The sequence below is a fragment of the Dromiciops gliroides genome, chromosome 1 (assembly GCF_019393635.1).
Source record: "Dromiciops gliroides isolate mDroGli1 chromosome 1, mDroGli1.pri, whole genome shotgun sequence".
NCBI classification, from domain to species: Eukaryota; Metazoa; Chordata; class Mammalia; order Microbiotheria; family Microbiotheriidae; genus Dromiciops; species Dromiciops gliroides.
The window spans coordinates 426319564-426463742 of NC_057861.1; the positions used below are offsets into that span (position 1 = coordinate 426319564).

The 144179-nt window shown below is 39.4% G+C and overlaps 1 protein-coding gene across 4 annotated transcripts in view; it reads left to right on the top strand.

The window, feature by feature from the left end:
* PIK3R1 (phosphoinositide-3-kinase regulatory subunit 1) overlaps nucleotides 1-4053 on the top strand; it is a 98357-nt gene extending 94304 nt beyond the window's left edge. For all 4 annotated transcript variants that reach the window (XM_043989786.1, XM_043989720.1, XM_043989859.1 and 1 more), the window contains one exon: nucleotides 93-4053. In XM_043989786.1, the coding sequence (XP_043845721.1) occupies nucleotides 93-282 (190 nt within the window). In that variant the 3' untranslated portion in view covers nucleotides 283-4053. The remainder of the gene's footprint in view (nucleotides 1-92) is intronic.
* The last annotated feature ends 140126 nt before the right edge of the window (nucleotides 4054-144179 follow it).

The window sequence follows — 144179 nt, forward strand, 5'->3', positions numbered from 1 at the left end:
TAATCTCGCCTTCCCCCCTCCATAATTGCAAAGTTAAATTTTTCCTAAACTCAGAACTCAATAACTTTTCCCTTTCCTTCTCTCCTTCCTAGGGTTGATGGTGAAGTAAAGCACTGTGTGATCAACAAAACACCGACAGGGTATGGATTTGCAGAGCCATATAACTTGTACAACTCTCTGAAAGAACTGGTGCTACATTACCAACACACGTCCCTTGTCCAGCACAACGACTCTCTCAATGTCACCCTAGCCTACCCAGTCAATGCACAGCAGAGGCGATGAAGAGTTCATACTTACTGTCTCTTTACCTAAAGTTCCACGACACTGAGGCCTCTGGAAAGCAAAGGGCTCCCCTCCCTCCCCCTCTCAGCCTAACCTGTGATTTTTGAGCTGCAGAAACAAAGCTGTCTGTCTTCAGATAGGACTAGAGCTTTCTTCGGGGGGAAAAAAAAGGACGTGGGGGGAGAATGCAGCCTTGTGCTGTGACAGTACGTTTCTAATCCGGAGTGTTTTTTGTTTTTGTTTTTGTTTTTTTAATTTAAAAAACACAAGGAGGAAAAAAATGCTAAATCTCTGCCTGCAGGGACATAGAGGCCTTTAACTAACATGGTGCTTGTTTACGCTTTCTGAAGCTTTACCAGCCTGACATTCGGACTGTGTGGACCGAGGGGCAGGCAGGGCTCCGCAGCCCTGCTATGAGAATCGATAGGTCCAGCCTGGATTGGATTTCGGAAAAGCCACTGTGCTTGGTGGACCCAGACACACAGCATTGTGGATTGTCATTTTTGATGAATGAATGAATGAATATGTAGCAGAAAGACACTTCCACTTAGAAGGGACACTTTAAGAGGGACACTTAAGAAAAACTTTGGTTTTGGGTCTATTCAGAGGAATTGCTTAAGAAGCCAAGTGAAAGGAAGTGTTTTGTTTGGACTTGAAAACAAAACAAATAAAAAAGGAAAAAATACCACCACCACCACCACCAAACCGCCCAATTTGAAGAAATGAAGCCTGGAGAAACAAGACTTTAAATGAAATACAGTATATATATAATGTGTACATAATATCGGATGACTAACTATCAAATAGATGGCTCCTATCAAAACCAAACAAGCTTCTCTTTGTTTTGCTGAAGGCTAAATCTTTAGTGCTATGCAATTCTTCTTTTCGTTAAGTTGTATTTCAATTTTAAATGTACCTTCAGAATAAGCTCTCCCTCTTCCAGGTTTTGTTGCTTGAAATTGTTGTTTCCCCTGATTTTGTATTAATATTCATTTTGTTATTTTTTTTTAAAGAAAGAAATGTACAGGTTGCCAGTAAAAATTGGCTTGAGAATTAAAACTATGAAATATTTTACAGTTTTCCTTGTACAGAATACTTGGCTGTTAGCCCAAGGTTAAAAAGTTCATAACAGATTTTTGGACTAAGTGTTTTGTTGGGCAGTGCCTGATAAGCTTCAAAGCTGCTTTATTCAATAAAATTATATGAATATTACAAAGTATCATTGAAGTCCAACAATATTGTTTTAAGACTCTCTTAAAAATACGGTACCTGGCAATGTTTATTTGAAAGAACATTGCAAGCTTCTTATATTTGGGGGTTGGGGGTGAAAAGGGGAAAGATGGGAGAGAAGAGAAGGGTGATTTGCACCTTCTTCCCATAATCATTGCAGAAAACAAATGATATAATTTTTTAGTCTTTTCCAGACCCTTTTGATTTATTACTCATAGCCAATTAAATGATAGTCTAACCGACCACTGTAACCCTTAAGTTTCACCCAGCTGATCAGATAGTTCAGTTTTTAGGAAGGAAGTTTCTTAAGTATGTTTATGTTTTTCATAGAAAAATACCTAAGTTTCTTTGGACACCTATTTATGGTCAAATACAGGTGAACCTTTGCAACTTAGAAGAGTATGATTGCTTCAAAGTTAAGATTCCCATTTTCTAAAATAATTAGAAGGGAAAGCAGGTTCTAAAAAACTTTTGACTGTGGCAGCACCAGGTATATTCCAGCTGACCATTTTTTTGAGTACAAGAACCAAAGATCTGTCATCATCCTCTCCCACACTGCATCCAGTGGTATGACCATTCCAGAAATCTTCTCACTGCCCTTTCCTGTTCATCCAGATAATTGTGTCTTACTTTGTAGGAGGGAATAGGAATAGTCTTAGTAGAGTTATCCTTCCAATTTTAGGGTAGGCAGAGGTATATTTTCCTTAATTTACATATGCAAAATCTATTTTGATTAATAGGATTTGTATATGTACTGAGAGGAATAAATCCTAGTAGATTCTCTGGTCACTGTCCAAACTAATTAACACAAGAGTCTGGAGACATCATTTTAACTTTGGAAGTGCTGTTAAAAGATTAGTTTAATTCATCCACACTTCATTTGCCTCTCCACTTCTGCTACTGTGAAGATTTTTTTTTTTTAGTTACTTTTGGAAACCAGCAATTGACTTCATTTTCTGCAGAATGTTTTCTCTCTCTCAAACTGAAACCTTTCACATATTTAAGACAAAAGTTCACTCTTAAATCCAAAACTGTTAGTCCAAAATCTTTAATGAATTTTTCTGAGCTGCACAAAACTATCGATTACCTCCTGCTCCTCTCCAGACGGATCAGAATTCATCTGGACTAAATTCTTTAACAGTGTTATTTTATGACCAGTTTGGGGGAGATAGGGTTGGGTAAGGTCTAGTGTGGCACAAAAGTAGAACAATTAGTATATAGTAATTAAATGGCTTTCATTGTAACTTGGATATAGCAAGTGAAATTTCATGTTTCAAGGACAAAAAAAAACCATCAGAGATGAATTAAATTCCGTAGGCATACACATATAAACAAAATTGCTGTTTTTATTTATAAGAATTTTTCTCAATATGATACCAATAGAAATGTTGGTATTCCAACAATGGCTTTCCTTGTAGCTAACAAGCACATTTGCAGAAGTTTCATTATTATTATTATTATTATTATTACTATTAAATAATGAGGCAGAATTCATAGCAACATATAGCAAGTTATGCCATATATATGGTATTACAGCTCTCCCAAATGCCTCTCTGATTGCTGAGTAGCATGCTCATCATAGTTGTACTTCCAGACATTTCACCAGCATTCTGCAGTGTCCTTTCAGTTAAATCCTAACAAAATCCAAAAGGAAGCTTCCTGTAGACATTAGTTGGTGATACATGTATTAGAGCTACTTCTGAGAACTGTTGTATCCACCCAATTTTCCCATCCATGTAATATCCCTAAAAAAAAAAAAAGCTAAAAACTAAGGTACAAAGATAACTATTACAGGGTTGCAGAAATGGAAGCATTGGTCCTTCTTATTACACAGGAAGGAAGGAAGGAGAGAAGGAAGGAAAGAGAGAGAGAGAGATCATAAGTACATGTAAAAAAAAGCATGTTTTTGAATCATCTTACAACTTAGACGTGAGACCCTTATATATAGATATATATATATAGTTATATAGATATATATATATTCACATATGTGCATGGACTGTTTTCAGTGCACCTTTGAGCAAAAAACAGATACACAATCATTTCGTTCAAGCACATAACCATCTAAACTTCTAAGAACAATTTTTTGTGTATGTGTGTGTTTTTAAAAGATTGTGTTAGTTTTGTTTTACAATGGTGAAAACTGCAAGTGAATTGAGAAGTACAGTAATTCTCTGGCTCTTTTTTCCCCCCCCCCTTTTGAAAAAAAGTAACTCCTTGCAGGCTGATCTGGCTGCCTCTCAGCTGAGAAGTCCTTGCCCAAGTGTGTAGAGTCAAAATGTGTCATTGTGAGCTGTTGCTGTGGGGAATCGGTGGCTTTCGTTTTGTAGCTGGTTATGAGTTCTTGTGCTTGGGATGTCCTCCTGATGTCCCTCCTTGGGAGGGACTCATTGCTGGTTGTAACAACTGTGCTTTTGTTATGCATGGTATCCAAGTCAGTTAGGAAGTAGACCCTGGTAGCTTCATAGGTTCGGGGTCATTTAAGAGAGGGGCAGTTCAAAGCACAATGCCTCCCATGGGACAAAGTTCCAAAATGCCAAATTTCCCTAAAAAAAGACCTCCAGCCATTGGGGGTGGGGGGGGGTGTTGTTATCCTAGGTGAGGATGGGGTTAGGGTCAATTGGAAAGAATATCCATGTTACTGTTACACTTGTCACCATGAGAGAGAGCATTAGCTGCCCAGGATGCTGCTATTTAATTTTTTTAAAAAAATTAAAATTCATTTTTCTTGTTACTTTGTTTAAAAAGCTTTGTTCAATGTTTTTACAAAAATATATTGTTAAAATAAAATTGGTCTTTGACGAGAGGGAGGATATGGTGGTCAGTTGTAATTTTGCCTTTACAAGGCAACGGGGGTGGGGGGGTGGGAGGGGGGGTGTGCTGGGGAAGTGTACCTCCTTGAAATTTTGTTCAAGCTCTAGATTTGATGGCTTTGTGTCTTGTTTTAAGTTGCTTTTGATGCATTGTATTAGGTCTTAAAAAAGAATAAAGTTTGTTTTGAAACTTGATTTTGGATTGAAACTTAAATGACCACTTTTTATTAGGAATTCCCGAAGTAGCTCTTTATACTTCTGGATAATCTACATGTGGCTGAATTTGTAATAAGTAATGACATAGGCTGTGGAGATGACCATTGTCAAGTTCATATCATAGCTACAGGGTTATTTGTATGCACAGGGCTGTGGAACTTGAGTTCAAATCCTGCCTTTCAAGCTTACTACTTCAGGGAAGTCACTTAATTTCTTTAGGTCTTTATTTCCATCTGTATAATGATAGAGATTAAATGGCCTATGAGGTTCCTTCCATCTCCAGATCCATGCTTCTGAGATTACCTTTTTAGCTCTTTTTCTTTGACCTTCTGAGTTCATCATTTAGTTGTATTAAGTATTTCAAAGATCTGTGGCTTCATTGGTTAAGATGATTCCTCAGCTGGTGCAGATCACAACCTTTTCAAAAATTCTATTTATTTACATACTTATTTTTTTTTGGTGAAGCAATTGGGGTTAAGTGACTTTCCCAGGGTCACACAGCTAGTATGTGTCAAGTGTCTGAGGCCAAATTTGAACTTGGGTCCTCCTGCCTCCAGGGCTGGTGCTCTATCCACTGTGCCACCTAGCTGCCCCAGCAACCTTTTCAATGATGATAAAGCCATCTGGTCCCCTTAAGTTGTTCTAAACAAAGAAGAAAAAGAAAGTACCTTACCTCCAGTGATGAACTCTGAACTTCACCAAGTGGCTCCTTGGGTAAGGCAGAACATGTTATTAGGCCCACGAACAAATTCCTTGAAGGGCACCAGATGAAGATTTTCATATACAGCCCATATGTCCAAATTGTCTTTTTGTTTCAAGAGAGCAGAGCTTACTGAAAATCCTTTCATAACATCTTTAAATGTGCTGCTATTTGTAGTTGAGTCCCAAATTCATTTGTAAAATCTTTGTCTATTTAGTGATTTATCAGTAATTGAATCTGAGAGTCAGAAGGGACTTAAGCCAAGTCCAACTGGTAATTGAATTAGAATCCCCCAACCAACATATCTGACAAGTCATCATCTAGTCTTTATTCAAGACCTCAAGTGATAGGGGAATAGCTATCTCCATTCCACTTTGTGATAGCTCATGTTCTAGGCCTGAATTTGAACCTTTTCAATCTTGTTCCTCCTAGTTCTGTTCTCTGGAGGCAAAAAGAGTGAGTCTGAGATCTCCCCCAGGTGATTTGTCCTTCAAACAACTGTTAGTCACCTATCCCATCTCCCCCAACCTCATTGAAGGTTTCTCTGAATTTACCTATAGTAGGGTTGAAGAAACTTCCAAAAGAGAAAGTGCTTGGAGGTATTGAGCATGATTTCTAATCCTCACCTTATCCCACCACCCCACTGTTTCATACTAGAATTATGATGAATAATGAAGATCTGGGTTTATTCCACATACTCACTTTGCCTCTGTTACTCAAGCTCTGATTCTTGCTCAATTTCCTCGATGTGTACCAGTCAGTGTCTAAGATACTTGGGGAACATAAAGAAGATTAATAAAACACTGTCTTCAGCATTGGTGGGGCCTTTGGTCTTTTTGTATGGTTGGATTTATAAGTGACTTGAAAAACCAAATAAATAAATAGAATAAAACACTGTCTCCTCTTAAGGGGTTACTCTTGTTACATGTTTTGAAATACATAGTCTAGTCAACAGTTTCAAAGATTTATAGTTGTGAAGAACAATATTTTTTTTGTAAATAGTATTTTATTTTTTTCCAATTACATATAAAGATAGTTTTCAACATTCATTTTTATAAAATTGTGAGTTCCAAATTTTTCTCCCTCTCCTCCCCCTCCCCAAGATGGCAAGCAATCTGATATAGGTTATATGTGTGTGATCATGTTAAACATATTTCCACATTAGTCATGTTGTGAAAGAAGAAACAAAACAAAGGGAAAAACCACAAAAACAAAGTGAAAATAGTATGCAAGTAATTTTGCATCTTAATCTGCAAGGAATAGGATATTTTCACATTTATATTTACCTTCTCCCAGTTATATCTGGACCAGATATGCAAAAGTTGGAAAGATGTGGGCCAAATAAAAATACAATTAATTGAATTTGTTAAATGGCTAGACTCAAAGAGTAATCATTAGTATCCAATGTCATCTGGGAAGGAAGTCACTGGGGATCTGTGTTTGGCCCAGTGCTATTTATTTATTTATTATTTTAAAAAATTTTTTGGCCCAGTGCTATTTAACGCCTTTGGCAATTACTTTAGTAGATGTATATAGATGGCACAAGCCATCAATTTTGCAGATGGCATAACTTTGAAAGATTGACAGGATAAAAAAGATCTTGATGGGCTATAACAGGTAACAATATAAATAATATGATGTAATATAAATAATATAACATGTAATAAAGTAAATGCCAAGTCTTATATTTGTATTAAAAATTTCAAGGTCATAAATACAAGATGGGAGGAACTGTTAAAGAAGCTTTTCTGAAAAAGATCTGGAGGTTTTAATGGGCTTCAAGCTCAATGTGTGAAATACCCCCTGAAAAAATTAATATCTTCAGCTGCCTTAAGAGTGATGTACTTGGCTCTTTTTCTCCTGCCTGGAATGTCCTGCCTTCTATCCAAATCCTACTAGGCTTCCAATATCCATCTCAAGATGTGCCTCCTCTATGAAGTCTTCCAGGAACTAACTAACGAACACATACTCTCTCCCTCTCTCCCTCTCTCTCTCTCTCTCTCTCTCTCTCTCTCTCTCTCTCTCTCTCTCTCTCCACAAAATACAAATATACATGTATATATACATATATGTATATATGTGTGTATACATACATGCGAGTATATATATACATCCCAAGTTCCAAGCCTGTCAACTAACATTTGTCAGATTTCTCTCTTTGCAAGGAACCCAGGAATAAAAAAATAACAATCCCACTTGTGGGGGGCAGCTAGGTGGTGCAGTGGATAAAGCACTGGCCCTGGATTTAGGAGGATCTGAGTTCAAATCTCGCCTCAGACACTTAACACTTACTAGCTGTGTGACCCTGGGCAAGTCACTTAACCCTCATTGCCCTGCACACACACAAAAAAAACCCAAAACAAAAACAAACCACCACAACAAAAACAAAAACAATCCCACTTGTTTGGTTGCATGTTGTTGAGTTCTGGGTGCCAAATGTTAACATATATTAACAATAAAAAATGGGCAACCAGGATAGCAAAGGGCTATATGAAGTTTAGTGGAAGGACCCAGCCATAGCCCAGAAAAGAGAAAATTCGGGGAACATGATAAGTTCTTCAAGTATATGAAGGGCTGTTGTGGAAGAAGAATTCAACTTCTGTTGGCTCCAGAAAGCAGAACTAGAAGTAAGGAGTTGATGTTGCAGAAGGAAATTTAGATTAGCTATAAGAAAAAAAAAATCCTGACAGAGTTATCCAAAAGCAGAATGGGCTGCTTCAAAATGTAGTAGGTTCCCTTTCATTGGATTTTTTTTTTAATAGCAGTTGTTAAATCACCATTTATTGGGTATAGGGAACAAACATTTGTCAAGTGATTACTATGTGTAAGGCACTGTGCTAAGAACTTTGCAATGATTTCATTTTATCCTTATAACAACGCTGTAAAGTAAGTACTCTTATTATCTCCCTTTTATAGTTGAGGATATTGAGGCCGACAGAGGTTAAGTGACTTGCCCAGGGTCACACAGCTAGTAAGTGCTTGAGGCTAGCTTTGAACTCAGGTGTTCCTGACTCCAGGCCCAGTTCTGTATCCATTCTATCACTTATTTGCCTATGATTGAGTGGGAATCGTTTTTAGGATTGATCTGGAGTAGATGTCTGCTGAGTCTAAAATACATGGATCCTTGATATTTAGACCCAAGTTCGTCCAAAGTTCTCCTGTGATCACCATTTTGCAGTGATTTAAGAGTTTTTTAAAAACTATTTTAATATTTCTTCTTGTCTTCTGGAGTCAGTTTTTATTTGATCAGTGATTTTTTTTCCCTTAGATACGGTACCTCTTGTTTCAAGCTGTTAATTCTCTTTACAAATCTTTCTTCCATAGCTCTTATTTCTTTTCCCTTTTTTCCTCTCATGCTCTCATTTTTTTTGGGGGGGTGTTGAGGCAATTGGGGTTAAGTGACTTGTCCAGCGTCACACAGCTAGTAAGTGTCTGAGGCTGGATTTGAACTCAGGTCCTCCTGAATCCAGGGCCAGTGCTTTATGCACTGCACCACTTAGCTGCCCCTCTCATTTGGTTTTTAAAATAATGTTTAGCTCTCTCTTTTTTTTTTAACTCCTGCTTCTCTTTCAAGCATTCTAGTTGACTGAACTTGTGCTTTGTTTTACTCTGAGGTTTGCTTTGCTTGTAGATGCTTTGTAGTGCTTCTCTTCTGGGTTTGCATCTTGAACTTCCCTCTTGCCATAACAGCTCTTTATGGTATGACTTTTTTTTTTTGGTTCCTTGTTCTGGATTCAGACTTTGTTAGAGTGGTGCTCTCTACATTTCTAGAGATAATATCTGAAATTGTTCCTAGCTCATTAAATGACCTAAGGCCCAGAACTGCTTGTCACTTTGGAATGTCACCCTTGGGCACAGGTTCCCTCTTCAGTCTCTCCTGGAACTGGGTAGTGAACCACAGAGCTGCCTGTTAGCACCTGTAACTGCTTCCTGCACAAGGCTGGGGTATCTCCCTACACTGGGTCTGAGACCTCTTCTTGCCCTTTGGTCTTCTTTCAGTTCCTGTGTACTGCAATGCTCAGCAATGCCCTAGCTGGACCTCTAGTGTTCACAGGCCTCTTTATCTCCCTGTGGTGACCAGGGCTGGGAAAATGATTCTGTGTAATCTGTTTTTTTTTTTAAGATTTCCCAATCAGGATCTGATCTAGTGTGCTTCTGTGATATTTGTGGAAGAGGAGTTATATCAAAGGATCCCAACTGTATTTCTTCTTACTCTCTGACATCTTGGCTCTGCCCAGGATGATTTGTTTAATACTAAGATATAAAAACTAATTTTCAAAGCAAGTATGATTTTTAAAAATTTAAGTTGATTTATTAATCAATTTACGTTGGATTCTTTACTCCAAAAGTCAAAGATCTGGCCCAGAAAGTTGCCCAATCTGCCAAAATGCAGTCACCAGGACCTTGCCTTCTTAGAGATGCCAGTACATGGCTGTAAGTCAATATGCCATCTGCCTGCTTCCTGGTATTGGTTGAAATGGTGGGAAAGAGAATGTACATGTTAGTTTGGGGCTGGGAAATTTTAAGAAAAATTTTGGAGCAGAAACACTGCTACAAGTCAGTGTTTCCACTAAAATCCAAAATGACTATTTCAGTGGGGAGTGGAAATGCTGCATTTTGGTTCTCTTGAACACCCACTATGTTCTAGAGGCTGAGCCAGATGGTGAGAGAAGTACAAAGACACAAGTCCCTATCTGCAAGATATTTACATTCCGCTGGGGGTAGATGACATAATCTAAATTCATGTTATATGTGTGTATAATATACATGTCTCTTATTATATATGTAATGTGCCTATTTTTATACACACACGCATATATACGTATATATATATGGGTATCTTAAATACATACACATATGTGGTGTGTGTATTTACATGCATTACAGGCATCTAATACGCAAACATATATGTTTTATGTATATACGTACATATCCATTTATGTATATATGCATGTGTGCATATCACCTTATATAATATAGACATCTATAACAAAAATTAGAGTGTTAATAATGCACGAGAGAAATACAGAGATCTATGACATGTCTGAAGACAGAAAGATCATGGGGTTGTGGACCCAGAGCTGGAAGGAATCTTTGAGATAATTTAATCCAACCCCTTCAATTTATAGATTTGGAAACTGAGACCTAGAGAGATTGATACTTGCTCTCAGATTTGCACCCAGGTTCTTTGACTTCAAATTCAGCGCCAAATCACCACCCCATGTTTTACTAACAACTTGGGGCATTGGGGAAGTTCTTGGAGGAGGTGGAACCCAACCTTGACTTTAAAAATTAGAAATGATTCCAACACAGTCGATGAGACAAGGGACTGAATTATGGGAGTAAGGGTTAGCCTATGTGAAAATACATGCTCTAATCCTTGTAACCACTATCATAAAAAGAAGAGGAATAACAGTGCAAAAGAGAACTGGACTGTTATGGGCCAGGAGGCCTAGTTCTGCCTAAATCTCCTTAACAAATTAAAGTTTGGACAACTCAGTATCTCCAGTCTTCTGTAGTAGGTGACCACTGAGGTTCCTTCCAGGTCTAACATTTGTACTTGCTTAAATTGTTATTAGAAAGATGAGATTTAAGGTCCTGTGACACTCCAAAATTCCATGTACCAGTGGCTCTAAGGCACCCATGTACAAAGCAGCCTTAGTCCATTACTAAGATTTTAGCCAGAGCTGTAAGACTATGGAGTGAATGGCCGAAGAAGATAACTGCTCCAGTAACTCAGTACTGGCTGTTGATATTGATCCTGAAGAGGATCAAGGGAAAGTTTCAACATTGTTGCAGTCTAATTTTCCCACTTATTCATGTCACTTGGTTTTAGCAATCTCCAAAATGGCACTGTGGTCTTTCAAATGTTGAAAGAAGGTATTTGGGAAGAGTGGTAACATCCGGTTGGGGATGGGGGTGAATGAGGTGGAGATTGAGAGTTTCTGAAGGCTGAGTGAAAAGAATATCTTCTGGGCCCAGCCTTGAGGGGGAAGGGTAACATGTGCTGGTGAGACTAGATAAAGACTTGGTCCATTTAAAGAAAAAAAGTTTAGGACTTGTCCCTTTAAATATGTGACAGCCTAAAAATAGGAATCCTGTTGAGATATCTTATGTGTAAATAGATGTAATTGATTGCTCACTAGCCAAACTTCAGATAATCTTTTCAAAGAATAGTACTTTGTAATCTCTAGCTTGGTACTGATGTCATAAATCAGTCGAACAGAAAGGTGCTGAAATGCTTTTGGAAGAAAAAAGAAAGATAAATGTTTAACCACCAACGTGCTTTTCCGCATCTTTTTATTTTTCCTCCAGAAAGATAGATATTTAGAGACACCCTCTCTAGTGTACCGCTCCAATGTTCATGCTATGGAAAGTGACCTTGGGATTAACCTACCATTAAAAAAACCATCTAAACCATTGCCCTAAACACATGCAAGTGTTTGCCCTAAGTCAGGACAGTGGAACAGTCTCTAAGGAGGGCCTCTGGTGCCTCCATTAATCATTTTAAACATGAAAATTCAGGACAGGACTGTTGATCCTAGAGTCTGCTTATTGAAATTACAACATGTTCATTGGAAAATACACTGTGTACCTTTACTACAGATCCAGTGCCTTTTTATGCTGATGTTTCAGATAAAGCTAATTTATAGTGTCAAAACCCTCACCAATAAGAAAGTGCAAATAACACCATCACAATGGGGAAAAGGTCCTGATTGTTTTGAATCCACATAAATTTATTCTTGCCCTGTTCATTTGTTTGTAGGAAGCCTGGGGCTGTTGATATCCATTGCATATGGAAGTGACAGTTTTGCAGGTAGCTCTATTAGAAGACCAGGGTGGGTGCGAACACTCTTGTCGTCCTTTCTTCTTAAGTGTGAACAGGGTTTCCTTGTATGGGTGGCCTGCCTGAGCCAATCTTTACAAGGTTCTCACTGTTCATGAATTTAGAACTAGAAGGGCGTAGGACAGTTGAACTAGATGATGGAAATAAAGCATTTATAGCTAGTGCCTGAAGGGGGACCAAGGTCCACTGACTCCAAGTATAGCTTTGTATTCACTGCCTCTCTTCTTATTGAAGGTTTCCCCCCTCATCTCATGAGGTACATCCATGAGTTGCCTCATCCTTGAAGGCTACAAACTAGGCTGCTTTTTTTCCTCACTAATGAATTACTTCCCTACACCAGTGGTGGCAGCTAGGTGATGAAATGGATAGAATGCTGGGCCTGGAGTCAGGAAGACCTGAGTTCAAATCTGGCCTCAGACACTTACTAGCTGTGTGACCCTGGCAAGTCACTTCACCTTGTTTTCCTCAGTTTCTTCATCTGTAAAATGAGCTGGAGAAGGAAATGACAAACTACTCCAGGATCTTTGTCAAGAAAATCCCAAATGGGATTATGAAGAGTCAGACATGACTGAAATGATTGAACAACTCCAATGGTATCTTGGGAAGAGCAAAAGACTGAACATCTGGAGACGAGTTGTGTAGTGAGTTTCTTCCTTCTAGCTTTAAATCTTGTGATCCCATGACCTCCAAGTTTCCTTTCGATGCTGAGATTCCATAATTCTAAGCCTTCCCAGAATGCTTCAGGCCACATCCATCCCTCCTTTCTTAGAAATCCTAACCCATTTACAATTTCTAAAACAATTTAACATTCGATCATGTACCTTCTCATTTGTTTTAAGTTTCATAATGATAAGAACAGCTTGCTGAAGCCAAGGACTCATCTCTAACTTTGGATCACTGTGCACTAGCAAACGTCCCTATAAATGCTGTTTCTTGTTGATTTAACAAATTAATAGCAATGAATACTTGTTGGCTATTTTTGACTCTGAAGGCCACTTGGAGTTTTGGTAATATGTCCACCCCCACCCCCCACCTCCCATCTCCTTTCATGGAATTCCATTCTTTCTGCCTGCCAGAGAAAGTTGGAACAGTCTCCCTATTGTCATCTAGCCTTAGCAGAAATGCAGTCCTGGGTTTCCAGGCTAAGATATGAGACTGGCTGTACTCCAGCATCTCATTAGTGATTCTGTCTTTCTGTTTTATGTTAATTTTGGCTCATAGATAACGCTGATGAAACTGTCCAATTAGCCCTTTGCAACATCTGTGGCAGATAAAAGTCTCAAAGTCATCTTATAGGTTTACATGACACCAAAGTTGTCTGCGCTTTGGCTACCTTTGATGCCTTTGCAGCAACCCCTTCTACCAGCAAGGTCCTTCCCCCCAGGGAGTGGGTTTGAGTTCTTAGTGATTCTTAGTCTCTTTTTCATTCTTTATCAAAGCCCCTGTGACTTTTTGGAGGTCCAAGAGACTGGGAGGCACTTCCTTATCATCTCCACAGCTTGCAATCCCTGCCTCCCTTCAAAACAGAACTTGGTCATAACATCCTACTCAAAACCTTTCTGGACCCCTCTCCCTCAGTCGTTAGGGTTTTCTGCCTCTTGAAATTATTTTGAATTCTTTTCTCTACATTTTGTTTTTACTTATCTGTGCCATAGGAACAGAAGAGCGAAGGACTGTTTGGTTTTTGTATTTGTATCCCTAGCAATTACTACTGCAAATAATAGTTGTTTAATCAAGTTTCCTTGAATCGAATGGAATTGAAAATGTCATTTGCCTGACATCAGTGGTGACTTTCAGATCCCTTTCTGGGAGCCCTCTGTGTTGTGCTACATTAGGGCTGCTATGTTCCCATAATTTTCTGGGTATTGTACTCTGGTAACCATTAATGTTCCAGGTCAATAAATTGCTTAATGATCATTTACCAAGGACTAATTCTATTCCAGGCCTGTGCTAGATACTGGAGTACAAAGACAAAAATGAGTCTTTCTGCCCCCAGTGAGCTTACATTGTATTGTACCATATAGCATTTTCATAGATAAGTAAATAGAACATGTACAAAATAAAAACACAGTGATTGGGGAGAGGACAGTTAACAACTGGGGGAGGTTTGGGAAAAAGCTTTTGAAGGCATGGTACTTGAAGTGAGCCTTGAAAGGTACCTGGACTTCCAAGAGATAGAAGTGGAGAAGTAAAAGCATTGCATGCAAACAGGGCAGCCTTTGCAAATACAGGAGTCAGGAGATGAAATGTCTTGCCCAGGGAATAGCAAATAATCTAATTTGGCTAATATGTAGAATGTATGAGGGGGAATAGTATATAAGCAGCCTGCAAAGCTAGGCAGAAGCTGAAGTGCTTTATATGCCAAGCAGAGGAGTTTGTATTTTATCTTTTTTTTTTTTTTTTGGCAGGGCGATGAGGGTTAAGTGACTTACCCAGGGTCACACAGCTAGTAAGCTAGTAAGTGTCTGAGGCTGGAGTTGAACTCAGGTCTTCCTGAATCCAGGGCCAGTGCTTTATCCACTGTGCCACCTAGCTGCCCACTGTATTTTATCTTAATGGCCACAGGGAACCACTGACATTTCTTGACCAGAGAAGTGACATTGTCAGTCTTGTGCTCTAAGAATATCAATTTGGCAGCTGTCCAGAGGATGTATCAGAAAGGGGAAAGATTGGAGGCAGGAGATCAATGAAGAGGCCAGTGCAACATCACCAGTGAGAGGTGATGGAAGGTTTGAACTGTGGTCATTTGTGGTGTGTGTAGAGAGGAGGGAAAAAGTGAGAGAGATGTTAGAGAGAATGAGATATGGTAACCAAATGGACAAGATAGTGTGATGAGTGGAGGGTGACTCTTCGTTTGCAAAACCTGGGTGACTGGAGGAAAAATGCTTTCTTCAACAGAAATAAGGAAGTTAGGAGGAGATTTAGGAGAAAAATAGTAAATTCTGCTTGGGACACTGACTTTGTGTTGATTGTAAGACATTTAGGTGGAGATGTCTAGCAGTCAGTTAGAGATGAGGGACTGGAATGAGAGTTGGATATATAAATTTGGGAGTCATCTGCATAGAGATGATATATGACTACATAGAAGCTGATGACATCACTTGGAGAATCTAGAGGGTCCAGGACTAAATCTTGGACAGAATACACATGCATAGGGATTGGTATGGGTGATGAACCTGCAAAGGAGTCCAGGAAACATCTATCAGACAGATAGGAAGAGTAATATGATGGAACAGTGTTATGAAAACTTAGAGCAAATGGTCCCCCAGAAGTAGGGGGACCTCCACCTTGTCAAATATGGCAGAAAGAGGGGGGGAAAGAACGGAAAAATTATTTGGATATAAGAATGCAAAGATAATTTGGATGACTTTGGAGAGAGCAATTTGAGGCAAGTTCTGAAAAGAGAAGATAGATTATAAAGGGTTGAGAAGTGAGTGGGAGGTGATCAAGTAGAAGAAGAATGGAGGTTGCTTCCATGTATGTATGCATTTATTTTTGGAGAATGGCTATTAAAATTAGAAGAGATATAGGATGATGTTGATGGGAAGGGAAGGGTCAAATGAAAAGTTGTTTAGGAGTGAGGGAAATCTAGGCATGTTTAGAAATAGCAGATAACGAGCCAGTAACTAGGAAGAGGTTGAAAATTAAGGGAAAAGAGGGAATGATTGAAAGGGCAAGCTGCTGGAGGAGATAGGAGGGTACAGGATCAATGGAACAAATAGTAGGATTGGCATTATCAAGGAGAAGGACAACCTGATACCCTGAAGCTGAAACAAAGGAGAGAATGAAGAAGGGAACTGAGATGATTTGAAAAGTGGACCTGGATGTAGAAGCAGATAACGATCTTAAATGACCTCAGTTTGGTGTTTTTTTTCCCCCCCAAGGATGTGTATCATGTGAAAGAGTAAGGGTGGTGGGAGAACGGCTTTGAGAAGTGAAGCCTCTAGGGTATGCCCTGGTGAGTTCATAAAGTAAGAGTGGAAGGGTTGACATGCAAACTCAAGGGCCCAGCTGAGATGGGATAACATCAATTTTTAGTGGATCCATTGAGAGTGTGTCGCTTTCTACCGCAGTGTTTGATAACAGGTTAGCAGGAGTGGATGGAGTAAACTGATGGTTAAAGTAATCCAGGGCTGGGATCCAGAAAGGCATGAACCGAGACAGAACAAAGCTGTGAATTTGTAAAAACAAAAGTTGACATTTTAAAGGGAGGGAAGGAAGCAAGACCTGAGATAGCGGTGGTGACTTGGGAAAACCGGGAGGAGTGGAGGTTGCAGTGAGATTGGAGAATAAGGCTAGAAGGGATGAGACACAAGGACACTTGGAAGGGTAGATTATGTGGTGAGATTAAGAGTTTTTTTTTTTTTTTTTTTTGTGAGGCAATTGGGGTTAAGTGACTTGCCCAGAGTCACACAACTGAGATGAAGAGATTTTAAAGTTATTGATCCTGGAAGTGGAACACTTATGGGTGATGAGATCAAAGTTATGGCTATCTCTCTGGGTGGCTGAGGCGGAATATGAGTGCTGGTTTTAGTAGCTGGAAAAGCTGGTGAATTGGGAAGCAAAGATATTAATGGGGATATCAACATGTAAATTGAAGTCCCCAAGTAAAAGGGTGGGAATTGATATATAGAGGAAAACTGTGAACCAAGTATACTAAACTCCTTGAGAAAAGAGAGTGAGCGACCTGGGGCTGGTGGATGATTGGATCTGAATAGGATGATATTTCCGAATGGTGATTGTTGTTGTTGAGTCATTTCAATTGTGTCGACTCTTTGTGACCCCCCCCTTGGGGTTTTCTTGACAAAGATACTGTGGTGGTTTGCCATTTCCTGCTCCAGCTCATTTTACAGATAAGGAAACTGAGGCAAACAGGGTGAAGTGACTTGCCCAGGGTCACACAGCTAATAAGAGTCTGAAGCCATATTTGAACCCACAGAGATGAGTTTTTATGATTCCAGGCCTGGCACTCTTTCCACTGTACCACCTAGCTGCCTTATATTTGAATGGACTGAAGTCCCTGAATGAAGGTGGTACTGGGAGGGCTAGAAGTAGCAAGGAGAAGAAGCCTGCCTACATTCCTTCCCAACCTGTTGTATATCCAGGGGTAAGGAAGAAGGTATATCTACAGGGTGGGCCAAAAGTCATGATGTTTTAATAACTTTTTTTATGGTGGGGCAATGAGGGTTAAGTGACTTGCCCAAGGTCACACAGCTAGTGTCAAGTGTCTGAGGCTAGATTTGAACTCAGGTCCTCCTGAATCCAGGGATGGTACATTATCTACTATGCCACCTAGCTGCCCCCATGTTTTAATAACTTTTTGAAAACTATTTTTTCTTTATTTTGGCTATTTACAAGATTTTATTTTTCAGATGTAATGTAAATTTATTTCCTGTGTATACCATATGTGATGTTATGGTATTGTAAATTAAAAACAAAAAAAAGAGTTATTAAATATTGAAACCCTTCATGACTTTTGGCCCACACTGTAGTACTGGGAGGAGTGAACAAGGAATCAAACAATATCTTCAGAAGATAGCCAGAATTCTGTAATTATAAGAAGATGAAGGAGAGTGTGAGAAGAAAGGTTCTTATAGGAAAGGCAGCTTGGTAAAAAAATAGAATGAGAGTTCATAAAGTAACATTAGATTGTGGGCAAGGACTTCCTGAGGGCATGGACTGTCTTTGCCTCTTTTTATAACCCCAGCCCTTAACCCAGTTCCCAGTACATAGTAGGTGCTTAATAACTGTTTATTGACTGACAATGGAAGGGGAGTATAGAGTTGAATAGGGCTGACAAGGATGGGTATGTGTAAGTGGGAGGCGGTGATTAGGAAAGGGAGCTATTACCTAGGTTGAATCAAAGGGATTCTTGGTCAATTTGCTTGCTGTTGTCTCCTACATTCGACCATGAGTTCCTTGAGAGCTGGAACTGTCTTTTACCTTTTTTTGGTGTCCCCAGCGCATAGTAGGCATTTAATATTTACTGACTGACTGACCCTCTTCAAATCATCCAATCATCACTCCCACCGCCTCATACTCTCCTTTTCTTCAGAATCACAAGGATTCTGGGGCAGCTAGATGGCGCAGTGGATAAAGCACCAACCCTGGATTCAGGAGGACCTGAGTTCAAATCCGGCCTCAGACACTTAACAATTACTAGCTGTGTGACCCTGGGCAAGTCACTTAACCCCAATTGCCTCATTAAAAAAAAAAAGAATCACAAGGATTCTGAGTGGAACCAAAGGACAGTAGATTGTCAAGCCCTTTCCAGTTGTGATGGTAATGTTAAATTATTATTCCCTGAGTAGGAAACATAGAGATGACAATAGGACAGAAATGCTTGTCCTGGTAGGGCAGTTGAATGGAAGAACATTAATGTATGTCATTTGACTTACCCTTTAGTTGATTGCTGGAGTAGTTCTGTCAGCTCTGGTTTAAATTACCTATGAAAATGTAGTTGTGATATAGTGGTATTTGGAATCAGAAGATGGGTTTCAATCCCAACTCTGCCATTGGTTAGCTGATTGACTTTAGGTGCCTCCTGTCGCCTTTTGGTGCCTCAGTTTCTTTTTGGAGAAAAGGAGATGCTAATACCCACACAACCTACCTAGCAGGATGGTTATAAGAAAAGTACTTTGCAAATTATGAAGCACTATGTAAATGCCAGCTATTGATATAGTTATTATCCACTTATTTGTATTCATGGGAGGGATGTTTGTGGATTTCAGGGGGAGAGATAGCATTGATTTAGATCTGAAAAGGACATTAGTAGTCATTTAGTCTTCTTTCTTTTTTTTTTTTAGTGAGGCAATTGGGGTTAAGTGACTTGCCCAGGGTCACACAGCTAGTAAGTGTTAAGTGTCTGAGGCCGGATTTGAACTCAGGTACTCCTGACTCCAGGGTCGGTGCTCTATTCACTGCACCATCTAGCTGCCCCTGTAGTCATTTAGTCTTATAGATGAGATTATACAGGTTTGGAGATATTAAGTCACAAAGGTAGGAAGTGAGGTCAGCTAGGTGGCACAGTAGATAGAGCACTGACCCTAGATTCAGGAGGACCTGAGTTCAAATCCGACCTCAGACACTTAACAATTACTAGCTGTGTGACCCTAGGCAAGCCACTTAACTCCAACTGCCTCACTAAAAAAACCCAAAAAACCCAAAAAACCAAACCAAAACAAAAAAACAAAGGTAGGAAGTGGCAGCCAGGATTCAAACTCAAGCCCTATAACTGTAAAGGCAACACGATTTCCACTGAACCATGCTGAAGGGATGATTGCCAGCATGCTAGTGAGGCTCTGGACTTCTTCTCCCAATCCACTCATGGACCAGCAGGTTGGATCCCCAAAGCATGGCTTGGCCGCATCTCCCCTTTGGTGTCTGAAGAATATCTGCTTTTGCTGCTATCAGTGTCAGACTCCATATTGGTGCGTTCTCCCTAATATCATCACCCATGATTACTGCCCCAATATCATTCAACCATTGGCATATTCTTTTTTTGTTTTTGTTTTTTTTTTGTTTTTGCAGGGCAATGAGGGTTAAGTGACTTGCCAAGGGTCACACAGCTAGTAAGTGTCAAGTATCTGAGGTTAGATTTGAACTCGGGTACTTCTGAATCTAGGGCCAGTGCTTTATCCACTGCTCCATCTAGCTGCCCCATTGGCATATTCTTGATTTGTGGATAATCAATGAACATAACTAAGCTTTTACAAATGCGATGTTTACTGAGAACATAAGTACAAACACATTTCTTCCTAAACTGAGAACACAATCTTCCCTTTATTACCTCAGTCCTTGAGGAGTGTAGGCTCAAACTTAGCATGGTTGTTCTTATTGGTTACTCAGGTCAAGATGGCTAGAACCACTGACCACTTCAGTGAGTTTGCTGTATATTGTATAAAGTGGTGCAGTGGATAGTGTGCTAGGCCTGTAGTCAGGAAGTTCTGAATTCCAATCAAGCCTTAGACACTGACTAGCTGAGTGATCCTGGATGAATCACTTAAACTCTGCCTCAGTTTCCTCAAGTGTAAAATGGGAATAAATATAGAACCTCCCTTCCAGGATTGTTGTTAAGGATCAAATGATTATTATTTGTAAAGCATTTGTCACAGTGCCTGGCACGCAGCAGGTATTTAATAAATGCTTGTTCCCTTCCCCCTTTCCTAACAGTTTTGGTTTTTTGTTTGTTTTAGTGAGGCAATTGGGGTTAAGTGACTTGCCCAGGGTCACACAGCTAGTAGGTGTCAAGTGTCTGAGGCTGGATTTGAACTCAGGTACTCCTGACTCCAGGGCTGGTACTCTTATCCACTCTTATCCAGCTCCACCTAGCTGCCCCTCTAACAGTTTTAATGTTACTCCTTTTTACTTTTTTTGTCTTGTATCTCCTGAAAAAAACACAGATTGATGCTTAGTCTTCTTGGATAGAAGGCTTTTTAAAAAAATTCTTTTTTAAAAAAGATTCTTTACAACACTTTAAAAGATTAGATGACTCTGTCATCTCACTCTTGAATTTCACACTTACTTTTGCCTATTTTCCCAAAGAGAACCATCACTCCTATCTCCAAACCAAATAAAAAATATTTCAGTGTTGACTCAACTCAAAGAGGAGTGAAGGCCCTTGTACAGAAAGCTAGAGCCGCAAGAAGAGAGTCTGCATCTATCAGAAAGGGCACTAACTTTATAGACATACATAGGAATATCTCATGTAAGGTGTGTGCTGCCCATGTGAGTTAGATATGCCTATATGGGTTCTTTAAATACAGAGACACATGGCCCAAAGGGAGGCATTGACAGGTACTTCAATTATTTTATCCATTACTTTCCAAAGGAGACTGTGATTGAGTGTAACAGGGGAAGAGGCCTTGAGACTGGCTACTCTGTTCTCTAAAAAGGGAGGGATTAGACTAATATCAATCTGTATCCCGCTCCCCCCCAAATATTGTGGGTATAGGGGCATGATATTTCTATCTAAATAAAAAATCTGCTAGCTTGCTATTACTTAAAGGGAGAGAGTGTTATTATTCAGTTGTTGAGTTGTATCTGACTCTTCACGACCTTACAGACTATAGAACCCCAGCCCCTTCTATCTCCACTATCTCTTAAATCCTGTCCAAGCTCACAATTGTTGCTTCCATGACGCTATCTATTCATCTCATCTTCTGCTGTCCCTTTCTCCTTTTGCCTTCAATCTTTCCCAACATCAGGATATTCTCCAATGAATCCCATCTTCTCATTATGTGGCCAAAGTATTTAAGTTTCAGCTTTGGTATTTGACTTTCCATTGAATAGCTTGGATTTATTTCTTTTAAGTATCTGTTGATTTGATCTCTTTGCTGCCAAGAATTTATACCCAAGAGCTTATTCTTCTGGCCAAACAATAGTTACACAGACGACCATAACAAATCCATTTGTCAAAGCAGATAGCAAATAGAACTTTTTAAAAAAAATGTTACGCAAATTAAAATACACCAGAAAATCCATAAAGTAAATGAGTTCTCTCTTTCTAGGAGTTTGATATGTGGGTCCAACTAAGAGAGTGATCCCAATCTCACCCAAGGGGAAATTCTCCAAAGTCTTTAGGAAGGCAAATTGGAACGCAGGAACATTTTGAAGAGCTGGCTTGGCTTCTCCTATATGTCCACAAAGGAGTTTTTCCTTTTCTTCTTCCATGTAGTCAGTTCCAAAGAGAGTCTAGAATATTTCTCTCTTTAACAATGATGAAGAATGTGTATCTTCTACAAAGCTTGTATGTCTACTGTGCCCCTCACAAAGTCATGCAGAGTAGAGTCAACATTCTTTCCACCATTTAGAAGAGGCTCATGCAAAATACTCCAAGCTTGACTGGAAACTTGGGGTACACTTACATGTGTGATGATTTTATGGCATGATGGATATAGGACTGGCCTTACAATCAGTAATAATTAGGCTTGCATCTCTTCTTAGACGTTTATTAGCCAAGTTACCCTAACGGGGTCATTTAACTCCCCTCAGTCTTAGTTGACTAATCTGTGAAATGAAGATAATCGTAACACCTACCTTACAGATTTCTTTTGACAATAAAATAAACATAATGTATGCAAAGTGCTTACAAAGCTTAAAGTACTATTGAAATGTTAGCTATGAATATTATGTTATTTATTTTTATTTTTAATTTTTTTGCGAGGCAATTGGGGTTAAGTGACTTGCCCAGGGTCACACAGCTAGTAAGTGTCAAGTTCTGAGGCCAGATTTGAATTCAGGTACTCCTGACTCCCGGGCTGGTGCTCTATCTACTGTGCCACCTAGCTGCCCTAATATTATATGTTATTTCTCTAAAACTTTAGAAGTGACACTATGGTATAGTAGAAAGAATGCTACAGATGGAATCAGACAACCATGGATTTGGACCCTGGCTATGATACTCACTACTTGTTTAAACTTAGGTAAGTCATTTCATTTCTCCAACCCTCAGTTTCCTCATCTGTAAAATGAAAGAGTTGGTGTAGGTATTTTCTAAGGTCCCTTCCATCTCTACCTTCTATAATATTGTTAACAAGCCCATGAGGTAATCAGAACAAGTATTACCCTTATTTCATGGATGAGGAAATCAGCGAAATTTTTTTTTATCCACAGTGACTGGACAGGTCTGAACTTGGAGTCAGGAAGACCTGATTTCAAATCCAGTCTCAGACACTTACTAACTGTAAGTTATTTAACTTCTGTTTACTTCAGTTTCCTTATCCATGAAGTGGGGATAATAGTACCCACCTACCTCCCAGGATTGTTGTGAGGATCAAATGAGATAATAATTGTAAACATCTTAGCACAATACTTGGCACAAAATAGGTGCTTAATAAAAGTTTGTTTCCTCTCTTCCTTTCTCCCTGACATGTATCATTTGTGGCATTGGCATCTTCTGCTGTCTTTTTGGCATAATTTCATACAAAAACTTCCTAGATAATAACTACTCAAGTTTTCACCACATCATTTTTTTTACCTCTGTCTCTGTCTCTCTCCTCTTTTCTCTGTCTATCTCTCTGTCTCTGTCTCTCTCCATCTCTGTCTCTCTTAATAGCTGTGCCCAGTAGGAACAAACATTTTGGGTTACACAGCATAGTAATGTTATGAACTCCTGGCCTACAGGGTAGACCTAGTCAGGGAGATGATTGATGACTAAGGGTAATTCTCCTTCTGCTCCTCTGTTCCCTGAATTACATATTGGGAAGGTCTGAGTGGGGGGACAGAGATCTCCATTTCATATTTTCAGTAGCCCATTGGCAGGAGTGGTGCCCATGAAAACTGGCATGTCTGAAAGAGACAATCATATATGTGAAGGAAGATTGCATAGATTGGGACTATTGGAAAGTACTGGGGTCAAACCCTAACTCTCTGGTCTGAGCTAGTCACTTTATTTCTTTGGGATTAAGTTGTTTCATTTGGGAAATGAGGTGGTTTCATCCATTGATCATCCTATTAACCCATGATTAGCTTTCCTGTTGATGAAAAAGTTATGGACTAGAAGCAGAAAGTCTTTATGAGATAAGAATACTCAGAACCAGGCCAGGGAGAACAACAACCGAGGATGGGGCTAGCAAGAAATAGAGGACAAATGGGGAAAGCAATCAGTAAAGGAGGGTCTCAACCTAGTCTACATTAGGAGGATAGAAAGATAGAAGGAAGAGAAAAGAAGAGAGCACAGGGAAGCATTATAGATAATAATGATAATTAAGTCATTACATTGAAGAGAAAAGGCCAGGAAGAGACAAATTAAAAAATAATGTGGAGAATAAAGAGAATATGGGAGATTGTATGACTGGTGAAATCTTTGGAGCACTCTGTCTTCCCCCCTATCAGTCCTCACTAAAGAGCAGGCACACACCACAGACCCCACCCATGTGCCTATCTCAGGCTGGCCAGTGCACCATAGCCTCTTGGTGGGCACACCTTCACCCCCAGTTACTGCCACCAGCACCTTCTAGGGAATTAAAAGGTTCATAAATACAGATCCTGTGATTCACATCCTTGTCCTCACTCATGGTCCCCCTTTGGAGGTTTTTCCTCCCCATGTTTCCCTTATGCCTAGTTCCATTTTTTTTTCCAGCTGTGCCAACTTTTTTTTTTTTTTGGTAACTACCATTCTCTCCTATTGTTCTATTCGTTTAAAACTCAAGCTCTAGTGATTAAAGCTAAACCATGTTCTCTGATCATATACACTGTTGGAGTTAATAATTTCCCCCCCCTACTCTCACTGTCTCTATTACATTTTCATAGCCTGATAGTACCTTGTATTTACTTAGCTCCTATCTCTGAGCTCAAAGGCATCCTCCTATCTTTATCTTATCCATTTTCATTCTTCCTTCTGCTAAGAGGTTTTATTGCCCTCATTTTATAAATTAGGAAACTGAGGTATTGACTTAGTGAAGGTCACTGAGTCAGTAAGTTAGTAGCTAATCCATTAGAAAAATCCAGTTCTCAGAACTTATCTATATATCTATCTATTTGTTTTATGATTAGGCATCTTTATAGAATACAAAGAACCTAATGAACACTAAAATTGGCGTCACCCAGACTTCTCTTCTGTTCTGTGCTAATGCCCAAATGCACATTTTTAATAAGAGCAAATACTAATATCCAGAACTACAAACTCTGCTTTTTTAAATAGTATTTTTAATGAAATTCTTTCTCTTTTCAATGAACAGACTTTCTTTTTCTAATCCTCCTATTTACCCTAATAAAAAAAGGAAAAACAAAACCCTCATAACAAATATACACAGTTAAGCAAAACAAAGTCCCACATTTAATAGTATTTCATCTGTTTTTTTCCAAATGGGAGGAATAGTCTATGTAACCTGTTTTTCGAGGTAGTGTTGCAATACACATACACATACATGTACACATATACATATGCATACACAATATATACATCCACACATACATACACATATGTACATACATACATGCACATATAAACACTTATAGACACACATACCATGTATTTATATACACAATCTATACATACAACACATACATATATATATACATACACATGCATTTAACACACACACATATATATATACATATATTCTTAAGAGTTATATAATATTTCATGATATTGGTAGATTATATAGACTTATTCTATAATTAATCACTATGACCTCCAATTTGTAAGGGGCTGAAATGCTCACAGCCAATGGCATTACTGGGGGAACAGTGAACTGTCTTTGGGGATGAGCCCCATGGAAAGATTCTCACAATATAACAAGTCAAGGAGGTCTATTTGCCAAGAGGACTCCCCTCCCCCAAATCACCCTCCAACTATGTCAGTTCTTATGTTTCATTTTCAGTTTAGAGTGAACTGAAAAAGGTACCAATTAGTTATCAAACTATTATCTACCCAGAGGGTAGCCCTGGCCTACACCTCTCTCTCTTCATAAGATGTGTAAGGGGCTGGGTAGAGCTGCATGTGATCCTACCACACTCATTCCTCCAATGTCTGCTGCCTGTCTCTCCACAAAAGACAAGCCACAAGTCCTTTGGGTTTCTGTTCCCTCATTTGTAAAATGAGCAGGAGATTTAAGATGACCTCAAAAGTCCCTTCCAGCTCTGGTTCTATAATTCTATGATTTCTTAGTGTGCCTGAATTATAAAACCAAGCCAATAACAGTACTTATTGATCCAGGAGAGTCTCTGTTTCAGAGGTTCTTGACCTGGGGTCTGTGAGCTTAAAAAAATTGATACCTGTATTTCAATACAAAATTGGTTGCCTTTGTGATCACATGTGTTTTATTTTTTCATTTAAAAGCATTATTCTGAGAAGGTGTTCATAGACCTACTAGACTGAAAGTGCTCTGTGATGCAAAAAAAAATAATCAATAAACCTGTTCTAGGTTCTTATCTGTAAATGCTCCAGAAATAAATGTCCCAAGGGATTGGGAAAAGCTCTAGGTAGAGCCAACCACATGTACCCAGCCTCCATGGCACCACTTGCCGAGATCTTACATCCTTTATATATGCCTATCTCATGCCCTTTGCCTTTTTTGATAGGATTTGTGAAAGAGTATGTGTGTTGGCATGGGGAGGGAACAGGAGGAATTAGAGGTATACACTGACAGGAATTGGGAGCTTTATCCCCTTCATCTCTATGCCAACCCCTGCATTACAGGGACATTGGGGGTGGGGGTGAGGTGCAGTTTTACCATTCTCTCTACAGAACTGTGCTATCCTCCAAAAGCCTCATGATCTACCCTACATGTCAGCCATACTGAGAAATACCATCAACCCTTCTAGAATTAGAAAAGAAATAACAAAGTAAGTAAAACACAAAGTACTAGCTATGGAGAGTCACAAAAGTTTTACAGATGTGGATAAAGGAGGAAATAAATAAATGGTTGGGTCAGAGTCTAGTGATGGATGCAAATTGGATGCAAGGGTGATATTAATCTGGTGATGATTGCAAAACTAGTATGACTTTTATGGAATTTAAAAACAAATATCTGTACACAAAAAGTTGTGACCTAAATAAAAAAAGATGAACGTCAAGGAGATTATGAATATCATGATTAGAGTCACATCTTCCCGATTTTATCTTTACTTATCTTGTTGCAAAACTTTTCTGCAGAAATAGAATTTGTCTCATAATAAACCAGTGGCCTAAAGTAAACCCCTTACCCTGAGTCCCAATTTCTGTCTCTGTAAGATAAAAGAATTGAAGTAGATCATTTTTAAGGTCCCATCTTTGATTTTATGAAACTAATCATTACATCTGCCTTTTTATTTTACTCTTCCATCGCACAGTGACCTTAAGTGATCTCCCCCACAAACCAAAATGACCTCTATCTCTAGTTACATATCCCTATCTCATAGCGACATCTCCCTCCAGTGATGTCTTTCTCACCTTTAAGTGACTTCTCCCTTGCCCACAGTGGCCTTCCCCAATCCACAGTGACATCCAGTGACATCTTCCCATCCCACATTGCCATTTACCTTTGCCTCACAGTGACATCTTTTTCCAGTGACCTCTTCCTTCATCCCATACTGACCTTTCCCATAGATGACCTCTCACTATTCCATAGTTATCTTTCCTTCACATGGCCTCTTCCCCATCCCACAAGGACATGCCTCCAGTGACTTCTTCCTTCATCCCACAATTACTTCTTCCTCCATCCTTTCTAGCAACTTCTCTCTATCCTGAGTGATCTCTCTCTACAGTGAACTCTCTCTACATTTCACAGTGACCTTTCCCTTTCACGATCTTTGCCTCATTCCAAACTGGTTTTACCAATGACTGAAAATTCACTGTTGTTTGGCATTTATTCTTTAATATTTTATCTTCGTGTCTTATTGTCTCCTGACTAAACTCTAAGTTTCCTGAGAACAGGGATTGTGTGTTATACATTTTTTCCTATCCTCACAGTGATACAATCTTTGCATCTAGGAGAAACTTGGTAAATATTACTTCTTTGATTAGGAAGTATTATGACTCTGAGGATAATTTGGCTTATGTAGTACAGAAAAAGAATCCCTTGGCACCTAAATGGTGGACCTTGGGCAATCACTCCTTGCCAAATCCTTCTCTTCCAAATTAATTTTTAAAAGATTATGAGGTACTTACTCTGTGTACAGTACTATCCTACATGCTGAAGATGTAAGAGGAACATTCAAAACCATCTTCTCTATCATTCCCAACCTCATTTCCATTTCTCTCCCTTCACTTCTGCTGCCCTTCCCCATTCTCCTGCTCCTGTTCAGGTTCCTCATGCATATTGATTCAATCACTTCATACTCAGGCCATTAAGTGGTGAGTGACTAACTGGACTTAAAACTAGGGAAAAGCGGTCTTCATAGACATTACAAGATATAGACCCAGTACCCAAGAAATTAACACTCTCATTTGGAGGATAAGATATGTAGAAATAATACTTTGATAATTTATTATTGTTAATGTGATGATTTTATAATTTATTATCTTCAATGTAATGAGGAAAGAAGATTGCCTTTCCACATCTCACCATCATGACTTTCCTCTCAGCCCTCATTCCTTTTTGCGTGGACTGCTGCAACTGTCTCTTCATGGATTTTCATGGTTCCCTATTTTCCTTCCTCCAAATCTATCCTGCCTATAGACATAAGATGAATCCTCCTAAAGTATAGTTTCCATTATTTCCTGACTGAAATGCTTCATGGATCTTCTTTGCCTATAGGAATGAGTGCAAATTCCTGTATCTAGTATTCAAAGTCCCCCCAAATGTGACTCCTCACCTCTCTTTATAAATGTCTCCCCCATCTGTTCCTTATAAGAACCATCTCTAGCTTTTCTGCGCTACTCACTGACCCCCAAATATCTCTTAACATAAATTTACTATTCATATCTTTCCACTTGTGACTCTATAGCTTTCAACCTGAAATTTATCCAAACCTCTCCTCCCCCCTTCCTTTAGGCCTTCCAGAATCATAGTTATCCTTCAAGGCCTAGTTGAAGTCCAACTACTCTGTTTGAAAGCCTTCCTGGACCATTCTATCCTTGAATGAGCTTTCTTTCCCCTAACTCACTCTATAGTATTGGGCACTTGAGGAAATCAAGTGCTGCCATGCTCTAGTGGCAAATCTTTCCATTTGTACTTCTCTACACAACCAAACTGTGTACTGAGAAGACAATAATCATGTCTTGTACTGCATTGCAGCCTCTCAGTGGCCAAAACAAATCACTCACTAAATACTTTTTTACTAGCTTATTATGAATGGCCCCTTACCCTCCCAAGAACCTACCTTTGACCAAGAGGTCAGTGATGTAGTGACAAAAGCACAGCATTTGGAATGGAAAAAAGTTTAGACACTGGCTTTCCTACTTCCTACCTATGTAATCTTGGCCAAGGTGTCTCATATCTTTAAAACCTGGTTTCCTTATCTGTAATATGAAAGGGATGGACAAAATGGTGTCCGTGGCTCCTGACTCTGAATCTTATGATCCAACCCACCAGCTTTTCTGCCAGAGAAAAAGTGAGGGTGTATCTGAGAATGCTGACGCTGCGTTGAGCGAAGAGTTTTTCTAAAAGGAGCTGGATTCTATTATTTTTTATGACATATTTCAACACAGTGGACTGGGACTTGACTCTGAAATTCTTTGTTGCCAGAACCCCTAGATGTGCTGCTGTGTCTCAGAGCTGTTATTTTTGATAATAGAAGGTTGGGAATGTTTCTATTTGAAACTTGGTCTATTTACATTCCATATCCCAAGATAGTCTGAAGTGTCAGTATTCTGTCTTCATGTTTCTAATAGAATTTTATGGTGTTATATCAATAGTCACACATTCCCGTGAGGGACTGTTGCCTGCTTCAGCTTTTGGGAAAGCATGTTATGATAATGACCAAGGTCGCATTCATGAAACAAGGTCAATAAATCCACGCACACATTCTATACCTTACATTTTGGGGAGAGTTCAGTTACAACTTCGTGTGGAGTTCAGTTGCTAGGCAGAGATTCAGCTTGTTCCTGGAATGTGTTTCCTCCTCACCTCTGCCTCATAAAATCTTCAGCTTCCTTCAAAGCCCTGGTGCCATTTACTACACAGAGACGTCTGTTGTTAGTTCTTCTTCCCTTTAGAAATTACTTCTGGGGGCAGCTAGGTGGCGCAGTGGATAAAGCACTGGCCCTGGATTCAAGAGGACCTGAGTTCAAAGCCAGCCTCAGACACTTGACACTAACTAGCTGTGTGACCCTGGGCAAGTCACTTAACCCCCATTGCCCTGCAAAAAAAACCACACACACACACACACACACACACACACAAACCACAAACAAAAAAACAACATTATAATTTCTAAAAAAAAAAAAAAAAGAAATTACTTCTGTAATGTGGGCTTCTCTTGATATGCCTAGCTGAAAAGATGGCAGAAAAGAACAGCTTGGTTTTTGCCAATTTTAAAGATGTAGGTGGTCAATCAAAGAAGGCTACCCCTGCCCACGTGGTAGGTAGGGCATGCAGCAAGTTCCATGTTAGACAAAGTGGGCATACAGAAAAGGCCCCTCAAGGATGCCTCCAAGACATATCCAAAGAAGCCCAAACTACACATTCTATTATTTTGTGTTTATGTAATGTATATGTATAATGTATGGGCAGCCAGGTGGTGCAGTGGATAGAGCACTGGGCTTGGAGTCAGGAAGAATCTTTATGATTTTAAATCTGACCTCAGATACTTAATAGCTATGTAACACTGGGCAAGTCATTTAACCCTTTTTGTCTTAGTTTCCTCTTCTGTAAAGTGAGTTGGAGAAGGAAATAGCAAACCATTCAAGTCTCTTTGCCAAGAAAACCCCAAATGGGGTCATGAAATGACACATGACTGAAAAACAACTAAACATAATATATACGTACACACATGGGATTTCCAAACATATAGATGTGATCCACAGGCATTATGGGTAGAAATGATTAGAGTTTGACACTCATTTCAGAGAGATCCAAAGACCCTGTCTGTATCAGCAGGGGAGAGGGTAACAGGCAGGCACCATGAAAGCCACCAAAACTGGGTGATCTTTCCTCCAGTCTCTGAAAGAGATATTAGGCTAGAATCAGTGTGTTCCTCTCAAATACTGGTAGTAAGAAGAAATGCTAAGTTCGGAACAATCACTGCTTCTCTGTTTTAAGGAGCTTCATTCACCAGTTTGGCCTCTTCCCAAAAAAGACCATTACAAAGAATGACTAGTAATTTATTTATCAAAACTCATTTATCCAGTAATCAGAAGTAAGGGAAGTTATGCAAATTTGAATAGAATAAAAAATACACAAGAGTAACTATATTTTAAAGTGAAGATTTCAGCTTAACTAAGGGGAAATGACCTATTCTCACCCAAGGGGACGTCTTCTCTCTTTAGTCTCTATCAAGGCAAATTGGAAATCAAAGATTTTGAGAATTAACGTACCCTATGTTTTTATAGGTCTTCTCACTCCATATGTGTGCTCCAAGACTATTTCTGGGACCAACTCAGTTAAATTCCTTACATAAATATGCTTTATTTATGTAAAAGAAGGCATTTAACACATTGGGTAGATTCCCTATGGAGAGCTTATAGGAAGGTGTAGACAAGGGACACACAGGACAGGACAAGAGTTACACAGGATGAGTAGGCATAGATGGTTCTCTGCATCACTGGAGAAAACATTCACATCTATTGATCCTCTGGGAGGAATTATTTAATTTAGCAAGCATTTATTAAGCACCTACTGTCTGTCAGGCATTGTACCAGGTGCTAAGAGGACACAAACACTGAAGCCATCATTGCCTTCAAGAATCCTGATGCTCCCATTGCTTTATGTGTTTTGGAATCCTTGGAAAAAAAAGGCTTTTGAGGCCATTATATCAGAAAATCAGTCTGTTTCTTTTATAGCCACACCTTGTTTTTCATTGAAAATGCTTCTTCACAGTTTGATCACCATCCTTGGCTGTCAGATTAGGCTGATGATGACTTTGGTGATTTTCCTCCCAAGTCAAATCTCTTCTCAGAGTGGAAAGAGCTGCTATCACTTGACAGATTCAGGAGAATGTTCTGCTGGCAAATAAAAAAACCGCATACAACAAATAAATAAAGACAGTTGAAATGAATGTGAATGCATGCTGGTTTTGGTCTCTTGGATGGGAAAAATGTGCAGTATGCCAGGATGCTCTCAAGTAGAGGACTATGTTGACTACAGAAATTAGATTCCTTGTCTCCTAATGACCATTTCTAAGTCAACAATACACATGCACACAGGAACACACAGATGTGTTGCTCTTGGGTGAGGACCAGACCTGAATTCCTCCTTGTTAAACGCCATAATTCCCTCCATATTTATCTTTTAACATCCCAGAGCTAATCCAACAAGGACATCCCCTGAATTCGGACCTCCAAAAAGCTCATACGGTTGCAGTTAGGATTCAACTCAATTTAGCAAACGTTTCTTAAGTGATTATTCCATGAGAGGTGAAACAATGGGTCCTGATCCATGAGATTTGGTGTCTACAGTTTGTTTTTCCATAACTCCAAGGCTTCCAAAAACCCAGGCTGCCTATTATTTTTCAGGTCACAGGTTTCATAAGGAAACAACTCAAGAAGAGGTGGGGCCCAAATGATAGAAAATGAATTTGCTAATGAGTTCAGTTCAGGTCAGTGGAATGCCACATGAGCAACCCATGTTAGGTTAGGAAGGATGACTAGAGAGCCCAAAGCATGAGCAACTCGTGGCAAAATATAGCAACTTAAAGCATGATCCATTATATATACCGTTTGTGTATTCTCTCAGTCTCAGTTTCCTCATCTGTAAAATCAAAGGGTTGAAGTAGATGCTGTCATTGGTACCTTCTAACTCTAACTCGATAACTATGACTGTTACTGTTCATTCATATCCAACTCTTTGTGAACCTGTGAACCACAGCATGCCAATATTGTCCACAGGGTTTTCTTGGCAAAGATACTGAAATGGTTTGCTATTTCCTTCTCCAGTAGATTAAGAAAAATAGAGGTTAAATGACTTGACCAGGTTCACAAGGCTAGGAAGTATCTGAAGTTGGATTCAAACTCAGGTCTTTCTGACTACAAGCCAGATGCTCTATCCACTGAACTACTTAGCTGCCTTCCTAACTATGAGCACATGACCTCTAATGTCCCTTCTACCCAGAAGTGTATTGACAATTTTTAACAACCAACTATTTTGGGGGGAAAAAAATCACACACAACACACTTTTTTTTTTAAAAGGAGACAATCAGAGTTAAGTGTCTTGTTCAAGGTCTCACAAATAGTAAATGTCTGAGGCCAAATTTCAACTGGGGCCCTCCTTACTCCAGGACAGGTGCTCTATCCACTGTACCACATAGCTGCCCTTCCACAACACACTTTTAAGTTTAATCTGCATTATTACCACTTTTCTCCATCACTTTCTTATGTCTAGACAATCAACAGAGCAATATATCAAGCCCTGCTTTGTAGCATTTGCCGATTTCTGAGGCATAAATGCTCACACTGAAAATTTAATTAGGCATGGAGAGCCCTTTGAGCTGCCTCCGGCACACCTCTGTTTCTGAGCTTTAAATTCTATACAACCTTATGAGATCAGAAGGCTCAGTGCACATCTAACAGATAACTCAATTCATGGTTCCAATTAATGTGGGTCTGCATCTGAAACTCTGGATATGAAGGAGTGAGCCCTTGGCTGGGTGAACAGTGGCCCACCACACCTCTCCTGCTCAATAAGAGAGGGAACTGACTCCTCTCAGCAGCCAACTAACTGGAGGAGTGCTCAAAGTTTGGGTGGGAAAGTGAAGAACAGCAATGCAAATCCCTTTTGGAAATCCCTGTTGGAAATGAGTGAATGCAAAACAAAACCTACAGAACATGAAGAGTTTGAACCAGACCCAGATCGCCTGGAAGATAATTATCTTCTCAACCCTCTCCATGCAGGTGGAGGTCACTGATGTTTTCCTCCAGTGTCATAAGGTCAGGTTATATTTTACTATCAAAATACTATCAGTCCTAACCCTTCCCTCCAAGAAGATAATTGATAGGGATTTTTTTCCTTCACATTAGTGAGTCTAAGGCATTTTAATTATCTCCTATTTAACATGTCCCTCTCAAATGGATGGAGAAGAGGAATGTAAAGCCAGCTCACCAGGGAGGAGGCAGTGCGGCTCCAGCCTCTTCCATGTAGAATGGACATGTTAAACAAAAGGTTCAACCAGTCACATGAGGCCTACAACACTGACCAGAATCAGATTAAAATGTAATTGGGCAATCTCTAACAAAATTAATAAAAATTCAGTAAAACATAGATAATACTACATTTTAAAACCAAGGAACCTGGAATGTTCCTTATGTACTATTTAATGTCTCCTATTCCTATTGGAGTTTGATGGATTATTACTTGTGCAACACTAGACACACTATTTAACTTTTCTGGGCTTCAGTTTTCTCATCTTTAAATTGGGAGGATTGGATTAGGTAGCTGTGTGACACAAGGAGTGGAGGATAGAAAGTTGGCTTTGGAATCAGGAAGACTTGATTTCAAATTCTACATTACTTAGTAGATGGGTGAGCCTGAACAAGTGACTCAGCCTTTCTTAGCCTCAGTTTCCTCATTTGTAAAATGGAGATAATAACAACTCCTATCTCCAGGGTTGTTGTGAGAATCAAATGAGAAAATATTTATAAAGTTCTTAGTACACTGCCTGACATATGGTAGGCACTTAATATATCTTCCTTCCTTTCTTCCTTCCTTCCTTCTCAAGGTTATTGTTAGGATCAAAGAAGAGAGTATATGTAAAACACTTATATAAATATTGGTCATTATCATTATTTCCTCTAAGGTCCCTTCCCAGTCTAAATCTATGACTCAGGACATGAGAAAGACTACTTCCTCCAATGGTACCACAAAACATAGACTGAACCCCTGTGATGGGTGAAAACTTTTCTGTTGGCTTGAAAAGCTAACACAGGATTCCAGTTATATGACAGGAGAAGAAAGAGAACCTTTGGGGTGAAGTCTCTCCATTGCTAAGTATGCAGAAGAAGGAACCGGCATTTACCCAAAGACCGAGAGAGGCTCAGTCACATCAGGATGGATCCCCCTTATTTCACTTAAAGAGATATTGAATGTGGCAGTTTCTGGGCACACTTAATAAAAAGACAATTAACTTGTGAAATGAGAACAGTAATATCTCCACCCAACCTAGGACATACACGATATTATACACACGCACACACACACACACACACACACACACACAGATGCACTCTTCTATATAGCATGGGTAAACACATAGGATTTACAGCAGCTTAATATAAAAAAGAAGTCTATGAAGAAATTCCTTTGGTACAATGGAAAGAACAATCAGTTGGGAGTCAGATGAATTGGGTTCAAATTTTGACTCCACTAGATCTTGCTGTTGTTGCTTCCACAACATCTAGGCTATATATTTCTTTCTCCTTGTTCAGGCACTAATCACCTCTCACCTGGATTATTGCAACAGGCTTCTAATTATACTAAGTAGTTGAGTTGCTTTATTTCTCTGTCTCCAATCTATCCTTCACATAGTTGCTAAAATGTTTTTCTTATAGCATAGGTCTGACCAGGTCACCCACCTACTCACTAACCTCCAATTGCTCCCTATAACCTCCAGAATCAAACATAAATGCCTCTATTTGGCATTTTAAGGTTTGTGATCTTGGCATTGCCATAGCTTGCATTTATATAACACTTTAACACCACACCACATTACTGTCAAAGATAGTCTCTACAAACAAGGTAGCAAGGCTGAACCATGATGCCGTAGATGGAAGAAGAAGTGATGGTAAGGAGCAGGTTAAGAGGAAACTCTAGAGAGATCAGGTAGTATTTGTTGACCTGGATTCAGGAGAAGTAAAAGGGAAGGACACTGAGGATGCCAAGTGTATATGGTTGGCTGGAAGAGAAAGGACGCTGGGATCCCTGAAAGCTAAAAAGAATCAGGCCACATGTCTGGGAAAACTGCCAACAGAGGCTGCTCCTGGAAATTTATCAATGGCCAGGGGGTCATTTCACTAGATGAGGCTGTTTTGAGGCTAGCAAGGTTCCACAGATTATTTCAAACCCAGCCTAGGGCAATCACTGCTCTTGTTGGGGAAGGAAAACCATTGGACCATTTTTTGATGTAGTTCTCCCCAACCCCAACTCCATTTTTATCTTTTAAATTCCCTCCCATCTGAGTTCAAGATACTTCCCAGCAGCACTGACAGCTAAATCAGAGATTATGACAAAGGAAGGAAAAGCACAGCTGACCAAGTTCATCTGGTCATACAAACATCAGATAGAGTAGGCTCATGTCTGGTTGTGGATTTGTGGCCAGAAGGGATCTCAGAGGCCATCTGATCCAGCCTCAAGATTTCAAAAATGAAGGAAGTGAGGTCCAAGGAAGCCCAGGTCACACAGGTATCAAGAGGCACAACTGGGAGGTGAAGTCGGGTGATGCAGCTCCAAATCTGGGGTTCTTGCCATTGTGTCAATCACATCAGCATTGATGTCGGAGGATCAATGAGATTTCTAGGACATGATTCCCACAGAGGTCCCACTGGGGGAATAGTCTCTTGGATGAATCAGAGACCCTCTCATTTCACAGGAAGGCTGGTTTTATAAGATTGTGCTTGGGCATGGGTCTTCTTGGGTGTTACCATAATTGTATTGGTGTGCTTTTGCCTCAGCTGAAGATCCTGACGATAATCAATTGCTTTAGCCAAACAATCTAGCCATTTCTCATAAAGAGGGAGAGTTCTTTAGGATCATTGTTCAGCGATGGTGTCAGGCTCTTGACCCTAAGCCTCAACCCTAACTTGATTTGAGTCTTTGTTCGACACTGTCTATGCTTGTCCTCACAAGCTGAGAAGCCAGGATATGCTCTTAGACTCCAACATGAGGACCATAGCCAGATGACTACAACGAACACATTCAGAGATAATACCTGCCATTCAAAACAATTGCAGAGTGCCTGATGTATATGATCTCATTTGAGACTCCATAATAACCCCATGAGGAAGGTACTGAAGATATTCTTATTTCCATTCCTTGCAAGGCTCAGATAGGTTAAGTGAATTCTTGTCCAGGTTCACAAAGCTAGTAAATGTCAGAGGTAGCATTTGAACCCAGGCCTTCCTAACTCCAAGCCCAGAGTCTTATCTACTGCAGGTTGATAACTGAGGCAAGCATGTTTATTCTGGGAATTCTGATGCAAGCAACATTCACATTGAGGTGGTGTTGATACTATGGCATTAAAAGAATGTTTCCCAAACAATGGGGAATATTGTGAAAGGTACAGACACTACAAGGGTAATTAACTAGTTAGCACATACATACACTCTTGGGTATACAAACACACCCATGCATGAGGGTCTAGGAATTTTTAAAGTCTGTTCATTTACCTTTCTCCAGTTATTCCTTGCAAATTTCTGATGGTTAAAATTATAGGGAGAACACTTTCCCCCCAGCTTCTTCCTTTGTGTTTTAAATGGTTTCTCCCACCTTTGGAAGGCAGAGCTGCCTCCACACTCACTCACCTAGAATAAAAAGTGGGAGCAGAAGAGGAAGGCTTTGAAGACATATAATGAGACTCAGGATGTGCCATTGCAAAGCAACTAATTCAATCAATTAGCCCATAATTCTTTTAAAAAAATTTTTAAGTTGTTTTTAGTATGTTTTGCCTTTACATGTATACATATAGATATATGTGTGTGTGTACATATAGATTATTCTTCCTTCATGAGACAAAGTAAAAAAATTTAGTAAAACTAAACAGTGCAGTAACCTAATCTGAAAGTATAGGCAATCTTTCACAGCTGTAGCACCCTTCTACCAATTTATTAAAAAAATGAACAAAAATCTATTTTCTTTTTCTTCCACCCCTCCCTGCCCCATTGAGAGAAAAAAAGAAAAGAAAAATCCATTTCTTGTAACGACAATACATAGTTGGACAAGACAAATTTCCTCAGTTGTTGTATACAAAAATATATTTGCCTAATTTTCCACCTTAATCCATTACCTCTCTGTAATGTATCACATGATTCATCATCAGTCTTCTGGAATCATGATAGTCTTTGTACTGATCTTTATTCTTACTGCTTTCAAAGTTGTTTTTTGTATTGTTGTTGTTTTTTGGCGGGGCAATGAGGGTTAAGTGACTTGCCCAAAGTCACACAGCCAGTAAATATCAAGTTTCTGAGGCTGGATTTGAACTCAGGTCTTCCTGAATCCAGGGCCAGTACTTTATCCACTGTGCCACCTAGCTGCCCCCAAAGTTGTTTGTTTTTACAGTGTTCTTGTTATGTTTTCCTGGTTCTGCTCATCCCATTCTTCATTAGTTTATAAAGGTCCTCAAAATACTCACTTTTATAATATTAATGTCATATTACAAATTGTTTTCCTGGTTCTGCTTACTTCATTCTGCATCATTTTACAATGCAAGTCTTTCCATGTTTCTGAACATCATTTATTTTCTAATTTTTATGACACAACAATATTACCAAATTCATATACCATAACTTAGTTGTTTCACAATTGTTAGACATCCCCTTAGTTCCCAGATTTATTTTTTGCTACCACAAAAAGAACTGCTACAAATATTTTTGTTCACAAAGGACTTTTTATTCTTTCTTTGATCTCTTTTGTGCATAGGCCCAGCAGGAGTATTTGTAACATATGTGATGTGAGCTGAAGGTCTGTGTCCTACTAATGAGTCAGGGGTAGTGGTAAATGTTGGGATAGGAACAGGAGCTGTGATTCACTGATATAGAAAACTCCAAAATGAGGGAAATCCTTCTCCCAATGTGATTTCTCTGAAATGTATACTCTTAGAGTACTGAAAGATTAAGTAACTTGCCCAGGGTCACATAGTTGTCATGTATCAAAGGTGGGACCCAAATGCAAATATTCCTGATTTTGAAGTTAGCTCTCCATCCACTATGCATGCAGTCGTTTTCAGCCCTGTCTGACTCTTCATGACCCCATTTGGAGTTTAGTTTTGGCTGAGATACTGGAATGATTTGTCATTTCCTTCTCCAGGTCATTTGACAGATGACTTGCCCAAGGTTACAGAGATAGTAAGCATCTGGGGCCAGATTGGAACTCAGGAAGAGGAGTCTTCCTGACTCCAGGCCCCAGTACTCTATCCACTGTATCACCTAGCTGCCTCATCCAATTAGCATACTGCATCACAGGGAATAAATGTCAGAAACAAGATTTGACCACAGGCTTCTGATTCCATTTGACCTCCTGAGTTTTTAGTCTACTGAACGTGCTTTAGCAGAATCTTGGAAATCTCAGGTGATATTCCTAATCAGAAATGATGCCTTTCTCCCTTCCAACAGTAACAATTACAGAAAATCCCCATCACACGCTGCCATACATTCTCAAGTCCCAAAGCAAGCCCCACTGTGTTCATTGCCTGATTCTGAGAGACAGACTAAAGTACTGGAGAGAGGGCTGGTCTCAAAGTCAGAAAGACCTGAGTCCTAGTCCCACTTTTGATACTGGTCATGTAACCTTGGGTTAATGCTCAGTTTCATTGTTCCTCAGGGCAAGGAGGCCAGACAAGCCCAGTTGTTTACTGCTAAGCATTTTTATTTCAATTTGACTTTGGAGAGTAGTTTCTGCTCATATGAGTTATTTCTCATGGTGCCATCTTGAGATTAGAGGGAGATTCTCCCATCCCTGTCATAGGTAATAAAATTGAGGCAATTGGGACTAAGGGTTTAAAGGATTGAGTGAAAGGACTGAGATTGAAATTCTTCTTTAAAGTAATGGAAAATGAGGAGCATTCTAACAAAGAATGGTTTCTCTTCTTTTTGATGGTATCTTGTGTGTGTGTGTGGTGTGTGTTTCCTTCAACTATGTCAAGATCAGGAGTCCAACTGAGAAGCTGCCATTCTGACCAAATAGGCATTTCAGGACAGAATTTGTACTTAGGCTCCTGGGATTGAAGACTGGGCCCGCAGGGTTGTTTGATGAGCTTTGTAAAATACATGTGACTGGGCTAATGTCTACATAGAATTTAAGCTTCCAAAGTCCCTTTCTGCCATGCCCTGACTCCAGAGATTAACCCAGGAATCTGTGGCAAACCTGTGTGCAATTTCTCCATTAAAATAGTTCCAGGGTTGTCTTTTGATTCTAATAAATCCTGCCTAAGAACACAGGGAAAAGACTCTGAGGAACTAACACATCATGAACATCAGGAAAAACTGTGGCACCAATGGAGAAAGATGCCATTTTGATTTGTAATTTGCAAGCCAAATTTGGAAGAGGAAAAAAAAAAAGTTGGATTTACTTTATCAGTCCCAAAGCTCTTGTCCTGCCAGAGAAAACTTAAGGAAAATGCAATAAAGCTTCCAGAAGCATAGTTGGAAATAGGAATTTTTGCACCTAGAACAATTATACCAAACTGCTCCCTGGGCAAACAGTAGTATCCTTAGTTGTGGGAGGAAGGGAGGAGCCCAGGAGGGAAATATTGCCCTGGAATCTGGCATTAATAAGTTATGACTTTTGGGACATCCTTCAGAGTTGTCACTCAGTGTGTCTCATGGTCTGACTACCCCATTTCTTCACCTCTTCTTGGATCTTCTTATAAGCTCTTATATATTAATTATTTTTTTTTCACAAACAGTCTAAATAAGCACTTTTGCTCTGCTTGTAGTTCTGAGCTAAGGTTTAGGATTGGGAAGAAATATTTTCCTTTAATAGGAAAGCCATCGGACCAAGAGGAGAAGGTCAAGTCAGCAAGAACGAATTAAAGCACCTACTTTGGGCTAAACACTGGATCAAGTGAAAGAAAGAACTATTGGGTGAGGGGAAGCTAGGTGGCACAGTGGATAAAGCACCGGCCTTGGATTCAGGAGGACCTGAATCAAATCTGGCCTCGGACACTTGACACTTATAGCTGTGTGACCCTGGGCAAGTAACTTAACCCTCATTGCCCCATCAAAAAAAAAAAAAGTATTGGGTGAAATGCTAGGGGAAATGAATAACAATGAATGACTAAGTGGCGCTTTGGATAGAGCACTCTGCCTGGAATCAGGAAGATTCTTCTTCCTGAGTTCCAATTTGGCCTCAGACACTTAATAGCTGTGTGACCCTGGGCAAATTACTTAACCCCATTTGCCTCAGTTTCCTTGTCTGTCAAATGAGCTGGAGAAGGAAATGGCAAATCACTCCGGTATCTCTGCCAAGAAAACCACAAATGGAGTCACAAAGAACAACTGAAAAGTGGCAGAACAACAATGGGAAATTGTTCAGGGATTCTTCTCTGAAAAAGTGTGGTGTTCCCCCAACCCCTTTCTTTGTGTCTTCAGTGCTTAGCACAGTGTTTGGCATATAGTAGGTGCTTAATAAATGCTATTTGATTGATTGACTAAAAAAGAAAAGAAAAAAGTTATGCAGGATTCTGCTGCTCACGACAGTTCTGCCAGTGTCAGTTGTCCCCTCCATACATCCTGAAGAATGCCTTCTCTGACTAGAGGTGAAGAGGAAGCTTCTGAGATGCCCACCTATGGACCCGACTCTGGGAAATTAAGTTTCAATTTTACTTTCAAACCCTCTTCTTGCCACACAACCCCTGATATATATTGTAAGCTTTGAGGGCTTTCTAAAAGCCAGTTATTCTTTTTTTTTTTTTTTTTTTGGTGAGGCAATTGGGGTTAAGTGACTTGCCCAGGGTCACACAGCTAGTAAGTGTTAAGTGTCTGAGGCTGGATTTGGACTCAGGTCCTCCTGACTCCAGGGCCGGTGCTCTATCCATTGTGCCACCTAGTTGCCCCTAAAGTCAGTTATTCTTATCATTCTTCTTTTTTCTTTTTTCCTTTTTCTTTTTTTGCAGGTCAACGAGGGTTAAGTGACTTGCCCAGGGTCACATGGCTAGTAAGTGTCAATTGTCTAAGACTGGATTTGAACTCAGGTCGTCTTGAATCCAGGGCAAGTGCTTTATCCACTGCGTCACCTAGCTGCCCCCTATTCTTATCATTATTATCATGGGAACTAGACATTCCTGGCTTCATTGTTGACCCAATGCCCAAGCAGGCAGAAAGGTGATCCCAATAGGTAAATTGGAATTCCTCAGGGACCTGAACAAAAGCCAAAAACTGCCTTCATTTGCTGCTTTAGACTTTGAGGTTTCCCTGGGAAAAATCTGGTTAAGGAGTCCCAAGTTCAATGAAGAATAGACTTCTGGGAAAAGAGAAAAGCCCTAAGCCACTGTTGAGGATGATGAGTCACCAAAAGAAGAGAAGGTTTCCAACCTGATCTTGGGCTCTGAGAGCAGCTGTGGTTAATGATTCATGTCAGCCTACCTCTATTTTGGGTAACTGTTATCCTGTGGGGCTGGGGTTTCCTGTAGCACATGATAAACTTTCTTTCTGTTTCTTAATATCCTTCCCTTTCTCCAGGTGGTCTAGTCAGGTGAGTTTATAGCACTAGCTGCTGATGGCATAAGAAGGAGGCTAACCAGGTTTTACCAAAGTACTTTCTCATTTACATTTATCACAAACAAGCAAAAAAAAAAAAAACCCCAAAAGATGTCATAAGGAAAGAGAAAGTCTAGGGAATCTTGTCTAGCCCTCTTCTTCATCTACTTACATGTTGGTACAAACAGTCCATTTTTAAATGGTGAACTTGGAAAATTTCTCTCCCCTTCTAGGACTGGAAAGGAAACATCAATCAACAAATCATTTAATCAGTTACACTATGTGCTGGGTTAGTAGTTACTAGAGAAATAAAGAGAGAAATGAAACAATTCCTGCTCTCAGGTAGTTTACTTTTTGTAGACTGTTAGCCATTAAGCTACCTTACACAGCTTTATATAGAATAGAATCATGGACCTCCAAAAGGGTCATTTTCTAAGCCATGTGATATAAATGGGTAAATTGTTTTACCTATGTCCTTTGGTAAAAAGGAAGAAGCTTTCACAGTGAGCACAGGGTGCTAGTGGAGTTTTAAGTGTTAATAATTTTAAACTATTTAAGCTTAAAACTGCATTAAAACTTTTGGGATACTCTGTATAGTACTACTGATTCTTCTTATGTGGTTTGATGGCTGTCACTTGGCCATTGGTGGTCTTCCTATAATTCAAATGGTTTGAAAAGATATTATCCTATTTTAATCATTAACTTCAATCCATAAACAATGTTTGTAACACAAGTTTCCATACCCAATACCCATATTCTCCAAACTCTGTAGCAAGAAAAACTCAAAATATAAAGACCTAATAGAAGAAGTAAAAGCCATGTGGGAAAAAGATGAGGAATCTGTAACCCTTATCATTCTGTTTGCTACTGGAATTATTTTGAGAATTCTTTCAGGGACCCTACAGATGAGTGAGCTTACATCTCCATATTTGTATTCAGTTGCACAAAGCAGTTATTTTTATATACCCATGCAATAGTCCAAAGGACTATTAAGTATGAAACAATAATTTCAATATAGTGACTTGTCCCAGACCTTTTCTATATGAATTGTATTAAAAAAGATGAAAAGAATAAGATTAATGATTAGGAATTAAGGATTAATGAATAAGATTAATAATCATAATCATAATTATAAGTGTGTATATATAACTCTACTTGATCCTTAAAATGTCAATGTGAGCTAGGACCTATTATCTCCATTTTACAGATGAAAAAATGAGGTTCAGAGTGGTCAAATGAATTTATGACTTACCAGGGTTGTGCAACTAGTTGGTATCTGAGAGGACTGTCTCTCCCTCTATATGTTAGGAAGGAATTGTCAACCTAGCAGGCCTTCTCACACCTCCCAACGCATCCCTGGGCACATCTGGCAGCCTCATATTTAGAAATGCTGTCATGGAGTAGATGTAGATTGATCATATATAAAATAATTATATTATTGGGGACAACATTTAAAAAATTAAGGATGAAATAAGTTGTTTGAAGTCTTTTTTAATCAATTCTGATTTATATCCTTTAAGCAGGGCTAGGAAGAGTTTAAAAAATAGGGTAACAAAAGGAAAAAAGAGAATTTTAAAAATCCACTCAAAAATCAGGATGAAGTGAATATTCACAATCTTTTCCCTTTTTTCTATTCAAGGGAGTGGATTTAATTTTCTTCTACATTTCAGCTGCCTTTAATTTGCAGGAAATCTCTATTTTCTCAATGGTTTTCCTAATTAACATTTATCTCTTCATAAAATGCGCTTTCACCCATATGCAGATGCTAAACTTGCAGTGTGGCTGAGTATGAGTGTGTATGCATTGGGAGGCAGGGAGGATGTATGTTTGGCTGCTGATGTGATCACCATTTCTTTATGCAACATAATGTATAAAGGACTCATTATTGTTTCGATGAGCCAGATTTCCCAATTTCTTCTGACTACCTTACAAAAGAGCTGAAAGGATGGATTGGGTATTGTGAGGCCCTCTCAACCCCAGGAAGAAAGGTGTTCAATAATAATAATGCTGATAAAGCCATCATCATAATATCTGATTTATGTATCATCTTCCCTTGTACCCTAACTATTGCCACCAGCCATGCTTCAGTGCTAGCCATCAAGTGGTGCTCAACACCAGATGAGTCTCAAGCTGAGCAGCATCCATCTTTATTAATAATAGCTTGCATGTGCCTAACTTCTTCTTTTTGAAAACCTGAAAAGCACTTCACATACATTGCCCAATTTATCCTCAGGACATCAGTGAGGATGGAGAGAGAGAGAGAGAATATCATTAGCCTTGTTTTATAGGTGATTGGACTGGTGAACTGGTGAAAGATTTGTAGGCAAAGGGGATCTCTGAAAGAAGGAACCTTAACTCCTATGACCATTGGAGTTATTTTCCTTCTAGCCCTATTTTAAATAGGTGAGATCAATTAATTAATCAATTGGTAAATCAATAAGCATTTAATAAATAAACATCTACTTATGTGTGATATGTCATGTTATGTTATAAAATCTACTGTGTGCTAGGCACTGGGGATACAGACTAAAATGAAATAGTCCCTACCCACAAAGAGCTGACATTCTATAAGGGTATGCACCATGGACACACATAAGTACGTATGAAATGAATAGAAAGCAAATGAAGCATCCCCCAGTACCTGGGGGAGAATTGGGGAAGTTTAGGTATCACCTTATATAAGAGGTAAAACCTCCCCCTTTTTCATCATCTTCATCATCAACATCAACAACAAATTTTAATTGAATGCATGCTTTGTATAGGGAAATGTGCTAAGAATTGGGAGTATACAAAGAAATGTGAAGTGTGATTCACCTCTAAGGGTACCTGACTCTAGGTAGGGAGTGAGGGAAATACTGGAGTACTGATTTAAAATGTTTTATTAATTATTTTGTAAATTTCCATTAATTTCTGCCCCCCATCCTCTCTTGTAACAACAACAGCAACAACAAAAAACAATTATGTAAATCCCCCCCCCCCAAGACAACCAACCTGATACATTGACCATGTCTGACGATCTATGCCTAATTCACTTGAAGTTGACCACCTTTCCACTAACAGGAGAAAAGTACATTTTATCATCCTGGAATCAAGATTTGTCATTGAATTAATCTAAAATCTTGGTTCCTTCAGTGATCTTGCTTACTTTCCTCTGCATCAGTTCATATAAGTCTTCTCATATTACTTTAAATTGCTCATATTCATTGTTTCTTATGGAACAAAAATATTCATTTAAGACAATTGTTTATTTTCTTAATGCAGTTATTTCGTACAGCATAATCATGTTACTATGTCATACTTTGTTTAGATATTCTCCAATCCACAGGCATCCACTTCATTTTTTGCTACCCAAAAAGTGCTGTTTGGCATATTTGTATACATATAGGACCTTTCCTTTTCCCTTTTCTCTTTTTGTGGAACGTACTTAGCAGTTGTATTGCTGGGTTAAAGAAAACAGTGTAAGTTCAGATGTAAATTTTCCTTTGCTATTTTTCAGACTTTTTCTGAGGCAGTATAAATAAGTGCTGCATTAGTAGTCATGAAGTCAGGAAGAATCAGATTAAAAACCTACCTTAAACACTTAGCAACTCCATGACCCTGGACTTAACCTTTCTCAGTTTCAGTTTCCTTATTTGTAAAATGTGTCTAATAGTGACATCTGCCTCACAAGAATGTTGTAAGAATCAAATGAGATAATATATGTAAAATGCTTTACTACTACAAAAAATACTGCTAAAATATTCTGGTATACATAAAATATTTCTATCATTGTTCTTCTTGGAATACACATACATATTTTATATCTGTGTATATATATATATATATGTATGTGTGTATATATATATATATATATATATATATATGCACTTATATGCCTAGTAATGGTATCTGTGGGTCAAAAGATATGGATATTTTAGAAGACCCCATAAATCTTTTAGTTCCGGCTTTCCATATATTTGTTCTTTTGGAGCATATAAATTTAATATTAATATTGGTTTGTTGTCTATAATTCCATTTACCATAATATAGTTTCCTAGTTTTTCTCTTTTTAGGTTGTGAATTTTTGGTTTTGCTTTGTCTAAATTGATTGCAATTCCTGTTCTTTTTCATTCACTTAATGCATATAATTTTTTTCTAGCTTCTCATTTTTATTTGGTGCATGTTTTTGCTTTTTTAGATGTTGCTTAGTTGTTTTCAGTCATGGCCAACTCTTCATGACCCTATTTTGAATTTTCTTGACAAAGATACTGAAGTAGTTTTGCAATTTCCTTTTTCAACTCATTTTGTAGATGAGGAAACTGAAGCAAATAGGGTTAAGTAACTCGCCCAGGGTCACATAGCTAGTAAGTGTCAGGTCAGATTTGAACTCATAAAGATCAGTCTTCCTGATTCCAAGTCCAGTGCTCTATCTACTTCACCACCTAGCTATCCATATATTATATTATAATATATGTAAATGATGTACTTCTTGTTAGTGGAATGTAGGGCTTTTGTCTTCTTATCTAATGTGTCACTCTTTGTTTCATTGGATTGTTTAAATCATTCACATTCAAAGTTATGATACTTAGGTTTCTATTTTCTTTGTCTCTAATATTTTTTTTCTGAACAAGGATTTCATTATTCTTGTTATTCTTCTGCTCTGTAAAGATAGTATTTTGTATTTTCAGTTCTTTTTTACTTTATCTACTTTAAGATGACCTAATTCCCACAGTCTCTTTCCCTTCCCCTCAAGCTTCCCCTCTTATCTGTCAACCTTTCCCCTAGATTTGGAGTTTTGCTTAACTTATTAATTACCTTTTCTTTCTTCCTTTTTCTATTTATCTTCTCCCCTTTTTTCTCTCTATGTTAAGTTGTCAGGTAAAATTCTCCCTCTATTTCCTACCTTCAGTTTGTTTGTAAAGGTTTTTTTTTTTTTTTTCATTTTGGAAAGCATTTTCTAAAAAGGATTTCTTCTCTCTCAATTTCATCAGTAACCCTCTTCTCTATTTGTTTTAGACCTTTATTCTTTGATTCATGATTATTATACTTCTTTATTCCTTCTTTAGTCTCTGTATTTCTCATGGAATTAAGGCTTCTAAGATATCTATTTTGATTTCTCTTTTCTAAATATTTTCTATATTACTGCTTTTTGTCTTTCCCCTTCTCCATCCCCCCCACCATTATATCTCATTTTGAGAAATATTGATTCCTTGAGGAGATAGAAAAAGCAGAAGTATTGTGTCATGGTAGGGATTTTCCTGAATCCCTAATTGTGAAGTTCATTATTACTCACTGTCCTGTCCATGATAATTTTTTCCAATTTGTCATGAAATCTCATCTCTGCATCCATATCTTTTTACACTTCTTGTGTTAGTTGCTCCCAGGAACTGATTTCCCTTCTACTAAGGCAAAACAAAGAGTCTCTTTAAACACTCAGTCCCTGCAGATGATATTCATTGTAAGGTTCCCATATCCTAAAAGTTTGAAAAATGACTAATAATTCCTGGTCTTCTGAGCTCATAATAGGCTATTTGATGACAATGGTGCAGATAGGTAGAACATTGGATAGAGTGCTGGACTCAGAATCAGGAGAACCTGCATTCAAATCTGACCTGCATACTCATGAGAGGTATGGGCAAATCATTTAATTTTTCTGTGCCTCAGGTTCCTCATCTGTAAAATGGAGATAATAAAAGCATCAGCCTCCCAGGGTTGTTTTGAGGATCAAATGATATAATACTTGTCAAGTACTCTGCAGACATCAAAGCACTATATAAATGGTAGTTATTTTTATTATCATGATCATTATTAGAATGGGAAGAAGAGTGTTCTCTATCACAAGCTACACTGTCAGACCCAGGCCAGTCATCTTGAGAAGGTGTTTTCCATTGATTACAAGAAGAACATTGTAAGAGAGTGTGGGTAGTTTGTTGTTGCTGTTTAGTCATTTCAGTCATATCCGATTCTTTATGACCCTATTTGGAATTTTCTTGGCAAAGATACTGGAATAAATTGCTCACTTTACAGATGAGGAAAACTGAGGCAAACAGGGTTAAGTAACTTGCTCAGGGTAACATAGCTAGTATATGTCTGAGGCCAGATTTGGACTTATGAAATGAGTCTTCCTGATTCCAAGCCCAGTGCTCTGTCTACTGTGCCACCCTACTGTAGGGAGGTGGGGGAGAAATAGCAATTAATTGACAAGCACTTATGAAGCTTCTAATAGATTCTATATACTAGTCTAGGCGCTAGGGATACAAAGACAAAAGTGAAACAACACCTTCCCTCATGGAGCTTATAGTCTATCAGAACGTAGCAAACGACACAAAATGTAGCTTATTAATATTGAGTCGGTAGTGCTACCCATGTGTATTAAGAAAGGTTAGCACACTGAGTTGAATAAGAGAAACCAGAGGTGAAAGTCAAAGTGACTTATGTCAAGTCAAAGAAGATTTTGTAAAAATTCTAAGTGCAAAAGAGCAACAATGTATGGGCAAGGGGTCAGGATGAAAGAATGGAAAATAGAGATTTGGGGCATCCAGACCTAGCTCTATTCATTTAAATGCCCTGCTCTTCATTTCTTCTTCTGGCTCCTTCTAGAGTCCTTTCCCCAATTCCCAATTATGGAAACTATACGTTTTTACCATAGGATGGGGAAGCCCTAGATTTAGCCCAAAGTGTGTGTGTGTGTGTGTGTGTATCTATCTATCTATCTATATAAATATAATATATGTGTATGTGTGAGTACTTGAAACTGGCAAATGATATTTTTTGATTGTACTAGTACAGCCCTGTTTACATAGTTCCTTTTTTTTTTTAATCTGAGTCATTGGCCTGTACAGAAAGACACCCAAAAGGTACCTTGAGCCTGGGTGTACACTAGAATCCACATTTCCTGCAATGAATGCATCTCCAACTGTAGCCAGGGGAATATGTCTAATACACACATGCTGCCCCCTCCCCCCACTAATTAAAACACAAATGCACAATTACTTCTTAATAATTCTGGAAGTTCATGCATAAGCAAAAACATCCAGAAATGGAAGAGTTTTAGGATTTATCTCTGCCAAGCCAGCTTTTCTCCAGATAATTGATTTGTTAGTTAATCATTCTGGAGCAAATGTTAGAGGGCAGTCAACAGTTTAATAAACCACTCATTTCCAATAGTGCTGACTAGTTTCATGGGATTTTTTTACTATTATGTCATAAACATTACTTTAAACTGTATTAGAAATAGTTTTTGAAAAAGATGGCAATGCCCACTGACTGGGCATTGAATCTGATTACCCAGGTCAGTGTTGGAAACTGGGAAACACTTTCCAATAATTTGCACTGGTTGGTATACAATTTTCTATAATCAGAGAAGCCATTTGAGCTTTGCTGACTGTGTGAAAAAAACATATGACCTTGCTGGGCCTCAGTACTCCCAGGAACAAAAAAAAGCCTCCACTGGCACCTGAAGGGCAACTCAATAGGATCTTGACACTTGATTGAAGTTTATTGATTTTCAATTGATGGAAAAATTGACAATGGCAAACATGGCAAAATTGTATCTCTCTCTACCAAGTATATTGTTTTTCTTCAGATTTACTGTGGAAGTTGACAAGTTAATGGGTTTGGGTAAACATTTCTTTCTTTTTTTTCAATCAGAATGCTGAATTGGTATGTGGAAATAATGTGAGAGTAATTATAGGGAGCTGAAGAATAGTAAGTCTTGCAAAAGTAAGAATGTTTTCAATAGAATGGTGTTTCTTCCATTTAAAAAAATGGAATCAAATATTTTAAGGAGAAAAACATACCCCAGGCTTTGGCTAAGTTAGACCTCATCAACCAAGTTTTCTTTCTGATTATAATCCTTATTCTTTTGCTTAAATGTTCTTTCATATTTAGATTGTATAACGTAATCCAGAAGGGAGAAGCACCATTTGTTAGATGTGACACTGGGAGAGTTTCTGAAACTCTTTGAAACTAAATGTCTTCATTTCTAAAATGGGAATAAGAATACGTGCACCTTCCTAACTCACAGGGGGGCTATGAGGATCAAATAAAACATCATATTAATCTAAGGGTATTATTATTGTTACAGTATAAATTCCAGGAATATGTTGGTAAACTTTGAACAACCATATCTATGAAAAAAAAGTATGTACACAGGACACACCTTTAAGCTTAATCTGCATTATGAACCTTTTACTCATCATTTTCTTAAGTTTAGACAATCAATCAAGTATTTGATCATTTCTAAGATATAAATGTTCACACTGAAAGTATAACAGTGGACTCTCTTTCTTTCTTTCTTTTTTTTTTGTTGGTGAGGCAATTGGGGTTAAGTGACTTGCCCAGGGTCACACAGCTAGTAAGTGTAAAGTGTCTGAGGCCGGATTTGAACTCAGGTCCTCCTGACTCCAGGGCCAGTGCTCTATCCACTGCGCCACCTAGCTGCCCCTAACAGTGGACTCTCAAGAGCTGATAACACATCTGATTGTAACTCACAGGAAAACAACACATTCTGGGAAGCTGAGCTTTCTCATTTTATTCTCCCATAGAACATCATCTCCTTAAGGGTAGGAATCAATTTCCCACTTGTTTTTGTATCCTCAGTGTCTTGTACATAACAGGAGCTTAATAAATGTCTGATAAATAAACTTTTTTGTTTAATTCAACTGAAAAAAGGTCTTCATATTCACAGACTTTTTTCCCTCATTGGTACTGAGAAATTAATCCCCAGAGGTGATTTTTTGTTTGTTTGTTTGTTTTATTGAGGCAATTGGGGTTAAGTGACTTGCCCAGGGTCACACAGCTAGTAAATGTTAAGTGTCTGAGGCCGGATTTGAACTCAGGTCCTCCTTACTCCAGGCCTGGTGCTCTATCCACTGCGCCACCTAGCTGCCCCCAGAGGCAATATTTTTTAAGGTTCCATGGCCTGATAGACCAAATGAAATGAAAATTCTCTCCCAAGATCTAAAGCAACTTCCCAAAGTCATTGTTCAGCCTGGTTACTAACTGTTGACATCATTCTTAGAGGGCTATTTAAGCACAATCCAATACTCCAACTGGGGTGGGGGTGGGGGCGGTGTAGATTAGGGAAAAAATGGATTAGAAAGGTCTCTGATGGGTTGGATTTGGGCAAAATTGGAAAGAACTTTCTTACCTCCCTTTCACGACTTCTGCTTTTTGAACTGTGTTCCCAGACCTTCTTCAAGTGTATTCCCTTTCTACTTTTGTTCACCATGAAGTATCAACCAACTTATAAATATTTATTAAGTGCCTACTATGTGCCAGGCCCTGTGCATTGGCGATACAAACAGAGGCAGAAGACAGTGCCTGTCCTTAAGGAGCTCACAGTGTAAAGGGAGAGACAACATGTAAACAAATATATACAAAATAAGCTCAACACAGGATAGATAGGAAATAATTAGTGGAGGAGGGGGAAGACACTGGAGTTAAAGCTTTCTGTAGAACGTGGGATTTCCACTGATGTCAGATAAGTAGTTGGAGATGGGAGATAGGCAGTCAGCAGAGAGTTGGGGGCACGAAAGTGAGATTTGAGAATCATCCTCATGGAGATGATAATTAAATCTATAGGAGCTGATGGGGTCACCAATTAAAGGAGTACAGAGGGAGAAGAGAATAGGCCCTGGGACAGAACCCTGAGGATACATCTATGGCTAAAGGGTGTTATTTGGATGAGGATCCCAGAGAAAGAGAAGAACCAGCTGAGAATAGGGTCCCCAGATTGAACAGTAGTGTCAAAGGTTTCAGAGAGTTCAAGGATAATGAGGAAAAAGAAAAGGCTATTGGATTTGGCAATTAAGAGATCATTAGTAACTTTGAAGAAAGCAGTTTTGGTGGAATTATAAAGTCAGAAAGCAGACTGTAAGGGGATAAGAAGAGCGAAAGCAAAGGCACCTATTGTAAATGGCCTTTTTGAGGAGTTTAGCTACAAAGGAAGAAGAGATAGAGGATGATGGTTATCAGGGAGAGAAAATCAAGTGAGAGGTGTTTTTTTGCAGGATAGGGGAGACGGGCATATTTGTGGACAGTCAGAAACAAGCTAGTAGATAGGAAGAGACTGAAAATAAGTGAAAGAATGGGGATGACAGAGGGGGTAATCTGTTGGTAGAAACTGGATGGAATGGGATTGCTTGAAAAAGTGGAAAGTTTAGACTTGGTGAGGAGTAAGGCTGCTTTGTTTTTTGTTTTTTGTTTTTTTGTTTGTTTTTTTTTTTTAGTGAGGCAATTGGGGTTAAGTGACTTGCCCAGGGTCACACAGCTAGTAAGTGTTAAGTGTCTGAGGCTGGATTTGAACTCAGGTTCTCCTGACTCCAGGGCTGGTGCTCTATCCACTGCACTACCTAGCTGCCCCAAGAGTAAGGCTGCTTTATCATGTGAGAGAGATAAAAGAGGCAACAGGGGCAGAAGGCAATTGAATGGCAAGAGGTGAAGAATAGAGATGAGGGATCTCATGGTGAATGGCCTCCATTTTTTCCCAGTAAAGTAGTTCTCAATTGAGAGAGTGGGAGGAGGGGGAGCCATAAGAGGTTTGATGAGGAATGAAAAGGTTTGGAAAAGCCAATATGGAGAGTGGGATGATGAGTTGATAAGGGAAGTATAGTAGGATTGTCTAGCAGCAGTGAGGGCCCAGTTCAGATTATTGTTGTTTAGTCATTTTTCAGTCATGTCTGATGCTTTGTGACCCTATTTAGGGTTTTCTTGGCAAAGAGATGAGTAGTTTGTCATTTCCTTCTCCAGTTTATTTTCCAGATGTGGAAACTGAGGCAAATAGGGTTGAGTGACTTACCTAGGGTCAGACAACTAACTACTAAGTGTCTGAGGCTAGATTTGAATTTGGTCCTCCTAACTTCAGGGCCAACATTCTGTCCACTAGCCACCTAGCTGCCAGTTGAGGTTATGTAACATAAATCTGTAGTGGACTCAGTCAGAATGATTTGGTGATTTTCTCCACTTTTGTTCAACAGCATGTTTGTAGAATCAAAGGTAATGAATGGTAGGAGTGATCCAAAGTTGAGACTTGGCTAGACATAATACATAGCTAGGGGCTACGTATTCAAGGAAGACAGTATAGAGTTAAATTGGTTCACCAGAGGGTCAAGATGGGGAAAAGGGGAGAGAGTGGCTAGTGTAGGAGAGATAGCCTGAGGGAGAGTATTGAAGGGTCAAGGGATTATAGGTCATGGAACAGAGTTGGGTTTTATAAGGGAAGACAGAGGGATATGTGAAAAGCCAATAGATTATGTTTGGATAAGGGGATTCCAGAATTCTTGAACATAGCGAGGTGATACATTTTTGAGTGACATCAAGATAAAAATATGACTATTTTTGTTTGTGGTTAAGGTTGACTGGAGGAGTAGTTTATGGGAGGTGAATAGATTGAGGAAATGAATGTTTATGGTATTTAAAGGAGAATCAATATGTATGTTGAAGTCCTCTAGTGTGATAGCAGGTATAAAATTCCTTGAGAAGGAAGGTGGATATGAATAGTGTGGACCTCAAAGGAAGAGAGGTTGCTGCATTATGGAAGAAGGGGAGAACCTGGAAGTGGAAATAGGGGGCAAGGAGTATTCTAACTCCCCTGCCTTGACCAATGAGCTGATTTTGAAAATAAGTGAACATGTAGCTAGTACTAGAAAATGTGGCCAGAGAGGCTGTCATCAGGGGGAAGCCAAGTTTCAGTAAGGAGCTAGCAGATGAAAGGAAAGGGAGATAAAAAGGTTTAAGATTCTTCTTCAAGGATCTTAAGAGTCTTCACTCATTGTTCATTACTTCCTCCTCTCATAATCTGAAGACCATAGTCCTCAGTCTCCCTAGTGATAGACATATCTGGTTTTATATCTTAGGTCTTTTCCAGTCCCTATTTGGAGGTATCAGTCCCTGTCCTAGCATAGTCTTCCTTTCTTCTCTGTCCTGCTCTTTTGGGTACCTCCAGTTATGCATTCCCTTTGGGACCTTCCCATAAATACTCCAACTAAAAAGGAACTATTCATTTCATCATTCACTGATTCCTCTAATTCTTTTGCAAAGATCCTTTAGTCTTATCAATAGAAGCGAATTGTAAGGAATCCTGAAGAGCAAGAACTTTCCTTTAAAATTAAAAAACAACAACAACAAACACCCTCTCTAATATAGGATTTTTAGGCATGTTGAAAGGGGCAAGAGGCCCTACCTTACATCCCTTAAAGCACATTACTAAAGTGGCTGCCTTCTCTACTTAATCTATAGGCTGGTTTTTGGTCTCTTGGATTTCAAAGAGAAGATCCTGATCTTCTAGACCCCATACATAGAGCACACTGCTAAAAGCATATCGAGTGACTATAGGCCCACCCAAACTCAAGTCTGAGTCCTTTCCTTATATCTTGGGCTGCTGGCTCTCCCACCAACTCATAGCTAGTTGACTCCTGCTCTTTCTGTGTTCTACATAAGAGAAATAAAGCCCTTAAATCCTAGCCTTATTATTCATATTGAACCATATTCTCTCTTCAATGTCTTTTCAGACTTTGGTCCCTCCCATTTTCCTATATTGAAGGGAAACACCAACAAAGAAAACTTTCACAGAAACCACCTTCCATGTCTGATATGCCTTATAGCCTTCACCACAGTAGTTAGGGCTTAACCACAATACACCCAGAACCGTTGTGCTGAACCCACTCAGAAGGTTTTCTTTATCAGTTATTTTGGTAAATTTCTATAAATTTTCAAGAGCAACTTGTACCTTCTCCTCCACAGTTCAATATATCATGTTTATGTTCAAGCCAGTTTGCTCCATTCAATGAACAGTTATTTTTTTTAAGGCATTGATATCTTTTTTCTAATCATTCTCATTTACAAATACATTTCTTCCCCTTCCATATCCAGAGAGTCATTTCTTGTAATTAAGAATAAAAAAGAAACAAAGAAATGAAAAGAAAATCTGCAAAACTAAACAACATATCAATGGAATAAGATGGTATATGCAATTTTCCATACCCACAGTCCCCTTCCTCTGCAGAGAATGGAGGGAGTTGCATTTTATTGTTTCTTTTACTTGAGGCCAAGCCCAGTCATTATAATCACATAGCACTCGGTTTTGATTTATTGTTGCTTTTTCCATTTACATTGTAATAGTTATTTTGTATATTGTTTTCCTGGTTCTTCTTACTTCTCTTTTCATCAGTTCACAGAAATCTTCCCATGCTTATTTCAATTTTTCACATTTGTCATTTTTTATAGAGCAGTAATCCATTATATCCATATTTGGTGAACATTGATTAAATACTTACTGTATACAAAGCTCTGTGTTAGTGACTGAGAGAAGATAGAAAAGACAAGATGTAATTCCCACCCTCACAGAGTTTACTGTTTGGAAAGGGGACAAAATCTAAACATAGATACTTAGATTATTTAAAAATACACACATAATCTGATCATGAGAAAGATCAGAAATAATGAATTTCATCAAGTGCAAGCTGGAGATTCTTCATGGATGAGGGACTCAAGAAAATTTGCATTGAGCAAATGTCATTTAAATTGGATTTTAAAAATTAGTAGGAATTTCAAAATTCAAAGGGAAGATGTCTAAGCATAGGGAGCAGCATGAGCAAATGAACAGAGGTGAAAAGTCAAAATACATGGTCAGGAAACAGTCTGGCTAGTGTGAAGTATACTTAGAAAGGAAATGAAATTCTATAGTTTGGGTAGACCCAGAATATGAAAGGACTTGAAAGCCAGGCAAAGAAATTTGAGTTTGACCTAGGAGGAGCCAGTGACAATCTTTGAATATGAGTGACATGACTGAATGCATTCATACAGAACCCTAGTTTAGCATTTGTGTGAAGGAATGGGAAAAAATGGAAGCAGTTAGTCTTGTCAGGAGGCTATTACTATAGTCCAGGCTGAAGGCAATAAAGACCTGGTGATAGTGGGGATAAAGAGAGAGGGGCAGAAAGCAGAACAGTGTCAGAATCAATAGGACTTGGTAACTAATTGACTATGAGAGGAGACAAAGAGGGACCTTTCAAGATAACATCAAAACTTTAAGCATGGGAGTGAGGGTAAATGGTGCCATTCAGATAGATATAGAAATGTAAAGTCAGGAGGAGGAACAAGTTTAGGGAATAGATAATAAGCTTAATTTTGGACATTCTGAGTCCAAAGTTCCTGGGGCACAACCTCAGGAGATGTCTGACAGGTATCTAAAGTAATAAATTTGGAACTCAGAAGATATGACCCAAGTTATTGATTTGAGAGTCATCTACATAGTTGAAGGTATAGGAATGAGTGAAATTGCTAAGGGAGAAAATATGTAAAAAAAGATAAGATGGCCAAGGACAGATTTTGGGGAAAAAGCAACCCTAAGAGGTTAACAATGGTACTAGAAACCACTGAGCAAGATAAAGAAAGGATGGTTGGTAAGGTGGAAGATGAAAATATTTAGTGGGAAGAGGTTGGTCAACAGCTTCACATTCTTCTCAGAGGTCAAAGAAATGATAACAGAAAAATACAAAAAATTATATTGGCAACTAAGAGGCTGTTGTTGACTTTTGAAAGGGCAATTTCAATAGAATTTTGGGGGCAGAAGGTAGTTTGCTAGGGGATGAGGAGATAGTGGAGAAAATGTGGTGGAGAACATTTGAGTGAAGATCAACAGGAAGAACAAAAGCAACAGACATGAGAATAAAGTACAGAACATTGTATAGAAGAAAGGAGAAAATCAAAAATTGAGAAGCAGTTGGCATGGAGTCATTGTATAGTTGGAATTTAGGGTTTCAACTATCTGGATATCTGTTTGTTTGGTCTTTCTGCCAAAAACAACAGCAGATGCATTCTTGACTTGCCTTAACAAGAATTCCATTCTTCAGGAGGTAGAAAAGGGACAAGAGAAATGACTACTCTGGACCTGATTTTGACCATCAAGGAAGTATGGTTGTTGAAGAAGAAAGTAGAAAGTTGAAGTAGAAAGGATGGGCACTTTGGCAGAAGTGGCCACTGTTTTAGAATTTATGATTGAGAAGGAGTGAAAATCTTGGCTTAGTCTGAGAGTCACCTGAGGTATTGTGACAGTAGATTTAGATGGGCTTGGCAGCAGAGAGATCTACTACCATTAGGGGTGTCCTTCTCTTATTACTTTTCTCCTTCACTTACTTTCCCAGCCAGAGTGGTCCATCTGAGCTCCCTGACTGTTCACATGGCTTAGACAGAATGAGTCAACAACTGTATTCCTTCCAGAAGGACCAGAAGGCTTTATCATTTACCCTGACATATACATCTCTACATTCTCTCCCCTTGACAATCACATCCACTCTTGCTTGCTATTTTTCTTCAGTTACACTATACAGGATCCCTCAAACATCATTTTTTGGGGGTGGGGCAGGACAATGAGGGTTAAGTCACTTGCCCAAGGTCACACAGCTAGTAAGTGTCAAGTGTCTGAGGCTGGATTTGAACTCAGGTCTTCCTGAATCCAGGGCCAGTGCTTTATCCACTGTGCCACCTACCTGCCCCCATGCCTCAAACATCTTAAAAAAACTTAGAATGGCCTGAATTTCATTAAAACTAAACTTACCCCTTACTTAAATATCACTATTTGTTTTGCCATTCCCCCAACAACTACCGCCTTTCTTATTTCCAGTTCTTGGCACAAAATAATGCTGCTATTGATATTTTTAGGTTTATGGAAACTTTCTTTCAGCCTTGCTTTCTTTGAGGTCTTTGTTTAGCAGTGGAATCTCCATGTCAAAGGATATGAACATTTTAGACACTTCCTTAGTATAATTCCAAATTGCTTTTCAGAGTGGTGGGACCACCTTGCAGTTCCACCAACAATGTATTAGTATGCCTATCTTTTCCCTACACTTTAAACAATTATTATTTCCATTTCTTTATCTTTGCCAATTAGCTGGGTTTAAGATTAAATCTCAAGAATGGTTTATTTATATTTCTTCTATTAGTGATCTGGAGCAATTTTTTCATGTAATTATAAATTTTTTGCACATTTTTCTTTTCAGAACTATTTGTTCCTATCCTTTAACCAGTTATCCATGGGAGAATTTTCTAGACTTATAGATTTTTGTGTTCCTTTTATTATTAGGATATCAGGTACTTAGCCCCTCATTCAAAAAAACATTACATGTCTATTATATGAGAGGCCTATTATATGAAAGATAAAATGATTGGTACAGGTTAGTTCCTGATTCTAAAGAGTTCACAATCAAACATGGAGGAAAAGATATGTTCCAAATGTATTAGAAGATAAGGGGGGATATTATAAATGCAAAGCAAAGGTCTAGGCAAAGTACTCTGAGAAACTTATTGGGGGAGAAGTCATTTTTAAGAGATGGTAGAGGGTGTCAGGGAAAGCTTCATGGAAAAGGTGGTGCTTGAATTGTCTCTTGATGCAAATGACTTAAATGACTTTAAGAGGTGGTGGGGGGGTGTAGAGTTCATTCTATGTTTAGGGACAGTTTGAGCAAAGGTGCAAAAGACAGGAGAGGACAAGAGGAGAATGGGGGTGAGGTGGGATGGACTCCGTTTGGCTGCAGTGTAGAGTAAGTGATGATAAATAGCATGAATGATACAAAGCTGTAACAGTAAATTGGAGGAGATGTGATTTCCAAGGGGAACAATTGTAGAGATGGAAAAGAGAGTTAGGGACAGAATCAGACAAATGTACTGGGGGACTTCCTATCTCATGAAGCAGTTTGATATGAAGCATTCTTCCATAACTTTAATTGGTAGGAAGTCATTATTGTGTGTGTGTGTGTGTGTGTGTGTGTGTGTGTGTGTGTGTGTATGTATGTGTTTTGTTTGTTTGTTTGTTTTTGCAGGGCAATGAGGGTTAAGTGACTTGCCAGGGTCACACAGCTAGTTGTATCAAGTGTCTGAGGCCAGATTTGAACTCAGATCCTCCTGAATCCAGGGCCAGTGCTTTATCCACTGTGACACTTAGCTGCCCCCCTGGTAGGAAGTCATTCTGAAAGTGAAATTTCAATTTCACTCCAGCAACTTCAAATTCAATTTCCATCCAGCAATCTTAGTTCTGCTTTCTGGAACTACACAGAATAAGACAAATTCCTCTTCTACAGGGCAGACTTTCATGAACCTGAAAGTAGTCATCCTCTCCTCTTTAGTTTTTTCTTCTTTAAATCAAGCATACTTACCTCTTCATGCTATTCCTATGTGATGTGGTTTTAATACTCTTCATTTTGGCTGGCCTCCTTGGGATTTTTCCAACTTGTTCATGTTTCCCCTAGAATGTGGTATTCAAAGCTGACACAATATTCCATATATGGACTAAAAAGGTCAGAGTACAATGGAGCACAATAGGACTATTACGAACCCTTTTCTGGGCACTATGCTTCTCTTAATGTAGTTGAAAATCACATTAGCTTTCTGGGGTAAGGAGATACAACCACATTCTATTAACAACTCTAACAGTATTCACAGATTTTTTTTTTTCCTTCTTGGTGGAGAAGATGGAAACCAAATAGAAACGGAATAGTTTTATCTTCCCTTTATCATCCTTAGTATTACATGGCCTTTGTTCCATATGTATGCACATATATATATACACACATATATGTGTATGTATATATATTCATCTATTTTACATACTTATATAAAATAGGTGTTAATTAATTGTGCTACAATCCCATAAGATGATGGGCATCTCTACTGTAGTATCAGAATTTCATTTTTGAGACTCATCTTCACTTTTTTAGTTGGGGGCCATGGGATACTAAAGTATATGTTTGCCTTTCCTCCTTCACTGCTAAAACCCTTAAAATGAAAGGGTTTTGTCACATCTACAAGACCAACAAGTTCTTTTTTTGCTGGTCATAATTACATTCAAAGCAACTGGTCCTTTAGCTCTTGAAAAATGAAATAGTAGACAAGTGAAAAATTTATCCTATGCTTTGACCTCCATCTTGATGCATTTAATTCCTTTCAATACTTTAAAGTCTATCTCATTCAGCAAGCACTCCTTGATTGTCTTGCTTCAATACCTCCCTTTAAGCACCATAGAGAACTTGGTTGGGTAATTCTCTAATGCAGTCATTATATAATCTTGTTTATTTTAGATAGTCATCTCCATTTTGGGACTGTAAACTCCTTGAGGTCAGTGATCTGGCACAGTCTTTTGCACAGAGTAGCTTCTTAATCAATATTTTTGGTAGATCAATTTTGACTGTAGGCCACTGACCAATACTCTAATTTGAGAACCTCTAAATGTTAAAGAACAGAAATTGTGGTTCTGTAAAAAAATAAGGGATTATTATTTTTTTTTGTGGGGCAGTGGGGGTTAAATGACTTGCCCAGGGTCACACAGCTAGTAAGTGTCAAGTGTCTGAGGCCGGATTTGAACTCAGGTACTCCTGAATCCAGGGCTGGGGCTTTATCCACTGAGCCACCTCGCTGCCTCCCCAAAGGGATTATTTTTTAAGTAAATTTCATCGTGTTCTAGATTAGTGATTTAAATTGAGCAACTCAATTTTACCTAAAGAAAAAAAGGCTCTTTTTCCTAACACAGAAACATATTTATAAAAAAAGGAGTGCATCCAACTTCCAAAGTTTTCATAATATGGGTTAGATTAACTTGGAAGGCTAAAAACTCAAGACGTAATATATTAGATCATCTCCATCCTTAAAGATGTCACTGTGCCAAGTACTGAAAATCATTTAAAAACGTTAAACAATAACTGACAAAAACGGCATTCTCTTCAGCCTATAATACTTGAAATCCCTTGCTGAGGAATATCTTATCATCTCAGCGATATTAAAATCTTATTTTAAGACCACAGATTTCTAAATTTAGAGCCAGAAAGGACCTCAAAGGCTATCTAATTAAATCCTCCAATTTTACAGATGAGAAAACTGAGGCCCAGGGAAAGTTAATGTATTGGGGACTTTTCTTTTTAAGTAACTTAAGAGGCAGCTAGGTAGAACAGTGGACTTCCTGGAATCAGGAGGACCAGAGTTCAAATACATCCTCAGGCACTTACTGTGAGACCTTGGGCAAGTCACTTAACCTCTGCCTCAGTTTCCTCAACTGTAAATTGGGGATCATCATAGCACCTACCTGCAGGGTTGTTGTGAGGATCAATTGAGATAATATTTGCAAAGTGCTTAAGGCAGTGCCCAGAAAGTGGTAGGTAGTTAATAAATGCTGGTTTCCTTCTCTTCCCCTTAACATTATATGGGTATAAATGGAACTTATGAGCTGACCATCTGTCATTCCTTGCTCTTGCTACATGACTGACTGGTCAGAAATCTCTGATGATATTATTTACATTATTTTTGTGGGCAATTAATAAATAATAATATGCTATGACCTATTTCTCCCCAGTGGAAATCTCTTCATTAACCTTTGGGTTAACATTGAATTCCCCCCCACCATGAAAATTATGTTATTCCATAATTTTTAGCCATAGAGCACCAGTAGGAGAATATTGGTGTTTAAAACATTCATTTTTTTTTTGAAGAGGAAGTTTGGGGTTCATAGAAAACACTGAACAATATCCTCACTGCAATTTCCTCGTTAATTCTGGGTCCCATCTGCAGTGTCTATCCAAGACATATGTACTGATAGACTATGTGTATTTTTCATCCACATGATTTTTCCTGTGTGCAGAATTAAACTGAAGTCTTTTGAGTAATTATGGCTCTTATTGAGGTGACTTTTTGATGTTCCAGTACTTGAAGCAATCAGCACAATGGGTCTTCTAACAACAGCATTTTAAGGACCTCACCATCTGGAGAGAATCTCTTTTCCATTTGGAGTATGTGCTGGATGTCCTCTAGACAATAGAAAATGTCTTTGGAGACATATCTTACTTGATATAAGTGGAGAGTAGGGAAGGGAGCATGCATTTATTAAGAGTCTACAACACGCCAGGCACATTGCTAAGTGCTTTATAAATAGTATCTCATTTTATTTGATACTGAAAACAACCCTGTGAGGTAGGTGTTATGATTATCCTCATTTTGTAGTTGAGGAAACTGAAGTATACAAAGGTTAAGTGACTTGCCTACAGTCACACAGTTAGAAAGTGTCTGAGGCTGGATTTGAACTCAGGATCTCCTAACTCCAGGTTCAGGGCCCTATCCATTGTACCACTAAGTTGCTATCCCTTTCAATGAAGTCATCTCTATTGTTTTAATGTTCTTACATATGTGTGGGAGAAATCTTGTTAGAAGAGAACATTAAAACTTTTGCTTTATGGAATAAAATGCTTTTTAAACAAACAACAAACACAATGGGGTCTTTTATTCCCTGTAACTTTCAGACAATTGTGTTACTATAAAGATCAACTGTAGAATCAACTGTGAAAACTCATTTCTTTCCTTTTCATATTTTTATCAAGGATACCCTTAAGATATACATAATTTTTTATCATAAGCATTTGTATACATGAGAAAGTAAGGCTAGAAGTACAACAGAGCTTATCAAATTTTACCGGGGGGGTGGTCATATCTCTGCCTGTTTTCAGCTCCTTGGAACAAGATGCCCCTACCAGTATAAATGAGCACTTTTAATCTCATTACCCTGTTGCTAACTCAAGTCTTGGATACCATCTCCCTCAGCCTCCTCTACCCTCCAGTTGGAAAGATAGAGGGTGGAGTACTAAATTCCTCTCAACACTCTCCTTTATAGAGGGCAGAAATTGGATTTCTAGCTTGCTCTAGTCTCCATCTGCATCTCTGCCTGGTTCAACTCCATGGAACAAGATGCCAAGAGATGTCTACAGACCTGGTGCCACATCCACCTTCTGGTTTCTTCTTGTGGGTTGTAAGCTCCTTGAGGGTAGAAACCATCTTTCCTTTTCTTTTTTGTATCCTTGGAGCTTAGCACAGTATTTGGCACATAGTAGATGCTTAATAAAAAATCTGTTGAATTGAATTGATATCTTTTTGGTTGCCTTTTTGATGTTCTTTAATTATTTGGCATTTTTCCTTCTTTCAAATACTTTGATAATCAATACTGCAATTATCTTGCAACTGTTTCACCTCCAAGAGGATCTTCCTTCCTTTGTCTAGTCCACTTATTGTAGAAAACTTGACCAATTTCTCTGAATTTCGTTTCAGCTTCATCCTTAAATACTTTTGAATTCATCTGATTTAACTGGGCCTCATGAAAAACTTTCTGTAAAATAATCTTTCCCTCCTCTACTTTTTCCTGTTTTATGAAGTAATATAGCTCATGTTCTTCCCTCATCCTTTTCTTTTTTTTTTTTTTGGCAAGGCGATTGGGGTTAAGTGACTTGCTCAGGGTCACACAGGTAATAAGTGTCAAGTGTCTGAAGCTGGATTTTAACTCAGGTCCTCCTGAATCCAAGGCCAGTGTGCCACCTAGCTGCCCCCATATCCTTTTCTATAAGATTTTGCAAATGATTTGCCCCTTGGCAAGCAGTGTGGCAAGGAAATCAAGTATTTTCTAACTAAGGTATTTCCTAGCCTTTTTTGGGGGGGCGGGGCTTTGCTTTAGCAATTGTTTTTTGGCAATGCTTTGAATTGGTTAAACTTTCATAGGAAAAAGAGTATACTTCATGTCAATGTTCATTCCTTTATCCATTTCATATTTTTCAGCAACAGTTGTCAGGTTGGAGCAATGTTAATTGCATACCATATCTTCGCACATTCAGTCTTTCTGAGAAATGGCACCCACATTTGGTAACTGATTGTCTCCTGTTTATTAAGATAAAATTTATTCATTATTTTTTAAAGTTTTTTTAGCATTACCATCTCTAATACCTACCAAATCTTTTCTTGAAACTATTCACAAATATTAAATTAATAAGTTTTTTGTTAAGCTATTTAGGATACTTGGGGAGACTTTCCTAGAGTCTAAAAAGCTTTTGCTTTTATGTCACAAAACCAAGCTTTTTCATCTTCTTTTTATCTTTGCATTGAAGTTATTGAAAATAAGTATTAACTTAATTTGGAGTATCATATCAAGTTCTTTAAAAATTTCTTTCTATCTGCATCCTCTGTATAGGATGTTGGCTCAGTAAGCTGCTATTATCTTCATGGGTAAAATGTGAGATGATCAGATAACTAAGTGACCCATTAAATTATATTTCTTTGGCCTGTGGAGGCACCATAAAACCAATTCTACTATCATCTTTATTTGCCTCTTCAAGGAGAACATATAAGCTATTCTTCCATTTAGCTATAATTTCTTTCTATCTTCTGGTTTCATGTATAGCAAGAATGTTAATATTAACACGATATAATTCCTCTAATAATATGTCCACTTGTCGGTCATTGGACAAATGTCACATTTAAGGCCCCAACAATTAAGTTAATGTTTATATATAGTGTAGAAATTGTGATCGTTCATGTCCTGTGCCTCTTTTTCTGCTACTTGGCAGAGACAGAAAGAGGTCTCAGAGAACGGAGGGTCATTTTGCATGTTCCTTTCTTTTACAATATGCAGTGGCCAAAGAACTCCATTTCCTAGTGGCCATGATCATGATAATGAGCCTGTCTCTACTTGGCTAGGCTGGTCCTTAGAAAAATAGCCATAGTCTATTTCTGGGATTGTTCTCAAAGTCTTTCCAGCTTGGTTAAACCTACCAGAGTCTGTAGTCTTCAGGGACAGACCTCAAGAATTGAGGATCACCTCCATCCCACAATGAGACATTGAGTAGGACTTTAGTGAAGGAATTGAAGGTAGAGTCAATTAAACATAGAGTCAGGTGCTAGCCTGAGAGTCTTCAGCAAGAGATAAGATTTCTCTGTATTGTTAATCCACAAAAGGTACTACTTAAATTAAAATATATATTCAAAGCAATTTCTCAATAAAAATTCCTTTTAAATTTTATTTATTTATTTTAAATTTTTTTTGCGGGCAATGGGGGTTAAGTGACTTGCCCAGGGTCACACAGCTAGTAAGTGTCAAGTGTCTGAGGTCGGGTTTGAACTCAGGTACTCCTGAATCTGGAACCAGTGCTTTATCCACTGTGCCACCTAGCTGCCCCTCTCAATGGAAATTCAAAAATTCTTTTTGTTTTGTTTTGTAGAAGTAGTGCTGGGTGACTGAAAGGATACTGGATTTATAGTTCAAAGACTTGAATTCAAGTTTTAACAATGATGTGACTTTGGACAAACCACTTAATTTTTCTGAGACTCAGTTTCCTTATCTGTAAGACGAGTATAATAATACCTGCTCTGACTACTTTTAGTGGTTCATTGGAGGTACTAAGTGAAATAATACATTTACTTTGTAAGTAGAGAAGCACTATATGTAAGGGGTTATTGTGACTGACTTTAAGTGGTAGCTCAGTTATTTTATCGGAAATCTCAGATCAAAAGGCCTAGAAATTGCCATTGAGACAATGTGGCCAACTCACCACTGATAGTGGTATTGGATCCTGAAAAAATAATAGTCAATGCTCATTCAAGTAAAGTTCTGGGAAAATTTCCTTGTAGATAGCCATTGATCTTTCTGAAGTAAATGACTAGTTTCAGGACATTTACCTTAGATACATATTGATTACTTGGGGTCCTGCAGAGTTTAATGTGCCACATTTATATGGGAAGCATACAGAAATCAGGTGATGTTTAAGTCTTTTTTTTCTTACAACTCCAATTTTCAGGGAGGAATGAGATAATCCAGGTAAGGGGACAGGGAACAAGTAGAACATGGGGAGAGAGAGAGAGAGAGAAAGAGAGAGAGAGAGAGAGAGAGAGAGAGAGAGAGAGAGAGAGAGAGAGAGAGAGAGAGAGAGAGAGAGCCCTGTAGAACACAGCAGGTTGATGAGGATTTTGGAGTTTGTTATGTTTTTTAAAAGTTTGCTATTTTTTTTCAATAATCATCTTTTTTCTTTTTTTTCTTCTTACCCCCCAAAGAAAAGAAAGAATACAAAACCTTTCTATTACATAATCACAGTCAAGAAAAACATATTTGTTTATTAGTCCTTTTTAAAGAATGCAATGTGCAAGGATGTTATTAATGCATGATGAAGAAAACATGCTCATTTGGGACAGGGGGATCGATTGCAATTTCATAAACTAGAGAAGGAAAAGGCTCACACCCTTCCTGAGGGATTTGTCTTGTATTCCGTAACTCTTCACAACAGGTTGCTTCTCACATTCAGAGTCCTGGAAAGGTTTGAGTAAAGGCTGATTTTTATTGACAATAATCTCCATAGAGCTAACAATTCCAGCTAAAAGGGCCCAGAAGAGATCAAAGGAAAAAGAAATGATCCTCAGCATAAATCTGCATTTTAATATGCGAGTCCAGTCCAGGGCTTCTTGAACTTTTCCACTCATGATCCCTTTTTGCTGAAGAAATTTTTACTCAGCCTTGGGGTATGTGGGTATATAAAATAGGTATATATCACCTTTTATTGTTGCTAAATTTTTCGTGACCCTCACATTCAGTTACTCATTCCCATATGGTTTAAGAAACTGGGGTCTAAATAAAGTCAGGCCCAAGGAGATTCATGCACACATAGGGCCTCATGATTATCAATCAGATAGGAGAATACAAAGTATCTACATACATATAATTCCATGATCAGATGGGACATCACTGCTAGTTGTGATGTCATAAAAGTTGTAAACTTGAATTTAGTCATGCCCAAGGAACTTGGGAACAGTTAACTTACAGCCCAGGCTCAAAGGAATTCATATTTGCTGTCAATAAAAGTAGACTCCAGAGACATGGCTAGCACAGGGTAAAAATAAGTCTTTGTCCCAGGATGCTGAGATTTGAGGTGCAAAGACAGGCAAGCTTGAGGGGGAGGGAATAGAGGGAAGAAAGTACTTTCTTTCCAAGATAGCCAAAGCTCTTGTGCCTCACTTTGTGGCTTTTCATTGACTATGTCCATAGTAATTCCATTTTGGTTTTAAAGTCCCGATTCAAAATAATCCTGGAGTTTTGGATTTCTGACTAGAGGCAATTTAGGATGGATTTCATCACAGTTCCTTACAAGTACCATTCATTCATTCATTCATTCATTCATTCATTCATTCATTCATTCATTCATTCACTCATTCACTAACTCATTCATTCATTCATTCATTCATTTGACAAGCATTTTATTAGGTGCCTAATTAGTGCTTGACTCTTTGCAAGGTGCTAGTTATACACATGTGAAAATGAAAGTCCCTTCCCTCTAGGGACTTCCATTGGACTGATGAAATTCCCTCCAGGTCTGTTCTAGCTGTGCCTTAGAGAGCCCTATGGCTTAGCCTTAGCACCTGCAGTCAGAAGCATATCAGCCAAGGTCTCAAAGTTGCAGAATGGAGGCCGGAAATATACAGAATTAGCAGCAGGAGCCTTTAATAGACTGAATTAACAGCAGTCTTTATCAATTAAGGGTCATAAAGGAATTAAATCTTGGATATCTAACAACTGGATAGTTCAGGAAAAAGGAAAGAATAAATGGCTAGTGGCAGCAACAGCTGGAGAACCTCTGAGTGGTGTAGAATTCCTACTGTGTTTATTATTTTTGTATGGGTTCCTTATCTCCCCACCAGACTATTGGTTCCCTGAGGACAAAGAAGATGCTTTATCTATTCTTTGTATCTCCCTCCTTCTTCCCATCCTCCCCATAGCACTGAGATCTGCATTGCTGCAGGCTCTTAATAAATGCTCAAACACTAAATTAATATGAATCATCAATGCAAACAATGAGAGTGCATTTTTGAAAACTGATATAAAAACTCCAGAGAAACAGTTTTAGGAAGGGATGGATACCAGCTCAAACAGGTGGGAAGAGCTGAGGAAGGACATTCCATGTTGATTAAAGCATCAACTTCCTGAGATGGTCTTCTTGCCTCTAGTCTCTTATTTTCCCAATTATTTTTTAAAAAAATATTTTGGTGAGGCAATTGGGGTTAAGTGACTTGCCCAGGGTCACACAGCTAGTAAGTTTCAAGTGTCTGAGGCTGGATTTGAACTCAGGTCCTCCTGAATCCAGGGCTGGTACTCTATCCACTGTGCCACCTAGCTGTCCACCCCCAATTATTCTTATACAATACTGATCTTCCTGAAACATCATGACCGTTATCCAAGAACCCACAAGAGTTCCCTATTGCCTATATTATTAAATCTGAATTTCTCTGATTTACTCTAAAGACCTTGAATAATTTTCTCCCATTTTGACCATACAACTGTATTTCCTTCTGCCAAGACACTTTTCTAACCACACTACCTCTCCACTTTGTTCAAGGAATGATGAGTAGTCCCAGATGGCTCCAGAGTAATGTTTCTATAGTGAGAGATAATACTAGAAAATTAGGTTAAATTCAGATTGTGGAGTTCTTTGGATGCCAGGGCAAGGAACTTGGAATTTATTCAATTGGTAATGGGGAGTCACTGAAATTTTTTGAGTAGGAGAATAACATGATTATAATGTTACTAAATTTGGCAGCAGTCTGCCTGGATTAAAGGGAGGAAAAATTTGGAGGCAAGGAGATCAATTAAGAGGTTATTGAAATAACCTGAGAAAGCTGATGAGGCCTTGAACTACAATTATATCATGCTAGAACTGAAAGGGTTCTTAGAGATCATCGAATTCAATCCTCTCCTTTTACAGATGATGGAACTGGCACCCACAGACTGATTCACCCAAGGTCACACATCTCAAAACTCAGATCTCTTGAACCTTGGTCAGTGTTATGTTTGGAGGTTCATGAAAAATGATTGTTAGATTTTCAGTGTGAGCATTTATACATTGAAAATCAGCAAATCATACAAAGCAGAGCTTGATTTATTGTTTTGTTGATTGCCTAGAATTAAGAAAGTAATGGAGAAAATGTTAATAATGAAGATTAAACTTTAAAGTATAGCTGTGGGTACATCCCCCCCCCAGTTGTTAAACATTTACCATCAGATGGAGGATAGGTGAGGGAGGCAAAGATCATACTAAGATTTGGGGCCTTTGGGACTGGGAGGATGATTAATAGAAATAGGGAAGCAAGGAATTATTTGAAGGAAGGATGAAGTTTGGTCCTAGGCATCTGGGCTTTGAGGGGACTGCAAGACATTATGAAGGAGTAAATGGAATTGCCTCTTTCTTTTCTTGTACTAACACTTGTTAAAGTGGATTTCTCAAAAAATATTGTTGATGAGATAATCTACATTAAGAACTATATAAAACTTTAAAGTGCTATATAAAATGCTATATAAATACCATAGCCCCATGATGTCTGGCCGACTGGCTCTTTAATTTTTAGTTCCTAAAGGAATAAAGTGGGTGGGCTGGGGAGCAGGGAGAGTGAGAGAAGACATTTGGGTATATGAGAGGTAGGGGGCAGGAAGTACTAGGACATGGGATAGAGAAATTCTCTTCTTTCTAGCTTTTCTGTCTGTCCTGCCTATTAAACAACCAAGACGGAGTGTGTGTATGTGTGTGTGTGTGTGTGTGTGTGTGTGTGTGTGTGTATGCATGCCCCTCCATAGGTGTTGGGAAGTGGGGTCATTTAAGTGTCCTGGCTTGTTTACCGTATTATGAGCCACTGATATGATCAGAGAGGCCAGTGATATTGGTGGATGGTAATGTGGCGAACCATATGGGATGGTGAGTACTGATGTATAGAGTGTCCCAAAAGTCTCAGTGCAGTTTTAAACTTTAACAAAAAGAAATAATTATTTAAATTAATTAATATTTAATACTATCAAATAAAAAACATAATTTATTAATAAATTATTTATAAACAAATTATAATTCTCAAATAAAATAAATTATTTAACAATAAATATTTAATAACAATTTAATAGCTTGAAACTGTGCTAAGAGTTTGGGGACACATTGTATTTTGCCGGGGGAAATTCCTAATAAGATGTCTATTTTAAAATGAACAAAAGGGGGGCAGCTAGGTGGCACAGTGGATAGAGCACTGGCCCTAGAGTCAGAAGTACCTGAGTTCAAATCCGGCCTCAGACACTTAACACTTATTAGCTGTGTGACCCTGGGCAAGTCACTTAACCCCAATTGCCTCACTAAAAATAAATAAACAAATAAATAAATAAAATGAAAGAAAGGAAAAAGAAGGTATAGAAGGGTACGCAAATGGTGGTTTTATCACCCTGTTAAATTTAATGTGTATGTATTTTTTTAGAAGTGGTATATCATTTAAGCTCACAATTTCTTAGACAATCCTCCTTCTTGCTTCAGATATGTGTATTTGTTGATATTCATTAAGTTAACAATAAAAGGATTTTTTGAGGAGAAAGATTCATAGTAGGTGAAGGAGCTAGTTAACTGAACATGAATTTACCTACATACTTTTTTTTTCTTTTAGGTAACACTGAGCAGGCTTGACTATAAAAGCACCAGGTAGGATGTCTTTGGCAAAATGCTATATACTTAGAGCAGAAAGTTGATAGCTCATTTTTCTGCTTTTGGCTATTTCTCTTGGCTTACTTTATTGCCTTGTTTTTTTTCATCCTGAATCTTGCTATGGCGGGAAAAAGAGAACCAAGGGGCAGCTAGGTGGCGCAGTGGATAGAGCACTGGCCCTGGAGTCAGGAGTACCTGAGTTCAAATCTGGCCTCAGACACTTAACACTTACTAGCTGTGTGACCCTGGGCAAGTCACTTAACCCCATTTGCCTCACTAAAAAAAAAAAAAAAAAAGAGAGAGAGAACCAAACTTGGACTCCTAAGATCTACATTCAAATCTTGGCTCTGTTCTTTATAAGCCATGTGACCTTTATAAGATTCTTATTTCTCTGGGATTCATTTGCCTAATATGTAAAAATTAGGGTGTGGAGGGGGAACTAAATGACCCCTCAGACACCTTTCAGCTCTAGAGCCTATCTTGTCTCTACCCTTTTGAAAGATTTTTTTCTGATTTTTTTATTGATATTCTGCCATGAATATCAATAGTTTGCCTGCAAAGTCTTTCCATCAGGAATTTTACAGGAATCTCTGAATCTCCCTAAGCCAGCATATAGCAATTGCTAATCAGTCCCTTTGGTCTGGGCTGGATGTCAGCCAGGTTTCTAAAGGGATTTTCATTTTTAAATTAAAGTGATTTATCTACCTGTCCGAATCTTTATGGCTACAAGACTCAACTTCTGGCCAAATAGACAGCTGATGTCAGCTTCTCCACTTAGCATTTCTGGTTTTTAATTAGTGTATCAGCTAAACAAGCCATGGTCATTTCAGTTTTAAGAACATGTCTTGTCTGTCAGCTTTGAGGATTTAAGGGAGAACTACTGAGCCTCAAGTTAAGGGCAGATTTAAGGGGAAAAAATGGTCTTTCAGGCAGGAACAGTTGGGCAGTAGGCTCAGTTAAAAAGGTCCAAGAATTTCTGGGAATCTTCTCTAGACCCTTCACCTGGCACCTCCTCCACACCTCCTTTTGTAGTGGCCCCCTAGATTCCAAGAAATTGCCTAATTCTCAGGATTTGCTCAACCTCAACCCATATTTTGACTTCAGCTGGCTTTAGCTGTGAACAACAAGGTGGGGTATGGGGGTGGGCCTCACCAAGTATTAGTCTCCCCTGGATTATGCAGAACAAAAGCATCTGAAACAAAAATTACTAATGCAACATTGATGGTCAGCTCTTACATGCATAAAGCCAGGGAAGTTTTATTTATGAAGCCTGAAAGCTGCTGTAAGGAGTTTGCCTCTCACTAATTGTGAAACTTTAATGCTGTGTTAGTCCTTATTTGTACCCATCAAATCCCAGTGATGGCTCACCATCAGCATTTGTTTTCCTTGGCTAGAAGTTAAAAAGAATCATTGTTGATTGCCCATTGGAATAAACACATCAAACACAGCTATTTGTTTTGAGTGTGATGGGAGACATAAAGAGGCGCTGGTATGCTGGTATGGGGGAACCACTTGAAGGCCTAGAGTTGAGGATCCCAGGTCTCCATGGGGGTTTCTTTGCTTTGGATTGCTCCAGTTTCTTACCACACTCTGAGTTGTTGAAACATGCAAGCATGTATATATGCAAGTCAGCATGTTGGTGTACTCTGTGATTATTACCTTTTTTAAAAAAAATAATAGAAATGATATAAAGAGACCACAAAGATAGTCCAGTCTCTTAACTCTTACAAACTCAAGCCCCAAAGCATATGTACATATGAAGGGGGGAGGGAGAAAGGGAGTAAGCATTTATTAGGTACCTACACTATGCCAGGCACTGTGTTCAGTGTATAACAAATATTTAATTTGATCCTCACAACAACCCTGGGAGTTAGGTGCTGTTTTTATCTCCACCTTACAGATGAGGAAACTGAGGCAGACAGAGGTTAAATGACCTGCTCAACATCACACAGCTAGTAAATGTCTGAGGATAGAAATGAACTCAGGTCTTCGTGTCTCCAGGCCCAGTGTGATCCACTGCACCACTCAGACCTAATGAATATACCTTTTTTTAAAACTAAATGGTTTCCAATTACAAGTAAAAAACAATATTTGGCGTTCTTCTAAAAATTTTTGAGTTCCAATTTCTCTCCTGTCCTTCTTCTTCTTCTCCCTTCTTGAGAAGGCAATTTGATGTAGATTATACATTTATAGTCATACAAAACATATTTTCATATTAACCATGCTGTGAAAGAAAACAGAAAAAAACCCAAGAAAAATAAAGAAAAATTTAAAAAGTATGCTTTGAGCTGGATTCAATTTCTATCAGTTCTTTCTCTAGAGGTAGGTAGCATTTTTCATCATGAGTCCTTTGGAATTGTCTTGGATCTTTGTATTGCTGAGAATAGCTAAGTCTTTCACAGTTCTTCATCATACAATATGGATGTTACTGTGGACAACATTCTCCTGGTTTTGCTCACTTCACTTTGCATCAATTCATATAAGTCTTCCCAGGTTTTTCTGAAACCACCCTGTTCATCATTTCTTGTTTTTTTGTTTTTTTTTTGTTTTTTTTTGTTTTTGTTTTTTGTGGGGCAATGGGGGTTAAGTGACTTGCCCAGGGTCACACAGATAGTAAGTGTCAAGTGTCTGAGGCTGGATGTGAACTCGGGTCCTCCTGAATCCAAGGCCGGTGCTTTATCCATTGCACCACCTAGCTGCCCCCCTGTTCATCATTTCTTATAACACAATAGTATTCCATAAAGGAGGCCACTCTTTGCCTCACTTCTTACCTGGCCTTGATCAATGAATGGGTGTTGCCTCAGGGAAACTGAAACCTGGGAAAGACCTTAGCTTAAAAAGGCTAAAGTCTCCCACTTCATCCAGAACCATCTCCAGTCATTCTGATGTATATCTTGCCACTGGACCCAGATGGCTCTGGAGGAGAGAGTGAGGTTGGTGGCCCTTCACAGCCCTCCCTCACTTAAATCCAATTCAGTGTAAGTCATGACATCACTTTGATGTCATGGTCCTCTTTGAGAATGGAGGACAAACAACAAAAATATCACAACTTGTTCAGCCATTCCACAGTTAATGGGCATTCCCTCAATTTCCAATTCTTTGCTACCACAAAAAGAGCTGCTATAAATATTTTTGTACACGTGGGTCCTTTTCCTTTTCTTTTTATCTCTTTGGGATGCAGACCTAGCAGTAGTATTGCTGGATCAAAGGGTATTCATTCACTGGAAGGTCAAATACTGAAGCTGAAGTTTAAATATTTTAGCCACATAATGAGAAGACAGAACTCGTTGGAAAGACCCTGCTGTTGGGAAGGACTGAAAACCAAAGGAAAAGGGGACAGCAGAGGATGAGATAGATTGGTGGTGTCATAGAAGCAATGAACACAAGCTTGGACAGACTTCAGGAGATAGTGGAGGATAGAGTGGCCTGGGATCCATGGGATCATAAAGAATTGGACACAACCAAATGACTGAACAACAACAAAGGTGAATTGCATTTGTAAGGATAGGGACTGGGCCTGTGATTTCATTGTCATAGACAACTCCCAAGTACAGAAACGCCCTCTATCAATGCAGGTTTTCTTCTTCTTAAAGACTTGTCTAGAGCATGGAGAAGATAAGTGACTTGTTTAGGATCACACAGTCAGTATGTGTCAGAAGTTAGACTTGAACCTAGTTTTCCTGGCTTTGAATCCAGGTCTCTTCATTATACCATACTGCCTCTTCTACATTCACTCAGTGTAGAAAAGACATTTGGGGAATGGAAACTTAAATATGGGTCTTTAGGAGCTGGAAATACATAATGTCCAGATTGACAATAAATATTAGTTCCTCATGAGGACTTGGCCTGAGTAAAAGGATGGTACAGTGAATAGAGTGCTGCACCTGGAGTAAGGAAGACTCATCTTCCTGAGTTCAAAACTGGTCTCAGACACTTACTAGCTGGGTTGTCTTGAGCAAGTCACTTCACTCTGTTTGCCTCAGTTTCCTCATCTGTAAAATGAGCTGGAGAAAGAAACAGCAAAGTGCTCCAAAATCTTTGCCAAGAAAACTCCAAATGGGGTTGTGAAGAGTCAGACATGACTAAAACAATCGAACAACAACAATAGTATTTAAACTGTAGTTTGTTGGATTTAGATTAGACATGAGGAAGAACTTTCTGAGGCTTAGAATCTCAGAAAAAAGGGAGCTTATTATACATATTATTAATGTACTATATATTATTATACACATTATAAAAATTAAGCTCTATCTTTTGACTATATAAGAGTAAGACCTTATTTGGAGATGGGTGCATAGACTAAATGACTTTCCATGGTCCCTTCTAAACTTAGGTTTCTCTTGAGGCACTGATTCCATAACGTGTCAAGTTCTTAAAAGTTTATTCTTTTTGAGTTTTTCACTAGAGCAACAGTTTGGGGACCTGAGGGGTCCTTGAGGCCTTTCCAGGGGCTCTGAAAGGTCAAAACTATTTTCCCATTATGAAAATGTTTTAATTTGTATATGGTAAATATCAGTAGATATATCCTACAAAAGTAAAAGCTCTTTGGTGGGGGGAGTCCTAAATTTTTAAGAGTGTTGAAAAAACACAAAACACAAAAAATAAATTTAAAGGGGCGGCTATATGGCACAGTGGATAGAGCACCAGCCCTAGATTCAGGAGGACCTGAGTTCAAATTCGGCCTCAGATACTTGACACTAACTGTGTGACCCTGGGCAAGTCACTTAATCCTCATTGTCCCGACCCAACACACACACACACACACACACACACATACACACACACACACACACACACACACACGAGTGTTGGACAGCTAGATGGCACAGTGGATCAAGCACTGGCCTGGATTCAGGAGGACCTGAATTTAAATCTGGCCTCAGACACTTGACACTTACTAGCTGTGTGACTGTGCAAGTCACTTAACCCTCATTGCCCTGCAAAAAAAAAAAAAGTGCTAAGGGGTCCAGATGAATTTTACTCTCCTCATATTAGATGTATGTAAACTGAGTCTAGAAAGTGGAAACATTTTCTAGTGGGGAACTGAAAGTAAAAATCTGTCTTTTTATAGTCCCCTCCCCACTCCAAATAACAACATTCTACTTGCTCTGGATTTGATACCTAGAAGTGAAAATAAATGCTTTCCCTGATTTCTTCTAGGAATGACCACTTCATGTTTGTAAAGCTCCTTTTCCTTCTAAGTATTTCTAATGTTAAAAATAAATAATATTAAAATTAATTAAATTAATGAAAATAACATTAAAATTTTAAAATATCGGTGGCATTTGTTTTTACACCCTGTAAACATTCTCCTATATATCTTCCTTCCCTATTCCTAGATAGCCAACCCCAATAACAAAAAAATTTAAACGAAACAAAGGAAAAAGAGGAAGAGGAAAAAAAATCAGCAAAACTGATCAATACAATAAAAGAATCTGACATTATATGCAATGTTACATGCCTATGGACCTCTTACCTTTGAAAAGAAGAATGGGTGTGATGGTATCATTTCATATCTCTTCTGGACCATACTTATTCTTTTTGATTTTGCAAATCCATTTCTAAATTGTGTGTATGGATATATTATATATGTGTATATATGTACAGATATGCATATGTGTGTGAATTATTTTCCAATTGTATTAAAATTTTTATATTCATTCTTTAAAATTTTGAGTTCCGAATTCTCTTCCTCCCTCCCACCCCTCCCCTAACCATTGAGAAGCAAATAATATGATATTAATTATACATGTGTAGTCATATAAAATCAATATCCACTTTTGATTCTTTGGGGAGTGCCTTCTACTTGTAGTCATTGTGTATAATATTTTCTTGACTATCATATTTAAACTTTATTTTGGCACAGTAATATTCCATTACATTCATATATCAAAATTTGTTTAACTATCTTCTTAATCAATAAATATCTATTTTTTCCTATTTCTTTGCTAACATTGATTTTGTTGTATAAGAAACCTTTTAATTTTAAAATTCAGTGACCTTCTTGGGTCTGGTACATGCATTCTAGTGGAATATCTAGGTCAGAGGCAAATTGTTGATTTTTGTAAGAATCTAAGTATCTATCAAGACATATATTTTTTAAAAAAATCACTTGTTATTTCACCTAAGTCAGAGGTTCTTAACCTTTTTTGTATCATAGCCCCTTTTGGCAGTCTGGTAGAGTCTATGCACCCCTTTTCAAAAGAACATTTTTTAAAGTAATAAACATTTTTATTTATAGTTTTGAGTTCTAATTTTTATCCTTCCTTTCCTCCCTCCCTTCCCCCTTCACAGTAGGTAAGCAATCAAATATGGGTTACACATGTGCAATTAAGTAAAATATTACCACATTTGTCATTTTGTATGAGAAAACTTGAATAAAAGAAAAAAATGAAATAAAGTGAAAAATAGCATGTTTCAGTCTGCATTCCATCAATATCAGTTCTTTCTTTGGAGATGAATAGTATGCTTCATCAATAGTCCTTTGGGATCATTGTATTGTTGAGAATAGTTGTCATTCACAGTTCTTCATCAAATAATATTGCTGTCTTTGTGCACAATGTTCTCTTGGTTCTGCTTACTTCACTACACATCAGTTCATGCAAGTCTTTCAATAGCCTTTCTGAAATCATCCTACTTGTCATTCCTTATTGCACAACAATATTCCATCACCATCATATACCACAACTTGTTTAGCCATTCTCCAACTGATGGGCATTCTTTCAAAATAACATTTTTAAATGCATAAAATAAAATATATATTGAAAATAGACTTAATTTTTTTTCATTCAAGTTCACAGATTCCCTAAAATCTATTTATAGAACCTTAAATTAAGAACCTTTGTGGAGTGAACTCAAGAATCTTGTCCATTTCAATTACTGGTGAGAAATAGTAGCAGCTGGTAGTTATGAGGTGGTGGTTAGGTAGTGGTGGTGTTATAGATGGAAATAAAGTGGAGGATGGACTCTGGAGGAGTAGGGTAGGCAAGGGAAAACTTTGAAAGTTATCTGTACTTTGAAGTAAAGGCTTTCAAGTCAAATCAATTTGTATTGCATGAGGAGCCACTGTGTGTCCAACATAGTACTAGGCACTTGGGGGATATAGGTGAATGAATAAATAAAAAAGCATTTATTAAGTGCTTGCTGTATTAAGTGCTTACCTTGGGACATACAAGGAGAAAAGTAAGATAGTTCCAGGCCTCAATGAGCTTCTCTGATCTTACAGAGACATTAAAGTATGGAGCTAAAGAGCTTACAATTGTTGTGACTCCTGGGCAAGTCACTTAACCCCTCTGAACTTCTCTTTCCTCAGTTGAAAATGGGGAGAATAATAATATCTATCATCCAGATAGTAGCCAGGTGGCACAGTGGAAAGAACATTGGGCTTGGAAGCAGAAAGGCACTGTGTTCAATTCTGGCCTCAAACATTTACTAGCTGTGTGACCTTGGGCAAGTCACTTCACCCTCTTTGCCTCAATTTTCTCATCTGTCAAATGAGCTAGAGAAGTAAACGGCAAATCACTCTAGGATTTTTGCCAAGAAAACCCCAAATAGGGTCATGAGGAGTCTGACACAACTGAACAACGATAACAAAAATCATTCAGAACCATTCTGAGAATCAAATGAGGGAATGTGAAGCCTAAATGTGCTGTATAAATGCTAGTTATTATTATTAACATTATTGTTGTTGCTATTAGCAGAGACAATATGGACACATTGTGAAAAATAAAGAAAAATACTAGGCAGTGCACTGTCCAGGCCCAGATCATAGAAAATATGTATTCTTCCTTCTATATGACCCTAACTGCAGCATCAAAATGACTGTCTGTATGCCCTGAAAATGAAATGCTTTACTGAGAGTCAGTGGCCTTCTGTTTCCAAAGTAAATATCAGCTCAATTCCCAGCCTTTCCTGTCATTTCCAGATATGTTCTAAGAGATTCCGTTTTAAACAAGATTAAACACGCCCGCAGTTCAAATCTAAATGGGTCCTAAGCAAATGTTGAAATAGTGTGCTCTAATGTTTGATCCTCAGAACAGCCTTGTCTCATCCCTCAGCAAACGTGGTCTCCAGCAGAGTTTCTTCCAGTTACACAATGGGGCAACTGAAGGTTGTTACTCTGGGTGCCTTAGTTGTCTGGCACTAGATGGTTAGTGTGGCTGATGCAGGGTCCAGCACTGGCATAAAGGATCTTCATCTTTCTTGGCAGTCAGGTGAAGCCTACAGACCCCTTCTCAGAATTATGTTTCTAAATACATCAAATAAAATACATAGGATTACAAAGGAAACCAGTTATATTAGACCGTGGGGATATCTAGGTGGTGCAGTAGATAGAGCAGTGGTCCTGGAGTCAGGAAGATCTGAGTTCAGATTCAACCTTGGATAATCCCCATCTATATGCCCTGGGCAAGTCATTTAATCTCTGCCTCAGTTTCTTCAATTATAAAATGAAGTTAATAACAGTACTTACCTCCCAGGGATGTTGTGAGAATAAAATGAGTTATTTGTAAGGTGCTTAGCACATGTTATTGGTAAAGGTGCCTGGCATATCATTGGCACTAAAATACTAGTTATTATTGTTACTGTGGCAGCTTGGTGGCTCAGTAGATAGAACACTGGATCTGGAGTCCAGAAGACACCTTCTTGAGAACAAATCTGGGCTCAAGTACTAGCTGTGTGATCCTGGGCAAGTCGCCTAACCCTGTTTGCCTCAGTTCTTCATATGTCAAATGAGCTGGAGAAGGAAATGGCAAACCACTGACGTATCTTTGCCAAGAAAGCCCCAAATGAGGTCTTGAAGAGTAGGACTTGACTGAAATGACTGAACAATAAAAATTATCATTACTATTATAATATTGAAAGTTATCAAAACATTAAAATAATTAAGTTTACAGACCCTACCTTAAAAGTGTTTGATTTCAAGAGCTTTCATAGTAAGTAAAATTCTTGTCTGCCATGAATTTTTAATTTAAAGTAAAAATTGATTTTTGAGTTTTTAAAACTGAAACATGCAAGGAATTGGAAGTTGAGGGGGTGCCCATCAATTGGGGAATGGCTGGACAAGTTGTGGTATATGAATACAATGGAATACTATTGTGCTGTAAGAAATGATGAGCAGGAAGAGTTCAGAGAAACCTGGAGGGTCTTACGTGAGCTGATGATGAGTGAGATGAGCAGAACCAGAAGAACATTGTACACAGTATCATCAACATTGAGTGTTGACCTACTGTGATGGACTATATTCTTCTCACCAATGCAATGGTACAGAAGAGTTCCAGGGAACTCATGATAGAAGAGGATCTCCAAATCCAAGAAAAAAAAAGAAAGAACTGTGGAGTATAGATGCTGATTGAACCATATTATTTCTTTTGTTTTGGGTGCTGTTGTTTTTTTTTTTCTATTTTGAGGTTTTGCATCACTGTTCTGATTTTTTCTCTTGTAACAGGATTAATGCAGAAATAGGATTAATGTTATTATGTGTATATATATATGTATATATATATGTATATGTATATGTATAGAGATATATAGATATAACCTATATCAGATTACCTGCTGTCTAGGGGAGGGGGGAGGGAGGGGAGGGAGGGAGAAAAATCTGAAGTTGTAAAGCTTGTATAAACAAAAGTTGAGAACTATCTTTACATGTAACAGAAAAAATAAAATACCTTATACATTAAAAAAAATAAAAACTGAAACATGAGATTGTGACTTCTTGTGGTAGTGAACTTTTGTAGCAGAGATTTGAGATTTGTCTCCCATTTCCTTATCTAGTGCATGTTACACTATGCTATCTTGTCTTTTTTATAGTTATACAAGGTGTGATCTAGCATGCCCTTTTTGTCACCCAAGAGAACATGATTTTTTTTTGGTGAGGCAATTGGAGTTAAGTGACTTGCCCAGGGTCAAACAGCTAGTGTCAAGTGTCTAAGGCCAGATTTGAACTCAGGTCCTCCTGAATCCAGGACCAGTGCTGCTCCAAGAACATGATTTCTAAAAGACTTTGTAGAGATAGTCCAGGACAAGATGATTCCACTTAGACCTAAGACTGTATCAGATTTAATTCAGTCACCTTTTATTAAGTATCTATGATGTGCAAAGCACTGTGCAAGGTTCCAGAGATACAAAGACAAAAAACACTCCCTGCCCTCAGGTAACTTATATCCTACTGTTTCAGAAGAGAGACAGTTGCAATACAGTGGAAAGGGCACTGTATGTAGTGCTAGAAGACCTGAACTGGAGTCTTAACTCTTGTGACCTTGGGCAAATCCTTTCAACTCTCAGAATCTCAAGTTTCCTTATCTTGTAAAATGGAGATAAATTATATTTGTTCCATCTACCTCACAAGGGATATTCTGAGGATCAAATGGTACAATGTCTGTGAAATCTCTTTATAAACTACAATATAACATAGAAATTCCTGTCAACAGGCACTTATTAGGTAACTACTGCATGCATAGAATTAGGCTAAGCTTTGGGGAAAAGATGAACATTTTAAAAGCTACATAGAAACTTTTTCCATGTGTTGGTAAGTTCACTGAACACTTCCCCTTCCCCCTTTTTATTCCTGATTATAAAGTAGGGGTTCTTAACTTTTTTTGTTAACCTTTTTTTCTTAACCTTTGGCAGTGTGGTGGAGCCTATGAGTCCTTTTCAGAAAAATGTTCATAAATCCCCAAAATGAAAATAGGATTATGAAGGAAACTAAACATACTGAAATACAGTTATCAAAATGCTTCTTTTTTAAAAAAATCACTGATCCCAAGTTAAGCACCCTTGTAATAAGGGGATACACTGCAAAATGTAGATGATATAAAAATAGCAACAACAACAAAAATAAAAATGTATATTTTTGGTTTTTGTTTTTTGCAAGTGACTTGCCCAGGGTCACACAGCTAGTAAGTGTCAAGTGTTTGAGGCTGGATTTGAACTCTGGTCCTCCTGAATCCAGGGCTGGTGCTTTATCCACTGTGCCACCTAGCTGCCCCCTATATTTTTTAAAAGGTACATACAAGCTTTTATTTATTTTTGTAAAGACAATTCAAGTGAATCTAGTGGACTTCAAAATTCCAGATCTTGATATCATGCCATCCCAACTTTGTCCCTGGAGCAGTTATCTTCCATTTCTTCTCCGTGCCTTCACTGGTCTAAGTGAAGGTTTCATTAACAGGAGTGCCCCAGCTGAGATTCCACTGACATGGTCTATACCAATGTGAAATACAGTGTCATGCATCTAGGGAGGCTACAATTAGTGCTGGCTTATGAGAATGGCCTGTGTTGTCTTTGTCTAATTGAATTAAGAGGCATCTGGACAGGGACAATGTTTATACAAATTACTGTGGGAAGGCCGCAGAGCCACAGGACTGTGTCATACCCAGCTCCTATTAGAAAGAGCTATTTTTGAATAGTACCAAGGCCCTCTTCTGATGTTTCATTGTTCTCTGGAGGTGACTTTGGACTTTTGAAGGCAGTAGAGGTGGAGTGCAAGCTCTGATAGTTCCTACAAAGCATAATAAAAGAATGGACCCAGGGATGGATTGTATGTCCATCCTCTGAGGACTGGCTTCAGTTTACCAGCAGAAGGGATGACCTTCAGATAATGAATTTTTTCAGCTACAACAACACATGAAACTCATCTACTAAGGTTATAAAGGGATTGAAATATGCCTTGGTACAAGTGTTAGTCACAAACAGGAGAGGCAGTACAGCAGTTAGCTAAAACCATTCTAGGGGATTATACTAGATGGCTTGTGGGTCCTTCTGGCTTGAGATCAGAGGTGTCAAACCCTGTTGCCCAATGGGCCAGAACTACATTAAAAGGAAAGTTGGATTTTTTTAACAAATTAAAAAATACAATAAAACATAGATAACATTATGTTTGTTTGTTTTTGCAGGGTCATGAAGGTTAAGTGACTTGCCCAGAGTCACACAGCTAGTAAGTGTCAAGTGTCTGAGGCTAGATTTGAACTCAGGTCCTCCTGAATCCAGGGCCTGTGCTTTATCCACTGCACCGCCTACCTGCCCCCAACATTATGTTTTGAAACAAAGACAACATGCTGCTGGTAGAAAGTCTTATGTATGGATGAATGACCCCCATTTCTATTTGTGTTTGATACTATGGGTCTAGATCAGGGGTTGGGGATCTACTAGTCAAATGCCACCCAAGATAAAGATGCTTTTTTATATTTTTAAATAAAGTTTTGTTGTATTTTAAAAATAATTTAAAAACATCCTCAGCTCACTGGCTGTACAAAAGCAGGTGGACTGCTGGATTTGGCACTTAGACAATGATTTGCTGACCCTTGCTCTAGATCCATAATCTTTTCATCTTAGGAGTCAGGAAGACTGAAAAATATGGGCTGTGTGACCCTGAGCAAACTGTTTCTCAGTGCTCCCAACTCTCTAAGACTCTAAGTCACCAGAGAGCAGAAGATCTACATTGGTGGGAGGAGGTAGTTTCTTTTGGAGGAATTCCCTACATCAGTAAAATCACAGGTGTGCGCCCAAACAATCCCCATCCCTAAACCCAGACAAAATTACACCCAAAATGAAATCATTGATCATAGAAGTGTTAAAGTGTTGAAGTTCCAGTAGGAGCTATTGTTTAAAATGAGAATGGTATAAAGAGTTCTCCAATTTTAAGAGTTTGACATCATTTGATGATAACGAATTTGTAAGATAGGTGGTTATTTCCCCCATTTTACAAATGAGGTTAGAGAAGTTAAGTGACTTGCCCAAGGCCAACCAGCTAGGAAGTATTTGAGGCAGGGTTTGAATAGAAGTTCCCCCAATTCCAAGTCTGGTGCTTTATCCACCGGCCACCCAGCTGCCTTCCTAGGAAGGTCTATCTCAGAAGGAAAATAGGCTTCCAGGGAGAAATCAAAACAGGCTGGAGAAAATGGGGTAAGCTAAAGGAAGGAGGTGGGGCATGAGCTGGGCATCCAGGAGCATGGTGGCATTCCAGGATTGGAGGTGGGGGCGAGGGCGAGAAGGGGTGCAGCGTGAGCAAGGGCAGGAATGAGCAGAGCGAGTTCCAAATGGGATTGATTGAAAGGGATATGGCAACAGCAGAAGCCCAAGTGAGGGGTGTGTGCAGAGCATTAGCATTAGCATTCAGCAGCCACCCCAAGCTGGCCGCCCACACGCACAGACACACCCACAGCTGCTTGAGGAGCAAGAGCTCAAGAGGTCTCCCCTCTGGACTGAAACAGAACCTGATCCCTCTAATAAAACTTGCTGCAAAGTGGCCAGGGATGGGGCTTCCCAGACGGAGCCCCTTTGGCAGGCTGGTGTCCATCTTGCTCTCTCCCAGCCAAACCCAGTCCCTGGTCAGCTGTGAATGAGGGTGGGGAGGCTTTGAATTGGAAACGGAATAAGAGCTGAGCCTAGGACTTTCTGTTACCAAATAACTGTTAAAAATGGTAGGCATGTATGTCTGTCACATTAGCTAAGAAAAATATTATCCACAACTTTGCCTGCCAGGCAGAAGAGTTTGTAGGAGCTGAGCTGAGCGGATGGGGAAAGTCACTAGGGCCTGCCTGCTTGAAAAAAATTGGCCCGATTTGTTTTTATGGTATTCTATTGGGATGAATTACTTCCATAGGAGAAAAAGGGAAAAAAAAACAACAGAACTAGATTTTTAAAAAATATCTATCTATCCATGGTAAACATGATTGCCATAGATAAGACATTGTGGCAGGAGACAAAACAGCTTGATAGCAAGAGAAAATACTCCCCATCCAGGTAGCAGCAAGAGGGGTAATAAAAGGTAAAATTATAAACTAGAAAGGGGTTACTCATGGGTCTGGCCAAGGCAGCTCCTTGTTTAAATGATTGATTCAGGATATGAAGACTTGAGTGGAATATTGTGCTTTCCCATAAGGTGACAGGGTGTGTGTGTGTGTGTGTGTGTGTGTGTGTGTGTGATCTAGGTGTTGCAGTGGATACAGAGCCTGGCCTGGAGTCAGGAAGACCCGAGTTAAAATTTGACCTCAGACATTAGCTGTGTGACCCTGTGTAAGTAATTAACCCTGTTTGCCTCAGTTTCCTCATCTGTAAAATGGGCTAGAGAAGGAAATGGCAAACCACTCTAGTGTCCCTGCCTAGAAAATCCCAATTAGGGTCACAAAGAGTCAGACACAACAGAAGAAAAACAACCCTAATGTGACTAAGTGACAGAAACCAGTTTCTGATGCCATGAGATGGAAACTCAACGTGGCTAAGAACTCAAAGGTCTTCTCCATGTTACTGCACTGATTTATCCATTTTTACTAGAGCCTATAGATATTTAAATCAAAACACACAAATACAGTCATTTGTCTATATGTGTACGTATGTATGTGATGGGGAAATCAAGGGAGCCCCACCCTGATCTGTTGGATTGGGTTGGTTGGTTGTTTTCCTTTGTTCTCCAAAATGACATCAGTATTTTGGGAAAATAATATGGGTGATAACTTTCGACTTCTGAATAAAGTGAGGCAAGAGTTACTTGAGGTCACCAGCTTCACTCTTTCTCCCAGAGTCCTTGGAGTCCAGTGGTAGGACAAAAGTCAAGATGACTAGTGATGGCCTGGGATGGAGTAGATGACCATGGCACCTTCAATGTTTAAACAAGCTCCACAGCACCTTCTTGGGACCATCCCCAGGAAGCATATGTGAGGCTTAGCATGGACTTGGACCACTTCTGATGACCCATATGCTTTAGCCTCTTGCTGAAGAACATGTGTCATTAAGGGCTCCAAGTTGGTTCCTTGGTTCCCAGGCCAAGGGATGGAGGGGTTGAGGTAGAGTAGTACAGTGCTGTGTCAAAGAGGACTGTTGACTGAATCAGGAAGAGATTCTCATTTGGTTGGTTTAGAAGGAGAGACCAAAAGTTCAAATCCTGACTCTGACTCTTACTAATTGTGTGACCTCGGACTAGTCCCCCAACCTCTCTGTGCCTCAACTGACTTATCCATAAAATGAGGAGGCTGGATGGGATAGATGTTGAAGACTCTTCAATTCTATATGGGTGTCAAGAAAGCATCATAAGGGGCAGCTAGGTGGTGCAGTGGGTAAAGCACCGGCCCTGGATTCAGGAGTACCTGAGTTCAAATCCGGCCTCAGACACTTGACACTTACTAGCTGTGTCACCCTGGACAAGTCACTTAACCCCCATTGCCCCGCAAAAAAAGAAAAGAAAAAGAAAGCATCATATACCTAGAACTGGAAAGAACCTTAGAATCCAATCCTCTCATTTTACAGATGAGGAAGCTAAGAGCCAGGGAGATTTAGGAGGTTTGCCCAAGGTCACACAGTGAAATAGAAGGAAATGTGAAGTCTACACAAAATAGATTTCTTTTTCTTTATACAAATACTGCCACTCCCCATCTTTGCCCTCCAACCCCGGTAGAAATCTCTATTTTTCTGCTGCCTTGTGCATAAGAATCTAGCATTTATTTGACCAACTTCTTCATTTCCTTCACTTTTAATATCAAGCACACTTAAATTTTATTGTTATTCAGTTATTTAATCATGCCTGACTCTCTGTGACCCCATGGACTTGTCCATAGGGTTTTCTTGGCAAAGTTACTGGAGTGGTTTGCCATTTCCTTCCCCAGTATCTCCCCATTTTAAAGATGGGGAACTGAGGCAAATTGGGATTAAGTGACTTGCCAGGGGTCACACAGCTAATAAGTGTCTGACACCAGATTTGAACTGAGGTCTTCCTGACTCCAGACCCAATGTTCTATACATTGCACCACCTATCTGCCTCATACTTTTTCATAGCGATTTAAATTTTAATCAGAAGTGGGAGAGCTCTTTCCAAGGTACCCAGGCTTTTGCTAAAGGTTGAACCTACCCCTGTCTCTTATTCTGTGTAAGTCAGAGAAAAAATTCTGAGAAGCTGATAACTAGAGGGTTGGTCGCTGGTGATGAATTTTTTTTAACCACAGCAAATCAGGAAACTGTCTACCAAGACCCAGTACAGCTGAGATTGGCGTCAGTGGGAGGTACACCTACACTGATGAAATCATGGATCATTGATGTAAATATTGCTATTATTATCATTATTACTCAGTCCCCCTTTTCTGATTCCACAAAGAAGATGTATCAGCTTGGGATCCAATGCAAATTTTCCCTGGTTGAATTTCCAATACATCTAGGCTCAATTTTGTACCTAAGATAAGCAATAACTTTTCTATAGCATTGGAAAAAAGCTCATCATGGTTCATATAGAAAAGGAGTCAGAGCCTAGCAAAAATGTGAAGTAGGGAGTTTGTCTTCAGCATCCTGGACCTAAGAGGGCTGTGCTTTATCCCTTGGCCAAAGGCAATCCAGGACAACCCTCTCCCAGAGCAGTTTGTTGTTGTTTAGTTGTTTTTTCACTCGTGTCCAACTCTGCATGCCCTATGTGGGGTTTTCTTGGCAAAGATACTAGAGTGGTTTGCCATTTCCTTCTCTAGCTCATTTTTACAGATGAGGAAACCGAGGCAAACAGGGTTAAGTGACTTGCCCAGGGTCACAAAGCTACTAAGTGTCTGAGGCTGGATTTGAACTCAGGCCTTCTTGACTCCATGTCTGGCACTCTATCTGCTGTGCCACCTAGGTGCCCAGAGCATCTCATACCCCAAACCATTTTCTACCTGGTTTCATAAAAAATGTTATCACTGGAGGGGGCTTTAAATTTCATTTACTCCAGTCCCTGATTTCACAGATGAAGAAGTAGGAGCCCGGAGAAATCAAATTATCTGTTCAAGGTTACAAGGGCAGTTGGTGTCAGTGTGGGGAATAGAACCCGTTGTTCCCTGTGTCATGATACAAGGCTCTTTCCATTGGATTATTATGCCCTGGCAGCCTATCAAAATTTACTCTCCTGTGATGTGTTCTCTTAAGACCCTACTCTGGCCAGGAGATATTAAGGGATCATTTCTCCATCCAAATTCTTCCTAATGTACAAATAGCAAGAGAGCCAGCATCTTCTCTGATCTAAGCAGTCAAAGGTACTGGCTGGCAGGAAGTCCCTTCAAAATAAGATTTTTGCCTTGGGAGAGACCTTCTCAGTGGGCTCATGTTCCTTCTCAAAACTGCTGATGCTTATCTACTTTAAGACCTTCTGCTTTGCCAGGACAGATGCCTGTCGAGATCCTGGAACCATAATCTTTCCTCTTCTCCTATTGATCTGAATGACCATTGCTTCTTTCCCACCCCCTCCCCATCCTTTCTCCTTTTTTCTTTTTTTTTGCGGGGCAATGGGGGTTAAGCGACTTGCCCAGGGTCACACAGCTAGTAAGTGTCAAGTGTCTGAGGCTGGATTTGAACTCAGGTACTCCTGAATCCAGGGCCTGTGCTTTATCCACTGTGCCACCTAGCTGCCCCCCTCCCCATCCTTTCAACAACCCAGGTGAGATAGCTAATCTGTAAACTTAATAATGCGTTACCAATTCCATGCAAACCAATGCCAAACTCCAATGTACTCATGGCCTCGCATTAATATGAGTATTCTCAACAGTCCAGGCCAACCTTCTGAATTCTAGACAGTTCTTACTAATTCTTCTCTGTGTCACTTTATAGAGGGGACAATTGGGCTTCAGAGGGTTAAGTGACAAGCCCCAAACCATAGGGTTACTGTAACGGAGTGTTAGAACTCAAAATCAGGAATGAGCACTCAGTGGTCTTCCTACTCTACTGTATGAGTAGTATTCATGTCCACAATGAAGCCACAATGAGCCATGCATGATGGATGGAAAACTAGAGCACTCTATCCATGGGAGACATGCTTCCTTTTTGGTCAAATGGGCCTTTGAAAGGCCCTTGCATGATATGGTACAGACTTTAGTTTCCTCTGCTAATACATAGAACGGATCAGACTAATTGATCCAGAACTAGTGTCTAACAATAGGACTCAATTTTTTTTCTCTTTTTTCTTACTGAGTTACTTTTTTTTTGATTAGGCAATTGGGGTTAAGTGACTTGTCCAGGGTCACACAGCTAGTAAGTGTCAAGTGTCTGAGGCTGGATCTGAACTCAAGTCCTCCTGACTCCAGAGCCGGTGCTCTATCCACTGCACCACCTAGCTGCCCCACTACTGAGTTACTTGTAAGCAACTTACCCAACCCTCTGGACTTCTTTTCTGATGGCTACAATAAAAGGTAGAGCAGCTGAATCTCATCTAATAGCCCTAATGAAACCATTAGCCTCTTTTTCCCATGCTGATTCTCTGCCAGAAGGAAGATTCTGACTTGGTCTTCCTAATATGGCCTCTACACTGCAGCTATTCCTTGTATTGGTTGAGGGATTGTCCAGGGGTCCTAGCCTCTCATAATTTCTCTGGGAAGGAGATATTGAGGCTTATCAACTTTATGGTGTCAGGGTCCTGTAGCAGAACCAGATGAGACCTTGTTGTGGCAGAAAATGCAGCTCTGGGGAGGTCTGGTGTGTCTAGTTAGCCTCCCCTGGGTGTCTGTGATATCTTATATCGTAGATGGCCCTGAGGAAGCCTTGCACATTAGGCTGTGCTGCAAGCTACCTGAAGTCTCAGGCACAGAAAACAATATATTATTGTTCAGGTGATGAGGACCTCGTATAAGATCATCAACAATGACAATCCTGAGTCCTGCCCTATTTTCTCAGACATATCAGTTGGGAGATGTTGGGCCACAGTAGTTTTCTTCAGGGAAATTCTGAGAAAGCAGTAAGGCCTGGCTACTGAGTGCTCTGGGCTCCTTGAAAGCAAGTACAAAGAACCATTATCTCTGGATTTGCACTCCAGGGCTAGGGTGCTCCCTTAGTACAGAGCTCACAGATCTGGAATTCACTTCCTGGGTGGTCCAAAGAGCCCAGACCTGTTGGGCTTTGCCCCATGCCCTGAAGGGTAGCTGTACTCTAGCCCTTCCCGTAGCAGGGCTGGGTGAGTCCTATTGTTAGACACTAGTTCTGGATCTAGGAATGTGAGAGTGCCTAGAGGTTATCATTTGTGTGGGTAGATTTTACAAACCAAGGAGCGAAGATGACATATTCACTTCCTACTCCTTTGCTGTGGAAAGCTGGAAGCTGCTCAGAAATGAAACTAGGTTCAGAGAGAAAGCTGATCATCGCTTCCCCCCCAAAAGCCTCCTCTTCTTCCTCACTTCCTATCTCCATCAATGGCACTACTCTCTTCCCAGTCACCTAGACTCAGGAATGACCTTGGAGGCCTCTTCTAGTCTTTGTTACACAAATTACATTGTTGGTTAAGTCTTGTCAACTGCATGAATGCATACACGAATGACTGAATGAACAAAAAAGCATTTATTAAGTGGAAAACACTGCTAAGGAGACAAATGAAAAAGACAGTCGCTATTCTCAAGGAGCTCACATTTGAATTGGGGAGACCCCACAAAGAAGACAGATGGAAAGGTCCATAGTTCTTAGGGTACAGCAGCAAAGCAGGTGGTAATGTCATCTCCCCAATAGTATCTTTTAATGTCACATAGGATAAAATCATATCTTTTTCTGCTGTAAACAAGGCCAAGGACTTTGGTGACAAGAACTTTCTTTTCCCAGTCTTTAATAGCTGTGGTTGCTGAGGACATAGACATCACTGCCATGTATTTCTCTCACATCTATTCCCTCTTTCCCAGACCTATTGCCACCCATCCCCATCTGAGCTTTTATTAGCATTGCACTGCAATTTTATAACAATTTAGGTTTTCCCAACTTCCAGTCTCTTCCCTCTCTGTCCTATATAAAGTGGCTACCAGGTTGGTCTTCCTCATGCATAGGTTTGATCACTTCACCCTCCTATTGAAAAACATTGACTGATTCCCCATGCCTTCTAGATAAAGACCAAATCCTTTAGCCTGCCATTCAACATTAATTAAAAAAATATTTATGGGAAAAGATCTACACTAGGTGCTGAGGTGCAAAGACAAAAATAAAATTTCTCCTCAAAAAGTTTATATTCTACTGATGGGAGGTTCAAGTATAATCCATACAAAATAAGTGAATGATTTATTCATTCCTTCTCTCCCTCCTTCCCTCCCCCCTTCTCCTCCTTTTCTTCTGTTCTCTCATTCTCTCTTTCCCGGGATAAGAGAGATACAGATATCTCTGTCTTTTTCTTTGCCTGTTTGCCTGTCTTTGTCTCTGTCTGCCTGCCTGTACACACACACACACACACACACACACACACACACACACACACACACACTGTGGTTGATGATTCCCAGGAGTCTATTGTCCAATCTAGTCTGTTTGCAGTATACAGATCTAGAAAAATTTCCAGCAAAGTTGGGAAGAGCTCAGTCAAGGCGACCAATAAATCCCATTGCTTTTCACTGCCTTTTCTTCTGTAGCTTTTACTGGGTATATGGTTATGGTTATATAATGGTTCCATTGATCTGCCACAATTGTAACTTTGTATCTTTCTGACTGTTGTGTTTGTGAGCTCAGGCACTGGGCAGCACCTTCCTGCTCTGTCTCCCTAGAGAGCCTCTTATATCTGTCAACCTGGCTCCTAATCTACCTCTCTAGACTTATCTTATGCTCTTCTGCCTTGTCTTCTGCAGACTCCAGCCAAATTAGACTACTCATTATCCTCCAAAGACATCTTACACTTTTCATTTTTGTGCATTGGGTCACCCTGGTCCCCGTGCAGGCAAAGGACTTCTCCTAGATGTCCTTTCCTTCTTTTCTCTGCCTATTGCTATTTTACCCTTACTTCAAGATCAAACTTAATTGCTACCTTTCTCATGAGACTCCCTCTACTCATCCCACAACATTTTTTGTAGATTATTAGAGTTGGGAAGCAGATCAAATGTCACTTAGTCCAACCCCTACTTGCACAAGTAACTGCCTATAGAATATCCCTGGAAAATGGTCAGCCATCTATACCTGAAGACCTTTAGTGCAAGGAATCTTTTACCTCCTGAAGCAGCTCATTCAGTTTTCAGACAGCTCCTTTCTCATTCAAACACAAATTCTAATTTTTATTTCAAGGGTTGAGTATTTTCCTTCTGTACTTGTTACAGATGTCTTTGACCCAAAAATGTATCCATAAGAAAAGAATTTACCATTTCCTTCTCTCACTCTCCACAGACTTTTACTCAAACCTTCTATCAGTTAGATGGAAGATGTGATGGTAATCATGGTGCTACAGTATGAAGCACCAGCTTCAATTGCTGATTCTCCTTCTCCTTCTTCTTCTCCTCTTCCTCCTTTTCCTTCTCTTCATTCTTCTTCTCCTCCTCTTTCTTCTTCTTCTTCTTCTTCTTCTTCTTCTTCTTCTTCTTCTTCTTCTCCTCCTCCTCCTCCTCCTCCTCCTCCTCCTCCTCCTCCTCCTCCTCCTCTTCCTTCTTCTTTCACTTCCCTTTCTTTTCCTCCCCATTCTCTTCCTTCCCTTCCCCTTCTTCCCTCTCATCCTCTCTTTATTTAATCAAATCATTCTGCTTCCTTTTCTTTTTTATTGTGAGCCTAACAGCTGTCAACAAACACAAATATTTTTAAAAAGAGGATCATGAGATACTATTAACTTAGGCCCAGCAACCATGTTGTGTGTCCGTCAATAAGCATTACTCCAGGTATATCTGGAAACATTCATCAGTAAGTTGGCCATGAGTGGATAGATTTTCTGGCCATGGAAACACACACACACACACACACACACACACACACACACACAACTTTAGTGGAGAGTTAAAGGGTTGCCATCTGCATCAGTGGAGGGACTGGTAACACTGATAAAATCATGGATCTATTAGAGAATGCATATATATATATATATATATATGTATATACTTATATTCCAACTTGTAGTATATTTGTCAGACTACATGTCGTATCACCCTCTACAAGATTAAAACCTTCTTGATGGTAGGAACTGTCTTAATTATCTTCATAACTCTCCAAGTGGCCAGCACACTGCCTTGTATTTCAAAAGGTGATTAATTCTTTCCCCTTGCTGTGGCCTTTGATTTCAACCCAAATTAAACCTTCATCCCAGTGGAGACAAAGAGCATGGCAGAACAGGGAAGCTCAAGGCAGTATCCAAAGTCTATCAGCAGGAAAAGGAGAGAAGAAGTTGGTAATAAATTAATTAGATAAAGTCATGCTGGTAATTGGTTTCCTGACTGAGACCCTCATCACAGAGGGGGACAGCTGAAGATAGCTTCTGTTTGCATCAAGGCTTGGTAGGAACCCGTTGATTTCTAATCAAAGGCATATGAGAATTAGCTAAAATATCACAAGAAAAGGTTAAAAACTGGGATAAATTGAGATTCATTTCATAGTTTTTCCTACTCCTGGAAAATGAGCCACTCAAAATACTTACTAGTATGGTAAATAAAGAGTTCACCATAAGACTTAGCTACAAGAACTTAGTTTCATGTCTCAAACAGTCAAGGAAGTAAAGGGGACCCACTATTCTGTTCCTAATTCTGATCAAGAAGGAGGAACTAGTTGCTGCAATAAAAAAAGATGGTAATCTTGGGAGGAAGTGATGATTTCAGCTTAGACTTTGTGATAAAGGAGAGGAAAGAAGGTCATAGATGGATAGACACTCTGAGGTTCTAGTAGAATCCATATTCTGTCTGTCACCAAGATGGCAGGAAAGCCAGGAATGCCAGGGACATTTAAAACTGTAAAGAGAAGTACAGCCAGAGAGAGGTCATCATCCTGCTGCATCCTGCCCTACTTGGACCCCATCTGGATTTCTGCCAGGAATCCTGGACACCATGTTTTAGGAAGGAAATTGACAAGATAGAGTAAGTCCAGAGAAAGGCAACTAAGTTGTTTAGGGAACTAGAGCTCACATTACATGAAATATGGTAAAATTACATTCAATAAACATTTATTGAGGACCTGATCCATAGAAAGTGCTAGCACTGAACCAGATGTTCAGTAAACAGAGATTTTAAAAATGGAATCATTCCAGAGAAAGAATTGATAAAGAGAAGTATGTATAGAATAATCTTACATATACATGTATACCTATTTGTGCCCAATGGTAGCCATCTCTAGGGTGGGGAAGGCAAAGGAGGGAGGAAAAAAGGGGAAAAAAAGAAAAAAAAAGAAAATTTCATGACAACTATGACATATTTTCAAGAAATAGCAAATTGGACATAATAGACTTGCAGTTTCATGGGCAATAATCTTTTTTACTATATTATGTTAAAAATGCTTGTTTTATTCCATAAATTAAAAAGATAAAAATGCTATTAAAAAGAATTTATGGGTGCATATATACATATGCACATACACAAAATATATGTATATATTGATAAACATACACATATACACACACATATATATATGTATATATATGCAGCTGCTTAAAAAATGGCATAATCCAAAACCATGTTGTTCAGTTGATGTTTTTAAGTCATGGCCAAGTCTTCATGACCCCATTTGGGGTTTTCTTGGCAAAGAAGCTGTAGTGGTTTACCATTTCCTTTTTCAGATTATTTGACAGATGACGAAACTGGGACCAACAGGGTTAAGTGACTTGCCCAGGGTCACACAGCTAGTAAGAATCTGAAACCAAATTTGAATGCAGGAAGATGAGTCTTCCTGACTCCAGGCCTGGTCTTCTTTCCATTGTGTTACCTAGCTGCCCCATGGGGACCTTACTTTAATAAAAGTTGCTGGTATTTGTATACCACTTTAAAGTTTCCATAGTGGTTTGTCTACATTACCTTATTAAAGTTTCAACAAGGCTTTGAGGTAGATACTATAGATTATTATTATTATCATCATCATCCCCATTTTACAGATGAAGAAGTGGAGAATCAGATATTTCAATGACTTGACCAGGGTCACACATTTGGTAAGTGTCAAAAGTGGGATTTGAACCTTGGCCCAAGTCTTGTACTCTATCCACCTTGCCAGGCTTCCTTTCATTCTCCAGGTAATGGGGGTGGAAGGGAGGAAGGGAGGAGGAGGAATATATATGCATACACATAACAAATGGAAAGGTATAATGTGAATAAAAGAGAGATCCAGAGAAAGTACTTTGAGAATATTTGAGGGTAATGAAAACTTGTAGCTGTGTGTGGGTGTATGTGGGAAGTGAAGAAAGACTTCACAGAGAAGGTTGCTGAGCATCAAAAGAAAGGTGGATTCTGAAAGGCAGAGGTGAAGAGGAAGTCCATTCTGGGCATGGCAGACAGCCTGTATGGACACATGCAGGTTGAGGGTTGCCTTGTTGGACTCTGAAAATAGCTCTTAATCCAGTTAGACTAGAACTCAGAACTAATAAAGGGAAGAGCATGGCATTAAATTGGGCCTGGAAATACCAGACTAAAGAATTTGTACTTTATCCAAGAGGTAATAAGGAGATCTTGAAGATTTTTGAATGGGGAAGTGATATCAATTAATCCACGATCATATATCAAGTATCCTTTATGGATCAGGAAATATGGTGAGCACTGTGGATACAAATACAGAAGTGGCCTCAAGGAGCTTCCATGCTATTTGGGGGGAGAGAATGTGTTTACAGATAAGCATACACAGGGTATAGTCAAATAAACTTAGTGACTGGGGGAGGATGGGTAATGTTCACTGATAACTGATGGAATGTCATCTCAAAGAAAGTGACCCTTTAGCTGAGCCTTGAAGGTTGGTAGGGATTCAAAGAGGGAGAGGTGAGGAGAAAGAACATTTCAGGCATGGGGGAACATCCTATGCAAAGTCAAAGAGGGGGGAGATGGAATGCTGAATATGAAAAAAAGAAGGACAATTTGGCTGAAGTATAGAGTGAATACGAAGGAGTAGTGTGTGGTTATTTTGAGAGGATAGGCTGGAATCTAATGATGAGGTTCTTTACATGTCAAATAGAGCTTGTATTTTACTCAAAGGGCAATAGGGAGCCTTGGAAAGTTATTGAGCAGAGGAGCAATTATAGGTAGACATGTACTTTGGGAATATCAATTTTGTAGCTATATGAAAGATGGATCAAAGATGAGAAAGCCTGGATGCATGGAAGGTTAAGACAATAGTTATATCTGTGACTTTGAAAAACTGTTGTTGTTGGGGTTTTTTGGGGGGTGGGGTTAAAGGATAAGATTGGTGGTTGAAAAAAAACACAAGAAAGAAGGTCAGTTAGGAAGTATACCAACAGTACAGACGACGATTTATGAAGGACAGAATGAAGATGGTAGCTATGTAAATGAAGAGATGAGAACAGGTATAAGAGATGTTGTGGAGATAAAATTGATAGGACTTAGCAAGTGATTGAATGTGGAATAAAGGAAAGGAAAAACAGATGGTTTAGAAGTTTTCTAGCCTGGGTAACTCAGAGGACAAAGGAAATAGGGGAAGTAGGAGGAAAAATCAGTTTTAGGGGATTGGAAGATGATTCAGTAAAGTACATGCTGCATTTGAAGTGCTAGAGGGAAATTCAGGTGGAGAAGTCCAACACACAATTGGAGATGCAGCTCTGGAGTTCAGGGAAGGGATAAAGCTAGACAGATTTGGGAGTCATTTTGTTCAGTTGTTTTCAGTCATGTCCTCCTCTTTGTGACCTCATTTGGAGTTTTCTTGGCAAAGATACTGGAGTGGTTTGCCATTTCCTTCTCCAGTTTATTTTACAGATAAAACTGAGGGAACCAGGGTTAAATGACTTGCCCAAGGTCTCACATCTAGTAAGTGTCTGGGGTCATATTTGAACTCAGGTCTTTCTGACTCCAGGTGGGGCATACATCCACTGCACCACCTAACTACCTGGGAGTCATGTACATAGAGGTAAAAACCAAGGCAAAGAACAAGGAGGAAGTCATTCAAGGAGATAGTCTAAAGAGAGCAAAAGAAGATAACCTGGAACAGAGCCTCAGGGGAACCCCACATTGAGGGGGTGAGAAGAGGACAATGATCCAGTGAAGGAGAGTGAAGGATCAGTTAAATAAGAGAACAAGGATGAAACAGGTCATGAAAACCAGGGAAGAGAAAGATTTATGAAGATCAAGGTTAGCACAACAACAACAACAACAACAACCACAACCACAACCACAGAGTGCTTTTAAGGTTTACAAAGCATTCTGCATAGATTATCTTGGATCCTCATCACAATACTATAAAGCAAGTATCACAGACATTATTAGTCCCATTTTAAAGATAGGAAAACAGAACAGGAGAGATTAAATAATTTGCCCAAGGTTACAAAGTAACAAAAGAAGCATCTGAATACAGATCTCTTCTTCTAGCACTTTCCCCTTTATGACACTGCCTGGACTATAGAAAAGTTTTGAGGATGAGATGAGGAAAAGCCTGATGATTAAAAGGTCATCAGTGACCTCTGAGAGGGCAATTTTTTAAATAGAGGGAAGCTCAAAAGCCAGATCACAAAGGTTTGCTGAGTAAATGGATGGTAAAGAAGAAGAGTGATCTGGTATATGCTGTTCTTCCTAAGAATCTCTTAGTGACAAGGGAGAGAAATCTAGAACCCTGGCTAATGGGAGCTAGACAATTGGGGGCATAGTGAGTGGATAGAGCACTGGTCTTGCAGCAAGGAAGACCAGAGTTCAAATATTACCTCAGACAAGCTGTGTGACCCTGGGTGAGTCCCTCTTTCTCAGTCTCCTTATCTGTGAACTGGAAAGCACCTTCTTTACAGGGTAGTTGTGAGGATTGAATGAGATTCTATACAGGGTGTTCCAAATATTTTAATGCAGTTTTTTTTGGTGAGGCAACTGGGGTTAAGTGACTTGCCCAGGGTTACACAGCTAGTAAGAGTTAAGTGTCAGAGACCAGATTTGAACTCAGGTCCTCCTGACTCCAGTGATGGTGCTCTATCCGCTGCACCACCTAGCTGCCCCTTTAATGCAGTTTTAAGCTTCTGGGACCTTAACTTCCAAAGGTTTATTGTTTAAAGGTTAAGGTTTATTGGCTCTAACCTACACTAAGACTTTTGGGACACCAAAAGTATAGGGTCTCATTTGATCCTCACAACAAACCTCTGAGGTAGGTGCTAATATTATCCCCATTTCACAGATGAGGATACTGGGGCAGAGAAAGGTGAAGAGAATCTTGAAGTGTTATGTAAATGCCAGCTAATTAAGGGAAAGTGGAATATGTTTGTAGGCAACATGGAAGATGCTAGTAAATAGAAAAAGACTGAGGATGAGATGGGGAGCGGGAAGGGATAAGGAAAGGAGAAGAGAAGAAACAGAAAGTGCGAATTGCCAGTGGAGTAAGCTTCTAGAAGGACACAGGACAGGATGTGCTTCAGGGCACAAGTGGAAAGGCTAATCTGGGCAAGGAAGAGGAACACCTAATCCCTCTATCAGAGCAAAAGAGGAGAGAATCAGGAAGTAGGTAGGAGGGTTTTAAGGTATTGAGGAAGGAGATGAGGGAGCTCAGGAGGAGGCTGTCTCCATCTTCCTTGTAAAGTAGGGTGAGTAGGGGGAGCAGGGCACAGTAGGGTGGAATTTAGCCCTTGATGAGAGTTGAAGATTTGGAACAGGTGGGTTAGGAGGCCAGAGTACAATGGGGAGTCAGTGCAGATTAACTGATTCTTTTTTTAATGGTTTTCAGCTGTGGAGATTAGCCAACATGAATTTCTAGTACATTGTCTCCCTGGGCATGCTCATGGTGACTTTTCTCAGCAGCTTCTGCAGTTGGAGCAGAGAAGATAGATGAAGAGGGATTCCAAACAGAACGTCAGCACAGTGCAAACAGAGAAATGAAAAGGGGACAAGAAACTCGATGGTGGAGAACAGTGCCTTATTGAACTTTTTCAATAGGGTTTAGACTAGAAAGGATGGAAAGAGGCCAGCAGAATTGAAAATCAAAAAAGAATTGGAAGACTAGAAAGAATTAAAAGAAAGAACTGAAGGAAAGAGTTGAAAATCAAAGAAGACTTGAAAGAAAGAGTAGATTGAAGAGGCATGAGAAAGTGGGAAAGGTAGAAGGATAGGGGATTGTGATCAGAAATGGAACTTTCAGCATTCAAATTTTTGGACATAGAATATGGGTGACCATTAGATTGAAGGAATGATTATCCATCCATAGGTGGCTGAAGTAGGGATGGCCGATGAACTTGGAAGATGGTGCATTTCAAGAGTCAACTGGATAACAATTTGGAACTATACCCAAAGGGCTATATAACCATGGATACCCTTTGACCAAGAAATACTACTACTAGGTCTATATTTCAAAGAAATAAGAAAAACAAAAGGAAAAGAACTTATGTATATAAATTGTTTATGGTAGCTCTTTTAGTGGTGGCAAAGGATTGGAAATTTAGGGGCTACCTATCAATTGGGGGATGGCTGAACAAATTGTATATGTTTGCAATGGAATATTACTGTGTTATAAGAAATGATGAACAGGGGGCAGCTAGATGGCACAGTGGATAGAGCACTGGCCCTGGATTCAGGAGGACCTGAGTTCAAATCCGGCCTCAGACCCTTGACACTTACTAGCTGTGTGACCCTGGGCAAGTCACTTAACCCCAGTTGCCTCACCAAAAAAAAAGAAAAAGAAAAAGAAAAAGAAAAAGAAAAAAAAAGAAATGATGAACAGAATGCTCTCAGAAAAACCTGGAAAGACTTACATGAACTGATACAAAGTGAAATGAGCAGAACCAGGTGAACATTGTACATAGTAACAGCAATACTGTAGGATGATCCACTGTGCATGACTTAACCATTCTCAGCAATACAAGGATCTAAGACAATTCTGAAGGATTTATGATGAAAGGTGCTGTACATCTCCAGGAAAGAACTGATGGAGTCCAAAGCAGATCAAAGATACTTTTTCCTTGCTTTCTTTATTTTTCTTGGGTTTTTTTGTGTCTGTGTTTTCTTTCACAGAATGACTTGCATGGAAATGTGTTTTGTATCACTACACATGTATAACCTGTGCTAAATTACTTTCTTTCTCAATGTAGGGGAAGGGGAAGGAATGAGAGAATTTGAAACTCAAAATTTGAAAAGAAAATGTTAAAATTGTTTACATGTAATTAGAAAAATAAAATATTAAATTAAAAAATAAAGCAGCAAATGCAAAAAGTCATCTACATGAATAGTGAAGCCACCATTAATGAGAGCAGGGGTTGGTATGGTGAAAAAAGATTGCAAGCTAGAAACTGAATTCCTTTAGAAAGGAAAGAGAATGACCTGTGAATGACGGCAATAAGAATCTGGATACTGTCGTTTTATCAAATGGATTGATATTCAAAGGAGTCGAGATTGTAGATGGTAGCAGTGGAAACACTACGTTGATAGTATCTGTATTCAGAGGACAATCAACAACCTTTCAAACAATTTTATTGGTAAGTTTTGTTTCTACATAACATTTCCCAATGCATCTCTCCTCTACCTGCCAAAGAGAGCAATCTCTTACAACAAAGAATTAAAAAAGAAGGGGATGGGGTGGGAAACAGTTCAGCAAAACTAACCAACATGTTGAAAATAAGTCTGACTAATGTGGTATTGCATACCTTTCCTCCCTGACCTTTTGCAAAAAAGGTGGGGTGGAGAGGTGCCTTCTTGTATCTCTTCTTTGGGGCCAAAGATTGAGTTCTGGGCTTGGACTCAGAAAGACCTGAGTTCAAATCCTACCTGTGTGACTATGGGCAAGTCACTTAACCTCCATTTGCCTCAATTTACCCATCTGTTAAAAGGAGATAATGAGATAATAATAGCACCTATCTACCTCACAGGGTTATTGTGAAGATCAAATGATATAATAATCATAAAGCAATCACACAGTATGTGGCACAAAATAAGTACTATATAAATGTTATTATTATTATAATTCTAAAACATTCCGTTTCAGCAATTTTCAACATTTGTTAAACATTTAGTATGCACAAGACACTGGACACCTTCCTGGGACAACTCCTAGCCCTAAGGAGTAGGGTCCTGAATGGGCCATTGCCTCATAGTGGGGAAAAACAGGGTCACCACCGATAATGTTCTGTAATGAGAAAGGGCATTTAAAATGGGGAAGGGCCTGCATCAGCTTCTCTTTCTTGTCAGATTAAAAGAATGTCTCTGTGATTAAACAGCACAATCAGAAGATATCCCCAAAGCCATGGACATCCTATTGGATAGAATAACCTCTTTTTTTGTCATCAGTCCCATAGGTCGTTTCTTTCTCTTCCTTTCCCAGTCCTGAGATGGGCATGCTTCCATTGAGGTGCGTACCTAATGCTCTGTTCTCGTGATGAGGACTCTTTCATGAATAGCTTTGGCCATCGTCATAAGTGGTTTAACTTTCCGACTAAAAACTAAAATAAAAAGCTCTCTTTTCAGCTCACTGCTCCGACACGTGCAGCCCCAATCCCCATTAACAGCCATGTTGTTCAGAGAGAACAGCAGTGGCAACGAATGCAAATGAGTTAAATGGGATGGCCTGGAACCTAATGGCAGCTACTACTATTATATGACATTGCAGAGGTCACAGCTCCCTGTGTCTGTTCTCTTAAAATCAATCTTTCTATTAAGCATAAAGGATACAAAGGGTCATGAGGGCTATTTGAGACAATAGCAAAGGGGGAGGAGGAGAAGGGCTGGTGATTTATCTTCATGTGCTTTCGATTAAAATTTCCATAAGTTCTGCTAGTTATCAATCTGCAACCCAAATGATGGGTGGAAGGCTCAACGTGATGGAGAAGGGGGATGTGTTCCATGGGTCAGCAGCCCTTCCCCAGGTCTGTATAGCCAAACTGGAGCACAGGGTGGGATGATTACACAGCAGTTCTGGGCTTGCCAACAGTCAGCCTCCATGACCGATGCATAAGATCATAGATTTAGAGCTGAAAAGGACCTTAGAGAGCATTAAGTCCAAACCCCCCATTTTACAGATGAGAAAACAGAGGCACAAGGCTGTTAAGTGACTCAGTATTGCACAGCTAGTAAATTTCTGAGATAGACTTTGAACTCAGGTTGTCCTAATTCATAGTCCGGCACTTTTATCTATTTTACTGCTTCAGTACTTAAAGATAAATGGTTTCATATCAATCAAGCTGAAGGGTTCTTGTTCTGGGTCCTTATAGGTGTGTCCCAGAATGTATGCTCAGCTACAATTAGAATGCTTTGGGAGGGACTTGGCAGAGCATGGACCCAGACCTACCTCTCACTGTCAACACTTTAAAAGCATGGTATCACAGAGGATACTGCAGTACTTTAGAGGGAGAAGGGATTTCAGCTAGGCAGTGAGGAGACATTATGGAGAGAATGCTGGGCCTGGACTCAGAAAAACCAGAGTTAAAGTCTGGCCTCAGATACTTATTAGCTATGTGACCCTGAACAAGTCACTTAATCTCTCTTTGCCTCAATTTCCTTATCTGTAAAATGGGTATATTAATTATACCCACTTCTGTGGATCAAAAAGAGATTATAATTGTTAATTACTTAGCATAGCATCTGGCACATAAGTATTATACAAATGTAAGTTATCATCACTAATTAACTCAGTGGCCACGTAGTCTAATCCATATATGAAAAAGAATCACTTCTTCACCATACCCAAAGATTTTTCTCGAAGATCTTTTCAGGAAACACCCTTGTCCCAAGGCAGCCCATTTTACTTTGAACTTGATACGGATTTAGAGAATCAGTCAGCCAGCAAGTATTTATTAATTACTTAGTATTTGTGATGCGCAAGGACAGCTACGTGGTGCCACGGTTAGAGTACCAGGCCTAGAGTTAGAGAGATTCATCTTCCCTAGTTCAAATCTAGCCTCAGACACTTAGTAGCTGTGTGACCTTGGGCAAGTCACTTAACCCTGTTTGCCTCAGTTTCATCTTTAACATGAACTGGAGAAGGAAATGACAAACTCCTCCAGTATCTCTGCCAAGAAAACCCCAAATGGGGTCATGAAGACTCAGATACAACTGAAAACAGCTCAACAACAACAACTATAGCATTTGTGTCACTATGCTAATTACAGGAGATAAAAAGAAAGAGAAAAACATGGTTTCTGCCTTCAAGGAGTTCATATTCTTATGAGGCAGACAACATATGTACAACAATATACATATAAGATATAGATATGTAATGTCCATGTGTATGCATATACATGTATATGCATGCACACACACGTAAACACATGCATATATGCATACAAGAAACAGAGAGATGAAGATGTGTATATATACACATATACACATGGATATATGGATATGTGCATGTGCATATGTGTGAAATATGCAAATGTATATTTATATATATAAGTGTATCACACAAATAAATGTGTAGAATATGAAAATGAAGCATGCATTTAGACATATATGTACAAATGTATATGTGCATGTGTATATATGGGTAAACTATATAAATGAAATACATGTGCTTATATATAGTTATATATGTATATATGTATTGTGTGTATGTATGTATATATGTATACATATATACATACATACATACATACATATATATACACACACACACATATATATATATATATATACACACACACAAAATAGAGATGGGTGGGAAACAAGACAATATATGACCCTTTACCAAATTTGTGATACAGATAGTAAGCAATGATAGTAAGCAATGTGGGTAGCTAGGGGAAGCAAAAGATTGATGGGAGATGGCCTAGTCAGAGAAAGCTTGATGGTGAAAGTGATCAAATTAGTTGCTATCTGAATTTTTGTACCAGAAATGAAGGAACCAGCAACTCCCTGTTTGCTTTGCATTTATGTTGCCAGTGATATTGCAGAATTCAAGCAACAAATTATTCTCCTGAGACCCTTTAGAGCTGGTAGAGACCCTGGCAAATCTCTTGTCCATCTCTTTTATTTTAGAGATGAGAGCCCAGAGAAGTTGTTGACCTTGGCTTATACACAGGTAGTTCTTAACATAGAGTGGACTAGAACAAAGACTGCTTGACTCTTTCCACTTCAGTCAGTCAGTCAAGAAACATTTATTTAGCCCTTACTATTTTTTCAAGGCTCTGAAGTTTGACTCTAGCCCATAGAAACAAAGGAATTAGGAAGGCCATGTGTCAGAATCCTTAGCTGATGGTCCTGCTGGGATGGGAGAGACCAGAAGTGTGTACAAGAAGGGAGGGTATTGACAATGATGACAGGGAGTCTCGAGGTCATTGTGCTTGAGTTAGCTCATCAGGAAATTCTTTATTTCTTTATTAGAATTCACCGTTCCCTATACTGATAGTCTATGAACTATTCTGAACTCCAAACACTAGCTGACCCTTCAGCAGTCATCATTAGGGAGCCATGTTTTGCATGGCAAATGCTTTGTAAGCCATAGTGCCATGTTTAAATCAGCCTCCTGAGCCATGGTTTCACCTCAGCTTCCTCTTTTTCAACCCCCCAGCAAAAGCATCTCTATGAAAATCATCCCATGATGGTGGATAAAAATAGAACTGCAATTTGTACCCTGCCCCCCTCCAATACTACCTTTATCTTAAGGCTCTTAAGGCATATTTTCTGGCATAATAGCTGTTTTAGATGGATCCCTGGGGTGCTGCATCATTGCTGATGACATTAATGGTCTAAGGTTCCCTGAATTTTGATTGATTGCTCTAATCTGCAGAAACTATTCCAGGACATAGATTTATTATTATTAAGCCTATAAGATGGTGTCAGGGTCAAAGCAAGCCAATGATTTGTGCTGGGATGCAAACATGGCATAGTAGTAAATGTGGTCATTTAATAAACGCCAATGGCAGGAGAGAATAATGTTTCATCTACCACTGAACGTCTCGCAGCTCACTCATATAGATGATTGTGGTGATAGGTGGCGATGTGTGTCATTAGTCTACACTGGGAAAGAAATCTTGAAAAGGACCTCGAAATGTATCTTATTCATTCTCCTGTTTAGTTGCTGACCTCCTCTAAGTAATGGAATGACTATTTCAATTATTCTAGAAGGGTAGAATATCAGCTTTGGAAGAGCCCTGAGCAGATTGTCATGAGCTAGCCTCCTGCTGTCTGGTTCCCTTGTGTCTGGAGTTGGGAATACTGATACTGCCCCAGCTCTGGGTATATCATGGAGAAAGCCAGGGAATGAAACATGTCCTGGTCTTATAGACAGAAGACCATGGCCTGAGTCATGACTCTGGAATTTATTAGCTCTGACTTTAGGCCCATTACTTAATCTCTCAAAGCCTCAGTTTTCTTATCTGCAAAATGGAAGGGTGTGGGGAGTGATAATGACACTTGTATGACCTAACTTACAGTTTTATTGTGTGGATAGCACTTTCTAAACCATTACATGAATATAAGTTATCATTCAAAGAGAAATAGTTGAAGGCAACCAATGATGCTTTGGAAACAGTCATTTCCTAAGATCAGGGCATCCAACATGTGATGCATGGGCCAGTCTAGTTCACCAGGCCCTGGGGTACGGACCACTTAAGATCTTTGGCCAAAATTCTTTACCTAATTAGCTAGAACACATTAACTAATAGAAGCCTGCCTGCTGCTACAATTGTATAACTGCCAGGCATCATGCTAGCAGGCCTGGATCAATTAGTAATTATAATTGAAATGGAATTTAATTAACTATATCATTAAATTTATGTAGCCTGCACACGTGGACTTCTAATCTTGTGTCTCATTACTGAAAAATTTTCTTTTCACCTCCACCTCACTTGAGAAGGGTTTCCTGATTCCTCCCTCCTCAGTTGTTAGTACCCTCTCCCTTCTCAAGTTATCTTGTATTTACTTTTCTGTTTACATGTTGTATCTACCCCCAGTAGAATATAAGTTCCTTCAGGGAAAGGACTGATCTTTTAATTGTAATTTTTGTCTTAGTACATAATAAGTACTTAGTAAAAGCTTGTCCAAATCAAAATTGTAATGAGAAGATAATGCTACAGTGGCTGTCCAGTTGCAACTAATATATTCATTCATTTAACTATTTATCTATCTACTCATTTATAATTTTTTTTGGTGAACCAAAATCTATTCTCTCTCCTCTCCACCCCAATAGAAAAAGAAATCCCTTGTAACAAATATGCAAAGCAAAGCAAAATCAATTCCACATTGGCCATGTCTAAAACACAGATGCCTCACTTTGCACCAAATCTATCACATCTCTGTCATGACGTGGGTAGCATGTTTCCTCTTCGGGCCTCTGGAATCTTAGTTGGTCATTGTGTTGTTGAAAATTCTTAAGTTTTCAAAGATGTTTGTCTTTATAATGTTCTTATTGTGTAAATTGTTCTCTGACTTCCAGTTGCAACTAATTAAGGAGAACCTTGAAGGCAGGGCTGGCATCAAATGTTTGGCATTTAAGGTACCCATAGACCAGCAAGAATCTGAATTTGGAAAACTGTGGGAAGGCCACACAGAACATAGACTATTCTGCTGACCCAGTTATCTAACCATTCAGCCTGACCCTCAGGCTGCATCTCTTTTCTTGTTGCTTTGGCTCTGTTTGATCCGGTATCAGCTTTTGCATTTGGTCTTGATCTTTTCTGCAATCGCTGGCTTTTATGTGCAGCACTCCATCTCTCTCTCTCTCTCTCTCTCTCTCTCTCTCTCTCTCTCTCTCTCTCTCTCTCTCTCTCTCTCTTAGGACAATGAGGGTTAAGTGACTTTCCCAGGGTCAGCTAGTAAGTGTCAAGTGTCTGAGGCCAGATTTGAACTCAGGTCCTCTTGAATCCAGGGCTGGTGCCTTATCCACTGTGCCACCTAGCTGCCCAGCACACCATATCTCTTAACCAACACTGGTCCTAAACAACCTGTCCTCTGCTTTTGGCCTCTCTTTCAGCAAATGCATCTAGCTTGCAGCCTTTCCTTACTTTCTCATGTAGGAAGGCTTCAGAATGCATCATGCAACATTCTCAACTCCAACCCAAGTCAGGCCCTTTGTCTCCTTAGTAGGGGCCTACAGGTACAGTGTGGGATTCCTGTTCTTGGCCATACCTTCTTGCTTCCTTTTTTCTAGGAAGCCTTGGAGTTAGTTATTGGAAACTTGAGAACTGCTAATAACAGAGGCTAATCTTGATGGGTGCTGTAGGCTAGGCCAGTTCAGTGGTTCACATTTGGGACTGGAATGAAATGATTGACTCATATGCCATATAATAGTTAATAAAAGGAAGTTTACTCAACCATAGCATGGAAAGCAAGGACACAGTATTGATTAAATTGCAGGCAGCTTTCTCTTTGGTCATTTGGCATGACAGAGAACAGCTGTCAAACCTGAGAGAGACACTCCTGACTCCTCATTAGTTAGTCAATCCACAAATATTTGTTAAGTAATTCCTGTTTATCAACAGCTAGGTGGTGCAGTGGACAGAGTGCTGGGCCTGGAGTGAGGAAGACCTGAATTCAAATTCTTCCTCAGACACTCACTACCTGTGTGACCCTGGGCAAGTCACTTAATCTTGTTTGCTTAAATTTCCTCATTTGTAAAATGAGCTAGAGAAGGAAATGGCTAAATTACTCCAGTGTCTTTGTCAAGAAAACCCCAAATGGGGTCACGGAGGGTTGTACATGAGTGAAAATGACTGAACAACGACAAGCTTTCCTGCCTCAGCATTTGGCATGATGGAAAGGAGGGCATAAGGGAGGAACTTCTGACCTCATCAGTTAGTCAGTCAACAAACATTAATTAACTAATTCCTGTTCATTGACTTTTCTACCTAGGCCACCAGGAAGCTATATCAGTGGTTCTGATCTTCATTCCCTGAGCCAAGCCAATTAAGTATCAAAGATGGTCTCAGTTCTCTGGAAGGAAAAACTAGCTCAGCCTAAATGTGTGTGTGTATGTGTATGGTGTGTGAATGCACATGTGCACTCATATGAATATTTCTTCTTTTTCTTTTTTTTCTTTTTAACATTTATTTAAAAATTTTTTGAGTTCCAATTTTTCTCTCCCTCCTGACCCTTCCCCATCCATTGAGAAGACAAGCAATATGATATTGATTATCCACGTGACGTCAACAAAACATATTTCCATATTGGCCATGTTGCAAAAAAAAGAGGTACCCCCCAAGAAACATAAAGGAAGTGAAAAAAAGTGTTCTTTAATCTTCACTTAGACTTCAACAGTTTTCTTTTTGGAGAAGAATAGAAAATTTTCATCATGGACCCTTTGGAATTGCCTTGGATCTTTGTTGTGATCAGGGTAGCTAAGTCTTTTGAAGTTGATCATCTCCACAACATTGCTATTACTGTGTACCCTGTTCTTCTGGTTCTGCTCACTTCATTTTGCATCAGTTCATGTAAGTCTCTCCAGGTTTTTCTGAAAGCACTTGGCTCATCATTTCTTGTAGCACAGTAGTACTCCATCACAATTATATACCACAATTTGTTCAGCCATCTCCCCAGTTGATGGGCATACCCTCACTTTCCAATTCTTTGCCAGTGGGTGGGTCTTTAAGAAAAAAATAGCTCAATTATGTGTCAGAGACCTTACTAGATATTGCTCCTGCTACAATAAGGATTTTTCCCAGTGCCCCTTTCCAGTATTTGGTTGTAAGTGGTCCTTTTCTTCTCAGTAGAGCTTCACGGTTAAATGACTTTGGCCATTTAATTTGGTAGAAGAGTTGGACAGGCCAAAGCTCAGTCTTGAGAAAGCACATTTCTTTCTAATCATAGCAGAAAATGAACAGCTGGTGTTTCACACAACACATGGAGGAAATGGGATGTTAGGGTCCAATGAATTTGGTACAAAATGTTCTTTGCAATGTTTCATAGAAAAATACAAATAAATAAACTTATGAATTCTCCTGTTGATAGGAAAGACTATTCTGAACTGCCTGGCATTAAAAAGAAGGATGCAATCTTAGCCAAAAAAAAGGTTCCCGTGTCAGAGAAAGAAATGGGTAACAGATCCATAAACTAAAATTTTAGGGGATGGGCTGGCTGGACAAATGACGATAATGTGCTCACCAGGGTATGGGGTATGAGTCTGACTCTCTTGTAGAAGGACAAGGGTAAGGTGTCTATGCTGAGCTATCCCATTCTCTGGACCAGTCTCCCTTGAGACTAATAGTAGGCAGAGTAGAGCAATATAGTTCTCTTTTTGAAGTGAGGTGGTCAAAGCAGGGAATCAATTCTTATCCCTTGGACTTGGTAGTTATATTGTAGACACAAGTAAAGTAGTACATGGTTCTCAAGGAGTACCTGGTTAAATTTATAAAATTCCATTTAGGGAAAAAATTAATGTATTATTATTACATTACTACTACTACTTAATGTTCCTAAGGTATAAATATATGTCACAGTTGTGCTTTTGTAAGTGTAGGGTGTGTCTTCACTGATGGACATATGATATGTGCAACTTAAAAGGTCACAAATTTAGAGTTGGAAGGAACTTTAAAAGTAATTTAATCCAACTCCCTCCTTTTTTGGTTGTTGTTCAGTTGTGTCTGACTCTGCATTACCCCATGATGGAGTTTTTTAGGCAAAGATAGTGGAGCTGTTTGCCATTTCCTTCTCTAGCTCTTTTACAGATGAGGAAACAGAGGCAAATAGGGTTAAGCAACTTGCCCAGGGTCATATAATTAGTAAGTGATTGAGACTGGGATTTGAATTCAGGAGATAAATCTGATTCCAAGCCTACTGCTTCAAAGTCCCACTAATAGTAGATGGCATTGGGCATTGACAAGATTCAAAATCAGGTCCTCATGAAATCCCAGGGCTCTTTGCACTTTTCCTTGTCATCTTACAGATCGAGGAGTAGGGGCTGATGCCAGTCCAAGACAACAGATAGAGAAGAGGTGGCACATTGGATAGAATGCTGAATCTGGCAGAAGAAAGACCTGAGTTCAAATCTGCTTCACTTATAAGCTGGGTGACCCTGAGCAAATTACTTAAGCTTTCTCAGTATCAGTTTTCTACTTTGTTAAATGGGAATAATAATAGCACCTACCTCCTAGGGTTATTGTGAAGATAAAATGAGATAATATTTGTAAAATATTTTGCAAACCTTAAACTTATTTATATCATTGTTATTGTTATTATTAATAGTAGTAGTAGCAATAGAAGTAATAGGAGTAGTGGTGGTAGTGGTAGTAGTAGTGGTGGTAATAGTGGTAGTAGTACTACTACTCCCAGTGGTGTTGGTAGTAGTAGTAGTTGTAATATTACTACTAGTGGTGATGGTGGTGGTAGTAGTAGTAGTAATAGTAGTAGCTGTCATCATCGTCAACTGACAGAAACATTTGGTCAATTTAATTTTGTTTAATCCTTGACCCCTGGGGAGAGATGGAGCCCATGTCTGGTCCTGATGAAAGGACATCAACAAGACCCCAAGGAAAGACTCCTCCTCAGGAGGAAGGAATGTTCTAAGTGGTGAACTCAGTTCAAGCTGACTGCTGTGAGGGACCCAGCCACAATTCATAGTGTCAGGAGTCCAAGTAGGGGCTAGAATGAGTTGGGAAAGGAGCTCCTAGAAAGACTCCATATCAAGGAGTCAGGGAGAAACTGCACCCTGATAGGGAAACAGTAGGCTTTCTTGAGATTACAGTTTGACTTGGGCAGCTTTTCCACCAGAAATAACATTATTTTATGCCACTGGCCTAAGTGCTTCCAGTCCCTTTCCCAGGGAATAATGGAACAGGGGCACGTCTGTCTCTAGGAAATGCTTTCCCAGTAAATTCTCTTCCCATATCAGTAGGTTTACAAAGTACTTCATATTGTGGTAAAATATGAAAGTTTTTAACAGTCGGTTAGGATAAGTGAAAGACGCCAGTTTTTCAAGGACCACCCTTTTGGGGAGGAGATGAACAGTCCGCCTGCTGCGCATGTCAGACTGCCTGCCAGGTACAGTGCGCCTGCTGCGCATGTCAGACTGCCTGCCGGGTTTTTTTTGACTTCCGGGGTGGAGAGAACGGGAGTAGCCTTTTTTGCCGGCTTGGCGGGACTCCGGGCGGCGCGGCACAGACGGTCTGACTCACTCCAAAGGTGGCCTAAATCGGTTTGGTGAGTTTTTATAAGGAATATAGACAGCCTAGATTTAAGACGATTTGTACTGTATTTCTGTTTTCCTATCCTTCTAATCAACAACACCTTATATACAATAAAGGCTCTATCTAGAAAACCAGAAGCTTCTTCCATTTACTAGTCTGGGAGATGAATTAAGGGAAGGGTTAAGTAGGGGAGATTTATGATCTAATATCCAATTTTAAATCTCACAGTTTGGCGACCCCGAAGGGACCTTAAGGACCCTCCCACCCTCCCTAGTTTGGCCATAAGCCGGCTAATTCGGTGGATTTTCCAAATACCCCCCCCCCCCCCCCCCCCCCCCCGCGGACTTTCCCTTTGTCTAATCTCCCTTAAAGACTTTAAGCCTCTAAAAGTCTTGCTTTAAACAGAAAAGCCAGCCCAGTTTAAAGGGCAAGATGCTCGAATATTCTACCATCCCTTTGATTTTTCTCATCGGAATGTATTGGGACAGCATAACATCCCGACTTAGAGGAATAGTTTATTCAATGGTCCTTCATAACATTATTGGTTTTTTCCTCATTCAGGCAGCAAAAAGTTTTTTGTATAATAGTATACGTGAGAATCTTTGGGAAAATACGTTTAATATAAGTAGAAATTTTATGCCTGCAATTGAAATACCTTTTAATACCACATCCATAGTTCATACGACTAAGGATTTTATTTTTTTTTGTTGTTTTTTTTTTGTTTTTGTTATTATCATTGTTTTTGTTATTATCATTGTTATGATGTGGGGGAAACTCTCACATATGGAGAGAGACCTCAAAATGGCTGTTTCTACTAGAGATGATCCAAGTTCAGAATCAGATCAGCAGAAACTACTCCCTCTACAGGAAGCTATAGAACATAGTAAGAAGGGAGTGCCAATTCAAGTCAGAAAATATAGCCCCTTTAGACCAAGTGACTTGAGCGCATGGAAATCAATCATCCCTAGTTTTGAGAAAAATCCAAACACTGTAATTTCACAGTTAAGGACTATATTTAATGCATATCAACCCAGTTGGGCTGATGTTACTTGCCTTTTGGAAACTTTACTGTCCCCAACTGAGATTACAGATATTATCTCAGCAGGAAATGCCCTTGTTGCGAAAGGTAAGGCCGATGTGGAATGGCCTCTAAAGGATCCAGAGTGGAATTATAATGATGATAGGGATTTCCAAAGATTAAAAGATGCTAGAGAAACACTTCTGAAGGGAATGGAATCTTGCTCTAGAAAACCGGAAAACTGGCAGAAATTTTTAAGCCTACCTCAGGAGGCTAATGAAAGACCAAACAGATTTTATGATAGACTTTGTGAGGCCGCTAGACAGTACACCAGATTGGATCCAGTAGATTTAAGAGATTCCTGTATCATTCTCAACACATTTGTTTATAATTCACTGCCAGAAATACGCAGATACTTTCTGAAACAATGTCCAGACTGGAGAAATCTCTCAGTAGATAGAATTAAGGAACTTGCAAATTATGTCTTTGACTCACGTGAGGAAGATCCAGATCACCCTAAACAGAGCATTCTGGCACCAGCGATTCCTAGTCAGCCATGTGGACACCGGAACAAGGACACTAAGGTGTGTTGTTACTGTCGTAAGGAGGGGCATGAATTGAGAGAATGTAGGACTTGGAGAAGAAATTCTAATTCTAATTACAGGCGAAATCAAAATAGAAATAGATCTTTTTGGAGGAATACAGAAAGGCAGTACCAGAATAATGGTAACCAAGACCCCCCTCAGAAGAGGACACAGGAATGATGGTGTCTTGGGGAGGAATGGAACATAGATAATGAAAGCCATATATTCCCAGATCCAGATTTTTTGAATGCACTTGTGCCAGTCCATTCACCTCCCCAGAGTAATGAACCACATGTCACCTTAAAAGTGGGGGAGACTTATTATGATTGTCTGCTAGACACAGGAGCCTCTAAATCAGTATTAGTAAGCAAACCAGATGCTGGGTGTAGACCTGTAGGATTTTTGAATGTAGTGGGAGTCTCAGGAAAGAGCCAGAGAGTGGCAAAATTGAATCCTCGCATGGTATCTATGGGGCCCTTAACAGTGGAACATTCATTTTTACTCATGCCTGATGCCCCTGTAAATTTATTAGGTCGTGATCTCCTTTGCAAGCTTAGAGCAACCATATCTTGTGCTCCAGATGGGGCTGTCTCCTTACAATTGCCAGAGGATACTGTTCATTTATTACCAATTTTACTTACAGAAGCTCAAGGAACAGCAGGGGAGGTATCCAAAATCCCCTCTGACATTCCTGAGTCTTTATGGGCCTCATCCCCTAATGAGGTGGGGCTCCTTAAGTCTGCCATGCCTGTTACCTTTAAAGTTAAGGGGGGACCACCCCCCTCCATTCCACAGTATCCATTGTCTAGGGAAGCAATAGAAGGGATCACCCCTATAATTGAGGCTTTGAAAAGCCAGGGTATTATTATTCCATGTCATCACTCTCCATGCAATACTCCCATTTTGCCAGTTAAAAAACCCAAGCCTGGGCCAGATGGTAAACCTGTTTATCGCTTTGTGCAAGATCTTAGAGCGATTAATAATTATGTTATTCCTAGACATTCTATAGTCGCAAATCCGGCTATGATAATTTCCTCAATTCCCTATGAATCTACATGTTTCACAGTGGTAGACCTTTGCTCTGCCTTTTTCTCCATACCAGTACATGAGGACTTCCAATATTTATTTGCTTTTACCTGGAAAAATAGACAGTGGACCTGGACTAGACTCCCACAGGGATTTGTAGACAGTCCCACATTATTTTCCCAAATTTTACAGCAGGATCTGGCCTCTATTACCTTTAAGGGCTCCACACTAGTACAATATGTAGATGACTTACTTTTGGCCTCTCCTAATGCTGAAATTTGTCAGGAAGATAGCCGTCACTTACTGCTGGAGCTGCACAAGAGAGGACACAAGGTTTCCAAGACAAAGGTACAATGGTGTTTGCCCCAGGTAGAATATTTAGGATTTATTTTGGCTGCTGGAACTCGCTCTGTCTCTTCTAAGAGAGTCCAGGCCATTCAACAACTCTCTGCCCCCACTACTAAGAGGCAGTTGAGAGCCATTCTGGGAGCAGCTGGGTACTGTAGACAATGGATACCCTCTTTTGGTGAAATTACTAAACCCCTCATAGCTCTTACAAAAAGTTCTGTTCCAGACAGTTTACAGTTGGATCCCCAGCATCTCTCAGCCATAAAAGAATTAAAACGGGCCTTGTTATCAGCACCTGCCCTAGGACTGCCAGATTATAGTAAGCCTTTCACTCTCTTTGTGCATGAACAAAGGGGGGTGGCTTCTGGAGTCCTGACTCAGTCACTGGGGCCTAACCAACGTCCTATAGCCTACTATTCAATTCAGCTGGACCCTGTAGCGGCTGGAGCGCCACCTTGCCTTAGAGCAGTGGCGGCCACAGCGCTTTTGGTAGAAAAAGCCTCTGATTTGGTCCTAGGTAACCCTCTAACTGTGCAATGCCCTCACGAAGTGGAGGCTCTCTTACTACGTCACAGGACACAAGCCTTTTCAGATCAAAGGCTGGCTAAGTATGAAATAACCCTGTTAGGTAATGAGAATATCACTTTAAAACGCTGCACAGTTCTTAATCCAGCAACACTACTCCCTAACTTACCATTCTCGGGGGAACCGTTGCATGACTGTGCTTCTTTAGTTGATATGGCTGAAAAACCCCGTGATGATCTTTTTGATACACCTTTAGAAAATCCTGATCTTGTCCTCTATACAGATGGTTCCTCATTTATGAGAGAGGGAACCCGTTTTACTGGAGCTGCTGTAGTTTCTGATTATGACACCCTCTGGGCAGCTTCTCTGCCTTCCCATTTTAGTGCACAGGCTGCTGAACTTGTGGCTCTTACACAGGCCTGTAATATAGCTAAAGATAAGAGTGCCACCATTTTTACTGACTCGAAATATGGCTTTGGCATATGCCACTTTATTGGTATGATTTGGCGTCAACGAGGCTTTCTAACATCCTCGGGCAAGGCTATTGCCAATGGGGACCTTATCAAGGACCTCTTAGATGCCCTAAAACTGCCTTCTTCCCTAGCCGTTGTACATTGCCCTGCCCACACAGGGAATAGTGATCCTGTTTCAAAGGGAAATGCACGAGCCGATTCTGCAGCCAAGCTTGCTGCATTAGAAGCTCCTGAACATGTATTTAACCTTTCACCTTCTGAGGATATTCCTTCCAACCTAACCTATGACGATTCTGAAGTAGAAAAGTGGAAAAAGAAATTTAAGGCGAAACAGATCAATGGCATCTGGGTGTCTCCGGAAGGTAAGCCATTTCTTCCCCGGAAATTCTACCACCAGGTATGCCTCTCTGTTCACAGAAAAGGCCATTTTGGTACACAAGGCATTGTAGACTCTATTAAGAGAACCTGGATAGCACCAGGTGTGACTAATACAGCATCTCGAATCTGCTCGGGCTGCTCCACATGTCAGTCTTATAATCAGTATGCTTTTAAGGTCAAAGCTTATGGAGGGCGTCCTCTAGCATATACACCTTTTGAGCACTTACAAATTGATTATATTACTATGCCAAAAGCAGGACATTATAAATTTTGCCTTGTTATAGTTGATCAGCTCACTCGGTGGGTGGAGGCCTTTCCCAGCCCCCGAGCCACAGCTGCCTTTGTTGCCAAAATTCTTCTTAAAGAGATAGTACCTCGTTTTGGCCCACCAGCCCGCATCGATTCTGACAAAGGCACACATTTCACTGATTCGATTTTATCCCAAATCTACTCTTTCTTGGGAGTGACTCCAAAATTCCACACGCCCTACCATCCACAAAGTTCAGGCCAAGTCGAACGTATGAATAAAGAGCTTAAGAGTATGATTGGCAAATTATGTACTGAAACCCATTTGAAATGGCCTGATGTTCTACCATTGGCATTATTCTATCTACGAAGTAGACCAAGAGGAGAACTTCATATATCTCCTTATGAAATGCTTTTTGGTCACCCTCCTATCCAAGCTAAAACTTTTTCCCCAGTTTATACATCACTGGTGGGAGGTGATACTTCTGTTGCTTCCTATATACAGGAATTACAGACCAGGCTACGTGAACTCCATGAGGCAGGAGCTGTGGTCCAGGCAGGACCATTAGACTTTTCATTGCATAACTTCAACCCAGGAGATAAAATATATGTAAAGAATTTTCAGAGAACCAGTGGAACTCAACCTGCCTGGGAAGGACCTTTTCAGGTATTATTGACAACTCCTACCGCCATTAAAATTGGTGAAAAAGACTCATGGATTCATTGCTCTCATATAAAGCCTGCACCATTCATAGGTGAAGAGATTTCAGATAGACCTGAGGTAGACGCTAAAGAGGTAAAAACCCTAACGATAGCAACTGTTAAAGAGCAAAGAAAGTTCAGAGGAAACAGGAAGTTCCCATTTAAGAATCCCACTGATCAGTTAAATGCTTTGGGACTCAGTCTTCGTAAAGTATCAGGAGACGGAAATTGCCTTTTTAGGGCTTTAGCAGACCAGCTAGAAGGTCACTGTAGAAATCATCTCAGACACAGACAAGAAGCTGCTTCTTATATGATTAACCATAGACAAGAGTTTGAGTCTTTTATAGTAAATGACTCCCCTTTTGAAGAATATGTTGATGAATTAAAGAAATTTGGAAAGTGGGGAGGAAATGATACAATTGTAGCATTTGCTAAGCAGCATCAGCTGAATGTTGTGGTTCATCAATTAAATCAGCCTTTATTGAAAATCAGTGGCACAGACAAAACTGATGCTACAGAACTCCACATTTTCTACCATAAAGAACATTATGACAGCATTAGAAAGATCAATGACAATTCAGAAACCCCTGCCACTTTGGCATGCAGAGAATTGGGGAACCAGTTAAAACAATGTGGCATACCCCAAACTCTAGCAGCTTAAATACCTTATAATTTAACAAGCATTTCCTTCTACAGGCAAAAGCACTGAAGTACATGGCCTAGTTTTCTGGCCTACCTCAACTATTTTTTTTTTTTTATTTTATTAATTTTTGGGTTTTTTTGTTTTTGTTTTGACTTTTGAAAGGCACTGAAAAGACCTGGAATTGACTGCACCTTTAAGTTCTTTAAGAGCACAAAAGGGTGCTTAGCGAATCTTTTGCTTTTTATTTTTTATTTTTGGTTTTGCTTTGGTTTTTTTTTTTTTACTTTTGTTTCTTTTGCTTTTCTTTAAAACTAAATTTTGTAAACTAAGTGATTATTCAAAGACATTTTAAGTATATGCTGTGGGTGAGGCTATCGGGCCTCAGAAGCTACCAGAATTCTTCTTTTTTTTTTATTTACTCTTTCTTTTTGAGAGAACCATGAGTTCTAATGAGTTTTGTTTTATTTATTTATTTTTCTCCTTTCTCTTGTATGTTGTTCTGTTTAACTAAAAAGTACCAGAAATTGCTTGATACCTCACTGAAAACATTGAATATTGAATCTTGCTAATTGAAGTCTTATTTCTTTTTGATGAATTAATCACCACTTTAAGTATCTGCTACTGTTATACCAGAGAATTCATGTATAAGATGATGTGGTCTACTTGCTAAAAGAAGATTATGTAATAATGTCTAAAAGAAGATTATGTAACAATGTCTAATATAATCAGCTATTTACATTCGTTTATTATTTATATGTCATTATACTCTGGGTATGGTTTGGAATTATTGTATATATCACTAATATATTCTCAGTTATGCAGCATAGCACACATTTTTACCATCATATTGTCTTTGGTGAAATTAATGAGATTTCAGAAATATGGAAACTTATCATTTCAGAGACTAACTTGCTGTGAACTCTGACGCAGGCCCTGGAGAGAATATATGTGCAACAAAAGGAGAGACAGGTATACGTAAGTCCATGGTTTGCTTATGATGGTGACTATGTAGAGCACAATTACTAGGCACAGTCCAGTATTCATCCTCTCTCCCTCCTAATTTAACCTAATTTAACTGAACTTATTTATCTTTTTATCTCACTCAGTTGAATTCACCTGTGGCCTAGCACAATCACTGGCTGTCTCAGAACCATGAGATATGGTATGATAACCTTTCCATAACATTTTCAGGTGTCATGAACACATACTAAATTTGGCTTTGATCCAGACACATGGTGGTAAAAAGTGTTACACATTGCATAACTACCTCAACCCTCTATTACAAGTCTAACCATATAAAGGAGGGAATGTAATGGAATTTATTAATTTGATCATTGACAATGCTATGCTAAGGTTTTAAAAATACAGCAATTCAAACAGTTAAAGAAGATAATCCAGCTTTCCAGACCAGAGTCCAGAATCCAGTTTTCCAGACCAGAATCCAGTTTCCTCCTGATGACATCTTACCACTTCAAGAAGACAAGAGAACTCAGAGACTTTATATGAACTGTTTTGCTTTATTAGCTTTTACTATCTCCTTTCTGTTATATACTATCTGTAACATGTACTCTCTGCAGAGGCTCTCCCTTTGCAAGACTAATGTCAAAGCGTCGGTTCATGAAAAAAAAAAAAAAAATCGCCCCTCTGGACAAAACTTTCCTCTCTTCCTTTTCTGTATTGTTGTTCGCATATTATTAGTCAGCAAAAGTTATTATATTCTTTTTACTGTTCCATCAAGGAAACATTCCGTTTCTTGAGGAAGCAAAGGGGGGAAATGTGGTAAAATATGAAAGTTTTTAACAGTCGGTTAGGATAAGTGAAAGACGCCAGTTTTTCAAGGACCACCCTTTTGGGGAGGAGATGAACAGTCCGCCTGCTGCGCATGTCAGACTGCCTGCCAGGTACAGTGCGCCTGCTGCGCATGTCAGACTGCCTGCCGGGTTTTTTTTGACTTCCGGGGTGGAGAGAACGGGAGTAGCCTTTTTTGCCGGCTTGGCGGGACTCCGGGCGGCGCGGCACAGACGGTCTGACTCACTCCAAAGGTGGCCTAAATCGGTTTGGTGAGTTTTTATAAGGAATATAGACAGCCTAGATTTAAGACGATTTGTACTGTATTTCTGTTTTCCTATCCTTCTAATCAACAACACCTTATATACAATAAAGGCTCTATCTAGAAAACCAGAAGCTTCTTCCATTTACTAGTCTGGGAGATGAATTAAGGGAAGGGTTAAGTAGGGGAGATTTATGATCTAATATCCAATTTTAAATCTCACAATATGTATTAGCTCTTTCAATTTACTCAGGTAGATGCTACTTTATCCCCACTTTGCAGATGAAGAAACTGAGGCTGACTTAAGGGACTTGCCCAGGATCACCCAGCTAAGGAATTGCCTGAGGCTGGAATGGAACTCAGCTCTTCAGTCCTAGGACTCCATCCACTGCCTCACCTAGAGCTGGAAGAAACATCAGAAGCCATCTAGTCCAACTTCCAGTATTACAGATGAGGAAACTGAGGCAGACAGGGTTAAGTGACTTGCCCAGGGTCACACAAAGAATACGCATCAAGGATCCAGGACAATTTCAAAGGACTCATGAGGAAAAAGACTATTCACCTCCAGAAAGAGAACTGATGAATTCTGAATGCAGATTGAAGCATACTTTTTTCCACTTTATTTTTCTTGCTTTTTTTTTTGCAACACAGCTAATATGGAAATATGTTTTGCATGACTTCACATGTATAATTGATATCACATTGCTTGCCTTCTCTAAGGGTGGGGGAAAGGCTAGAGGGAGAGAATTAGGAATTCAGGGTTTAAAAAAGGAATGCTAAAAATAAATAAGTAAATATAAAATCAACAAATAAGTGATATTTAGCATCAAAAACATGAGAAAAATATGTGTCAGAGGTGGGATTTAAAGCTAGATCTGGTGAAAGACCCAATGCTTGGCCCACAACCTCAGCAGCCTCCGTGTACTAACAGTTATCTTTCGCCTGCAGGCATCATCTCTCTACCCCAGAGGTCTGGAATCATCTTGTCTTCATTGCCCAGCTCTTTAGCCTTGTCCCTTTGACAGCCTTCTAGTATCATTTAGATATGATGTCCTCAGACCAATAATGTGCCAGACTCACCTGTAAATATAGACTTTAGACACTTCAGCATTAGCCTCCTTCATTCTGTGATCAGACCAACCCTCTTCCCCGACAATCTATTTATTGCAAGGGTACAAGATAACTTCTTCAAGGTTTTGGAAACAGAATGTGGCCCATTTACTGGAAGAGAGGTATTTCGACATATTTCTTCAGAGTTCTCAGTACCAAGGGGCACACACTTTTATTAAAAAATAATTTCCTCCAGATATGCACATAGTAATACCATTAACACTTCTTGTAAGCACATGAACCTTACAGAATAAGTGTATTCTTAAAAAGTTATTGGTAAAATAAATGTGTGTATACACACACACACACACACACACACTCACACAAACACACACACACACACACACACACACGCAGAGGTTTACATTTTAATTTTTATGCCCACATTGGAGTTGTAGGAGGATGGAACGAGAATGGGAAGAGATCTTGGGGACTATCCAGTACAACACTTTCATTTTATAGATAAGGAAGTTGAGGAACTTGGTAACATCTCTTGAATACAATCCTTCTCTCCTCCGACACTTCCACCACTCTGGTCTATTACCTCACTCCTGGACTATTGCAATAGCCCTGCTCTAAACCAACTTCCACTCAACTATTAAAATGATCTTCTGCAAGGTCTGACTACATTGTTGTTTTCGTTGTTGTTTAGTGGTGGCTCACTCATCAAGACCCAGTTTGAGGTTTTCTTGGCAAAGATACTGGAGTGATTTGCCATTTCCCTCTCCAGCTCCTTTTACAGATGAGGAAACTGAGGCAAACGGGGTTAAGCGACTTGCCCAGGGTTACTAAGTGTCTAAGGCCTGATTAAAACTCAGGAAGATGAGTTTTCCTACCTCCAGGCTTGGCACTCTCTCCACTGCTCCACCTAGCTACTCCCTGACTTCATTACCTCCATAAACTTTCGGTGGTTCCCTATTACCTCCAGGACCAAATATGAATATGTCTCTTTGGTTTTCAAGGCCCTTCATAAACTGGCTCCCCCTCACCTTTCTGCTAGTCTTCTTTCACCCCACACCCCTATACACACTTTATGATTCAGTGACTCTTGCCTGTTCCCTGAACAATATAATTCATCTCCTAACTCCAAGCATTTTTCTCTCTGTCCCCTATGTTTAAAATGCTTTTCTTCCTCATTGCCACCTCCTGTCTTCCCTCAAGTCCCAGGTAAAAATCTTAGCTTCTGCAAGAAGCCTCTTGCAATTTCTCTTAATCCTAGTGCTTTCCCTCTGTCGATGATTTCCAGTTTATCCTCCATATAGAGAGAGTGTTCATATGGAGTTGTTTTCATGTTGCCTGCCGCATTAGACTGAGATCTCTTTAAGGATAGGGGCTGCCTTTTTGCCTTTCTTTCTATCCCCAGAACTTTGCAGAGTCCCAGTACAGTGTTAGCACTTAAATGTTAATTAACTCACAGAGAAATGATTTGCCCAAAATTACACCGCTAATATAGGATAGAGGCAGGATTTTAATCAGGTGCCCTAACTCCAAATCCAATGCACTTTTCACTTTACCTACCATGTGACCTCCTATGTTTTTTGAAAAAAAAATTTTTTTAACCTATTTTTTTTTTGTACCAGGGACTGTGTGCTAGGTGCTGGGCATTCAAAAACAAGGCCAATGGGGCAGCTAGGTGGCACAGTGGATAAAGTGCTGACCCTGGATTCAGGAGGACCTGAGTTTAGATCTGGCCTCAAATACTTGACACTTAGTAGTTGTGTGACCCTGGGCAAATCACTTAACCCTCATTGCCCTGCAAAACAAAACAAAACAAAACAAAACCCCCAAACCAAGGCCAAAACAGTCCCTCCTCTCAAGGAGCTTGCATTGTACTGAATGTATTAATGTTGTGTGCCTCATACAAGTGAATATCAAGAGGAAAATGACAAGTTTTCTGACAATATTGTAATGGCCAGTTTGGGGCACAATGGGCCCATTTAATTGCTTAGAACATGGTGAACTGAGATGTCACTCTGTTTCTGTGAACTCCCTCCCCACTATTCAACAACAGGATGGCATGCAAGTCTATTAAGTGGCTTGGACCAGACTGCCTAGCATTTCCTGGAAGCTGCTGGCTTTTAAAAAAGATTTGGGTACAAGGACAAAGAAACACTGGTGAAGGTTGCAATTAAAAATGGAATATTGCATGAAGTAATGCGGAGCATATGTAATGAAACACACACCACTGTGAGTGAAGCAATGGAGGGACAAGTTCAGTCAAAGTCATTGCTACAGACACTGGGAAATGCTCCTCAAGGCATAAATTTGGGGTCTTGCCTTTCATATATTGGGTTTCTGGATAATGAGACATACCCTCCACTAAGGAACCATTCACAGCTTCATAAAGACAGTGTCTAAAAGGCCTTCACAACAACCCTATGTTCACTAAAATCCTCTGCCTCATCATACAAGACTTTGACTTTTATGTGTGGGAGGAGGGGGGAGGGGAGAGGAAACTGGACCTATGATTTGAGTGAAACACAAGAGCAGTGAGAGTGGCCACAGTATGGAATTGAGAGCCAGGAAAACTGTAAATCCTATGTATCTGGCAACAGTGATTTCTTTGATCCATCCCTTGAGCAAGTCTGAGGACTAAAGGGATTGATGAGTATTTATTTGTAAACCAACTCTTTAGGAGTTGGAATGGATAAGGGACTTGGGGAGGTAACAGGAAGTCCTAAATGTTATCATTGGAGCAGCTATATAGTCCAGGGAATAGACCTTCAAGTCAGAAAGACCTGAATTCAAATGTAGCCTCAGTTACCTACTAACTGTCTGGCTATGAGCAAATCACTTAATCTCTGCCTCACTTTCCTCAGCTACAAAATGGAGATAATAATAGTACTTACTTCTTAGGGTTGTTGTGAAGATCAAACGAGATAATATTTGTGCTTAGCACAGTGCCTGGCACATAGTAGGTACATTATAAATGTTAACAATTATTATTGTTGTTGTTGTATTATTATCATCATTGGCACAAACATTTTATATCATACTCTCCAATAAATTCAGAATAGACTAGTGACCTGAATATTAAAGATCATACCATAAAAAATTAGAAGCAAAGCAGATCATAAGCATTTCACAGTTATTGGTGGGGAATGATTTCTTAACCAAATAAAGGGTAGAGAAAATTACAAAAGATAAAATGGATAATTTTGATGACATGAAATTGAAAAATTTTTGCACAGATACAATTAATCCATCTACGATAAGAAGGAAAGTAGAAAACTAGGCAGGGGGAACCTTTATAAGAAATATCTTTGATAAAAGGTTTCATATCCAAGAAATATAGATATCTAACAGAAATATATAAGATCAAAAAAAACAGAGTAAAACAAGATACAGTAAGGCCTTAATAAATGTTTATTGACTGACCAAAATTCATTCTTCACTAGAGAAGTGATTAAACATTATGAACAAATGGATCTCAAAAGAACTGCCACTATTAACAACCACATGAATAAATGCTCCAAGCCACTAATAAGAGAAATGCTTTTTTTTTTTTTTAAGGAAGCAATAGGGGTTAAGTGACTTTCCCAAGGTCACACAGGTAGCAAGTATCTAAGATTAGGTTTGAGAACTCAGGTCCTCTGGACTCCAGGGCCAGTGCTCTATCTACTGAACCACCTTTTATGTGTGGGAGGAAAGGGGGAGGGGAGAGGAAGCTGTACCTATGATTTGACCCAAACACAAGATTGGTGAGAGTGGCCACAGTATGGAATTGAGAGCCAGGAAAACTGTAAATCCTATGTCTCTGTCTCTAAGATAAATGGATATTAAAACAATCCTGAGGTTTCATCTCAGTCCCAGCAAGTTGATTAAGATGGGAGTAGTTAGTGTTGAAGGAGTCGTGGAAAGACAGGCATACCAATATACTATTGGTGGAGCTCTTAATTGATGAAAAAAATTTTCTTTTTTTAATCATAAAAGTATTTTATTTTTTCCAGTTACATGTAAAGATAGTTTTCAATACTTGTTTTTTTAAGATTTTGAGTTCCAAATTTTTCTCTCTCCCTCCCTCCCCCCCCTCCACCCCAGAAACAGTGATTCTGAAACAGTGGTTCTGACTAAAATACCTATAGTATATCTGTCACAATTATCTTCCTTGCCTGGGGAATCTTGGCCCCTTTCCACCTAGAGAAATGACCTATCAGAGTAAGTAGAGGCCCATAGAGGCCAGTGCAGGTTTCAGAGAACAAAGGAAATATAACCAAGAAATAGGTTATAAACACCAAGGCCACTTTGTCAATAAGACAGGAGCCAAGCCAGATGATTGATGGGAAAGCAAGGCTCCTCCAGATCACATCCACATCTCACCTACCAGGGCCCAGCATCCTCTGGGCATGCCAGTCAGAGCTAGAAGACCTCCCCTCCTACTGCTAACAACTAGATTCTGGAGTGATAGTGGGGGCCGAAAGGGGGAGTGTCTGGTGTCAACTCATTCTTACCCTGGTAACACAATCCTGCTCCTTGCTGAGTGAACTTTTTGCAGGCATCATAGACACACAGGAACAAATGAAGTAGCATATCTCCAAAGGATCACTTGCCACCCAACAATTAAAGACACCTGTTTCATTTAAGATCTCAAGGTGCAGAAACAGGAATTAACAATCAGGTTCTCACAGTATCCCTGGTTACTTTTCCTGGCACCAACTATGGTTCAATTTCAGGGCAAGGGCAAAGAGCTATGCCTAACTTGCTGATAAATTACAGTTAGGAAATGTTTTGGCTATCCATACTTGTAGTGGTAGGTACAGGAAGTACTAGGTGCCCTGGCCACACACTGCTGTAGAGATAGGCAGCAAAATGGATCCCAAGAGCCATTCTGATGGAAAATTACAATTAGACAACAATGACTTTCCTTGCTATGGTACTTTATGGTCTACAAAGCATTTTCCATTACAGTCTCTTACTCAAGTCTCATGACAACCCTGTGAAGTTGTTAGGACAAATGTTATTATTGCCACTTTACAAATGAGGAAAATGAGGCTAAGAGAGGACAAATTATATTATTTCCCCAAGATCATACAGTAGGTATGCTATGCCCAGATCCTTTGACTTAAAAAATCCTATGTAAGGGGGCAGCTAGGTGGTGCAGTGGATAAAGCAACAGCCCTGGATTCAGGAGTACCTGAGTTCAAATCCGGCCTCAGACACTTGACACATACTAGCTGTGTGACCCTGGGCAAGTCACTTAACCCCCATTGCCCCGTTAAAAAAAAAAAATCCTATGTAGTTCTTGCTGGACGAAAAGCAAAGCAAAACAAAACAACCTAATAAAGTAATTCACAGTAAGGTATGAGTGACTAATTCTTTAATTCTTCTCAGGGGCATTTGTGTGTGTGTTTTTTTTTTTTGTTTTTGTTTTTTAGTGAGGCAAGTAGGGTTAAGTGACTTGCCCAGGGTCACACAGCTAGTAAGTGTTAAGTGTCTGAGGCCAGATTTGAACTCAGGTATTCCTGACTCCAGGGCCGGTGCCTTATCCACTGCGCCACCTAGCTGCCCCGGCATTTGTGTTTTAGAAAGTAGTAGCTCCCTGAAGATAGTAACCAATCCAAAGAGATAAACCACTAAGGGTGGAATTTCAGACATTGTGATCAATGGGTGGGAAAAATACTTTGGAAGTGGAGGAATATTCTTGGATCCCCTTACACTATGCCTTCTATAATAACATCAGGTTCCTCACGCCCTTTATTCAGGGAAAGGATTGCTGAAGCATATTGGTTGGTCATCAGTAGTAGTGCCAGTCATTATTACCAGTGATGGACAAAACCAGATTGGTCTGAATATAGGCAGCATTCTCTCCTTGAAAGAGGCTTGTCCAAGCCTGTGATTGGTGTGATTTTTCAGTATACAAAGATACATAAACATGTACATGTGTGGACATAAATGTTAGAGGCAGCATGGAGTAGATTAGAAGACCTGGGTACAAGTCCCACTTCTGACACATGCCGGCTCTATGACTCTGGACAAGTCATTACCTTCTCTAGGGTCTAGGACTCTTCAGTTACAGAAAAGGTGATGATCTTCATTGGTAGAGGAAGTTTCCTCATCTGGGAGTTCTGTATAACAAATCACAAAACCAGTCCTAGTCACATTAGGATCAAGATGGATTTCTGTCTATCTATCTATCATCTATCTATCTTTCTATCTATCTCTATCTATCTATCTATCTATCTATCTATCTATCTATCTATCTATCTATCTATCTATCTATCATCTATCTATCTATCATCTATCTATCTATCATCTATCTATCTATCTATCTATCTATCTATCTATCTATCTATCTATCTATCTATCTATCTATCTATCTATCTATCTATCTATCTATCATCTATCTATCATCTATCTATCATCTATCTATCTATCTATCTATCTATCTATCTATCTATCTATCTATCTATCTATCTATCTATCTATCTATCATCTATCTATCATCTATCTATCTATCTATCTATCTATCTATCTATCTATCTATCTATCTATCTATCTATCTATCATCTATCTATCTATCATCTATCTATCTATCTATCTATCTATCTATCTATCTATCATCTATCTATCTATCATCTATCTATCTATCTATCTATCTATCTATCTATCTATCTATCTATCTATCATCTAGCTATCATCTAGCTATCATCTATCTATCATCTATCTATCTATCTATCTATCTATCTATCTATCTATCTATCTATCTATCTATCTATCTATCTATCTATCATCTATCTATCTATCTATCATCTATCTATCATCTATCTATCTATCTATCTATCTATCTATCTATCTATCTATCTATCTATCTATCATCTATCTATCTATCATCTATCTATCTATCTATCTATCTATCTATCTATCTATCTATCTATCTATCTATCTATCTATCTACCTATCATCTATCTATCTATCTATCATCTATCTATCATCTATCTATCTATCTATCTATCTATCTATCTATCTATCTATCTATCTATCTATCTATCTATCTATCATCTATCTATCTATCTATGATCTATCTATGATCTATCTATGATCTATCTATCTATCTATCTATCTATCTATCTATCTATCTATCTATCTATCTATCTATCTATCATCTATCTATCATCTATCTATCTATCTATCTATCTATCTATCTATCTATCTATCTATCTATCTATCTATCTATCTATCTATCTATCATCTATCATCTATCTATCTATCATCTATCTATCTATCATCTATCTATCTATCTATCTATCTATCTATCTATCTATCTATCTATCTATCTATCTATCTATCTATCTATCATCTATCTATCTATCATCTATCTATCATCTATCTATCATCTATCTATCTATCTATCTATCTATCTATCTATCTATCTATCTATCTATCTATCTATCTATCATCTATCATCTATCTATCTATCTATCTATCTATCTATCTATCTATCTATCTATCTATCTATCTATCATCTATCTATCATCTATCTATCTATCTATCTATCATCTATCTATCTATCTATCTATCTATCTATCTATCTATCTATCTATCTATCTATCATCTATCTATCTATCTATCTATCTATCTATCTATCTATCTATCATCTATCTATCTATCTATCTATCTATCTATCTATCTATCTATCTATCTACCTATCTCTCTCTCCTCTCTCTCTTTCTCTCTCTCTCTATCTGTCTGCTTGCCTGCCTGTCCGTCTGTTTGTCCTTCTGTCCATCCATCTGTCTTTCTCATTCATATTTTTTTTTACTGAGGCAATTGGGGTTAAGTGACTTGCCCAGGGTCACACAGCTAGTAAGTATTAAGTGTCTGAGGCTGGATTTGAACTCAGGTACTCCTGACTCCAGGGCCAGTGCTCTATCCACTGTGCCACCTAGCTGCCCCCATCCATCTGTCTTTCTATCTATCCATCAGCCTGTCTGTCTGCCTGTCCATCTGTCTGTCTATCTAATTATCTATCTATCCATCCATCCATCTATTTATCTATCTATCAACAATCCATCTCTGTTTGCTTGAATTAGTGACAGTTAGGATTAGGGCCTGACTCTCCTGATTCCTGGTCCATTGTACTTTCCATCACACCCTTCTGCCTTCTATATGGTTTTTCTTTAGCCTTTATCTCTATTCTCCCTAGAGCAGCTTCCCATATAGTCACAGTGCCCCCAACCCCAACCCACACACATGCACACACACAATGGAGGATAGAATCACTATGTCAGTTATAGTGAAAAGAGTAGCATCTTTGAGATCAAAGGGACCTCAGTTCAAATGATCACAGCACTTGTGTGACCTTGGGCAAGTCCCTTCTTTGGGCCTCAGTTTCCTCACCTAGGAAAGAGTTTAGAGTAGATGATTTCTAAGGTCTCTTCCTGATCTAAATCCTTTAATTCTATGGTCTCCTTTAACCTGCATGTCTTATCACTGGAGCCAAGATTTTGTTGTGGGAGCAGGGCAGAGATAATCCTATAAACCCAAGGGAGAGGCATTTTTCTGGTAGATTCGCCACAGGTTTTCTCTTATAGTGGTTTCCTCTTGGAGGTTTTGCTTTCAGGCAAGATCCTAACACCTGGGATAAATGTGGAAGCATCACACACTAGATGTGTGACTCTGGGAAATTCGCAACCTCTGTTTGCCTCAGTTTCATCATCTGTAGAGTGGAGTTGGGTAATGATAATTTATATCTCCCAAGGTTGTGGAGATCAAATGAGAGAGTGATTATAAGGTGCTTAGCAAGGTGCCAGGCACAGAGTAGGCACTACATGGATCTTAGCTACCATTATTATTATTACTGTTAGCTATTATCTTTTCTCTTTCACACTTGGAAGGGCATAGAGTCTGGTCTTTCTCAAAGAAGGCAAGGAGAATTTGACTCACTATTATAGGATCATAGATGCTTATAGATCTAGATGTGGAAGAGCTCACAGGGGTCATCTTCTCCAGTGCCCTCATTGTCAATATGAGCAAACGGGCCTTGAGAGACAAAGTCATTTGCTTCAATTTTCACAGGTGGTAAGGGGCAGAACTGGGCTTATTACACGTCTCTTAGGAAGGAATTTTCAGGGAAATCACCAAGATCCAGTCCTTTCTCTAGAGTCAGGAAATCAAGGCAGATATCATACACATACACAATACACACACAAAACACACACGCACGACATTCATGCACACAACTTCTAAATCATTGTCTCCTTGTAAGGAGATGGAGGAGTGGGTGCTATTATATTTTTTGTTTGTTTTTTTGCTATTATTTTTTTTTACTATGTATTTGATGTAGTGAGAAATATAGAATCATCTTTCTCTTCGTCCCTTGCTCATCCTCAACAAATGAGAGGATTTTGAAAGCTTAAAGGCACCTGGTTTGTTCTAGGAGAAGCAAATTAGTTCTGGAATGGTCTAGGGAAGCCTAAATGAGACAATAATGATGATAATAATTATATATGTATATATATGTGAGTGTATATATGTGTGTGTGAGTGTATATATATGTATGTGTATATACACACACACATACACACACACACACACACATATATATATATTATATATATATATACATACACACACATTTTACATATACTATCTCATTTTGTCATGACAATCTCGGGACTTAGGTATTATTATCCCCATTTTACAGATGAGGAGACAGAGAAGTTAAGAGATTTGCCCAGGGTCTCACAGATAGTAAGTGTTTGAGGCAGAATCAGAACTCAGCTTTTCCTGACTCCATGGCCAGAACTCTATCCACTTGGCTATCTAGCTGACTGAGTGAAGTGATAGTGAAGAAAAGCCTCTTTTCTTCAAAGGTTTTAACTTCTCCCTGAAATGGTTTGCTACAGATACTCAAGAAGATAGCTTCATGGAGGTCATATGGAATGCATTTTTAAAAATTATCCCCCCACATGTATGGAAACCCATTAAGAGGATGGATTGCAGGGTGTCGATCCTCCAACTTGCTGTCTTTTGGGAGTCATACCTACCTGAATTATGTCTTTGTGTAACATGATCTTTGTAAACTGCCCTTGGGCAGGAAGCCATTGTAAGCAGGCTGGCTCTTCCACCCCGTGTTTTTATCTCCAAGCCTTGCAGAAGTACACGATCAGTCAAGTCTACCTGAGACAAGATTGTCTGATTTTTATTTTTTGCCCATCGTCTGAGAGCTGTGTTCCCGCCAGGTTGGTGAGGGAGGAAGGAAAACAGAGATGAAATGAGGAGCAATCAGGATCTGTGCTGGGGGATGTCTGAAACAAACTCTGCCCTCTGCCAGATAGAGTTCCTCAGATAGCTACAGATTTCACGATATTTGGGCATGGGGATCAGGACATCTGCCATCTTTGTGAGCACTCAGTTAAACAGTAAACTTGTTTGAGAACATCTGTTCTCTCCAGAAACAGGAGAGAGGGGATAGACTGATTGCTCCTGATTTCAAGGGTATGTCCTAGGTACACTTTGGACTCTCCTCAAGCCTCTTCTCAGGATCTCTAAGCACTCTGTAAACATCACCTCATTATTTCAGCCTCTCTATTGCTTTCTTAAGAGAATGAGACTATCTATAGATGGCAAAGAACCAATACGAATTCTTTTCTCTAACCAGAGAGAGAAAAGGTTAAGTTGCAAACCTTTGTATAGTCTTGTTTATATTTCTCTAGATATTCTAGAATTGTAGACCTTTGGTTGACAGCTGGAGAGGATATTAGAAGTCATCTATTCTGACCCCTATTCTGGGATGTTAGAATATTTTCTACTACACCTTACAGTGAATATCTCCTAACTGCTCCTCCTCTAGAGCGCTAGGCCTGGAGTTGGGAAGACCTAAGTTCGAACCTCTCCTTAAACACTAACTGTGCTGTTCCCCGGGGCAAGTCACTTAACTTCTGTCTGCCTCAGGTTTTTATTTTTGAATTGTAAAATGGAAATAATAATAGCATCTACTCATAAAGTTGTGAGGATGAAATGAGAGCACTTAACACTGGGCCTGAGAGCCTGCCACACAGTATGGGAATAATGAAATGTTTATTTCCTTCCTCTTCCCCTCAACAGCGGTTTGGTGGAAACCACTACAGTGTTGAAGCCTGAAGATCCCCATTTGAGTCTTGGCTTCACCATTTACTAAGTCATGAAACCATGAGCAATGCCAACCTCCCTGAATCTTAATTTCCCCATCTGGAAAATGGGAAGGTTAATACATTTACTCCTCACTTTATAAAGTCATTGTGAGGACAGTGCTTTGGAAGGTGTGAAATTAAAGGGGCTTCTTATTAAGAACCATAAATTATTAGAACAAAAACATTTTTCCCCAAGATATTCTCCTACATCTTTTCACTGAGAAGAAGATTAGGAGCTTCCCTGATATTCTGCCTTATGTTCTCCTAGTTGAAATTTATTTCTGAGCATTGCCTCAGGTCCCTAGATTCTTGGTTAAATTATTTTTGTATTTTATAATAATAATTCCTTGCCCCCTCACCCCATCTTCTACATGCTATTATTCTCTCCTAGGCTGGAGGGAGCAGCTACATCTGGGTTGTTTGTAGTTTTATTTAGGGTTTTTTTTGAGTGTGTGTTGGAAAAATAAAGATGCCCCAAATTATAACTAACAACAACACCAATAATTTATTTTTATATGGCATTTGAAGGTTTACAGTCTGTTTAAATACATTTGGTCCCTCTTCACCAGATTTATACAGTTCAAGGCTTTGAAGGCTATTACTACTTATTTTAAAATGAACGTTTGAAAAATCACAAGAAGCAATGCTTCTTTCTTCCCTCCCCCGGAGATAACACTACTGTCACTTGGATTAGTCTCCAGGCTCAGATTCCCTCACATGTAGCATGTTTTAAGGTTCCTTATATCTTTGTTTTTCTCTTCTCTTCCCTTCTCTTCCTTTCTCTTCTCTTCTCTTCTCTTCTCTTCTCTTCTCTTCTCTTCTCTTCTCTTCTCTTCTCTTCTCTTCTCTTCTCTTCTCTTCTCTTCTCTTCTCTTCTCTTCTCTTCTCTTCTCTTCTCTCCTCTCCTCTCCTCTCCTCTCCTCTCCTCTCCTCTCCTCTCCTCTCCTCTCCTCTCCTCTCCTCTCCTCTCCTCTCCTCTCCTCTCCTCTCCTCTCCTCTCCTCTCCTCTCCTCTCCTCTCCTCTCCTCTCCTCTCTTCTTTTTCTTTTTTTTTTTTTTTACCAGATCTGTGATTTCATTGGTTTAGGGAACTACCAACAAGGAAAGCACCTCCATCAAAGACTTAGTTGCTTGGGACACTGAGATATTAAGTGACCTGCCCAAAGTCCAACAACCAAGGTGTTTTAGAAAGAGGACTCAAACGCAGATCTTTCCATAGGATTACAAGACCAGTTCTCTATCTCTATCCATGACTCTAAATTACTTTTCTTATACTCTGACTTCTTGAATGAGGCAGTTTCTGTGGAATCTTTCTATCTCTTGTCCTGGTTCTGCCATTTTACAGATGAGCATAATAAAGAGACCCAGAAAAGTTAAATGCTTTGAACCCAGGTCCTCTGACTATAAATCCAGGACTCTTTCCACTATATGGTGCCATATTCCTTTTGCCTTTTATCAGTGGAGTTCCCTTTCTGAATCAGACAGTGGTTAATATTGGGCTCTTCTGTACCTTCAAAGGAACAGCTAGGTGGTGCAGTGGATAGAGTGCCAGGTCTGCAGTCAGGAAGAGTCATCTTCCTGAGTTCAAATCCAGCCTGGGATACTTACTAGCTGGGTGACCCTGGGCAAGTCACTTAACCCTTTTTGCCTCAGTTTCCTCATCTGTAAAATGAGCTGGGGAAGGAAATGGCAAAGGGGTCACAAGGAGTCAAATACAACTGAAACAACTAAACAACAACAACAAATACATTCTCTCTAACTTTCATATCTCTTTTCTGTCGTGGGACTCAAAAAGAAGGCAGAAATCTATTAGAAATCAGGAATCAGCACTAAGGGTACCAAGGCATTCTCCAGCCCAAACAAGATCCTCTTAAAATGTCACAGTATCAGGCTTCCACTTGTAAACTCTGCAGTGCATTGCAGGCTCATTCTTAGCTTGTGGTCGACACCAATACCTGTCACCCTCAAATCCCTATCAATATTCTTCTTTCTGCCAGTTGGGCAAAATGACCTCTAAGGTCCCTTCTAATTCTGAATATACTTGTTCAGTCTGGACAAAAAGAAAGATAAAGAAGGGTTTAGTGAATTTCAAAGATAAACAAATATTATTTGATCAAAGATGACCCATGATTTGTTTACATTGGGGGTAGGAATAAGCTTAAATTGCAGCATATGGCACATAGGTGAGACATTAAGAAGGTATGCCTCTTTAGGTATTTATAAGGGAAGTTGTAGAGTTTCTTTGTCTGGGACCAGAGCCTAGGGATGAAGCAATTGATGTCTCATACTCCATCAAGTTCTTTAATCCTGTGATTTTTTCCTTTTCAATCCAGAATCTGTAATTTTTTGCTTTCTCCCTTTTTTCCTTTTTTCACCCTCAGACCTATTATTTCATGTGTTAGGAAATGCTTACAAGTTTTTTTTTTTCAGTTTTTCTAAGGCAGAGATTCTTATCCCTGAAGTGTCTCCAAATCATAGATTCATGGAATGTTAGTGCTTCTAAAGATGTGAGAGATAGTTTTACAGAGGAGGACACTGAGGCCCAGAGAGGCTGTGGCTAGCCAGTGGCTAGCCAGTGGTCAGGCCAGGGCTTGAATCTTCTTCCTACCATTCAAAGCGCTTTTTCCACTGCATAGTTCTTCCTGTTAGAGCTAGAAGGGGCAACACAAGGCATCTAGTCCAACCTTGGTCACATCCCTGACAGCTGTTTAACCAACCTTTGTCCAAACACTTTTGGTGGTGGAAAACTCATTACTTCACAAGGTAACCCATTACATTGTACAACAGTTCTACTTGTTGGAAATTCTTCCTTGTTTTATAGTTAATCTGGCTCCTCTGGTCCAAGTTTTGTCTTCTATTGTTATACAGAAAGCCTACTCCCCCTTTTTATATTTGAAGATAGAGATGATGTTTTTGCTAAGTGTTCTCTTCATTAAGTTAAGAATTCTTAGTTCTTTCAGCCAATCCTCCGTGGATAAGCTTCCAAATAGCCTCATCATCCTGGCTGTGGTCTTTGCATATTGACCAGCTTTTCAATGTCCCACTCAGAGCATCACACCTAGGAATGAAAACCTCACTTCAGATGTAGCCAGGGTCCCCCATTCCTGCCAGGGCACCTACAACTTCTCATAGAATAAGAAAGGACTGAAAAGATGTTTTTAAGGATGAAAGTGTCACTGACTTTGTGATAATCATCTCTGCTCAAGAGATGTGTATGTTTTGACTGTAGCTATACTACGGTCTAATTGTCTGAGTCTAGAAGCTACATTACAGTCTAATAAATTCACTCCAGGAGTACATACCACATAGGGGAATTAAGGGAACGCCCTTTCTCCCACCTCCAGCACTGCTGCCCCACAGAGGTCTTGCCTGGCTTCCTGGTCCTCTTGTATTCCTTCCTAACAGCATCGTCAGCTCCTCAGCCTTCTGGTCATTCCTGAAAAAGTCTGGGCTAATATGCCAAAGGTAGACTGTCTGAATGTAAGCTCGGAGACAGAGAAAGCATGGTGTCTTGTCAGGGTTATTGGCAAGGCACAATGCCTTCCTATCCCACAGATCAATTTCTCTGACTTGCTGGTTGTGCTAACACAAGACAGAGCACAGTACCCACCTCGTTCTATACTTTACTTTATAGCCTATATTGTCATTAACAATTTTGGCAGTCAAGTCACGCTTATGATGAATTCTAGTTCTAGCTCTGTCATGAATTTGTTGTCTGATTCGAACCAAGTCACACAATCTATTTGGGCTTCGGTTTCCTCCCATGTAAAATGAGAGAGTTGGACCAGATGATGTCTAAGGTCTCTTCTAGATCTCACATTCCCTAGTTTATCATCATCCTGTGATTCTAAAATATTTATTATCTTAAGGGTAATCAGAGAATTCTCAAAAAGAAAATTCTTAAACCCAAATTAAATGTAATTCATTTTCATTAGTGCCTTTGATAAATAAATTAATTTCTAGCAAAGCTTTCATTAAAACTAAACTCATTGTCTCCCCCTCCTCTAAATCCCCCAACTGAGGGCAATGCTACCCTCCCAGTCCCTCAGGCTCCCAACCTAGGAGTCATCCTGGACTCCTCACTATCTCTCTGTCCTCATATCCAAGCTATTGCCGTTCAATTTCACCTCTTCAACATCTCTTGAATATGCCCTCAAAAAAGGGCTGAATGTAGGATGGATCGGAGAGGGGAGAGACTTGAGGTGGGCAGACCCACCAACAGGCTAATGCAGTGGTCCAGGCATGGAGTGATGAGGGGACCTGCTAGGTGAAAATAAGTAAAAATAAACCAGGTTAGGGAGCCAAAGTGCCCAAGGACAATGCACAGGGACATGGAGATGGTAACTATGGCACTAGCGGTGAAGGACAATGCCAAACTGGGGGTGCAAATATGAAAGGGGTGTGAGTATCCAGGGGGCAGTCATCATGCTAAATGGTGATGTCATAAAATAAAATAAAAGAACCTGCTGCTTTGCTTTGTATATCTCAGGTCTAAGTCTCTTAACCTGGAGTTTCAGATTTCTTCCATAATGCATTCACACTGAAGCTTACATATATTTTTTATAGACGTTGACTCCTGTTTGAAGACAGCTTGTTAAATTGAGCAGATTACTAATAGTTATAAATGTCTTGTGAAAAGTCTCTGCAATTAAAGTCTAACAGATGGCACAGGACTGGTACACACAGTCAGATGGCATTGGACTGATATACACAGATTCACTGACACATTGAAATCATCCAACAGCAAGGTGTAATAAAAAGAGCACTACCGTGCCTCAAAAAGCACAAGTGATACTTACTACTTGGGTGACTTTCCAGGGCCTTGGTTTATTCGTTAAATGTAGGGGGTGGTGGACAATTATACTTCTGAATCTACATTTCATAAAACGTTTAAAAGCCTGGTCGTCAGTCATATAGTCACTAATGTCACAAGGACTGTTGCTGAGTCTTATCTCTCTCAGTATATGCTCAGAACTTGCCAAAATTGTGAGTTCAGTCTTTACAATACCAAACTTTCTTCTTTGTTTAAATCGTTGGTTTCCTCTTAATCATAATTATATAATAATAACATATCAATATACTGTAATCATATATAATAACATAATATTATTGAATCAATATATAATCACATAATATTATGACATTTAATATTATAACATTATAATTAAGATGATAATATAAATAACTGTAGCTGGTTCTTCAAAGTGATTTATACACAATACGACTCTCATATCAACCCTATGAAGTAGGCATTATTGTCCTCATTTTACAGAAAAAGAAACTGAGGTTCAGGTCGGTCACATGATTTGCCCAGGGTCACACAGCTAGTAAGCATCAGGGGTAGAATTTGAGCCTGGGTGTTCCTAACTCTAAGTCCAATGAGCTGAGGAAAATTGAAGTCACATTTACTCTCCATATTGAATCAAAGGGCAATGGGATATAACTAGAGGACTTGCCTCAGAGTCAGGATGGCCCGGGTTCAGGTTCCACCTCTGATAGCTCTGTGATCCTGGGACAAGTCACAACTTCTCAGTATCCCCAGGGACTCTCTTTTAAGAATACAAATAGAAGAGCAGACTCCTATTTCCATTGGTGGGAAAAGTCCATATCTATAAAATCTAGTATCCTTTCCCCCTCTGAAAACAATTTTTTTTTATTCTGTCCAGTCATAGTAAAAACTTTTCCTCTCTTCAGAAGTCATCTATAAGCTTTTTTTTTTGATTAGTACCTAGAAGTTTTATTCAACCAGACACCAAAGAAAGCTGAATCTAGAAGGAAGGAAGTATTAAAACCTCAGAGCTATGGGTTAAGTGGGGTTTATATTTTTCATAATAAATCACCTCTCTGGGCTTCCCCCTTCAATTTGTACAAACAAGTTATTTTTAAGAGTCTTAAAATATCCTATACTCATGAATATCATCTTAAAAAAAACAAGTCACGCCCTTCCAAGACTGCATGACAAAGCCATGGACCTTGACCCCTGACCATGAGGTCAGACCTCAGCCCTTTGCCATAATCTGTGATCCCTTCACGGACATGGGAACCTCCTTCTCTGGCATTCCTTCTCTTGCAAACCAGGTGCTGTGATGGAGGGTAGTGTGGGCATCTTGGCTCCAAATTCTTGCCAGAAGTTGGAAGGCAGAAGTAGATAGGCTTGAGGAAGTTCCTTGTGAGAGGCCCATGGCCCTGAGTCATATTGTGACCACACTTGTTCTTGTTCAACATCGAGGAAACTAGTGAGCAATTCAGGGGGAGTCTGAGCAAGAGGTGCCTGAGCCAAGCTTTACAACAGTCGTGGGGAGGAGTTACGAACAAGGCTTTCCAACCACCCCTCTTCATTCTAACTTGCTTTACTACTGACTCCTTGCTTATGTAGGTTTATGTGTATAAATGATACTTTTCCGCTCTGGACAATTTTATCAGAGAATTTATAATTCTTTATCTTTTTTTTAATCTCTGAGCCCCCAACCAGAGACAGCATCTGACAAGTACCTCAGTGTTAAATCTATTTCTCTCTCTTCTCTGAGGAGACTTCCTCCCTCAATTGCCTCCTCCCAACTGAATTTCCAATAAGTATAACCAGGCTTGCAAAGGACTGTGGTTAATACTGTTTATAAAAACAAAGTTGACATTTAAAACAAAAATTGGTATAAATAGACTTTTGAGGCAGCGAATGCTGGGTCTGGAGTCAGGAAGACTCATCTTCCTGAGTTCCCATCTGGCCTCAGACACTTACTAGCTGTATGACCCTGGGCAAGTCACTTATCCCTGTTTGCCTAAGTTTCATTTTTTGTAAAATGAGCTGGAGAAGGAAATGGAAAACTACTCCAGAATCTTTGCCAAGAAAACCCCAAATGAGGTCATGAAGAGTCAGACATGAGTGAAAATGACTGAAGAACAACAGACTTTCATCTTGCTTAGAGGAAAAAGCTTCTCACTGGAGCCCAAGAGTAGAAAGAATAATCTTCTTGAGGTCTGTGATCCAGGGAGGGTTTCAGCAACATAGCATCTGTTCCAATTCTCCTTGTATCCAAATGGTCCACTTAGCCTGAGTCTTGGAGTTTTCCTTCATTACAGCGTAGGATCCTTGAGGGCAAGGACTGTCTTGCTTGCTTGTCCTTCCATCTCCAGAGTTCACAGTGCCTGACACTTTGTCTTCATTCATTCACTCATTCATTCATAAGGGGGTCACTGCACTCTATAACTTGACAGTTTAAGACCTAATTACTAGCCTCTTTTTGTGATTAGGTCTTGGGTTTTCAGAAAATAATTCCCTTATGCTAGTTTTAAAATCACTTTATGAAGTGATCAGAAAGCTTTTACTCCATCACCATAATTTTAGAGAACCATGGAGCACTCAGTGGTGCCCTTTTACCCATTGTTGTGACACCACCTACTGCTCTACCCTCCTACTTAAATGTCTATGGGAAATGTTCAGACTTCTGTCCTGGAGTTGGACTATTTTGATTGGTTAAACTTCACTATGTCTAGCTGGACTCAGGCCTGGCCATGGTCTTCAAACATGGCCACTTTTTACTCTGCTGATGCAAGAGGATGAATCCTAACCCTCTCTTCTGTCCCATTTCTACCTCTTGCCTACAGAAATATAATTAGATTGTCACTATCATTGTTTCTGGAAAGGGTGTGTTCATTGAATGACCTATAACCCAGTCCAGTGTCCCTTGGGAGTTCTCAGACTAAAATTTTCTGGGGAACCAATCTTCTATAGGCATTATCTCCCCCATTAGAACTTAAATTCATTGAGTGTGGGGACTGCCTTTCTTTTGCATTTGCATTTCCAGGGCTTGTCATAGAAACAACATGTGCTTAATTCATTCATGGGTCTATGAGAAATATGACAGGGCCTCCTGCAGGTGCTCCAGTGGCTCCAAGGGGCCCAAGAGGTTTTTGGGATAATAGGATAGAACCAATATTCTTCCTTAAATTTTCCCAAACTGGAATGCAGCAACCCCATGCATGGGATTCCTCAAACCACAAAGTAGGTGGGGGATAGAGGGAGGGGAGACATGACATACAGAGCAAACAGTGGACTTGGGTAGGGTGTGAGTGATTTGAGCTGTGCCAGAGTCTAGATCCATTCCAAAGCGGAGAAACATCTGCCATAGTTATGATCACCAACTCTCTAAGTAACAGTGCTTCTGCTGCCCACAATAGGATTAGTAAGCTACTCGATAAATATATATTATTGTGAATTACATCAGCAGCCCAGAAGTAATTGGATATCTGGGTAGGTCAGATGGTCACAGAACAGAAAGCATAGGGCTAAGGAGAGTGATCATTGTTTTTCAGTCCCCCAGTTCATGTCTTCGCTCTAAAACTAAAAGTCTTAACTATCTTCAGTTTCCTCATCTATAAAATGGGTCTAATTATATACCACCTCTCCCATCATCTTGTAAGGAAAATGCTTTATAAGCCTTTAAATTCCATATTGAGTGAGTTGTTATTTCAGAATTGTTGACCAATTACAGCAATTCAATTAAAAAGTTATTTGTTCGGTTCCTAAATTTACCACCTTACCCTACTAGAAATATATGCTCTTTGAGGGGCAGGACTTTTCATCTTGCATATTTTAAACATTTAATAAACAGGGTTTTGTTTTTTTTCAAGTCAGCAACAAGCATTTATACCTGTCGTATACCAGACACTGTGCTAAGAGCTGGGTATACAAAGAAAGAAAAAAAAAAACACAAAACAACACGCAGACACACAAACAGGAACTCACAGTCCAATAGATGAGACATCAGTGCAAACATCTGTAAACAAGAGAGGCCTTCAAAAATATATTTTTTTCCCCAGTGCAATGAGGGTTAAGTGACTTGCCCAAGGACACATAGCTAGAGTCAAGTGTCTGAGGCTGGATTTGAACTCAGGTCCTCCTGAATCCAGGGCTGGTGCTTTATCCATTGTGCCACCTATCTGCCCCTTAATAAATAGTTTTTTTAATTGAATTGGCCATAAAGCTACTTAGTCTTCTCAATCAGGACCTATGTTGGGGTAGGTGGGAAGATGAGATGTTGTATAGGAAACAGATTCCTCTTCTGCTGACCCTGTGGTACAAAGTTATTACAGATTGATTCTTCCTGGTGATGCAATGTGTGTTCATACCCTTGGAGAGTTCAGCATTTCTGTCTGTGTGTTAGCCTCATAGAACATGAAACATAGAACATAGTGGGAAATATGCAGCTTTTGTCAAATGTTCCACTAGTATCCATTGTTCATTGAATAAATTTGCTTGTTTGTATGATCTGGTAAAAGACTGATATAACTTAATGGCTCCTCAAACTATTCAAACTAGTCAAACTTTGGGCTAAAGCCTTATATATCAATCCTAGAAAAGTGACATGAGTTCAGGTATGTAGTTTCTAGAAGGGCCTATGGATTTCTCCCAGTAGGTGGATAGATGATTACTTACTTTCTCTCCTCTTTAGCCCACAATCAGGGGCAATCAAACAGAGAATGACTGAGATAATTGGGAATACTTGTTAAAGCTTCTTCTGGCTTTAGAACTTACAATGATGCTTTTCTTAAAAGTATTCAGCAAGAAGACATACCACAAAATGGATGCTCATAAAAGCCTTTCCCAAAATTACCACTCATGTTGTTTATTTGTGTAATAACACATGATCCACTTGGCTCAGAAGAAATTGGGGCATTTACCTTCTCCCTCTCCTAGTAAGGGGGGAGGTTTCTAGATCTGAACCCACATTTTTGAACTTGTTTCAGTACTGGGGGACCTTGGCTCCTAATGAGAAGCATTAGGCTCTTTTTCTAACACCCTCTGACTCTTTACACCTCCCCCTAGAGACCTGAGAAGAACTCCTTGAAGTTCAGGTTTGGCTCCCATCTAGAGTCTTTTCAAAAGGGAATAGAAAAGTATGCAGTATATGATAGTAGATGTGATATAAGATAGTTATTTATTTCCTCCACACAAAAGACTCATGAGCATACATTGACAAAGACCTAAACATGAAGGAGTAACTTATAACTCCCGTTATACTCTTGAAAGTTGATACTTGGACCAAGATGGCAACAATGCTGCTGCTGCAGTCACCTCAGCTTCTCTTCCAGGCCTGGCTCCTATGCCGTCCTTTGTTCATTCAATATTTTACCCAGGGAGCCAACAAAATGACAAACTCAGCTGTCTAAAAGTTATACTAACCTTGGGCACTACTGTGGGCCTGTGGCCTTCTTCCTCCAACAACATGAGGAAGATGTTTTAAAGTGTGAAAGAAGGAATGGGCTGGAATAAATTATTTGAACCTGCTCCTTTCCTAATTGCATGCTGGAAGAAGTGATGACAACCAGCTTATGGACCCATTGAGTGACATCAGAAAAACAGCTTGTGCTATGTCAGGATTTATGTACAGCCTCACAAAATGTACAAATAAAAACCTGACTTAATAAAAAAAACCTGACCATTTTTCAGCTTAGAAACATCCTACCATCTTGTAAAAAATAAATTTGAAACCAGTATTTAATCCAATTGTCCAAATTAGAGGGATCTTATTTATACTTGAAAAGTATTAATGGATAAGCAAACTAAGAATTTCAATAAAAACTAAAAATAAAATACAGTGCCTGAGATTGAATGCTGGTAGTGTCTATTTTAGGGTACTTACCCTCTTCCATCAGGTACAACATTTCCATGACAGTTGGTCATTCAGAAAGTTGGTGAGAATTTCTGTGAGCTAGGGATTTCAATATAATTCTGCTAAGCTGATTTAGTCCTTATGTTAAATCATATTTCAGATTCAGAATGTTAATTATTTAACAGCTTAACAAATTGGGAAGGCAGATATGATTTTAGTAAACCAGAAAATGTCACCCTCTTTACTTTTAGTATGGCAATTTGGGATTAGAACAGTGACACTTAGCCCTGTTTGCCTTAGTTTCCTCCTCTGTAAAATGATCTGGAGAAGTGGATAAAGCACTGGTCCTAGATTCAGAAGGACCTGAGTTCAAATCTTGCCCCAGACACTTGACACTTACTAGCTGTGTGACCCTGGGCAAGTCACTTAACTCTCATTGCCCTGCAAAAAAAAAGAAGAAAAAGGAAGGAAGGAAGGAAGGAAGGAAGGAAGGAAGGAAGGAAGGAAAAAAGAAAGAAGGAAGGAAGGAAAGGAAAGGAAAGGAAAGGAAAGGAAAGGAAAGGAAAGGAAAGGAAAGGAAAGGAAAGGAAAGGAAAGGAAAGGAAAGGAAAGGAAAGGAAAGGAAAGGAAAGGAAAGGAAAGGAAAGGAAAGAAAAGGGATCTATAATGGGTGCTGAGACAAACTGAGACCTTGGAAAGACCTTTGCATTAAAAGGGCCAGGGTCTCCCGCTGCATCTGCGATAATTTTTTTTTTTTGTGGGGCAATGAGGGTTAAGTGACTTGCCCAGGGTCACACAGCTAGTAAGTGTCAAGTGTCTGAGGCTGGATTTGAACTCAGGTCCTCCTGAATCCAGGGCCGTGCTTTATCCACTGTGCCACCTAGCTGCCCCTTCTACAATCATTTTCAGTCTTCCTGAACTATGATTTGCCATTGGACTCAGATGACCCTGGAGGAGAAAGTGAGACTGGTGACTCTGCACATCCCGGACTCAATTAAATCCAATTCACTGCAAGTTAAGACATCACCTTCCTGATGTCTTTGGTCCTCTCAAGAGGAATAAACAACAACAATCAGATGCCTATGCTCAGGAATAGAAATACAGAGTAGAAAAGGCAACTTGGGGCCCCAAACCCAAGCTTAGATTTGCCTAGACAATACATATGTCCAAAGCCACTATAAATGCTAGGTACACCTCTCCCATAACTCATAGGAAGTCAGAGAGAGTCACATTCTTTATACTGCAGAAAAAGGAAGGAAGAGACAAGATCAGAGAATGGAGTCACTCCTTTTAAGGTCTACTGTGTGGGCGTCTCTTCTGGCTCAGTGGCCAGCCGTCACTAATGTAGCATTGCCACAGTCATGTCTTTCCCTTTCCCCAGCCAAGGGGGCCAAGCAATTATTGTGTCACCCTTAAACCTTTTAGCATTGAGGCAGAATGGGCCAAGGGCACTTTAAGGGCCTCAGATCCACAGACAGTGCATGTGACACTTGGAGAGGGCAAACTTGTTCCTAGCCAGAAATGATGAGGAACATGGGAAGATGACCTTATTCCTCTCATTACTTTAAAAATCTAAACCTTGAACAAAAAGTGTCATGAACAAGGAACAACAATGTCTCATTGTACAAAAAGATGAGCCCAAACAGGCAAGCCATGTCTTAGAAAACATTGAGAAACCACCGAGAAAACTCAGTGCCCTGCAAAGACTCTGGCCTATTTTTGATTTCCCATTCCTCACAAGACACTTGAAAATACCAACTACTTAGAAATTTATGGGTCGGGCTCGTCTTGAGAATGTCTTTGCAAGACCATGAATGAGCATTCTGTTTCCTCTGTACTAAAGCCAATCATGTCCTCAGCCATGGGACAAGTTTTATTTTTTCTATCTCCCCTCTGGAGCCGGGTCTGCCTGTCACATATCTCATTGGAGTAGTATAAATCAGGCTTACAAATGTCAGAGGATTACACCTTCTTGGGAAATGCAAAGGAAACCTGCTAACCTTTCAGAGTGTCAGAGAAATTCCCAGCCTGGGGAAAATCAACCTCTCCTCCATTTGCTATAGGTTGCTCAGGCATGGGATGAAGAATTACTACCCTTTCATAACTGGCTGGCAAGAGCCCCCATGATGAAAGGAGATAAATTATGCCATGAATTTCTTCACTATTAAAGAGATGCTTTGAGTGAAAGGTTTTCAATAATTACATCCTGTGTTCAGGATGAGAAAGACAAACTCATTAACTGCAATCAGAATACTTGTTCAAATTGTCTACTTGATCACTTAAAAAAGATTTCTTTATTCACTGTGTTCCCCCCTTTCTCACCTTGTATTCAGTTCCCCCCATTGTTTCCAGGTGCTTTTTATACATTTTTTTTTTAGTGGGAGGGAGACACTGGAAAAAAGCAGAGGGTATAAACTGAATCCTAGTCAAACTGTTTGACAGATAAAAAATATTGAATTAGGTAACTGAATTCTTCCACAGGAGTTTAGAAACAATTCATAAAGTTGGAAGTGGCCACATCTCATTTTATGAGCCCCAGCAGATCATAAGGCCTTTCCTACTCTCGTGCAAATATGATTTTGTTGTTATTCAGTTGTTTCTGACTGTCTGTGACTCCATTTGGGGTTTTCTGGGTAGAGATACTGGAATGATTTGCCATTTCCTTCTCCAGCTCATTTTACAGATGAGGAAACAGAGGCAGACAGGGTTAAGTGATTTGTCCAGGGTGACACAGCTAGTAAGATTTGTACTCATGAGGATAAGTCTTCCTGATTCCAAGCCCAGTGCTCTATCAACTGCACCACCTGGCTTCCCCCTGTAAACATGATGCAGGGACAAAAGTATTGACTCTGGAGTAAAAGGAACTGGGCTCAAATCCTGCCTCTGATAGTTAATTGTATCATTGGCCAAGTTTTTCAACTTCCCTGTCCCTCAGTGTCTTTCTTTGTACAATGAGAGAGTGGGACAAGGTCGACCTTGATATCCCTTCCAGTTCTAGATTTATGATAGCTTCTTCTTATTTATTTAGTGAGACTACAAAGACTGCACCAAAGACAATTATAATTCATTAGACAGCTGTGAAGGGAAAGTCTCCTTTAAATGTATTTCCTAATGTATTTTCTTCTCTTTTCACACCTCCTTTCAGTATTCTATCTGAATTAATGGCCTCTATTGTGTGTAAGAGCTATCTTTGGGTCTTTCTCTAGTACTGAAGTTTAAAATACTGTCTCTACTACAAGAAGGGTAACTAAAGAAATAATAGACCACACTTGAAAGCACA